At 43.7% G+C, this 127,296-nt stretch overlaps 1 protein-coding gene and 2 long non-coding RNA genes across 9 annotated transcripts; all 3 read right to left on the reverse strand.

Annotated features, from left to right (window-relative positions):
• Positions 1-13,265: 13,265 nt before the first annotated feature.
• LOC119212835 (protein shisa-6-like) lies at positions 13,266-72,875 on the reverse strand. 7 transcript variants are annotated; one of them, XM_037463646.2, is made up of 9 exons: positions 72,769-72,875; positions 71,750-72,442; positions 70,142-70,302; positions 63,178-63,279; positions 25,723-25,779; positions 24,916-24,936; positions 20,686-20,838; positions 18,229-18,329; positions 13,266-15,654 (listed from the first exon to the last, which is right to left on the reverse strand). In XM_037463646.2, the coding sequence occupies exons 2-9, from the start codon at positions 72,259-72,261 to the stop codon at positions 14,830-14,832; spliced, it is 1,932 nt and encodes a 643-aa protein (XP_037319543.2). In that variant the 5' UTR covers positions 72,262-72,442; positions 72,769-72,875; the 3' UTR covers positions 13,266-14,829. The 7 variants fall into 7 exon arrangements, with proteins under 7 accessions (XP_037319543.2, XP_037319544.2, XP_037319546.2 ...); XM_037463645.2 differs by having other exon boundaries at positions 13,269-15,654; positions 18,229-18,332; XM_037463647.2 differs by lacking the exon at positions 24,916-24,936 and having other exon boundaries at positions 13,268-15,654; positions 18,229-18,332.
• Positions 35,047-37,223, reverse strand: LOC119212838 (uncharacterized). Its single transcript, XR_005119846.2, has 3 exons — positions 36,985-37,223; positions 35,517-36,659; positions 35,047-35,445 (listed from the first exon to the last, which is right to left on the reverse strand). It is a non-coding gene; the product is annotated as an uncharacterized LOC119212838 (long non-coding RNA).
• On the reverse strand, positions 52,933-58,751 carry LOC119212837 (uncharacterized). Its single transcript, XR_005119845.2, has 3 exons — positions 55,720-58,751; positions 55,421-55,488; positions 52,933-55,180 (listed from the first exon to the last, which is right to left on the reverse strand). It is a non-coding gene; the product is annotated as an uncharacterized LOC119212837 (long non-coding RNA).
• Positions 72,876-127,296: the final 54,421 nt, after the last annotated feature.

Raw genomic sequence — 127,296 nt, forward strand, 5'->3', positions numbered from 1 at the left:
CTCTCAGACCATCAGCGCCGGTTCCCCCCAAAGCTGCGTTCTTTCCCCTCTGCTCTTTTCCCTGTACACGAACAGCTGCACCTCCAGTCACCAGTCCATCAAGCTCCTGAAGTTTGAGGATGACACCACCCTCATTGGGCTGATCTTTGGTAGGGATGAGTCCACCTACAGGTGGGAGTCTGATCATCTGGTGTCGTAGCAGCCAGAACAACCTGGTGCTCAACGCTCTGAAGACAGTGGAGATGGTTGTGGACTTCAGGAAGTACGCAGCCCCAACTTCCCCCCTCACCTTCTGTGACTCCCTGTTACATCCCCAGAGTTCTGGGTTTGTTTATAATCATTTTGTGTGTGTGTCAGTGATTGCAGCTGGTTGGGCTTTTTAAAAAGCCCAGTTTTCGACCAGTTCTCTCTCTCTGCTGTTAGGAATTTAAGAAGAAGTGCACCCCTAGCGGTGAGAAGTATGTTACATGTAGCAATGTTTAGTGTAGAATTATAGTTTGTGTGATGTTAGATAGTAGATATTACATTTGTATGTTAAATAAAGTGAATGCATTATAGTCAATAGCAATTTATAGTCATGTAAATCATAAATACTGTACACATTAACATCCTGTCATGATGTAATGTTAATACCTGGGGACGGAAGCTAATTTCCGTCCTTTTTGGATTTCTCCCAAGTTTCCCCAAAAGAGGGTTTTTTCTTATTAGTTAAGCAACTGGATGCAAGACAGCCGAATGAGGCAAAGTATTGTACTGTGATCTTATATGTTGTGTTGTATATTGAAGTGTCCTAGTTATAAGATGAAGACAAACTCACTCATTGAGGTATAAAGCCAAAATGTTCCTACATAGAATGCATTGGAGGTGAGGGAGAGGTAGGACATAGAGGGGTTTCAGATTCCCACGTGGCAGTTCACACCTGGATGTGAGAAGACCAGGAGGAGGTACATTGAAGAAGGAGCCAATGACATTCGACTACACCAAAAAGACAACTCACCCAGGAGTTTTTGAATTAACAAACCAGGAGGAGAACAGTTAACAACCTTTTGCTTGGTCGGAGAATTCTCTATTTCGCGAAATATATTACTATTCACATTGTATTTCACTTTGTAATTGTAGGCCTTACTCTTTGTTTAGTTGGTACAAACGGATGCATTCGATACCGGGTTGGGCGATTCCTGGAGCTCGCTATTACCTCCTCGGCCACCACTTCACCCTGATCACGGACCACGCCCCTCTACAGTGGATGGCCCGTGTCAAGGATACCAACGCCAGGGTGACGCAGTGGTTCCTCACACTCCAGGATTTCCGCTTCACGGTACAACACCGAGCGGGGAGGGAAAACGCCAACGCCGATGGCCTATCGAGAATATGGTCAGCTTTCGCGGACCGGTCAGTTTCCACTCCCCACCCTTCCCCAATCTCCCCACTTCTCCAGAGGATAGGACAACGCTTAGGGGGGGGAATGTGACACAATGTCCTGAGCTCTCGTCAGCGTCGCTGTTATTTTCCCCATAGAGCAGTGGGTGACCGCCAACCCTCCTTCCCCACGGACTTCACGGACCCATGCAGCACCGCGCATTGAGAGGAAGACAGAGAGAGAGAAACGAGCACCGAGCCCCGGAAAAACCCCTCACGTGGGAGCTATTCCTCCTTACCTGCCACCTAATAAAATCCGCCCTTCGGGGCACTTAGCGTCACCCTCGCGTTGTGTGCTTCTTCATCCCGTCACAATATTTATTACCGTGCCTCGATAAAAGTGTTTATATGGTATTTGTGTCGCGCAACTCCATACCTCTTTTGCTGGCATCGGTGGGCCCGAGCAGTGGGTTATCATGTTCCCCTCCCTTTTGGGAGCTGGAACGTAACACTCCCCCATCAACACTGTGGATTTATTCCGTTTCCTGGGCTCCATTATCACCCAGGACCTCAAAGTGGGAGCTGAACATCAGCTCCATCACCAAAAAGGCTCAGCAGAGGTTCTTTCTGAGGCAGCTAAAGAAATTCAACCTGCCAAAGTCAATGATGGTGCACTTCTACGCGGCCATCATCGAGTCCATCCTCTGCTCCTCCATCACCGTGTGATACGCTGCAGCCACAGCAAAGGACAAGAGCAAAGGACCTCTTGCCACGTGGAAACTCTGCAGGGCCCACAGACTCATATGCCTTCAGTGTGTAACTAATTGGAGCTCAATCAGCTCCATTTGGAGGTTTGATGGTGCGTTTTCCAAGTCAGCTGCAAATGGATTACTGAGCAGTTCAAACCTGCTTTTTTGGGCTTCAAAATTGGCAAATCTCTATGTGAAGTCAGCACCAAGTACGCCAAGTTTTTCAGCAACCTGTGAAGTTGGGAAGGCAGCGACCTGCTCTTTCATTGTTTGGCAGTGTGGGAAATGGCTCAAGTTTTCCTGCAGCATCGCGTCTCCCACAGGCGCAGCTTGGTTTTAAAAGCCCTCAATGTAGCGTACATGTCAGTGATGACGCGGCTGAAGCTGAAGCTGCAGGTTGAGCGCATTCAGGTGGCTTGTGATGTCACACAGGAACGCCACTTCACACAGAAACATTTCATATTTCGGAGCTCTGCTGTTCCTTTCCCTTCGCTTTCCATGAACTCACAGATCGCAACTGGAAAAATCTTTCCAGCACCTTTCCCTGGCTTAGCCATTGCACCTCTGTGTGATAGGGCAAGTCACCATATTCTGTACCTAACTCCTCCAGAAAAGACTTGAACTGGTGGTGATTTGAACCTTTGGCTCTGATAAAGTTAACCGCTAATATTATGATGCTCATCACATGTTCCATTTTCAAGGCTTTGCCAAACAACAACTCCTCGTGTATGATGCAGTGATAAGCTGTCAACTCACTTGTGACGTTTTCCTCCATCTTTTCTCGGATCCTCCCCACCAATCCACTCATATGACTGCACTTCGCAGGCGCTCCATCTGTTGTCAGTCCCACAAGTTTATCCCACGGCAGCCCCATTTTATCTACACATCTGGACACCTGTTCAAAGAGATCTTTACCTGTAGTTCTGCCATGCATTGGGTGTAATCCCAAAAACTCTTCTGTTACGCACAGGCTTGGGTCCACTCCACGGATGAAAATTGACAGTTGGGCAGTATCTGAAATGTCAGTGCTCTCATCCGCAGCAAGGGAGTATGCGATGAAATCTTTTCCCTTTCCCACAAGCTGTTGTTGGAGATTGGTAGCAAGGTGACGCATGCGGTCAGCAATGGTGTTTCGGCTTACGCTCACATTAAAAAATGCTTGCCTTTTTTCTGGACACACGGCGTTGCAAACAAGTTGGTTGATGGGAAGGCTCCATAGTGACCAGCTGTTTCCCGGTCTGTGCTGATTCCGGTCTGGTTGTTCTGGTGAGGGCATCATAAGAAGACCCTCCGCAACTATATCTGTTCTGCGGTTTCTCGTAACCTTAACTGTCCTTGTCTGCGGTCTAGCATGACCACAACCTATCTTGTTTACGGCTTAAAATAACGACAACCTATCCTTGTTAGTGGTCTACCTCGACCCACACCTATCCCGTCCTGCGTCTTGAGACACTTTCTGTCACTTTGGGGTCTGTTGAAATCCCACCATGCCTGTGTTTCAACTAGACCCTCGCTATATCCTGCGGTCTCCCTGGCCCCTGTATCCTTATCTGTGGTCCGTTGAGACCTTCCTCTATCCTTTTCTTGTTAAACTCATCCAACCACCACCACCACTGGTGTCTGGACTCCCAAAGGGGGGATATGCCTCATATGATCTCGGCATCCCGGCCCCTGGTCTATCTGATGGGTGGATGGAGTCCAAACCCCAACGAAGTTTTCATGTTTAATACATTGGTGTTTAATACTAGTGTTAATAAATCATTGTTAAAACTTCAGAAGTCTCTCCTGATTGAAGTTTTCATCCACGTCCTGGTTGTGTCTGTACAGCAGTCCTGTGTGCGTCGCAGCTGGGTAGCTATGCTAACTTTAACACAGCGACGTCATGCATGCGATGCATGAATATATATGCCGTTGGCATGTAGCTAAATAGCTAGCAAAACATCTCCGGTGTAGAAGTCTCTACAGAATCGTCATGTGTGCGGCTTCCCTTTCATAGCGCTCCGCTTTCTGATTGTGAGGTCAGGCTGATTTGGGTCCAGCTGTTTTACCTCTAGTTTCTCCGACAAAGTCCTTCTCTCATACCGAGTTTGGGTCGGGAAGGACACTGACGGTGGTTTTTCTTGTTATGTTGTTAACCGACGCGTCAGAGACTCGCCCTGATGAGAGCGCGGGGCAAGCCCAAATCTCAATGTGTTTTAGGACGCTGAAATTATGTCACTCATTAACCTTATCAGTGATTGGCTAACTGCTTCTTAGACCTGCCACTTTGGGACCATGCCCAAGCCCAGCTGAGACATGCAGAGAGGACCTGCAGGAAAAGCATATATTTTGCGCAGCAGTCATAATTTACAAATATTACTGGGTATTTGCGTGTTTAAATGCTCAAAATGTACGTAGAGTGGGTGGAGAAAGGCGCTGATTACCTGAGGAACGACAGGTTTTATAAATACTACATGAGCTGAAGTATCCCAGCCTCCGCTTTTTGCGGTTTAGCCATAGCGCTGATAATGCTACTGTAGCCGTCTCTGGCTATCGGTTGCCGGGTTCTATGGAATGAGGGCACGGACACTTGTCGTGTTGCGTAACTCGTCTTTAATTGTCTTTATTTGTACAGCGTTGTCTGCATGCCGCTTGCTGTCGGCGCTCCAGGCCGCTCTGCTCTCGGGTCCTCGCTCTCCCGACTCCGCGTCCTGCTCACTGTTTTTAATGGGAACACACACAATTATCCTGATGCCGCCCAGCTGCGCTAATTAGCTCCCGGCAGTGTTCCCCGAACCACTCCCCCGTTCTCAACCCCTGCAGCGCTAACCACACCCCGCCACCACATACCCCCACCGCCCGACTTAGGCCGGGGAGCCATCCGCACCTGCCCACCGCCCAAGTGGTACCCCAGATACCGTACCTCCCTCCGCCCAACTGCACACTTCCCCGGGTTGGCGGTAAGCCTGGCCTGCCTCAGGGACTCCAGCACCGCGCCCACCCGCCGCACGTGCTCCGCCCACGTGGTGCTACGTTTCCAAATGTACGTACATGATGGCAAAGCTCAACAATAATTAATAGCCATGGAGACAGATCCTGGAAATCCCACCTTTTGTCATGTCTGACTTCATGTGCGATCCACCATATCAATTTTCACAATTCATTTTAATAAACAATGATTATCTACCTAAAGGGAGACTATTTTTATTCTTCCACACTGCTATAACCAATTCATGTGACATTTTTCTACCTCCCAGCTGAATCTTAAATTGAAAGCGGTCACTTCAGTGCGGTTTTTGCATTCCACTTGCTAGAAATCACTTTAAAACTTTCTAAGCCTCCAAAAATTCACATGGCAACCCCTGTGAGCACTGACAAACATACTGTCATTACAACCAGATGTGCTTCCCAGACACCTGGCAGTCATTGTCAAAACAGGTGCAAAAATCAAATAGATAGCCCAATGTTGTTTCGGCCTGTATTTCTGTCCAACCCTCTCACTGCCCTGACTCAAAGTCATCAATCAATTGTGGGACACTATGAATGATTGTGCTCTGTGCAGCCTGCGCCTCATGTCCTGCTGCAGCCATCACAGTTGGCTGCTGTGCAGTCCAAATGTGAGAGAAATGCAATTTCCTTGTTCGGGACTGGGGTAATTAGCTTTGACAGAGCTGATGAGTTGCTAATTAAATGTTTATCTGGATACGGCATCTGTCGTAAAATAAATGCCTGTTAGCTGCCTACAGTCTGTGGATTATCCCAAATAAGTGGAGTTGGGTCCTGCATGCAGGGAGATAAACAGGTTGGAGATTGGACAGTTGTCAGAAACTTGTCACTGCAACAGCACCCTCTGTGTACATGGCAGGGGCTTAGTATGACTCATAATGCCAATGATTATCTGCATCCACAATTAAGCTCACACCATAGCAACCTATGCTGACTCCAGTAGAAGTAATGCCAAGAATGTGCAGGATGCTTGTGATGGTTTCCTCCTTCTGACAGGTGAGAGACTCTCAACATATACTTTATTTTACAGGCATCGTTACTCTGGATGGTATTCCCATGGCCCAGAGGAAGGAATTTCTGAGTTATCTTTGCATAAGATATGTCCTTCAACGCTGACATAAAATAGACTTTAACCAACTTAGCATTGCAAAAACTGGTCATCTTATTTTAATAAGATGAAAGAAAACAAGTATTTCTTACCTTTTGCGCAAATTCTTATAATTCTTATACTTTATTATAAGGCTGTTGGAATGAGTCTCTTACGCCTCTCCAGTTGACTCAGAATGCTACAGCACATATATTAACAAGAACTAAAGGTGTGTTCACACCAAACGCGACGCATGTTATTCGCACCACAGAATTAACTAAAGGATATGATATGATATAATAAGTCAAGTAAATGGCTTGACGCCATAGTGCGCAAGCCTATTAGCATTGAGAAGCTATCCCTGTCGTCACTGCCGAAAAAAAAATGGAGGGTAAGATACTAAAGTTGTAGGAAACATCCTCATACCTATATTGCAACAGCCCAGCGGACTCCAGACTATTAACAAACAGGATGCAACCATGTGTGGCTTCTTTACAACATCACATCAGTGAACTTAATAAAGTACATTGTAGTGTAGGACAATTGTTTTGTTTAACAAGACACTGCCATTTAATATTAAATGGGTGAAATCACCGAGCTGTTTGCGCCCACAGATGCTATTATGTACCTAGACACGACAGCATTTGGTGGTCTGCCATGAGTAGGACTTCCACAACCGGTACATAGTCGTTATGTCTTCCATGGTTGATGCGGAGGAAAAACAATGGAAGTTGAGCTGTTTTCAGGATGATATGTGTTATGGATTTAAGTAGAAGTGCACACCTAGTGGTCGAAATTATAATACATGTAGACATGTTTAGTATAGAATTAGTTTGTGTGATGTTAGATAGTATTATTACATTTGTATGTTAGATCAGTGTTTCTCAACTGGTGGGTCGCGACCCACTACAAACGGGTCCGCGGCCTTTGCATGGGAAAATAAAAAAATAAAAACTAAATTTCATCCCGTGATTTTACATTACATTACATGTCATTTAGCTGACGCTTTTATCCAAAGCGACCTACAATAAGTGCATTTCCACAGATACAAACTCAGAAAACAAGTAACAAGAAAGTACATATTTTCATCAAATAAGCAGTTACTTTTACAGTGGCTTTTATTTTGAAGGGACTTTTTTGTAATGCAGCGGAGTTTCGTCTTTTTTTCCGACTCGTCCGTCCATGTTTTCTGTCAGCGCGCCAATTAGAACGCGGAAGCACCCCCCCCCCCGTACTTGGAAGCAACCCCCCCGTCGACACCGCTAGCACACCCCCCGTTGACCGATCAATGTCATGGTTTTGGGCTCCTCCTGTCCCTTTCCCCCCCCTACTGGTCTTTAGTTATTCATACATCGTGTCCACAACTCACCAGCTGAGTCCCATTTTCCATCCCCCTCCTCTCACACCAATTGTTACACACCTGTTCCCCATGACGTTAATTATTCCTGCTATTTCTAGCTCCCCTTTCCCTTTGTTCCCTGTCAGATTATTTTGCCACCCACACAGGAGACACACTCCTCAGTCTTTACGCCGAGTTTTGTCCTACCGTGTCTTGTGTTCATTGTCTAGATCCAGCGTCCGGTCCCGCCGAACAGGAGGAGTCCCAGCTGAACTACGGCCAGCCGGCTTTGTCGGGAACGACAGGCAGAGCGCTCCTCTCCCCAGCCCTCGACCTCTAATGCCCCGTTTCACCGGGAGATCTTCTGTTCCCCTTTTTCTCTGAAGACCTCAGTTGCTGTTTTTGTGCCTGCCTTCGCGGCGTCCTCTAAGTTTGCACCTTCCTATTAAAAGCATTATTTTTCCTGCATCCCGCTTTTGGGTCCTCTCTCTCTCCACACCACAGAATAATCTGACCAACAATGGACCCAGCGGATGAACACCCGATTCGTGCAGCTGTCGAAGCGCAAGGAGCCATGCTCGGGAGACACGACTCGGAGCTAGCCGCTGCTCGCCATGCGGTGGATTCCCTGGCCGCCCAACTTTCGGACTTGTCCGCCCAGGTCCACCACCTCAGGAGAGCCTCTCCTGCTGCTTCCAGGGACTTGGAACCCCCAGAGCCCAGGGTCAATAATCCCCCCTGTTACTCCGGTGAGCCCACACAGTGTCGAGCCTTCCTCACTCAGTGTGAACTGGTGTTCTCACTTCAGCCTGTCACCTACGCTAGAGAGCGAGCGCGAGTCGCCTACGTCATCTCGCTCCTAACCGGACGCGCTCGTGAGTGGGGCACCGCTGCATGGGAGGCTGGGGTTGACTACATCACCCAATTTGACTTGTTTAAGGAGGAGATGATACGGGTGTTCGATCGATCGGCTCATGGCGAAGAGGCTTCTCGCATCCTGTCCACCCTCCGTCAAGAAGGACGCTCAGTTGCGGATTATTCTATCGAGTTCCGCACCCTATCCACCACCTGCGGCTGGAACGAGCCGGCGCTCGTTGCGCGCTTCCTGGAGGGCCTCCGGGCCAGCATCAAGGACGAGGTGATCGCCCGTGAGCTGCCTACTCGCCTCGACCCTCTTATTGAACTGGCAATAAGAATCGAGAAGAGATTTGACCTTCGTCATCGCTCCAGGGTGGTGGACATTCCTCAACCGGCCGCCTCCCCCACCCACTCCCACCCTAACCCCCGGGCTGAACCGGAGCCCATGCAGCTGGGTGGACTGCGCCTTACCGCTAAGGAGAAGGAGCGTCGCATCACAAACCGTCTCTGCATGTACTGTGGCGCGGCCACCCACTTCGTGTCAACCTGTCCAGTAAAAGCCAGCGCTCGACAGTAGAGGAGGGATTACTGGCGAGCGCTACTTCCATCTCTCCGTCAAAATCGTGCACCCTGATTCCAGTAGCCCTGCGGTGGGCGGGGTCATCGGTCTCATCTAACGCCTTAATAGACTCTGGGGCAGAAGGGAATTTTCTCGATGAGACATGGGCCCGAAAGCAAGGTATCCCGTTGAAGGAACGCGGGGGGGTCACCCCCCTTTTTGCCCTAGATGGTAGCTCCCTACCTAGGGTCCACCTCCAGTCCACTCCCTTATCGCTCACTGTTTCCGGCAATCACCATGAGACTCTTTCCCTTTTAGTGTTTCGCTCCCCCTTTGCCCCGTTAGTGCTGGGGTACCCCTGGTTAGCCAAACATAACCCTCATATTAACTGGTCCACTGGTTCCATCCTCTCTTGGAACCTGTCTTGTCATGTCGAATGTTTGTTGTCTGCTAACCCCCCCGTCTCTCCTGTCGCTGTGTTACAGGAGGAGCCGGGTGACTTGGCCGGGGTACCGGAGGAGTATCATGACCTGAGAGCGGTCTTCAGCCGTTCACGGGCTACTTCTCTCCCTCCCCATCGTCCATATGATGGCGCTATCGACCTGCGTCCCGGGACCACGCCCCCGCGCGGTAGATTGTTCGCCCTGTCCGCCCCAGAACGCGAAGCACTAGAGAAGTATCTGTCAGAATCCCTTAGCGCCGGAACTATCGTGCCTTCCGCCTCACCTGCTGGTGCCGGTTTTTTCTTCGTTAAGAAGAAGGACGGCACTCTGCGTCCGTGTATCGACTACCGGGGGCTTAACGACATAACCATTAAGAATCGCTATCCCTTGCCGCTCATGTCGTCTGCATTTGACTTGTTACAGGGAGCCAAGGTTTTTACCAAGCTGGACCTTCGTAACGCGTACCATCTCATCCGCATTAAGGAGGGAGATGAATGGAAGACCGCGTTTAATACACCGTTAGGGCACTTTGAGTATCGGGTACTCCCGTTCGGCCTCGTCAACGCTCCGGCCGTCTTCCAGGCCTTAATTAACGACGTTCTAAGAGACATGCTGAATATCTTCGTCTTTGTTTATCTGGACGATATATTAATCTTCTCCCCGTCCCTCCAGGTCCACGTACAACAGGTGCGCCGTGTTCTGCAACGCCTCCTCGAGAACCGCCTATTCGTTAAGGCAGAGAAATGCACCTTTCACGCGTCTTCCGTCTCCTTCCTCGGTTCCGTTATCTCAGCCGAGGGGGTGAGTATGGACGTCTCTAAGGTAAAGGCGGTTACGGAGTGGCCCACCCCTGACTCCCGTGTCGCGCTCCAGCGTTTCCTGGGCTTTGCTAATTTTTATCGACGTTTTATACGCAACTTCAGTCAAGTCGCAGCGCCCCTTACCGCTTTAACATCAGTAAGGTCAGGTTTCAAGTGGACAGAATCCGCGCAGAGAGCGTTTGATCGTCTCAAATCCCTTTTCACCACGGCGCCTATTCTCGTCACCCCTGACAGCTCCAAGCAGTTTATTGTCGAGGTCGACGCGTCGGAGGTGGGTGTTGGGGCCGTCCTTTCCCAACGCTCCTCTTCTGATAATAAGGTGCATCCGTGCGCTTTTTTTTCTCACCGCCTTTCGCCCGCAGAGCGCAACTACGACGTTGGTAACCGCGAGTTGTTGGCCATTCGCATGGCTCTGGAGGAGTGGCGTCAGTGGCTGGAGGGCTCTACCGTGCCGTTTGTCGTTTGGACGGATCACCGCAACCTAGAGTACATCCGATCTGCGAAGAGACTTAATGCTCGACAGGCTCGTTGGTCCTTATTCTTTACCCGTTTCGACTTCTCCATTTCGTTTCGTCCGGGCTCTAAGAACGTGAAGCCCGACGCACTCTCACGCCTCTTCGATTCCCCAGACACCTCCTCCGCGCCTAAGGAGGTCATCCCCCCCTCACGAGTTATCGGGTCTGTTGTCTGGGGAATAGAAAGAATTGTTAAACGCGCCTTGTCTCACTCTGTCGCTCCGCGTAAGGTACCTAGGAACCTCCTTTTCGTTCCCGTAGTGGTTCGGTCAGCTGTTCTCCGGTGGGCTCATACCTCTAAACTGACTGCCCATCCTGGCGTCAGGGGAACACTGTTCACAATTCGCCAGCGCTTCTGGTGGCCCACTCTCGACCGTGATGTACGACGTTTCGTTGCCGCCTGCACCATTTGCGCGCAGACTAAGTCTAGCAGCGCCCCGCCAGCGGGATTTCTAAGACCGTTACCCACACCGTCCCGTCCGTGGTCTCACATTGCCCTTGATTTTATTACTGGTCTACCCCCGTCAGCTGGCAACACAGTTATTCTCACGGTCGTGGATCGATTTTCTAAGGCTGCGCATTTCATCCCCCTCGCTAAACTCCCCTCAGCCAAGGAGATGGCCCAAGTCCTTGCTACGCATGTCTTCAAGCTACACGGTCTCCCCACTGACGTCGTCTCGGACCGGGGCCCTCAATTCGTGTCCCTATTCTGGAAGGAATTCTGCCGTCTTATGGGTGCAGCCGTCAGCCTGTCCTCTGGGTTCCACCCCCAGACCAATGGTCAGGCCGAACGCACTAATCAGATCGTGGGTCGTCTTCTGCGTAGTCTGGCATTTAGTAACCCTTCCTCTTGGGCAGATCAGCTGCCATGGGCAGAATATGCCCATAATTCGTTGCCGACGTCTGCCACCGGCCTGTCCCCGTTCTACGGCTGCCTGGGTTACCAGCCTCCCTTGTTTGCCTCACAGGAGGCTGACTCTAATGTCCCGTCGGTAAACGCTTTCATTCGCCGTTGTAAGCGCACCTGGAGGAGAGTTAGGTCCGCGCTCTGCCGTGCCAAGACCCGCACTCGCAAGTATGCCGACAGACGTCGGGTTAAGAGCCCTAGGTATCTTTGCGGTCAGAAAGTGTGGCTTTCCACTCGTAACTTACCCCTCCAAACCACGTCTCGCAAATTGGCCCGCCGCTTTATCGGACCTTATCGGATTTCCAAGGTCATTAATCCTGTCGTGGTCAAGCTCAAACTTCCCCCCGGTCTTCGTCGCGTCCACCCTGTCTTCCATGTCTCGTGCATCAAACCGGTCGTACGCACTCCCCCCCGCGCCCCCCGCGCGCCCCCGCCCCCTCCGGTGCGCGCTGAGGATGAGTCTATTTACACCGTGCGTAAACTCCTGGATATGCGCCGGCGGGGTCGTGGTCACCAGTTTTTAGTTGACTGGGAGGGCTTTGGTCCTGAGGCGAGGAGTTGGGTCCCCTCACGGGACATCCTGGACCGCTCTCTGGTTGATGATTTCCTCCGCACCCGCCAGGTTCCCCCCTTGGGAGCGCCAAGCGGCGCTCCTTGAGATGGGGGCACTGTCATGGTTTTGGGCTCCTCCTGTCCCTTTCCCCCCCCTACTGGTCTTTAGTTATTCATACATCGTGTCCACAACTCACCAGCTGAGTCCCATTTTCCATCCCCCTCCTCTCACACCAATTGTTACACACCTGTTCCCCATGACGTTAATTATTCCTGCTATTTCTAGCTCCCCTTTCCCTTTGTTCCCTGTCAGATTATTTTGCCACCCACACAGGAGACACACTCCTCAGTCTTTACGCCGAGTTTTGTCCTACCGTGTCTTGTGTTCATTGTCTAGATCCAGCGTCCGGTCCCGCCGAACAGGAGGAGTCCCAGCTGAACTACGGCCAGCCGGCTTTGTCGGGAACGACAGGCAGAGCGCTCCTCTCCCCAGCCCTCGACCTCTAATGCCCCGTTTCACCGGGAGATCTTCTGTTCCCCTTTTTCTCTGAAGACCTCAGTTGCTGTTTTTGTGCCTGCCTTCGCGGCGTCCTCTAAGTTTGCACCTTCCTATTAAAAGCATTATTTTTCCTGCATCCCGCTTTTGGGTCCTCTCTCTCTCCACACCACAATCAAATTGGGTCGTGGCTTGTCATTAAGGGGTAAAGGTGTGAAGACAAGTTGAGAACCCCTGTGTTAGATGAAGTGAATGCATTATAATCACTAACAATTTATAGTCATATAAATCATATAAATACTGTACACATTACATCCTGTAACAATATAATATTAAAACCTGGGGACGGATGCTAATTATCGTCTGGATTTCTCCCAATTTTATCCCCAAAGGGTTTTTTTGAGAGTTTTTTCTCCTCTCAGGTAGTGAAAGAGCAAAGGATGTAAAACAGTCCTGTGAGGCAAACATTCTGATTTTGGACAAATGTGATGAAATGAGGGTAACAGTAGTGATCCTTGATCAGAAGCTTCAGAACCCAACATAAATAATGCCCCATTCAGTTGCATCTAGTGCGAAGAACTCAATTCATGCAAATTGACCAGAAATGGTACCCCGCCAGTATGCAGTGCGTTTAGGCTGTTTGAGGCGTTGCAGTACATTCACATTGTGTTTTGTGTAGACACACGATGAGAAAAGATTAGAAATCATGGTACTTTATTGCACTACTAGAGAGCTGCGCTCCATAAATGCTGGGTCACTTGTGGTTATAGCAATGTACCCATCCCTTAGTTACATTGCTATATCAGTGCACTGCCATTGTACTTTCCATGGTGCCCTGATCTCCTATATCCTCCTCTTCATAGTAACGATCGAGATTCCTCTCTACCGTCATTGTCTGCTTATATTTCTGCAGGTGTCATGGGTAAATTTCCTAAATCAGTTGTTTTTAACGTTATCTTACATCCAACCAACAGGTTGGTTACTCGAAAAAATGACAAAAAATGTTTCAATATTCAATATACATTTTTTGTTGGCCATAGTTGCTTGTGTGTCTTTATTGCACCAATGGGACAGTGGTAAGTGGGTTTATCCCGCAATTTAAACCTAAATATCACAGCAGTATAGTATATCAGTCTTTTGAAGGAAAAACACAGACATCTTTCAAGGAAAAATTTGTAATATTTACAAAAATATGGTTGGTTTATTTGACCCTACTATAACAGGCATTATAATTTGTTAAATGATTTCCATGTTAAACTTCTTCATAGTCAATGGACTACAGTGTACACCCAAATAGGAACAGTGCTATCAAGAACACATTAATTCGCTTCTGTTCCTACAAAGTTTTGACACATAGTAAAGTATTCATTCATCCTTTCAAATGGTTAAGTGAGTTTCTATTCTGAACTCAAAGTCATTTATAATTGTTTTATAAGAATCTATGGATACAGAGACTCTAATACAAAGTCCATCCAGCATATACTTGTCCATAATACTGCTTCTAGGATAGCTTATTTACAATCTACTGGAAGCAAAACATCCTGCCATTGAACAAAACAAGCTAGTGGTCTCTATTCAAAAGGGAACCATAAACAGAACAGAACATTTCTATTGATTGTGCTTTGTAACCCCCAAAAACATCTCTCTGAGGCACCAAATAGAAGTGCTAATAACATCCATTTCAACAGCTATATGTAGGAACGGGTGTACAAATGGTTGTTTTTTATTCATGTATTTATATATTTATAAAGTCTTTACAGGGTCAACCGGCTTCATCTCGGTGGTAACGTTGTGTTGCACAACAAAAGTCACGGAGGAGTCACGTTTCTTTGACCATGCAAGAGCCCCTTAAGATTTGCCAGAAAAGATCACAGGAGAGATATCTTGGACAAAGCATCTAAAATGCCACAGGATTAGGCCTGTATGAATAGGGTTATCAAGACAGCGTTGAAATAGACTATCTGGATAACATCAGAACTTCAGGTTACAGTGTCGTGCGTTTTTGTGGTCTCTCATTGTAAGCTAGTGAATGTTCTTGGTCCTGGAATCTCTGACTCTACCGGAGCAGTTAACGTCACTGATTTTGCCACTATCCTAATCTAAAAGCAGGCCAGTGTGCCTACTTACCTCTACCAACCGCATCCCCCTATTTGCTGCCTCTACACAGTGACCTCTGTCTTGCTACCTGTGCGGTAGTGCTGAGGGTGCTGTTGCTGCTGGTGTTGTGGTGCGACGTAGTGGAGCTGTTCCATTGTGTGAGTCCGTCTCGAGGCAAATGCTTGCCTCTTTGTTGCTGTCTGGTTCATGACTAAAGTGTTGGAGTGCCCAGTGCTTCCTGCTTCCAGGGGCCCGCAACTGCCGCCATTGTTGGAGGCACTGGGGTGGGAGTGCATTTTGGTAATCTTGTAGCGATCCATGAGAGGTGTGGTGGGTACGAACACGTCTGTGTGTGAGATGGCGCGTGATATTGACTTATCGCTGCCACGAAACCCACCAGAGATGCTGCTCACCATGCCACGCTTCAGCGGCATCATGAGCTTGTCTGGTGAGAGCAGAGGATCCTGGGATAGGAGACAATCTTGTGAATAGAGGCGGTCTTGAGAGCAATGACGGTCTTTTGCGTGTAGATGATCCTGTAATATGAGCCTGTCCTTTGAGTATATGCGGTCCTTGGAGTACAGTCGATCTTGGGAGTTGTGGCGGTCCTGTGGGAGAAGACGCTCCTGTGATCGTTGACGTTCAGCAGACAGAAGCTGTTCGTCTGAGAGGATCCTCCCTCCGTATTGTGACATACCATTAGAAGACATGCTGTAGTCCTGCTGTGGGGCTCGTTGTGGGGACAGGACGCGGTCCTGAGACATGGCCCGCTGGACGCGACGGGGCCTCTGCCTTTGCTGAGACTGTTGCTGTGAGGATTGTGACAGGGGAGCGACTTGGGAGATGGAGGACTGTGCGGGCTGACTCTGGAGCTTCTGTTCCCAGAGCTGTTGAACAAAAGAGCAATAAGGCATTATTCAGAAGCTCAGGAGTAAACTACTCTGCCGACAAACACTGCAGAAGAAATAGAATGACTATCTGTAGCTTGGAACAAATACAAATCTAGACTTTCTGAGATTATGTTTTAGATGCATGAAAAGCTAACTGTCCCTTCCTGCCAACATTACAGCAACAACCCGGGTCTGTAGGTACATGCTGCACAAAATCTGGAGAATACGTCTCCTCACTCAATGATAAGATTCTGCCTATCAAAGAGAAAATAGATGGTCTCCTGCCTTCAACCAGTGCCAACACGTCCTCTGATTTAGGAACCTTGGATGCATTAGTGGGCCCCAATACCTACTTGAATTGCCTCTCTTCCATCAACCTTGATCAACTGACTTCTACAATTTCAAAATCGAACTCTACCTGCCTCTTGGATCCGATTCCGACTAAACTGCTTAAGGAAGGCTTTCCTTTAATTAACATGTCTGCACTACTGGATATTATGAATCTGTCTTTGTTGACAGGACATGTAGCCATGGTAGCCATAATTAAACCTCTTCTTAAGAAACCTATTCTAGCTCCAGAGGTGTTGGCTAACCACAGATCTCTAATTGTCCCTTCCTTGCTAAGATCTTTGAGAAATCTGTCGCAAATCAATTATGTCACTTTATACAAAACAATGCTTTGTTCGAGGGTTTCCAGTCAGGATTTCGAGTGCATCATAGCACCGAAACAGCACTGGTGAAAATTACGAATGATCTTCTTGCATCGGACTAAGGACTCGTCTCTTTTCTTGTCTTGTCGGACCTCAGTGCTGCATTTGACACATCGATCACTGCATCCTGCTGCAGAGACTAGAACATTTGATTGGCATCAAAGGAACTGCACTCAGCTTGTTTAAATCCTATTTCTTGGATCGATCCCAGTTTGTTCTCTGAACGGTGAAGCCTCGAGGGCCACCAATGTTGATCACGGAGTTCCACAAGGTTCTGTGCTTGGACCGATTTTATTTACCTTGTATATGCTTCCTTTGGGCGACGTTATCAGAAAACACAGAATAAACTTCCATTGTTATGCAGACAATAATCAACTGTATCTGCTAAACTGAAAAAACTGAAGTTATCATGTTAGGCCCAGAGCGCCTTCGAAGTCAGCTGTCACGTGATACAGTTTCTCTGGATGGAATTGCTCTAGTATAGAGTCGCCCGTCAACAATCTTCTCTCTTCAACCAGGATATGTCCTTCAACTCTCATATAAAGAAGACTTCAAGGACCGCCTTTTTTCATCTACGTAATATATCGAAAATCAGCACGTGTATTAACAAGAACTAAGAAAAGGGATCATATTACTCCTATATTAACTTCTCACCTACAAGGCACTTGCTGGTGAGGCACCGTCTTATCTTACAGAGCTTGTAACACCGTATTGCCCTACAAGGCAGCTGCGCTGGTCTTGTAGATTGTAGTTCCGTCTGGACCCTGGTCCTGACTCCTGGCATAGTCCTGCTGACACCTGCTGATGCCATCATCATCATTGTGTTTGATTCATATTACTGTCATCATAAACCAACATCTTTGTGCTTTCCCTCCCCACAGAAGCTTCTGTGGATGGTGGTTCTATCGATCTGATGCTGGTTGCCCCTGCGGTGGTCCTGCCGTACACCTGACCTGCTACTTGGAATTATTTGTATTGTACATCTTTTACATTGTTCATTCTGTACACATGACATCCTTTTCCGTCTGTCCATCCCGGGAGAGGGATCCCTCCTCTGACGTTCTCCCTAAGGTTTCTTCCTTTTTTTCCCCTCATGGAAGGGTTTTTCATCTTTTGGGGAGTTTTTCCTGTGCCAATGTGAGGGTTTCAGGACAGAGGATGTTGCATGTGTATAGACTTTAAAGCCCTTTGAGGCAAATTTGTAATTTTGGGCAATATAATTTAAATGAATTGAAGAGGACGCAGGTTATGGTAACCTCACGCCTTGACAATTGTAACTCCCTCCTTGTAGGTCTACTGCCATCAGACCTCTGCAGCTCATCCAGAATGTAGCAGCTAAATTCACCCACACTAGGGGGCTATTAGTGGCTGCCCACGACAGTTTCAAAACATTGGTACTTGCCTTCCGTGCGGAAAAACATCAGATCTACATCCACAACATGGTAAATTGTCAAGTCCCTGCTGCTCACTCCGCTTTGCATCTGCCAATCTGCTTGTTGCTCCCTCACAGAGAGCTAAACACAAAATCCAATATGTTTGCGGTCCTGGCTCCTAAATGGTGGAATGAGCTCCCCAATGACATCTGGAAAGCAAAAAGCTTGGACAGCTTCCGCGGCGAACCGAAACCACACTTCTACGGACTATACCTAGACTAGGTTAGCACCTGCGATGGCATTTACTCATAGCGCTGTTTAAGTTCGGCTTCAACAGCGCAGTTTGTTGTTTTGGTTCTGCTCCCTCTTGATTGAATGCACTTATTGCAAGTCGCTTTGGAGAAAAGCGCTAGATAAATTATAAATGTAAAAGCAAAAAACATTAACTTTTAGGTTTATACACTTAACTCAAGCATTTATTTACCCACCTGGTCTTGACCAATTTTGAGAACATGCAACGGAAGAGTTCCTCTTGCTGCTAGATCGGGTAGGTGTCGCTTTCGAGTGTAATAGTCGTCTACATCCTTATCTGCTGCATAGGGATAGGAATACAAAACAGAAGCGGTGAAGAGATGAGTGCTCGTGAGAGAAAACGTTAGTAGTTTTTTAACACAACCCCTTGTCTGAAGTTGGATTTGAGAATATTGCGCAAGATGCAGATAATAATGTTGCCAGACCCATCTTACACCTGTCCAGTGTAAGTAGAAAACAGAGCGACAGGAACAATCCGATCGTATTACATGCTAGACATCCACACATCCAGGCTTCATAGGGATTCTCCAGGCTGCTCCTGCTGTGGAGGAAAACTTTTAAAAGGTTACGTAAAGTCTATAAACATCATATCGTAGGGATAAGGAGGGAAGCACACAGACACTTCATATCTACATGCTGGAAAGCATTATTGAATCATTCTCACGTCACACGTCACAAGAACTGTCTTAACATTCTTTAGATGTTATGTATGTATATGTTTTATTGTTGTTACATTCTTTTGTACCAACAGATTCAACATGAATTTTGAGGCATATCCCAAAGACAACAGTAAAGTAATTAGTCAAAAGTGTGTAAGAGTGAAAGTAACATTAAGTGCATGCAACAACACATGCACAAACAGACGTACTTACATACAATGACGCAACAAGGGACACAAGACAAACAGGGCTTAAGAGAGGTGCAAACCATCATGGACACTGCAGAAAATCTCAGTGGATGACAGGACAAGGCAGGAAGTGAAGTTAACTCAGGGACACAAGAGGCATGAAACTACAAAATAAAAAAGAAAGTAAACCCAAATCGTGACTTGTCTTTCCTTTCATTATCCCGACCTGCTCTATCTTCCCTCAGCAGTATTCAACATGATCTGTCAATGTGCAGATATTAGTTTAGCAACAAAATGATACTGCATTGCTTTTTTCTCTGGTGGGGATGAGTCCTCCTACAGGTGGGAGTCTGACCATCTGGTGACCTGGTGTAGCCAACCTGTAGCTCAATCCCTTGAAGACAGTGGAGATGGTTGTGGACGTCAGGAAGTACGCTGCCCCACCTTCCCCCCCCACCATGTGTGACTCCCCCGTCACCACTGTGGGTTCCTTCCGTTTCCTGGGCTCCATCATCATCCAGGACCTCAAGTGGGCGCTGAACATCAGCTCCATCACCAAAAAGGCTCAGCAGAGGATGTTCTTCCTGAGGCAGCTGAAGAAATTCAACCTGCCAAAGACTATGATGGTGCACTTCTACACGACCATCATCAAGTCCATCCTCTGCTCCTTCATCACCGTGTGGTACGCTGCAGCCACAGCCAAAGAACAAGGGCAGGCTGCAGTATGTCATCCGCTCTGCAGAGAGAGTGATTGGCTGCATTCTGCCGTCTCTTCAAGACTTGTTTGCTTCCAGGACACTGAAGCAAGCTAGAAAGATTGTAGCCGACCCTTCTCACCCCGGACAAAAACTGTTTGTGCCCTGCCACACTAATAGTTTCTTCCCTTCGGCAGTCGGGCTCATCAACAGAGCCCGGGTCCCCCCGACTGACTCTTCACAATCCACATATATATATACTTTGTCTCTTTCACTTGTCACTTTCTGTTGACTGGTGCACTTTACTTTTATTTTTAACTTAACTAACCCATAGCATTATATTCTATTATATTTGTTATCTTATTCATGCACTATGTTGTCTGTTGTCTTACTGTCTGCTTTCATGCACAACTGCCAAGTCAAATTCCATGTTTGTCACATATTATGGCAATAAATGTTTCCTGATTCTTGATTAATCATTTGCTGTAAGCATAGAGGAAGTTGGGAAGACTAAATCTATTTCAACTCTTGTCTATTTCATTAAATTGATTTGTTTTACAGCCTAAACTTTCAAATGAATTAGGCACAAAAAATGATGGTAATGTTTTAATGTATTTTTGACCAATGCGGCTGAGGACTAATAAACAACTCTGCATCGTACAAACCGGTTTTGATAGTTCAAAACGTTGCCTGGCAGCTATGAGTGAAAGCCCCAGAGCGAGCCCTTGTCTTCCTTCATTTTGACTGCATGTCAGTGTTTTTCTTTGAAGCGGAGCAGTCATGACGAAATTTCAAACCTGAAGGAATTTTTGCATTTCACTCAGAATATCATGAGTTGAGACCTCGTTATGCAGCCAGGGGCAAGAGGCGGATGAATGTACTTATACATTCCAACAGGACCTATAGTTGCTGCCTTTAAGTGGAGAGAAGTGGAGTATGGCATATCAATGACTCATAGTTCCTGGGGATGAAGGATCAGAGTAAGTCCCAGTCAGGAGTCAGGAAAGCAGACTTAATGCAAGGGTTTTTGTCATGCAGGGCATCGGCGCAGGGAGCCTAATATTGCATTAGTGCAGTTAACTTGGACCTACTGAGTTTCTTCAGAGATGAGAACCGGTTGAGGTCGGCTTTGACGGCTGCCTCATAGGAGGGAGGTAAGTGTGACAGGCTCTGGAAGGAGCGTGAGAAAGACAGGTCGTAGGGCTCCGTCTGCGAAGTCAGGATGCCGCTTATCCGATCGTTTTCTAGAGAAACATACATATAGAGACACAGAAGAGGGAAGAGAGAAAATGGGAAGGCTGCCTTCCCTTAATCCTACACCCCCCCCTCTCCATTATGGAAGACCACCTGTTGAGGTAGAGAGGGTAAGAATTTTAGCTGGACCTTTAGTGCTACAAATAATTCCTGAAGGCAGAGATGATCTATACAAATGTCAGGTAAAAAAAACTGGTGTAAGAAGGTAATGAGAAATTTCAGGGATAGGAATTAAGGACTTCAGGTTTAAATTATTTAAAATACAGAGACCAAAATGTAATGAGAACTAAGATTTAAATAAATCATTGTGGTTTTTGGGGCTGTAGCTCATCATCGAGGACATAGGACATGTCCTTGGTCATATTTCTAGAGTTGTAACAACCTGAGGAGAAATTTAGTTCATAACAAACATAACACGTTAACTTTGTTATAACCAAACAAACATTTCATCAGTCATGTTTGTTATGAAGCGCTTGTTCTGTAGCGCTTGTTATTTGCGCTAAACACTAGGCAACCTATTTCAGAACTATTAAGTAGATTGCTTAAATCCTATGACGAATCATTAAGATAATTTCATTACAACTAAAAAATACCAGTCAGATATAAAAAATGAATGCTTTATCTTCTAAAAGGACATTAGGCTTACCCATTACCAACATGTTTAATCCTTACAGTATTAATGTTTAGCCCTGCCACTTTTTATTCAAATGAAATAAAATATTCACCACTCTTCAAAGTCGTGCTCACTCTGAACATCACCAAAATGTCTCTCTGGTCCCTTGAGTAAACTAGCGTCTTGCTTTTCTCTTCACTAACAATAGAAAATCATGACATGTAACTGATACAGTATGGGGTTTAGCAGATTACATGGAAACATTTTGGATCGAGATACTGTTCGGTTGTTAAAGTTATTGTAAAAATATAATAAAAAAGTTATTGTGTCAATCAAGTGAGGCTGCAGAGGAACCCCAAAATGAACATTTTACAACAGGTGGCTCGGTTCTAGTTTGAATGAATTACACGTCAAAATGAATGAGATTATTTCGCAACTAAATATCCCCTCATTAATTATAATACAGTTTATTTACATTATTAATTAAAAATGTCAGAGTAAAAACATGCTAACAACAAAGTAAAAACAAGAATCCTGCCAACTGAAGGTTTTTTACTCTGTTTTGCTAATATAAAAGATCAAGCATAAACAAACATCATTTTTAGCCTAAAACTAAATTCAAAATGAAACTTTGTTGTTGGACAGACCTAACAGGTGACGTTGTGTTTTGACGGATTAAAACAGTGGTTCAAAAAAAAAAAGGAAAAAAATATAAGACACAGCAAACAGGTGTGTTCTGCAGAGTGACCCGCTTGTGTAAGGCAGGCAGGGTGCAATTGCCTGTCGTTGATTTGAAGTGATATGATGCCAGTTAAATCCACAGGGATGACTGGACCAAAGCCCTTTTTTATTTTTCCTCTATGCTTTATCTCCCTTTCTCACACAGGCACACTTACATCCACCGACACTGGTCATTCACTGCTGCCTTCCCTGCTACATCAATCTTATCTTTCATACCAGGCTGCCACCCATTCCATTGCTCCTCAATTCTGTTGTCCGGCCAATATTCCCCTCTCTCATTTTTTCCTCACTTCGGCTCTATCATGCTTTCCCCAGTGGGCTATGAGTCTGACAAGCATTGTACATGGGTGTGGCAACACACCAGCCTCCTATAGGCCGATACAAATTTAGTAACTGCTGCAGGGCCGAGAGAAGTAAAAGAGAAAATGTGGAAATAAGATTATCTAAAAAGAAAAAGACTCAACTACAAGTAATATTAGGAATGAAACAAGGGGTGAAACGTTAACAGTATTACAGAAGGGTAGCAGGAGGAGGTCCTGGGAGCTGCAGGCAGGGAGTTAAGGATGTGAAAGATCAGTGATTGGACTGTCTGCCACGCTGCATCAGTAAGGGGGATTATACTGTGGCATGCGGTTAGCTATCGCAACGAAACACACTTTTCACTGCTTCATTACAATGGACATTACAACCACACAGACCTGACTCAAGAAGTCTTTATTTCTCAATAATTTTCTTGTTGCCAACTAATTCAACGACAACAGCTATTGATCTCAGTAATAAATATTGCTCGTAGCACGTGGCAGGGGGTGCGTGCATTCTTATCGTTCCTACAACAAGACTCATACAAACCTATTCTGATAATCAGACTTAATCATAATTCTGCTTTTCTTCAGTCATTCTGCCTGACACCCAATGGAATGAGGGGTTCCCTTATCTTCTCATGGCAGTCTCCGATCAATTAATGTTTGTCATGACCAGAGGTGGAAAGAGTAACAAAATGTTGTACTCAAGCAAAAGTACTGTTACTTAAGTAACATTTTACTGAAGTACAAGTAAAGTTACCAGTCCAAAAATGTACTCAAGTAAAAGTAAAAAGTAGCTCATTAAAAATGTACTCAGAATAAAAGTTACTGAGTTACTTTTTTAACAGCTGGGTGGGGTGCGGGATTATAGTGTAGTTAAAAAAAGACAAGGGAAAATAAATCTCAATCTAGTTGTTTTTAATTGAAGGAAGACCTTTAAAAATTGAAGTGTAATAGCAAAAATAATAAAATTAAAATAAAAGAGATAGACGATTTTAGTGCAGATCATTTTAAACATTACTACTGGCGGTCCGACCGACGGTTCACTGACGTCGGGACGTATGCACTCCAGTGGCGGACCGTTTACTCTGCGATCTCCTTAAACTGTCTCTGCTCTGCTCACTGAAGCAAAACAATACGTGGACAATAAATATTAGAGCCAAGAGCAGCGAGTGTAGTCAACTACTGCTGCTAACACATCCCGTCAGACCAGGATTATTTATTTATATCCGTTAATGAACTTTTCTCCTCTTATTACCCTGGTAACCGCTGTAATTACAGGCGGTTGCGTCGATTCTTACTGTGAAAATCGACGTACTTCCGGTGTAGCAGCTACGCTTCGTATTTTCATTCGATTTCAGCTGGGTTTGCATCTGTTTTGTCCGTCTCCATCATTCTTGTTTAGCGCGTTCGTTCTCCCGCTCATCACTCAATCAGTGCAGTAACGCGATTTTTTTTTTCCTTGGCTTTTTTTTTTCTTTGCATTTTTTTTTACTCAGTAACAGATATGATTTAAAATGCAGCGAAGTACAATACTTCAAACAAAAAATACTTAAGTAAAAGTAAAATTACAGATTTAAAGAAATACTTTAAAAAGTAGAAGTACACTACGAGTCAATTACAGTAACGCGAGTAAATGTAATTTGTTACTTTCCACCACTGGTCATGACAACTAACAAAAGAAGTCAATTTAAAGTGCTTTTCATTCTATAGGCCAACTAAAATGATCTATGAAAGTAACATTTGTTAAAGAAATGTCCTTTTAAAAGATGTTGTTGCAGAGAAATATTTCTGTTGTGATGGACAACTCTGTAATCTTCTTCCAACACCACGACATCTTTTGTTGTTTTTATTAGAAATAGCAATGTAAATGTCTTTTGCCTAATTTACGATGCCAAGATTTTCAATGATCCAGAACATCTTCCTGAGTCAAACTATAGAAAGCGCACTCCTGAAGCAAGTAGTATGTCAAACCAATTGCTTTAGAAGGGGCTTTTCCTACGTCCCTACTAAAAATTAGTTTTCTCACTATTTGTCATTTGTTTAGTCAGCTGTACTGGATCACCTAAAGCCAATTGGTTACAAATCACGAGACTTTGTGGGATTTGCTTGTAATCACAAACTGTATTAGAATACAAATTTGACTTTTATACACATTTCACTTAAACTTCTAGACGTACTTTCATGGGTGACAGATTGTAATTTATTCCCCCATACGACAAACTAAAAATATTGTATTTTTCCAAACAAAGAATCATGAGGAAAAGCTACTTAAATCAGGTCTGAAAACACACCAATTCTAATATAAGACAGGATGCCACAAACAAATGGGTTGTTTTGGTGTGCTTGTGTACACAATGTGTGCTGGAATAAGATGAATGATTTTTGATTAGGTTTTATGTACGACTTACCACGTCTCATTGATCGGTGAGCTACCAACCCAAGTAAAAAAATAAAGATTTTAGAAACATAATGATAACAACAGAACCTACAAAGACCATCTTGCAATTTGCTTATTGCTGTGTGTGTGTGTTTTGGACCACATGATCATTTCTGTACAGAAACAGGGGACATTCTTTCAGTAGCATTCAAGCTTAGCCTCCTGAATGTCTGAGGCCAAGCAAGTCCTTTTTTAAATTTGGGGATGAAACAAACAATATAAATCAAATGCCAAGATCAGAGTGATTTCATAAATACAGAAAGCAGTGAATATTCAGCTTATGGCCGCTTTTCTTTCATCTATGTCTTTCCTCTCTCCAGCCATCACCTTGCATCCTTATTCAACCTCTACTCTTCACATCTGCTATTCCAAGACCTCAGGCGAGCCCCGGCTTGCTCATGAGAACTCTAACAGCTGCATGACATCAGTAACAAGAAACGATTCACGGTGGTGCTCCACACAAGATGACTGAATGACCTCGACAGCAAGTTAACTTGGCACATCAATTGTATTTCCTTCACACAGGGAAAGCCTGCAACTTAAGTCTGATCCCACTTACAGAAAAATATTCATAACTAATTGATACTGCTACGATTTAATTGTCAACAAAAAGTCTTATTTTCCATTAAGATAATGGAATGTGATATGACAAATTCAAAAGAGGACCGTGTCAAGAGCCCTTTCACTCATCCATGTCAAAGACTAAATTCAAGCTAATGTTCCAGTCCAGGTTTCATCTCCAACACTGAACACAGCAATTAATTGAAGTTTATCTTACCATTTCTAAGGCTTGGGCTACCAAAAGCCACATGGTCATAGTTGTGCTGATGAGTACCTGCAATGACAAAAAGCAACTAGAAAATGCATTTCCTGCTGAAAATGCATTGGAATGCAGAAAGCTGAAATTAATTTTAAAAAGTTGCTTAAAGTACAGAAATGAAACAAGCTGAAATTATTCTAAACATTGCTGAAAGAATTAAAAAAGCTGAAATACATTGAAAAATTGCTGAAAATACAGAAATGAGAAAAGCTGAAATGAACTTGAAAGATTTGCCAAAAGACAGAAATGGGAGAAGCTTCTATGAATTTGAAAATACCGAAATAATAAAAGCTGAAATTAATTTAAACATTGCTGAAAGAATAGAAATAGGAAAATCTGAGAATTAAAAAATATATAATATAAGGTTATTAGTACTAGTTATAGTTGTAATTGTGGTACTAGCATTAGAAGAAGTAAGTACTAGTTTCACTAGTATTTCAAAGCAATTGTGGTGTACCTATGGTTGAGGCTTTTATTTTGAAATAATGGAATTGGGTGGGAGACAGAATGTTTGTTATTCAAACTAAATGGACTTTGTAAAATAGATATGTATAGCGCTCTTCTCGTCTGACCACTCAAAGCGCTTTAACACTACATAACATTCACCCATTCATACACTAATGACAGGACCTACCATACACAGTGGCACTGGCCCATCAGTAACATTCACACACTGTAGTCACAGCTAGAGGAGCAATGCTGGGGTTAAGTGTCTTGCCCAAGGACACATTGACATGCAGGTTAGCCGGGCCTGGGATCAGACCGCCAACCCTCTGATTGGAGGACGGCCAAAAAAAAAGGAGGTCATGTCAGGCTGCACTAATCGGCTAATATGGATCACCTGTGAGTCACAGACAGAGCCCCAGCTAGTTGCCGTGACAACGGAGCAGGTGCAGTCAGGTTACTGAGAATCCACACCTCAAACAAATGCTTTCTGGAGCAAAACTATTTGGGAAAGCCAAAAAATAATGTGATTATGAGAGACACAAGACTCTACCGAACGCATGAGTGTAGGTTTCATGTTTCTATGTGTTTTAAAACTGCTCAATCAACAGTTTACAAAACATGTACCTTCTGGGGTTTTTTTGAAAAATGTCGGCAGATTTATATTGAAGCTTATGGGGCGCGGGACAGACTTTGTCTCACTATCGGCCTCCTCACACAAAAAGTAAATAACTGTGGGTTTCCATACTCTATGAGTCCGACCAGCACAAGCACGGCATTGTTTTTTTCTAGAAATGAAGCCTGAAAAGTTAATATATTGTGGCAGTAAAAGCTAAAGTTTTTTACTGAACCCTGACACCCCTCCACTCTGCCTCACTCTAAGAAAACCCATTACACACTCATGTAAAACTCAGAAACGGACACAAAAACTAGGTCCACTGGGAGTGAGAGTGCTCCCTTCACCAGGATGGCCGCTATAGATAGCCGATACTCACCAGTTAGCTGGAGCGAGGGCACACTGCTGACATGGGGATAGGACAGGAATATGGTCCGCAATAATGAGAGGGGAGCAAGAGCACTTCAATCACTAGGACCTTCCATTAATCTGGGTGAAATCTCCCTACTAGTGTGGCGGCAGTCCGGGCAAATGGTCCATGGTAGCGAGAGCACTAACTGACAGCCGCTTTGTTTACAATTTCAAAGAAGAAAAAACTGCACTTTTCTATCAGCCATCCGAGCGGACATGCTCACGTTAGCACCCTACTTGAGTAGCCGGAGCTAGCAAGCGGAGAATTCATGGTGATTACAGACTATTTCTTGAATATATGTTATGAACAGCATTTTTGTACATGTAAATGTCAGTTTAGATATATTTGTTTGTAAAAAGAGATGCAAAAGCTTTTAGTTGCTGATCTTGCATTCAACAGAGATGGTGTGTTTACAATAGAGACAAACATTTCCAACAAATGTTGAAAAAGTAGCTACTACTACTACTACTACTACTAACCGCAAATTCAATTTCGGTGTGAATGTCATGTTTTATTTAGCAACTTTGCATCTCTGTTCTTTTCTAAAAATGTAAATCCTTGCTTGAATAAACCCTTCCCAAATATACAGTGAGGACCTTGCATAGGTATTCACCTCCCTTGGACTCTACTTTTCGTCATAGTGTAATCACAAAGCTCAAATTTATTTAATTGGGACCATCATCAGGAAGGTGGGGTTGAGTTTACACTTTGCTCTGTCCAGACAAGACAAGGAACCAGGGACCAAAAACCGGGAGGACACTTTTGTTGCATTTAACCTTTAACCTGTCTTTTCCCAAAAGGACTTATTCATTCTAAGAATCTTTTCTTCATGCCTCACAGGTGACCACACTTTCTATGTTAAAAAGGGCGAGCAGAGGCAAAAGAAGGCTGTTTTGGAAATATCAGTAAAAGAGGAGAGAAACAGCTACATGGGCCAGTGATCACAAGATAACCCTTACCACGAGATTCCACACAGCACACCACAGATCTATTAGAGAGCCATTCGCAGTTCTCTGTCCATCAGTCCAGAAAATGTGCACACTACTTGCATTTGTAACATTTCTCTTGCATTTCATGTGAACAAAGAAAATGGCACACTGAAAACCAAGCCGAGACGACACTGAAGACGGTGATATAAGTACATATTTTCAGGACTAATTTGCATAACATATTTTAGAACTGGTAATCACAGCTCATGGATTCGTCTATAGTTCTTCTAGAGTGTAACAGCTCATCTCTGCTAATGAGCGAGTACCAATGAACATACGTTTTGAATTGGTTGAAAATAGTATTTTCAATGAACTACTCATGATATGATTATCCATTAATAGATAAGTCCAATAATCACTAGAGCGGCAAATTTAAAGCTTTCATTGTTTATATGAGTGCATAAAATTTAGGTCAAAACTGTTTCTATCTATATTGCCAGTAAGTATTGCTCTTTACCTCATAACTCAACAATCAGTCCCAAGCCACCAAAGGCCAAAGTAGTTCCTTGACATGATACTGCTTCTGTAGCTTAACAAATGTGCCACAATAGTCTCAGCAAAATGCTGGAGGTTGAGATGGACTTCATTTGCCGTTCATTTTGAAGCGTGATGGACAGTGAACCCTCTGTGGTCAAGGCTGACCCTGTTTGTTAAAAGACAATAACAGATCCATTTTATATTTATGATGTTCCAACAGAGCTCATCTGGTATCACTCTTTTCTCTCACTATAAAGCAAAGGGGAATCTGGCTTTAAAGGTAATACTGTTCTTAAAATCAACCAGTGGAAGAGTAGGGCATTTCAACGGGATGTAACATCATAGAAATGAAAAGGCCATTTCACCAAACAGTTGAATGGCATACCAACCGAGTCAATTTGTGGGCTGTTGAAAAGCAGACTTCCTTTGAGAGGAAGAGGTAGAGGAGGAAGAGGAGGGTCCGTATATCTTAAGCAAGGATAAGCACAGATTTATCTGATGTCTTCTTAAAATAGAAAAAGTAACATCATCAAAACTGCCTTTATCCATGCCTTTATAGACCAGCCCTCCTCTCCATTGAGACGGATACAGTCGAAGACTTCGCACCATAGAAGTTAGGACATTCATTTTAATGAAGCGCGTAACACAGAAAAAGCTTCAGGGAAACATTTCAGAACATTTCAAAGGGCAGGGATTGAACAGAGGAGTGAAATGGGACAAGTTTGGTTTTAAGGCACAATGAATGATCAATGTGGGCCTGCTAAAACAAACAAGAGGTACAGAATATCTTGTTTACATTCAGTGTGTCCTAGTTTGGTTAGTTTTTCATTAATTAGGCTACCCATTCTACTCATAAAATGAGGTTTTTGGTTGAACACAAAACTCTAGTACATTTCTTTACAGTGTTTCCTTAAAGCCAATCCTTCATCTACACATCATTGATTAGACCAGAACCAAATACCAGCGCTGTACCATTGTTAATGTATTCTCAGAATTGTGCCATGCAGGCTGAGAACTATAAATTCTGAAGGGCAAGAGTCTGGCTGGGTTGTTTTCAGCTAGACATGTATGTATGTAGAGCACATAACAGAAAATATTTTCTTCAAGGCTAAGTTTCTTACAAAGCTACAGCAACACCGGAAAAAAATAAATGCATTGGAACCAAACTGTGTGTGTGGAACTGAATGAGTGACATTCTAGCCTTAACTATTTACTTTGGCAGTAAACCATTACCGCGCTATCTGCATTCGCCAATCCGTTGAGACTGCTCTGGAAAAGCTTAAAGGTTCAACCATCCAGGAAATATACCCTATATGGGCCTCTAAAGAAAGTGCATGAAAAGAATGTGTGTGCAGGAACAGAGATATAGTGTCATTAATTCTTCAATAACAGCTTATCAATCTTATTACGACAACAGCTACCTGCTGTCATTTGTTGTTGTTTTTGCTCTTTGTAAAACAAAGCTGTTGTTTGTACATTTGTGTGAATTAAAAATGAAGATGTCTATATCACGGTTATCAGAGTGCAATAGAGATGTATTTTTATGCTTGATGGAGCTGGGTGGAGCCAATTGCAGTAAGTGTAATTTACAACAAATCTGCAACTCTTTTTTACTTAGACTTTTGTGTACCACTACACCCCCAAAACCAAACTGCAGACCTGTTATCACACAGGTAAGAGGGCTAAATGTCAGAGAGAAAATACACAGATTAGGTATGTAGAAAGATAGAGATTAATTAAAGGCATTTCACTACAATTAGGCCAGGTGTAAGCACTCTTTAAACCCTGAACATTACTTTAAACTATCACTATTAACCAGGGTTCGAAATGACTTAGGACTCTTGGGGGGTCCCCTAAAATGTAACTATAAAAATACTGAAGACTACCTTGCTACACTACTGTATATACTGCAGGCAAAATTATATTGTCATATTTTGAAAGTGGGATAATGGTCTTGGGATGTTTTTCATGGTTTAAATTCATGAACTAAATCCGCACAGTTACAATTGTGACTCTCCATAGCTCACTGCGTAGAGCAGAGGGCTCGTTGGCTTAAGGATGTTTTGACCCACAGGGTTCGAATCCTGATCGTTCCGATCTTTTTTTAAATATATTTTCTTGAATACATGTTTTCATACGTGGTTGTGATGTAGTGCTCACTTATGCAATCGTGAACGCTGCAATGGATTTGTGATGCGTTTTGTAGATTTTCAGCAATATGTTTATGAATGTGCTGCTGTTAGCTGGCAGGTTGTTTGGCTTCATACACCGCAAGAAACGTTGACAAACGCACTCTTCTAATCATTACGTTACACTGGGTATCTAAGTTAGTTAATGCAACTTTGATATAGGAACACCAACTCCAAATATTTTACTCTAATAAGCAATTATTATGGAGATATAAACATAATCGAAGCACTTACAGGATTTTCATGAGGGATTCCACTTTTTGTGAGGCTTCGTTTTTGCCGCGTTCAACAATAACCTACGTGTCTGCGCCATAGACCAAAACAACAATCTGTGATGCTACTAGCTGCCATGATTGCTGCCAAATCGCGCTAGGAAATAAATTAATTATTGTTATAAATATAAAACGTCACTAAAGACCTATCATTTTCACAATCATTTTTAATGTTAAAAATATTTGTCGGGGACCCCCCAAAATCTAAAAATAAATTCTTATAGGGGGTCCCTAATGACTTATAGGGGGACTGGGACCCCCCCAGACCCCCCTCATTTCGAACCCTGCTTTTAACCATCAACAGGCTTATGTAATAAAAATATATAGAGGCAACTTTGACTGTTTAGGAAAGAGTAGCAGTCCCTACCATGGTGACTTTGGGAGCCAACCGGCCAATGTTTTTCTCCTAGAAAACAGAACCAAGTTGTTATTTATTAGATGTTGTTTATTTGTAATAAAAGTAAATACAGTCAAAGAGAAACCTGTAGTTAATGTATTTGCACTGAACATCAGTGATAGGGTTATATTAAATTGTCTATTTAAATGGGTCGGCAATAGATTGCAACCGGTTGCTGGGAAAGAGAACAATTTACACACACACACACACACACACACACACACACACACACACACACACACACACACAATGCCTCCAAATGTTTGGTATAAGTGAGAGGTTTGAATTTCAAGATTAAAAAAGGGAGTTTTGGAGGGGAGGAGATAAGAAGAAGGGGAAAAAAGTCCCAGGTTTTTCCCGCACCCTGATACAGCAGGACCAGCCATTCAGCACTTTGATCCATCACGATTGATTTACTATAAGATGTTCATTGCTGCTGCCTCCCACACAGGTACACAAAGCTAGGGATGCGTTATCCAGCTAAAGCTCTGAACTATACGCACACCAGTTTTGAGTTTTTGACCCAGAGACCGTATACGCCTAAATAGTTTGGAGTACATTCATGATAAGCATAGGGAGTGCTATGGTAGATATACTGATGAGCATGAATTGCAGATGTTTACACATCAGTGCACTAACAGCAGCCGCAGCAGCAGAGTGAGGGCACACAGATGGACACTGCAATGTTTCATTCCATCCACTCTAGTTCACACTATTTTCAGATAAGAATTCTCACCTCAACAAGAATATATTTTGTACATTAAAATTACAGTCTATAACCTTAAAAAGAAGAAATAAAAAATGTGCTTTCATATGAACAAAAAGTTGAATTTATAAGCAAAAAAGCAGACATAGTTCACCAGCTCAGTTTAATACACCCATTGGTTTTGCTGCAACTTGAATTGGTCCGGAATGACCGGTAGCCAATGTGAGCAATTATCGGCAAAGAACACTTTAGAGTGATTACAAGACATAAAGAAAATGATTGCTCCCTAATATTCTATATTATAATACAGTGGGTTTTCTGCTTGTTCTTACGTCCATATTCCAGTTTGCTTTTTTATTTTTCTAGGTTTTTATCTGTATTTCTGAATTAAAAAAATAAATTAGCATTAGCATTATATACATCAAATATTTGCTGTGCGATGATTAAAGTAGGGTGAATGAGTAGTAGCGTTAAGCAGACAGAACAACAGCACTGCATGCCATCAGTCGATATAAATAAGTAACCCGCCTCTCATTTGTCAGAAGGAGGGAACCGTCACAACCATTCCATACATTTGTGGTCATAACCTTACTAGATTACTAGATGACCACTGATTAGTGTTGCTTTTGAATGAAATTAAATGTATCCGTTAGTAATCAAGGATTGGTAAGTAGCATTAGTTTCGGTCAGCTCCTGTGGTCGATCGCGCATGTGTGATGTGACGTCATTTTTTTTATCGATGGTCGGTTATCTACTAGCACTGCCTTTTGGGCCCCCCTGAATTATGGAGTGTTTCCTCCAGAGGACACTCCCTGTCATCTCCTGCATTCTCTGTATTGCCTCAACCGGATGTAGACTGTGGGTCAAGTCTTCTTTTGGCTGTCTATTTAAGCCACTATTTGCTATTTTGCCCTGTTAATACAGCATATGCCGTCTAATATGATTGGTATTAAGAACAAACAACCCAGAAAGTTGTCCAGATCTTGACACGGTGCTCCTGACTCCACATTATACTGTATATTTATGATGGGTGCAGTATTTCAAAACATGAAACATGTAAGGTCGAAGAGTTTGCCTGAAAAAAGCATTTTCTTCAGGGCTACAAAACAAAATAAAGAGTTGCCAAATAAAGCAGTTCTTTTTTTCTTTTGCACAATTTTCTTGTAATGTAAAAAGAGACGAGGAACATTTTTAAAAAGGTTTTAACAGGTTCTACAAGGTCTTTGCTGCATTCCCAGGCAGCCGTAGTCCTACTGGCCTTGATAAATCAGCGTGGTTATAACCTGAACACAATGATATTGACTCACCCCACTAAAATGTCAGCTGCAAAGTGTCATGTGTTCACAATACACACAGATCCAAAGCAAGATGATTTGTGAGAAAAAATTCGAGCAGAAATACTTTGCTCTCTTCTAGGAATAGAGCCCGGATCTAGAACTTGAAATACTATAAAATGTAGACATACAAGTGTGCTATGAGTTCAAAAGTGAAATAAACAATAAATATAAACGAACTAAAAATAAATAGTTAAAATCGGTTAAAAAAAAAAGTGGCAAATTCAACCATCCTGTTGTTTGGGAAAGGAGAAATCTGTATTGGTATGATATGGTCCTCCACTAACTAATTCAGTTCCCACTATGCCAGACAGGGTTGGCAAGTCAGCAGGATCAATCGGTTCTCCCCTGACGTACTCGTGGATATCAGAACTTGTTGTATTCTGTAGTGCAGAATCAGGGCGGGTTGTGTCTGTTGCTCCGTCACCTGAAGGCAAATACATACATTTGATGTACATCTAGTAATATAGATACATTATGGCAATATGCAATACAATGAATGATTTTTTCTCTTGTTCATATGTTGAGATTTATCACTGATCTTGTGAATACGACAAGCAGTAAATACATCTAAATCATTTTTTTCTTTTAACAAGATCAGTGGTGTTTAATTGTCACAATTAATTGTGTTTAATTGTGAGGTTGTCTCGTCTTGGGTTATTGGCTTGTCATTTCCTGTTTTATTTTGAAAGTCTAACTCCCCTTTGGTTTCAGATCACTTGCCCTTCCTCTTGTGTCACCCGCCGGTCTTCCCTGATTCTTGATTGTGTCCACCTGTTCCCAATTACCCTCATGTGTTTAATAGTTTGCGTCTCCCTTTGCGTCGTGCCAAAGTGTTTCAACTCTTGCCCGAACACCAAAGCCAATTTTCAAGTCGCGATCAAAGCTGTAGTGCGTCGTATGTTTTGCCTACCTTGAAAGAGTGATTTTCTGTTAACTTCCTTAGTCCAGTCCTTGGTGATGTCAAAGTGAAGCTTTCCAGCCAATTGTATCGGAAAAAGGTTCATTCATTCAATGCATCGCAAACTCTATGATGACCTTTGCTGTTGAAAACTTGTAGTGCATGCTTCAAATAGCCTACCAGTGTATTTTGGCCTAGTCTCTGTGGGTTAAACATGATTATGAAAAGTTGAACCAATAAATACATGGATTCCTATATGAATAAAACTATTGTTTTTCAGGTTTGAATTGTGTCCTTGTTTGTGTATTTCAATTCTCTGTACATTGGGAATAAGTGGAACACTTATCTATGTGTCTTTCTGCACCTTTGTGCATGTATGTTTGTGATCATACTAGCAGAAGAATTAATAGAAGATATATATATGTAGTATAGAGTTATATGTAAGCGATATAATTTAAAATACCAGCAAGTACTTTCTACTGCATGTGCACTTCATGGCAGTTGTAGGGACTTATGTGAATTGTTTGAATCTGGAAAGTGATTTACAGAGGAAAGGTCAGTGGGGCAGTGATTGTGCTTTTGGACAGGTTTGTTATGACAGGACATTGAGGACACATGAGATGGGGCATGAAATTATTATTGATTTTTATTGAGAAACACAATTTTCTCCACAGTATTGGGGTTGAGTCGGTTTCTTTTTGCAGAAACTATTTCCCCCGCCTTAGAAAAAACACGCTCGCACGGATGAGGCAAGGATGCTCAAAAGATTACGTGCCAATACAAATAGATGACAATGTTTGTGTTTGACCCAATATTTCAGCGGGTCTTCACTCCGTGGAATGTTTGGCTCAGCCAAATATCTGGTGGTCTCCACAGTGGCATTGGCTGACGCACTTCTCACCGTCTTCTTCTCAAGAACTTGGGTGTCTAAAAGATCCCCAGTCCTGAAATGGTATAGGAATGTATTAAGATGTATATTATACATATAAACAACATATTGACAGTAGGTCGTTACCTGAGGAATCAGACGCTGAAGGTGCATCTTCTGAAAGTTGATGGTGTTTCATCATGTGAGGGTGCAGGATCAGGTGATTGTTGCCTTATCACAGTGGCTGTTTCAGCAGTAAGTTTTCTTATGGCATTTTTCTGGTTTGTGGGGTTGCAAAACCCCATTGTTTTGAAACGAGGATCCAGGAGCGTGGCCAGAGCATGCTGTCCAGCCAGTTCATAGTTTCCGAGCTTCTCGTGCATTAGGCCTAGTAAATGCTTTCCCAGAACTTTGGACATTTCATCAGTCAGCTGCCTTTGCTTGGCTGCAATTGTGTGGCGCAACAACTTAACCAAGGGAATTATTTTAGATCCAGACACGTGTTTCTCAGTAGAAAGCTCGACTGTTGCTTCTTTAAACGGGGCCAAAAGTGCAATGCACTGACCAATACTGGCGTATTGGTTTGAGGTGAGTGGTGACACATCTGTTTGCAGAGAGGCTAAGGCTGCACCCACTGGCTCTCTCTGCTCATACAGCCTTTGCAGCGTGTCCAGGGTGCTGTTCCATCTTGTTTCCACCTCTTGAATGAGTTTTGTGCATTGAGCACCCATTTGCTTCGGAAGACCGAGAAGGCGCTATCTAGCTACAGTGCTGGTTCTAAAGTGTGTGGCAATATCCCTTGCCTTAGTGCGGACCTCCTCCAGACCAGTTGTTAATTTCATTGATTTCTTCACAACTAAATTCAATGCATGTGCAATGCAGTGGCTGTGCCTGATCTCCATCATGGTACTACACAAGGTCATGTTAGAGGCCCCATCTGTAGTTAGGCACATAACTTTGGATGTGGGGATTCCCCATTCCTCCATTATGGACCCTTTCACAGAGGCAATATTTGAAGCTGTGTGCCGCTTCCCAAAGCAAAACAGTAGCCAACCTGTCCTCTTCATCCACAAAATGGCAAGTGAAGGCCAGGTACGAGTCCATGTGGATGGATGTCCACATATCAGAGGTCAAAGCCACAGCAGTAGCCTTCTGGACCTTTTCTTTGGCCTTCTGCTTCTTCTCGTGATACTTGGCCTCCACCATAGATTTCAAGGTCTGCCTTGACGGAAGGACATAGATGGGGTCCAAAAGAGACACCAAGGCCCTAAAGCCTTGATCATCCACAACCTAAACAGAAAAAGAGATTTTACTTTGTGTTTTACTCAAATACCTCAATGTATGTGGCTTTACTGGCTGCTGTGCTAGATGTGATCCTAGATGTCCCTTCACCTGCAGCTGTATTTAAGCACCGAGAATAACCAGATCAGTGAAGTTCTTTGAAATGATGAAACAATGGAGAATGAGGTTGAAAGTCGTTTACAGTGAATGGAAGTGTGAGGTCATATTCTGAGTGTATTGAACTATTACAGATTATAGCTTTATTAATATGCATTCATAGACTCTACTTCTTAAACTATTACTTCCACCAAAACTATGATGAATAAAAACTTACAAGGTTCAGACCTGGGGGATCAGCTGAGCTTTCTTTAGGAGGTGAGGGTCTCTGCAAAAGTTTCAGGAGTGCATCTGGACATTTTAAAATATACATGTTAGCATTCCTTAACACCACATTACACATTTCTTCACATGTATCTACTATTTATATTACCATAAATGCAATCCAGACAACATATTGTGGAATGCATATATATACCAGATAGTGCATTAAGCTAGAATACCATTTTGTCAGCAAAATCCTTCAGTAATAATAATACTACTACATTTTTTTAATATAACATGGTACTCAAAGACACTTTAAAGTAAAACCAGCACAGATATAGCACAAACGGATAAGTAATAAAACCAACAGATAAACCAGACACAATAAATGCAATTAAAAACAATAAAAAAAACAGTTACCATCGGGTAAAAATGTAAGGATATGTGGAAAGCTAATCTGGGTCTAACTTGTCATTTGGACAAGTAACACCATCCGTCACTGGGCGCGCCGTTTTAGACCGAACAATAATAAAGGTTACACCTTGAAGTCAAGCGCGGCAATTAGAACGGAAAAAGATGAGACTGGCGCTGTAAAGAAAAAATAGATTGTGCAAGCCTGGCCGTCGACCGCTAGCATCCCCCGGTTCTTTTGGCAAGTATGTGTAGCACACTTGGACAAACGTGACATCCAGGCGTGCGTTGAGTTCGATGAATCTTTTATTTCTTAACGGACAGTGGTAGAAGTGCGCACCAGCGCCAGTTTACAGGTACACTTGTTTTTTTCTCTTCTTCCTTCTTCTCTTACTTGTTTCTCCAAAAACCCGCGAAAAACACCTCCCGCTACCCTTCCTGTACAAGGACCCGTTAGGTGACCTCAGTGCCTGTGTGGGCACCCCTCGTTCTCATCTAATCATATATATATATATACATAGATGTATAATATATAATCAATCCGAGCACAAAAACATATGCAGGTTCCATAAACATAACTAGAAAAATCAAATCAACAGATAATGCAATAGGGGGGGGTGTCCACTTCCTGTAGCAACTCAATCTGGACCCCACACTCTCCCCTCCAAAAATGAATGTCAACCCGACATTACAGATTCACCAAGAGTACTTGTGTCCACAACTCTTGCACTATGACAGTAGGCGGTATGGGAGTCATCCTATCAAGATACTCTCTGCACAACAACAGTCATTCACATAACATTCATCTCCCTCTTATGTCACGTGTTAGCAGCAGACACCACTGGCCAGGTGATATCTGAAGTGCTAGTCCGCTATTCATGCGGCTATGTATCCTGGAATGAAAGATTTTGACCTTATTTCTACTGCATAACCCAACACACCCACCCACATGCAATACTCTATGTTTCACACATGTTCCAGTATTAATCTACATGTAAGGGGTCTGTATTCTAGTACTACTTGATCAACGCACCTGGACTCACATTATCTTGCATCAATTTTACCATTTTCAAACAACAGCTAACACTCATGAACATGTGTCTACCATAGTCAATAACAACCCTAGTCTCTTCCTTTTATTCACTTGTGTCTATACATAACTGACGGTTGACCTAATCTATTGTATGTGAGTTTTTTGGGTGGATTTCTTAGTCGAAAAGGATATGTTCTGGGTGAAGCTGAAGGCAACTCAAGATCCCTCTCATCTGCTTCATCAGATGACGCCCCCTGTCCGGAGTTGACCTTCTCTGCTTCAGTGGAGGACTCCTCTTGCTCAGCTCCCTCTGTTCCTTTGTGCTCCACTTCTGCCTCCCTTCCGTCTTCCTCAACCTCACCTGGAGACTCTTCTTCCTGACCACTTTGCTCCTGTTCTCCGATAGTCACTTGTGGCTGGAATTCCTCTGCCTCAGCTCTCAGCTGGCTCCTACGGTGTTTCAGTGGTTTTGCCGGTCGTGTGATAATTCTCCAGTCACTTTCATCCTCTGAACTACTGTCACGATCTCGGTCCTTCTGTCTTTGCTGCTTCTTCTTGTTAGTAGCGATTTTCACCTTCCTCCTTTCCATCTGCTCTCGTTCAACCTCTTCCACTGGCAGAAAGTCACAGGGCAGTAACAGGTTTCTGTGCAGTACTCTAGTCCTTCCTGGGCCTCTCTCAGGCTCTACAACATAGACAGGACTGTCCTTATGTTTCCTCTCTGTTATCACATGGATTTTGTCCTCCCAATATGATCTGAGCTTTCCGGGTCCCCCTCTGTCCTTGAAGTTCCGTACCAGAACTCTGCACCCTGGCTGTAGCTCAACTCCATAAGCCTTTCGATCATACTGTTTCTTAGTTCTATTTTTCTCCCTTTGAATTGTCTGTGATGCCAGCTCGTATGCCTCCTGCATTCGCTTTCTCCACTTACTTGCATATTCACTGTGAGAAGCGCTCTGGTCAGCTGGTTTCAGACCAAACATCACGTCCACAGGAAGTCTGGGGTTTCTACCATAGAGAAGGTAGTAGGGGGCATATCCTGTTGCTTCACTACGCGTACAGTTGTACGCATGCACCACTTTCGCCAAGGAGGTCTTCCAGTCTGACTTAGCTTCTTCTGTGAGGTTTCTGAGCATGGAAAGGAGTGTTCGATTAAACCTCTCCACCTGACCATTGCCAGCCGGGTGGTAAGGTGTTGTATGTGACCCTTGAATGCCACAGTATTCTTCCAGCTTGGAAAATAACTTATTCTCGAATTCCCGGCCCTGGTCGTGGTGCAACTTGGCAGGAAATCCAAACTTGAGCACAAAGTCACCGAATATTCTTTCAGCTGCAGTTTTTGCTGACTTGTTCGTGCACGCATACGCCTGCGCGAAGCGTGTGAAGTGATCCATCACCACTAGGATGTACTCATATCCTCCTTTGCAGCTCTCCAAGTGCAGGTAGTCTATTGAGACCATCTCGAAAGGATATGTCGTCACAATGTTAACCAATGGTGCTCTGGTTGGCTTGTTTGGACGCTTCCGTTTTAGGCAGCTGCATACATTGGTCACATAGTGCTCCACATCTCTTTGCATATGAGGCCAATAGAACCGATCTCGGATCAGACCGAGCGTCCGCTCCACTCCGAGATGCCCCATTTCCTCGTGTAGCTCCTTATAGATCAACTGGTGGAATGCCGCAGGTAACACGAATTGAGCTCGAATCGCTAACTTCCGATACAGGATACCATCTTCGTCGATATGCAGCTTGTTTCTCTCTCTCTCTAGAGCAGAGACGTCATTACGCCTGTCTCTTCCACCACGATGAGGCCACTGCCCGGTAATGACGTACTCTCTCACCTTGCCAATGACTGGATCGTCTTCTTGTGCTCTTTTTAGCTTTTCTATGGAAAATTCTGCTACTGGAGAAGCTACTCTGTCATTTTCTACGTCATTACATGCAGCAGTGATGGTGACGGGACACATCCAGGGCTCATGCTCGTCGCATTCCAATTGTAGTGCTTGGGTGATGGTTGTGATTACCTTTGGCTCCATTTCCTGTGTACATCGTTGTATGTACTGCTCCATGTCCAGCGGCATCCGTGACAAGCCATCAGCATCTCCATTGACTTTTCCTGGCCGATATTTAATTGAGAAGTTAAAGTCGGCTAATTCTGCAATCCACCTGTGTGTTGTGGCATTCAACTTTGCTGTTGTCAATACATAAGTTAAAGGGTTATTGTCCGTGTAGACAATGAAGGAAGGTGCATAGTACAAGTACTCCCTAAATCTCTCACAGATTGCCCACTTCATGGCCAAGAACTCTAATTTTCCCGAATGAAGGTGGTAATTCGCTTCTGGAGCAGTTAGTGTTCTCGACCCATAACCGATGACAACCAGCTTGCCTTTCTGCCTCTGGTATAGTACAGCACCAAGCCCCTGCTGAGAGGCATCGCAGTGCAGCACAAACGGCTTCTCAAAATCGGGGTAACCTAGGAGTGGTGGACGCAACAGATGCTCTAGGAGCTGGCAGAGTACTTGCTGATGTAGTTCTGTCCAGATTATAGGCTGGCTTGAGGGTCGCTGGTCTGACTTCTTAGATTTCCCTTTGCCGCGGTTTGCGTTTGTGCCTTGAACTTTATTACCTGCCGATGTTTCTGTCGCCAGCAGACTGTACAGCGGCTTCGCTATGCGGGAGAAATTAGGAATATATGGGCGGTAGTAGGACATAAATCCTAACATTCTCCTCAAATCTCCTACAGTCTCAGGCTTGCGGTCTTTTAATGCCTGTACTGGTGCTATTTCTGCCGGATCCATGCAATAGCCATCTTTTGACACTATTTTCCCTAAGAATCTGACTTTGTCTTTAAATACTTCGCATTTTTTTGCGGTCAGTTTTACTCCATGTGTCTGATAACGGCGCAGCACCTCTCTCAAATCTTGAAGATGATCTTCGAAGGTTTTGCTGTGGACAAGATTGTCATCCAAGTATGGCTGCGACGTTTCATCTCTGAGACCTGTCAGGCATTCCTCCATACTGCGCTGGAATTCCGCTGGAGCAGAGGACAAGCCGAAGGGGATCCTTACCCACTCATACAAACCCCATGGTGTAATAAAAGCTGTGAGTGGTTGACTGCTTTCCTCCAGGAAACCCTGATGATAAGCCTTGCCCTGGTCCAGCACAGAGAACCATGCACTCCCACTGAGGCTATTTAGCATGTCTTGTACTCGTGGGATAGGGTGACGATCAGGAATGGATTTTTGATTCAGCTCTCTGTAATCCACGCACAGACGCAAAGTGCCATCCTTCTTGCGCACACAGACAATGGGTGAAGAGTATGGGGACCGGGATTTCTTAATCCATCCTCTATTCAGCAGGTCTTCCAGATACTCTTTCACCTCCTTGTGAAGCGGCTTGGGTACAGAGATGTACGTCCGTCTTACCGGAGTTGTGTCACTCAGTCTGATTTTCAACTGCAAAGATGGGATGCACCCAACATCATTATCGTCCTTTGAAAATGCAGCACATTCTTCCCTTAGTATTTGTTTCACTTTTTCCTGCTGTCCTGCCGTCAGGTGATCTACTGACACTAGAGGGTCCCACAAATCTTGCTTGACTGTGTTCCTATTACCAGCTGGACTGACTTTGGGATCACTAGAACCAACTTTGGTTTCACTACCGCTTGTATGGACTGTGGGATCCTTCACATTAACTGGTCGTATATCCGCTGGATATATTGCTTTTACTTGTTGCAACTGTCCTAGCACCATACGTGGGTTGAGAATAATGGCATGGCCGCTTTCATTAGAGACGGGGATAGCTACTCTAGATAAATTTCCTTTCTGCAGGCGAATGACAGTTTCTGTAATGTTCAAGCCCTCGGGCCACTTTGGGATGTCTTCCGGTTCAAAAAGAACTTCCTGTTTTGTGGATAGGGGACCGGTCCTAACACTACACTTCACCTCTCTGGTCTGCCCTGCTGGAATCACTGTCTTTAGCCTCCCGACTTTCACCAATCCTTCCCGATCATTCTGGTCACGGCCCTGCATCAAATGAATCAACACATCTGCTTTTTTACAGTCTATGGAGAGTGCTTCTCTTACCACTGCAGGTGTTGTTTCTGGATGCTGCTCCATTCCACTCATTACCAGCTGCTCGATTACATTGTAGCCAATAATCGGTGGGTCTGCTACTCCTGGCTCATTGGAGACAAGAACTGGCACGAGTAACTCTTGCTGTGGACCCCTGCTCGACTGCAACTGGAAAGACAACTCGACCCAGCCACCAAAAGGGATGGGTGTTTGATTCGCCGCTTTGCCGACAATAGTCTCATCCTCGCCCAGCAGTTCGCTCATGCTCCGTAGCCGGATCTGTGGGAGACAGGACCTTCTCCACTCTTCGTTAATAATTGTGACCTGTGAACCCGTGTCCCAAAGTGCTTGTGTTGCAACCCCTTCAAAGAAACAGTCCACAATACATTTTTTCCCAATAAGAGCATTCAGCTTGGCCTGGCGACGTAAGGTGAGATGGCTGGCATAGACTGCCCCAAATGTCTGTTCAGGCTTCCCGTTTTCCCCTGAATTTGTCTCGAGCTGTCTGATGCGGTCACACAGAAGCTCTTGCATATTTTCATCTGGATTATTTCGACCTGGATCTAATGATTTTGGGGGTGTGACTGTTTGAATTGCCACAGCCCTGCCGTCAGGTCTCCTTTGCGCAATACAGCCCCTCGAAAGGTGCCCTGTCTGGCCACATTTAAAGCAGTGTTCACATTGATCACCTATTCCCTGCTCCTGACACTGTCTACACCCTCTCTTGGTGCTTACTCTTACTTGGTGTCTGGGCCCTGGTGGGTTTGTTAGGGTTCTCTTTAACTCTGCCATCTCTTCTCTCAGCAACCTGACTGTTTCATGAAGCTCAGCGTCTCTTGAACTGGTTGCAGCCGGTGTTCTCTGACTTTTGTGCTTCATGACTTCCGCTGACTGCTCCTGAACTGCGACTTTGGCTTTGGATGCTCCTTGATGCTGAGAGGAATTCTGCATTTCTGTCTGTAGTTCGTTCACTTTTGGTATTTTGTTACCAATGTTCCTCCTCTGTTTCGCTTGTCTCTCTGATTCAACACTTGCTGCTTCATTCATTCTGTCGATGAGTATTTCATCTGTCACGCTCTGTTCATCAAGATAAGACTTAAGCTGAAACTTAACGTGGTCGCTTAGCAACCCAGTGCTAACTGACCTCAGGAATTTCTTCTGGATGAGCTCAGGACTGTATTGTTCATCAGACTCTCCCTCTCTTGAAGCAAGTAACAGTCTTTCTTTCAGCTCAATGGCTCTGAAGAGGAAGTTCTGAGGGGACTCGCGGCTCTCTTGTGTTATATTCACTAGCCTGTGGTATAAGTCAGTAGGGCTATCTTCTTTAAAGTGCCCCTTTAAAATGGATTTCAACTGTGGCAGGGTGAGGTCACTTTTAATCTCAAGCATATCCCGAATACTCAAACCTGGATTGATGGACTTGATCACCGCTTCCATAACTTCATTTTCACTGTGTCCTTTATTTAGGCCTCTCTCAATCTGGTGCGTCAGATTTGTGTATGAAAGTCTGTCCTTCTGTCCCTTTTCCCCAATCTGGCCACAGATCTTAAATTCTCTCCGGATTGTCATTTCCTGGGGTTTGTCCACAGGTGTGTAGAACAGATTCGGAGAAACTGGGGCTGGGTTTAGAGATGCCATGCTCACTCTTTCACTGAGCCTCGTTACTTGTTCCTGCAGCACTTGACTAGTTAGCTGGAGCTGTGAATATTTTTCCGCCAAACTCACTTCTTCAGCTGCTTGGCTGACTTCTGTTGTCTTTTCTACATTTAGCTCATTAGCAACGTTCCCAGTATCTCCCGTCATTAGCTTAACTTTTCCCAACATTGTCCGGAGAAAGTGCGTTGAAACTTCCTCATCTTCGTCATTAATGACGTCATCCATATGTTCAGTTATTCGTCTGATTAACGCGCGTTTTGTTATGACATCTCCGATCGGAATTTTCGCTCCACAACACACCTCTTTGAGCTGACTCAGCTGCAGCAGCCATAGTCCCTCAGACGCGTCCTCGGCGAGCTGCTCCAGCTCCATCGTCTCCGGTGAGGCCGCGCCTCCGTGGCTGCGTGCGGACGTCGTCATTAAAATCCTCTCCTTGTCAAAACGAGCCCGACGTTAATCATCCCAGCGGTGCCTCCAATATTTGTAGCACACTTGGACAAACGTGACATCCAGGCGTGCGTTGAGTTCGATGAATCTTTTATTTCTTAACGGACAGTGGTAGAAGTGCGCACCAGCGCCAGTTTACAGGTACACTTGTTTTTTTCTCTTCTTCCTTCTTCTCTTACTTGTTTCTCCAAAAACCCGCGAAAAACACCTCCCGCTACCCTTCCTGTACAAGGACCCGTTAGGTGACCTCAGTGCCTGTGTGGGCACCCCTCGTTCTCATCTAATCATATATATATATATACATAGATGTATAATATATAATCAATCCGAGCACAGAAACATATGCCGGTTCCATAAACATAACTAGAAAAATCAAATCAACAGATAATGCAATAGGGGGGGGTGTCCACTTCCTGTAGCAACTCAATCTGGACCCCACATATGCAAATCGGTAAAATAAAATCTGTATTATAGACGTAATGAATGTCCCAGACGAGTCTCAATGTCGAGCCCTGAAGAGGTGGATTTTGATTAGTCATTAGAATGTGTCAGCATCAGTATGCTAGCTGAAACGTTCCTTAAGTCTTAAAGTAGTTTGGCTAATAAGGCCAACACTATCTGTATAAACGATTAGAGTGTCAATCTAAAGCATCCAATGGGTAACATGTAATGACTGGTCTAAGATGGAAATACATACCTCTTTACAGGGTTTGCTTCTCCTCCCTCTGTTCTTTCCTTTGCCCCAGAGAGTTTGGACCTTTTTATTTTACGTTAGCTTGATCCGAGTGTGCCCATTGTTTTGCAACAGACGCAACCATAAGCCAGCAGGGCCGAGATCCTCCTTGTGGAACTGGCAAGCAATGGCAACTAAGTGGCACCTCGTGGCACGTCAGTGGCAAAAAAAGGCAAGTGAGTGGCAATTGCCATTAATTCAGTGGCAAGTCCGGCCCGAGCGTCACAATGGCAGGCTGAGTGGGCCGCGCCAAGTTTTCCTAGAAAACGGCCGTTCTGTGTACGACAGGTCGCTGCCATTAATATGTTTAAATAAAAAATCGTTTTGGTTGCGGGGGGGTTCCGCCGGTGGGAACGGTACGGCGGGTTTCCGGGTGGGTGGATTGTTGTTTTTAGCGTGAGACATTGGATGTGTGGCGTGAGTGCGTGTAGTCCAGCAGAAATATATACATGCAAAATAATCTACAATTTCACTGATGTGGGCCTCTATGATCGTGAGGTCAGAATGCACACAACATTGTACCAAATAATACACACTCGATGCAATTTTCATTGTCGTTTTTCAATAGAGAGAAATTGCCCTTTAATTATGTGTCCATCTTTAATGTACCCAACCCACATAGCTGTAGTTTTTTTCCACCTCAAACACATATGTCTATAATGATGTAATTCATACTGGATGCTGCGTGTTAATGTGGGGGTGTGGCCTCTGTGGCAACTCTGTGGCCTTTGTGGCACATCAGTTGCCTCTGTGGCAACACACACACGGAACACGCCTGTAGTATCTTGGATACTTCCGGTTAAGGTAACAGTCATGTGTTGATGATGTCACCAAGGTGCGCGGTTGTGCACAGAAGTAAAAAATAATAAAGATGGACGCATACAGCGCTGACGACTAATATTGACCTTATCTGGCAGCTTAGACCACATTCAAACAAACTGCTCTTTAATTCATAGCCACACATAAATTGATGTTATTTGCTCATTTCTGAGCTTTAAATGCAGCATTCAAATCTTCTATTGGCAAACTGAATGTGTGTTTCACCCCCCAAACACTTCACCCGGCACACACAAACATACACTACCTTGCCCCTGCTGGGTGTGTTGGATTGCTATTATTCCCTGAGAAAGCTGCTTACATAAACGCGCTGCCAGCACCAGCCCACGATAGCATCCATATTAGATCACAGCATCCTCCATGAATCTTTGACAATGTTGCATCTCACTTACAGTTTCTAAAGACATGGGCACTTAAGAGGGTGTATGAAAGCTAGTGCTGTGCGACTGCTGGTTTGCCTGTAAATTAGTAAAACAAGATGGTGTGTTATGCAAAGGAATAAAATGGGAGGATTTTTGCTGCTTGGCCAAGAGTAGTTCAGATTAATTGGTTCTGGAGCTCTATTTTTCAGTGGCTTTAAGATAGGCATTAAATATTTATCAGAAGTTGGGATAGTAAAGCATGAAAGCCAATCGAGATGTCATTAACAAAAGCAGCATACAAAGTTGCCAGAGTTTACCAGACTTCTAGCTGGAAAGAAATGTCTCATTAACTGCATCTCATGAAGCAATCCCCCAGCTCAGATAGAGGATGGAGAGCGAGCAAAAGAAAGATTAAGGGAGTGAATATGAGAGCAAAGATTCAATAAATACAGGGAATGTCTTATTTCAGTGCTTCACACAGTATTTGTGATCAAAGTAGAAAATACTGTTACATTCAATAATAATATGATTCTTGAAATAAATTAAATGACTGAATGAAATAAAATAATCATTTCAAATATCATATCTCATCCCCTGTCCACAGTTCATTATGGAGGATAATACTGCAGGAGAGAGAGAGAAAAAGAAGGAGGGATAGAGGAGGCACAAATTGGATAACCTCAAATACAGCCTGTCTAGTTGCATTCAACTTAATATCGTTTTGTTTTGTTTTTCTGGACAGCTAACCTTTGTCTGTGTTTTGGATGGGCAACAGTGACATTTGCCTTAACCCTGATGAACTTCCCAGTGGTGCCGACCCAAGCAAAGGCCAAACCTTAAATAAAACATTTGAAACGGACATTGTAAGAGGCGTGTCATCAGAGACAGCCTCCCAATACTGTCATGACCCGACTCGAAGGGGATGACAAACACGGGAGAGACACAATGCAAAGATGATATCAAAATATATTTATTTAAGTAAAGTAACGAATCCGAAAGTAAAACAACTATGAGGTGTGTACGTCAGTAGTTTCAGTCATGTCAGTGTGGGTGCTTGATCATGTCGGAGGAGTGTTGTGAACATAAATTAAACGCCAAAAGACACAAAATAAAGGTGCGGACGCTGGCCAGGGAAACCAGCGACCGCGGCAGGCAGGAACCATGCGCTCTTGTACTCCCAGAACGCCCCAGCTGCTCCCAATCCAGTTGATGGCATTACCTCTGGGAAACAGACAATGACGTCACGACATGAGCCAATAGGCAGGCCCGTCACAATACCCATTGCTTTCAGCATCTCCAGTCAGATATCATCAATTTGCCATTGCAGAGTTGTTTGACTATACCTCAGTGATAGCATAGTAGTTGGATTCAGGAGTTCCTTCGAAAAGTTCCTACGACTTGATTTTCATTGGGCTAGTTGTAACACTATCTTGTAGGGCCATGGGAATTACTATTCTGGTGCCCTGCAGTACAATGCAAGATGCATGTGGTTTTGTTAGTTCACTACTAACTTTTCTGAACTGTTTTATTATCTGAGCTCTAAGCTATTGAAGGATTGGGTCTGAGAGTGTCTCTGCCTTGATATCTGTGAGTATCATGGCTTTAGGTGTAGCTTGACTTGCAATGAAGTTAAAGTACTCCTCTCCTACCTTTGCTGCACGAGTACTGTCACCTGACAATTTGGGATTACGATATATACAGTCAGCTGGGTTGTCGGTTACCTTTCCTTTGAAATCTACAATCTCGGTTTTGCCAGTGCTTCACACACATCTATCAATAAATGACTTCTTCAGCTCCCAATTCAACAGCACAATCTGGCTCAGCATGGGATCCAGTCTCTAGTCATTACAGCCAGTTGATTCTAAAATTGTTAACAGTGGAGCCATAAGAATAATGCACACAAAAGCAGACTGTGTGGGTGGACTGCCTTCACGTAGGAGATAATTATAGAAAAATGCTGGGTTTTTCATAATCAACAGCCAGGCATTTAGGAAAATAAAGGGTTCTTAAAGGGGGACAAAGGGCCCACCGTTGCAATTTAATTATCATCTTGCTGGAATTTTACAAAGGGAACATAAAAGATAATTTCATGACTATAGAGGATTGGTTTCATTAGTAGAAATGTTTATACATAACAGTGTTTCCCACACATAGACTATTCTGTGGCGCACCGCCACAGATTCAACACCGGCCGAGATTAGCGATTAGCCTTGCGATCAAGAAAGTTCACGTTATGTGTCCATCTTTAATGTACCCAACCCACATAGCTTTAGATTTTTTTCCACCTCAAACACATCTGTAAAATGATGTAATTCATACTTATGGACATAACTATGTAGTCATATAGTCAGATACGGACAAAAGGGTAATATTGCCGTGTATAATCAATGCTATGATTTTGCCATGTCGTTTTCATCAATATTGTGCTGTGGGTTAATACAAATATGAATGCCGTTTGTTAAGTGTTCAAAAATCTGGGCAGGAACAAGCTGGTAAAAAGGGAACCTTACAGATGTTTTATTTATTACTATAATAGATAAATGTTCCAGTATCTTATTTGTGGTATTGTATCGAGTATCGAAATATTGTGCCAGGTATAGTATCAAAATCAGAATTTTGGTATCGGGACAACCCTATGCTGTACAAATTAATATTGAACAATTGATTCCAGTCCAGTGGTCAGTCGTCGCCGTCGCCCTCCCCCCCCCCGGTCAGCCCCCCACCCAGGTCAGCCCCCGCACATTGACGTTGGATCTGTGGGAAACACTGAATAAGACAGAGGAGAGAGTTGAATTGAAACCCTGACATATTTGAAAGTTATGTTTTTGGTTTCTCATCTTCCTTACTGGTTAATTTTGACCTTTAGGGATTTGGGATTGATTCCCGGCACAGTTCTTTTTTTTTTCTCTTCTCTTTTTGACCCGCGTGTCCGGCTGACATCTGCCCCCCCGACATGCAAGGGGAGGCGAAGGCCCGTTCATCGCTGCTCACACCTTTAATTATTATTATTTTAAATATCCAAACCAACATTACCCTTTCCTAAATTCTTTGTGCTTTCCCTCCCCACTGGCTTCTGTGGATGGTGGTTCTATCTGATGGTGGTTGTCCCTGCAGTGGTCCTGCCGTACACTCAGCTTACTACTCACAATTATTTGAATCATTTCTGTTATAGGAACTTAATGTATTATACATCTTTTATATTGTTCATTCTGTACACATGACATCCCTTGCTGTCTGTCCATCCCAAGATAGGCATCCCTCCTCTGATGTTCTCCCTAAGGTTTCTTCCCCATGGAGGGGTTTTCATTTTTTGGGGAGTTCCTGTGCCGGGTTTCGGGCAGAGGATGTCGCGTGTTTGCAGACTGTAAAGCCTTCTGAGGCGAATTAGTAATTTGAGATTTCGGGCTATACAAAATAAAATGAATTGAATTGAATTTGTTGGGATTTAGTGAGCAGCAACAGACTTCTTTCAGATAATAGGGCAAAATTCAATATAGCTATTTAAAACATTTCAGAAAATTGCTTGTAGTCATGATCACAGCAATTGTAATTAATTTTATATCCTGACAAATTGTACTGGAGGGGGCTAGTACTATTCGAACATTAGGGGGCGCTATAGTGATTCTCTGTATTTTTTGCATTTACAAACGAACAAACTCCTCAGAGAGTTCAAAACCAGGCAAGTTGATCCTGACAACCGTGGGGTCAAAAGTTATTAAAATCAAGAGTTCATCTAACCTCCTGTCATTGCAACCCTTCTCTGCAAGGAGGGCTAACAATGCATGGTGCTATTTATTAAGGAACTGGGTAAAGAGCTTGTCATGCCACATATGAAAAGGCTCATGGAGAGCAATCTTGCCTTGACTGAATGGGGGTGATCAAACTTATTTTAGTGACGTTTTGATCATTGATTTACAACAAGTCCTCTGTCGTAGAGGTTTGACTTGATGCTTAGGAATCTGTAGACCTGGGTTTGATTCCTGGTTAAGGCACTTACGTTTTTTTTCCTCTTTTTGACCCGCGTGTCCGGCTGACCGCTGCAAGGAGAGCAGCGGTCAGCCGGAGAGGCAAGGAGAGGCGAAGGCCCTGCTCGCATCTTTCATTTTTATTAGAATGGGACTAACTAGCTAACACTAGTTAATGTAACTATGACCTATGGAAAGCTAGATTAATAGCTACTTGAGCAGAGAAAAAAGTCTCTGTGTGTTGATATTACAGCTGTGGTGTTCTTTCTTGACATAGCTTTTGCTTATTTTGCATGTGAGCATGCCCCACTGATTAGCTGCCCGCCATTCAGAACTGTTATAATACACCAGCTAAACCTGTCCAGGGCAACAGCGTCATCTTGGAAGTGTAGCACCAACCTTGTGGTTCCCTCTCAGGTAATCACTGTTAGCTGTGACAGTCCCCTGACAGTAGTTTGTACTGTTCGTGCCGCTAACCCAGTTAGCAAGAAGCCATTGGCTTGTCGATATGTTGAGCTATAACCTGTTTTTTTAATATTATATTTTATATTATATTCATCATATTTATCAGTAATGTGTCGAGGATAAACGGTTTTGCCAGTCTTAATATTGCAGCTAAAACCGGACAGAACAACTCACACTGACGTGCAGAAGCGCGCATTCAGCTAGTAGCAGATGACAAGTAAACTAGTGAGTAACTAGGACAAATTTGATTTCATGGTAAATGAGTTCTGCATCACACATTTTATTTTCCATCTTTGTTGGTACAGTGGTGACCGTATGAATCAGTTACTCACCAGAGCGTCTTTTTTCCCTGCGTACCTACAATAGCAAAGGTTTTCACTGGCAGATGCCTCATCAGCCTAGAGTGATAATTATACGGGCTGGGAATGATGATATTGCTTGTGGGCTGAATCATTACAGCATCCGATTCGGTAAGAGAAATAAGAGTGTTTCACATTCAAAGAGAAGCACTAAGACTCAGAAAGGCTCTTTTTATACCATGTCACCAGGTTCTTCACTAAAGGTAAACAGAAAGGAGAAATTAGAGGCAAACAGCGGTCAGCAGGCAATAGCAGTACCAAATGGTCGACGCTTTATCCAAAGCGACTTACATTATCAGGGCCGGCGCTAGCCATTTGGGTGCCCTAAGCACAAATGCTTGGTGGTGCCCCCCCCAACCAACGAACCAACCAACCACCACCACCAAAGGAATAACAACCATTCAGAATGTCTTAGTTAGGTTCTCTTTATTCCCCAAATAACTTCTAAACATAAATAATTTACATAAACAAACATGAAAAGAAATACATTTATATAAAAGATAAAATTATAAATTATAAATACCAAATACCACCACAATTACCAAAAACACAGATTTGGAACTGAACATTGTAAACGCAGAAAGTATTCAAGTATATAACCGTGTAAGTAATAATGTGCACATTTCTTCAGTAAGTACAAATAATAATAATAAAGTGCAAACTGCACAGTAGAATTTACTTTACCATCTCTATAAAAGAGACCATTCTGCTATCCGATAGAACAATATTACAAACATTTTCACTACCATCAGTTGTCAAAGGCCCTACAGAGGCACACACCTGCATTTCCTAGCTGCAAAATCAGCTCTCAGGTCATATGACAGTTTCTGAGCCACGTCCCATTGATGCTGATGACAGCCAGACCACTTAAACGTTCCTGCCCCATTGATGAGCGCAGGTACGTTTTGATTAGTTTGAGCTTTGAAAAGCTTCGCTCAGCAACTGTGACAGGGAGAGTCAGTGCAATACGAAGCAATCCACAGATTGGGATATGCCTCTTGAAGCCGATTGTTATGCGAAAACGTAAACGATACCATGAAAAACAAATGATAACAGAAACGGTAACAGAAACTTCGGGCGGCCCGCGGACGAGTACCGACTACGACCCACCGGCGGTCCGTGCGGACATTATGAGCGCGAGTACATGTGGGCAGCCGGCCGCCCGGTGACCGCTAGTAACGGTCCTCACGAGACAAAGTTCGGGGACCCCTGGTTTAAAACATTGTCTTAGCTGAGAGCGACGCGCGAGCATCATCCCGCTGTCTCTTTTTCCGCCCCCGACTCTTGATGCCTTTTCGAAGCCGTTTCAAAGCTGTCTGCCACATTTGAGATTTGAGGCATAATGGAACAAACCACTGGGAGGTGGGGGGAGGGGGGGCGCACAGGAGGTTCCCCTTTTTCTCCACTAATTTGGTCTAGGCCTATTACTTTTTGACTTTGTATTGATTTTGCATATTAACATGCTTTAGACATATTTTATTTGTTATTTATACTAGTAGCCTACTGTGATGATTTTTCACGTCCCAGATTTTTTGGTGCCCCCCCAGGCACTTGGTGCCCTACGCGCAGCGCGTGATGTGCGTGTGCGGAGCGCCGGCACTGTACATTATAAGCCATGCGTTACATTTTTCCTGGGGAGCAATTAAGGTTGGGTGTCTTGCTCAGGGACACATCGATATGGCACATGGAGCAGCTAGGATTCGAACCACCAATCTTGCGGCTCCCAGCGCATCACACTATTCATAAAATCAATAATTGCGTGCCATGAAAACCAATTTCCCTTCTTGCAACAAGCAGATTTAAAAGTTGGGCTTAGAGAGGTATTGAAGTACACCACACGCCAAGTCAGGAAAGGAGGTTTTGTATGAAGTAATCAGTTCTCCGATGCTAGCTTGGCTGCATTTCAACAAGACTGACATATGGAAAAATAATCAAAATAGAAGCATTCAACCAATAATGGCTGGAAAGCTGCATTTTGAATACACTGTTGAATTTGCATGCTAGCTGTCAATCCACATTCCTCTATGGGGTAGAACTTTGAGAATCCCTGCCGTTGATGTAGCTGAGCTCTTAAACAGAAATATGTGACAGTTATTATGCTTTTTAAGTTCTTTCGGTCATGACCCATCCTTCATAAACATGATTTCTTACTCCATCTTACTCCATCAAAATGTTCACTGTCTTCTACACATGTTTTGTTTGAAATAATCATTTTTGTTTTTACTTGTAGCTCATATACATTGTCTTCATATCCATCTCACCGCATTGAAGCCAGTGATTACAGAACAATCAGAATATTGTCAGTGCTGTCAAAGGTTGCAGAGAAATTTATCTTTCTTAATTCTAGCACTTTTTAACTATATTGTATGCAGTTTGCCTTTAGAACTTGAGTAATATCAGTTGCAGGGTCACTACTAGTAGTAGTATTTTAGTACTACTACTAGTAGGGGTCATTTTAGTATTAATAGCAGTTGCATACTTGTATTATTAGCTTCAGTGTTGGTAGTAGATATTAGTAGTAGTTTTTTATTATTTGGGTTTTATGATGTTGGTCTGTTGACAGAAAGCATAGCTGCGTCATGTGACTTCAGTTATCTAGTTATCAGTTTAGCTATTATGGTTCAGCTGTGTGATACAAGCAGACAGACTGCAGCGCGTGTGTGAGTATCAACAGTAACGGGCAAGAGCGCAAACTTTTTGACTCATGGGACACAATGGGTTCAAAAATTTGACAGACGCGCCGGGCAAGGAACAAATAGATGAAGTGTTTGTGCAAGCTAATATATATGTGAAAAATCCTTACATTAAAGGATTTGCAATTTAACAAATTTACAAGGGTGTAAAGCTCCGCCGACTTCATGCGAACGTTTGTTGTCTTTGTCTGTATACTCGCAATGCTTTTGAAATGGCCAACGTAAAGTTCATGGTCCTTCATTGTTTACACTGAGAAATTTCTTGTCCAAACAAAAGAGACCCCCCCTCGGTGGCCCGAGCCATTCCATATTATCATTCTGATTGTCACGGTTTGGGTTCTTGCCTTGTTTTATTTTGTAGTTTCATGTCTCTTGTGTTCCTGGTTAACTTCACTTCCTGCCTTGTCCTGTCTTCCCTTGTGATTGTCTGCCGTGCCTGATCGTTTCCAGCTGTGTCCAATCACCTGCACCTCCCTTGTGTATTTAAGCCCTGTGAGTCTCTTGTCTCTTGTCGCGTCATTGTCTACTGTCGTCTACAGGTCCTGTCGTAGTTATGCCACGTAAGTCATAGTTCATGTTGTTTTCTTTGCTAAGATCTTTTTCCCTCCTTCCCCTTTTTCTTGGGTGGAGTGGTTTCGAGTTTGATTTTTGATTCCTTGACAATTAAAGTCCTTTTATTTTTGTAAAACTCCACGCCTGAGTCCTCCCTCCTTGCCTGTGACCTGCCAGTACTGACCCTGATATAACATTATAGGTACACTATGTTCTATGTATTACACTGTACATTTATATTTGATAAATGTACTACGAGCAATATAATGGTCTCAGAACATTTTATTTTTTAGTCAAACTAAAATTTGAAATACTATAAAATGTAGGCCTATGTGCTATGAGTGCAAAAGTGAAATGAACAATAAATATAAACAAACTAAAAATAAATAGGTAAAAATAGAAATTTCATCCATCCTGTTGTTTGGGAAAGGTGAAATCTGGATTGGTATGATTTGGTCCTCTACTGACTAATTCAGTTCCCACTATCCCAGACAGGGTTGGCCAGTCAGCAGGATCAATTGGTTCTCCCCTGACTGACTCTTGGATATCAGAACTTGTTGGGTAGACAGTGTGTGCAGGCTGTAGTGTAGAATTAGGGCAGGTTGTGTCTGTTGCTCCTTCACCTGAAGGCAAATACATACAATTGATGTACATCTATTAAAACAGATACATTATGGCAATAGGCAATACAATGACTGATTTTCAACAGGCAGTAAATCTAAATATTTTTTTCTTCTGTTAACAAGATCAGTGGTGTTTAATAGGGTAAACAATTATTCAAACATTTGAAATAGGTGTAAATAAATCATTGTTTTGTAAGCTTTTACGTGTAAAGTCAAATAAAGATTATTAAATAGACTTACCTGCTGCATGCTCTGTGTTTCACTGGCTGCTGTGCTACGTGTGATCCTACATGTCTCGTCACCTGCAGCTGTATTTAAGCACAGAGAATAACCAGATCAATGAAGTTTTTTAAAATGATGAAACAATCAAGAATGGGGTTGAAAGTCGTTTACAATCAATGGAAGTGTGAGGTCATATTTTGAGTGAATGGAACTATTACAGATTATAGCTTTATTAATATGCATTTATAGACTGCTACTTCTTCTACTAAAACTATTACTACCACCAATATACTGTAAACTATAATAAATAAACTTACAAGGTTCAGAGAGAGGTGAACCTGGGGATCAGCTTTTCTTTAGGAGGTGAGGGTCTCTGCAAAAGTTTCTGGAGTGCATCTGGCAATTTTAAAATATAAAATAATATTAGCATTCAACACCACATTACACATTTATTCACATGTATCTACTATTTGTATTACTATAAATACAATCCAGACAACATATTGTGTGGAATGCATTTTTATACCAGATTGTACATTAAAATAGAATACCTTTTGTTGACAAAATTGTTCAGTAATAATACTACATTTTATTTATAGACTGCTTTACATGGTACTCAAAGACACTTTAAAGTAAAACCAGCACAGATATAGCACAAACGGATAAGTAATAAAACCAACAGATAAACCAGACATATTAAATGCAATTAAAGAAAATAAAAAAGTTACTATCGGGTGAAAAATGTAAGATGTGGAAAGCTAATCTGATGAGATTGGCTCGACATTAACGATTTAAGGCACTTGTCATTTGGAGAAGTAACGTTAAGTTAACGTTACATCAGCGTTTCACTTGTCTGTGAACAAAAGTCTGGGTACAGCTTAATCACATTTATTTAGGCACGTTTCCCTTTGACAATGAAGATGAGTTGTAATATTGTTCAAATAAAATAGGTAATTAAGGTGTTTGAACATGTTTAAAACATTTAACGTTACACAATTTGTGATATTTAACGTTAACTACCTAATGTTAAATTTAAACCGTTATAAATTATGGCAATAATGGCTTGCTTGCTAGGTACGAAGCTGCTGACACTGGCTAATGTCACTTATGAACAATGTATTCGTTTCAAATCGGTAAAATAAAATCAGTATTTTGGAGGTAATGAGTGTCCCATACAAGTCTCAATGTGGAGCCCTGAAGAGGTGTATTTTGATTAGTGATTATAATGTGTCAGCATCAGTATGCTAGCTGGAAGGCTCCTTAAGTCTTAAAGCAGTTTGGCTAACAAGGCTAACACTAAATGTGTAAACGACCACAGTATTAATCCTAAAGCATCCAATGTGAGATGGAAATACATAACGTTACCTCTTTACAGGGCTTTCTTCTCCTCCTGCTGCTTTTCTTCGTTCCTTTGCACCGGAGAGTTTGGACTGATTTTACGCCCATTGCCTTGCAATGCACGCAACCATAAGCTCTGCTGCACGTGATCGCCACGCCCCCCCCCAAACACATATAACATTTAACATTTATGTTCATTTGTTTTAATCATGGTTTTATTTCACCTGGGTTTTATTTCGTTAATCATAGTTGTTGGGAGAAAGATATGTTATGCTAGAGGGCGCCCCACACGAATTTGGCGCGGAGGGGGCCTAGGTTGCCAAAAAGTAGGGCCGACACTGGCTGTGACTATATTGTGTGAATGTTACTGATGGGCAGTTGGCACTGTGTATGGTAGGTCCTGTCGTTAGTGTATGAATGTAGTGTTAAAGAGCTTTGTGTACAAGTCCGTTTACTATTTTCCCAAGCTGGCTACCGTCGTCAGAAAACTGAGCAGCCAGGTCTGCATGAACATCTCCGCTGGCTGACTAGCCCCGAGCAGTCGAGTCTTCATCTCCACGCTCATCGGTCTCTGAAGTTCCGCGGCTTTAGCCTGCTAGCAGGCAAACTGAGACAGCTGGGCTAAACCAACAAACCGCACAAGAATAACCGCTTCCCCCACAGCGACCGAACGGTCTGGGTTTGTGGATGATGTAATCATGACACTTTAACAACCGCTGTACGGGGTCCATACGTTTCCCATGTCTGTTTGGTGCATGCAAGGGGAAAAAAAGTATTGTGACTTGGTCATCACGAACATTTTCGTCTCGTCTCGTTAACGAAAGTTAGAATATATTTAGTCATAGTTTTTATTTTTTTAAAGATACATTTATGTCTCGTCTCTTATCTCAGTCATGTAAAAAGGTTGTTAATGAACATTTTTTGTCATAGTTTTTGTTGTGTACAAGCTGCCTCAAGCTACATAGGCTACCCTAGGGATCGGGCGCCGGACTTCACTACCTTGTGGAGTGGGGACAAAGACTTGAGGCTTGAGGCTTCCTACCTCTCAAACGACAAGCCGAAAACACCCCACTCCATGAATGACCTTCGCCTGGCAGGCAAGCTGAACAAGTTCTACTGCAGATTTGATAGTCAATGTCCTGACTCCATCTATCACAGCTCCACCAACCACCCCCCTCCCCCAGCCCATTAGGGGCTCACACCTCTCTATCAACCTCCCCTTTCCCACCTCACCAGCAACGAACCTCTCTATTCTGGGGACAATCCCTGCACCCTGAAGCATTATGCTGTCTTGGGTGTTCAGTCATCCTTTATTTTTTGAACTAACTCATAGCTGTAGATTACTAACCCTTAGCATTATATTTTATTTTATTCCTTGCACAACTGTTATGCACTAAACACCAAGTCAAATTCCTTGGGCGACTTCGGGAAGTTGCGTAGAGTGCGCCAAAGTCGACGCAATTTCGGGAGAAACGCGCTGCTCAATTGCAGATTTGCATCTCTCCAGCGTCATCGCGTCTGTGGATAGATTTGTATGTAATCCTGTCGCGCAAAACGCTGGCGACGCCTTCGGTGTGAACGTAGCATCAGGCTTCTCAAGCCAAAAGTACACTGTGGGATTTCATAGCTATACGAGTATGACCAGCACAAGCACGCTATTATAATTTTTATGACGGAATGCTTTTCAGCATTTTGTTTTGACCCTGACTGAACACAAGTAAAGAACTTTGATTGGGTTTCTATTTCAGAGTTGTGCTTTTGGATTCTAGTACCTGTAATCCTTACATATTACTCATTACGAAAAATAAAAACAATGCTACATTTGTCATCAGCACTGTAGCCAGACTGACGGAGTCACAGCTTTTTGTGTATTCCCTTAGAACTCATCATTAATGACTTAATGATAAGATTCTAACTCTTATGTAATGTGAAATAATTTCCTTCAACCATCTTCAAATTGAACATTACAAGAATATGATATCCAACTGGAAAAAAACTGTATGGCACTGGACTCTAACAATAATACATTTGTTATTAAAGGTAAATGTATAACATTGCCAGTTTTTTTTGCCAGTTTTTTTCTCTTTAGTCTTCATATAAACTTGCTATCTGTTATACCGAACCAACAGTGACACTTCAGTTCTAGTGTTATGATATCTCCACTGGTAAAATTGGAAAGGAGTTTCCCATCACTGAGTGTACATTCATTTATTAGAGTCCTCTCGATGAAGGAAATTGGCTGGCATATAGCATTTTGAGAGGCTTTTATTTTGGGATGGTGCATCAGAATGTCTTGGTTATCACCAAGTCACATCATGGTGATGTGTACTCTCTGCCTGAAGTGGAATTGCTGTGTAACTTTTATTGGTAATTGGCTCATGTATGGTATTTTGAGAGGTTTGAATTTTGGAATGGTAAATCATATGTTGACAGAAAAGGCCTAAGACAATGATAATGTTAAAGAAGTTTGCAAACAGCATTCCTGCCATTGCTTCACACGGTTAACGACCACTGACTTGCGAACGCTTCGTTTGGCGGCCGCAGGCGTCCTTGGCTGCATTTGTAACCGTCCGGCCAGTGCCCCGACGTGCAAGGAGTAGCGAGAACTCGTCTAACGCTGCTCGCAGCTTTACTCATTCATTGACTTTCATTATACTTCTCTTAATTGGCCTCCATTGTGCTCACATAGAACACACACCAGCGTTTGTGGTCTAGCATAATCATCATTACTTGATGCTGGGGTTTTCTTGGCTTTGTCTAACTTTGTGTTGTTAAGCAACATCCTGCAGTTCTCATGATATTATGCTCTGTTTTGTCCTGTATGTGGAGTCCTGTATGCCACTACCATTATCAAGTGTCGTAGGGTCGAATTTGATGGGCAGTGCACTGAGTGAGTGAAATTGGGTAATATTCCTTGTAGGGTTGTCACGATACCGAAAATATGACTTTGATACAATACCTGCCAAAATATTTTGATTCTCATAACCTTTTGATACGATACCACAAATACTGGAATATTTATCTATGATAGTAATAAATAAAACATCTGTAAGGTTCCCTTTTTACCAGCTTGTTCCTACCCAGCATTTTGAACACTTAACAAACTTAACAAATGGCATAGTTGTAGCCCACAGCAAGATATTAGTGAAAACGACATGGTAAAATCATAGCATTGATTATACACTGCTATGTAGGCCCATTGTATCTAACGAAATGACTACAGTTATTTCCATAAGTATGAATTAAATAATTTTACAGATGTGTTTGAGGTGGAAAAAAACCGAAAGCTCTGTGGGTTGGGTACATTAAAAATGGACACATAACTAAAGGCCAATTTTCCCCCTTTATTGAAAAACGACAATAAAAATTGCATCAAGTGTGTATTATTTGGTACAATTCTGTGTGCATGGCGCACAGATGCGCCATTTAACATCAGCGAGGTTGTAGATGAACCAGCGCGGATTTTTTTTGGCGTGAGACATTGGATGTGTGCCGTGAGTGTGTATGAAAACCTGCAAAAGCGTGTGTGTCACACAGGGGAACCGTGAGAGATAGCCGTGGCTAAGCTTGACAACTTTAACACAGTCAAACATCAAGCAAGTGCAACACTAGACCAAGCAGACGTCCTCTTTTACCCGGACATTTCCTCTTTTTGAGCAACCATGTTCCTGCATTTGCCCCGTTTGATTTGTTTATTGGGTATTGTGTCGTGTGTGATTTGTAGATCATCCAGATAATTGAAACCTGAAGTAACTGCTCTACACGTGGAAACATTTAATATCAGTACCAGAAGCAACGAGTCTCGACCACAAACAAATAACTATAACTACTCATATCATAGAACAATTGCACTGTGAAAAGTTACCTACTTCCGGTTCAGCAGCTACGGTTTGTATTTACGTTTTACACGAAAAAACCCACTGCCCGTTTATGGTTTCTATTTTAAAACGAGAAAACGATGGCATTTCCGTATTCTCACTTTGTCGTTAAAAAGGTGATACTCTTTCATAGTGCTCAGTTAGGGAGTCACTGTCTTGTCCTGGTTGAGGTCAGAGGGCCAAGCAGGACGGGGTTTAGAGACACACCAGACATCACACAACACTCACACGCTTTGTTTGATTATGTTTACATTCGGTTAGGAGACCAAACATTGGATGTGACCGGATCCTGTGTTGAGGGGGGAGGAACAGCTCCTCCTTTGCGCCAGTTTAGGGGCCAATAGAAATCTTTCTAACAAGAATTATAAAACATGATGTTCTTCCAGCCTGTGTGCTGCCTGAACTGCTCCAGCCTTTGCAAACGCAGCGCTGTTACTTGACCTGTGATCTGACAAATAAATCTACCAGAACGAGAGAAGTCGTTTGGCTGAATTATTCCAGACGTCCCCAATTGGGCTTCCAATTTTTCAACACATTCGTTCGGTGCATTTGATCGTTCATTCTTGCAAAAGGAATTAGCAAAAGGTACACAGACCTATCAGTCTTGAAATGAGCATGACACTCTGTCTTCTTTAAAAGCGTAAACACTTGTAGTCTGGAGATAAACTGCTATTGGCCTACACTGCTGGGGGACATCCTAGGACACACTGAGCTTCCCTCTCTCTCTCTCTCTCCTTCTATAAGAATTCACATCTCTTTAATGCACATCAATAATTGTGCTACTCCCCCAGAGCTTGTGTGCTCTCTTGCCTCACAGGTTTCCATGGATCATGGTTATATCTGGACCCTGTTCTTGCCTCACATCACGGCCATGCTGACGCGATCATCATAAATATTAATCACATTACTTTTAATGGCAACATAAACCATCCTTACTAACTTTGCTGCTTTCCTGAAGTTTTTGTGCTTCCCTCCTCACAGGTTTGGAGAGTTATTTTGGCCGGCAGTCCTTTTCGGCGTCAAACAATAAATGTGTTTAATCGAAAAAAATAAAATAAATAACGCCAGAATTTGACAAAATACTGTGATCAGAATTTTGGCCATCCCAGCCCTCATGGCCTGTATAATAACTGGAGGAGCCAGCTTGAACCTTGTTACCGTGAATCGTATAATAGTGGCCGGGCTTCAGATAGTAGCCGGGGGCGCGGTCGAACGGACAAATAAAGGCCGGGCCCCAAATACAGGCCGGGGCCACCTGCTCGTGAACTGGGTAGTCGCTGCCTGGGAGAAGCTGGACAAGGACATGATCCAAAAGTGCGTCAAAGTTTGTGGACTGACGCTGAAAGATGACGGGAGTGAAGATGATCTCATTCATTGCTTCAAAGCGGGACAGGCATGCGCCGCTGGTAGGGATGCGCTGGCGCAGCTCCGGCAGCGGAGGGAGGAGAACCGCACGCAAGTAGCCCAGAATGAGGAGAACGAGGAGGACACTGCAAATAAAGCGCTATACGCGATAAACTTAAGACTGATACTATGGTTTATTACTGATTCATTTCTAAATGGTTAGTCTCCAGAAAGTTGATTAGCTATAGGTCTACCGGTTTCATTCTACCGGTAGCCTGTCGGTAAATGGTTGCAGGAAGTGCTGCACGCATATGCAATGAATGATATTAGCCTACTGTAATTATTTAAAAAAGTTTTACATGACTCCATTTCATCCCTAGATGTTCACATCAGCACAAAGGTTCACTTTGATGCATGTTAAATTACATCAATTTGATTAAATTTGTAACTCATTAATCTGGAAACATAAATTACGGTTGTAAAAAACAAAGAATTTACTGAAAGTAGAAGCAAGTTATATTCTCCAATCAATCGGGGAGAGAAGTGCAATAGAAAGTAGCTCAAGCAAGTGTGGTTTTGTGTATATGATGAGCGTTTGTGAATAGACCACGAGAGAGCGGGGAAATAATTTGTTACAGTTCATTTACCACTTGTGCAATTCTAAATTACAGCAATACCTAATATAAACATCAGATCCAACAATCAAAATGCTTGTAATAATATACTATGTGTAAAAGTTTACGTTGGAGGAAAACCAAACCCATCTGTCAAAAAACATCTACCTGTATCAACAGGTCATCAGCTGCTGTCATAAAAGTGATGAGCATGAAAGTGTGGAATTAAATGCACATTAAAACCAAAACAGTCAACAACAATTAAACATTCAAATGCAGCATCAGGTTATATTGTTCACCTATGCTGACACACCCACCTCTGATTTGTGGAGCCCAAATAATAAGAATACGTATTGTATATTGGAGTTCGGAGTTACCTCCTCCTGTCAGCAGGAGTTATTGTGTGTTTGCTTGTTTTTAAAATGCAGAGGAATTGAATTGTTTTAAGAGGGAAACAGGAAACATTTCACCTATGAAGGTGTCTTGTAGTTGATCAGCGGTGATGAAAACGGAACAGTGTGTTGGTCATCATTCAGCGGGTGTTGGTAGATAAGAGTTAATTCAATCTCCTGTGAGGTAAGGACAGAAAGAGGCACTTCACCTTTCTGGTGGCCTCGACCCAACGTCACAAAGCCAGAGGAGATGAAGTTTTGAAGGTCAGCGCCTCCACTGCTGCGGATGCTCTCTTTCCCATAGTGGACACCTGTACACACGCACATTTATAGGCATGTAAGGCAACCACACACATAGAGATATCGGTCCTGCAGAAATATACATTAGTAACATTAGCAGCAGTTGGATTTGTGATTCCCAAAGTAGCTTTTGGGACCACCCAAAAGAGTAACAAGATAAATCTGAAGTCTCACAAGCAACACAAACATCCATGCGGTTTTTCCATGAAACAGAGACATCTGTTGCATTGTTCTGATATTAATGATTATTTTACATCAATAATAATATTTAACCATGGTTTAAGAGTGTCCTGACTAGGGTAGGTATGTATCAGTAACAACAGGTAAAACTGTTACAAAATTAATTTCTGCCTCTAAAACATACCTTAAAATAACTTGAATGATGGTGAAACCATCACAGTAAATCTATGGAGCCAAATCCAGGTCAAAAGTTTTGTTGTTCAACATTGAAAAAAACAACACTGTATTCAAAATAAAAATAAGTAGACGAAAAATATAGTTTTGACTTGGACCGCAAGAAGGTCTGTCGGATAATAAGCACGTCGAAATACCAGGGGTATATTAGTCGTTGCGGGCGGACCGACAGACGGGCCGAGATGGGGGGGGTCCGCTGGTGGGCGAAAACAATTGTAAACGTGATGAGGGCGATTTGGATGGAGACAGATGGGACCAGCACCGTCCCACAGATGCTCTGTATGGCACTGCGCATTTTATATGACAAACCTGTAAATAGATGCACTATTTGCCGTACTGTCAGAAGTGTGTGTTTGGCAATGAAGTCCTTAGCACACATCTTTATTACTTTCCCTGGCCACAGAAGAATGTGTTACATCAAAGAGGATTTACACATATGCGTATAAATGGGTGATTGGGTTTATGTGATTATTATGTAATCAGAAAAGTGTAATGTAATAGCAAAAATATATGTAACTCTTCTAAAATGCTTCATTTGTATAACCAGTTTATTAATTGCAAGTGCTGAGATCAAAAGGCCATGGTATAAGAGCTGAAGTGTTCCGCACTGATAAATGTCCCCAGCGTCCTAGCTGTAGAGACTAAACAAAGTAGGTCATATGTGTATAACCAGATTTGTTTTCAAGTGTTGGGAGGGTGAGTCCATGGTCAAAGAACTGATGTGTCTTACATGGATTAGATGTCCCCAGTATCCTGGCTGTAGAGACTCAAAAAGGTGGTCACGGTTTCTGTTGACGCCACCGATAACTGAACTTAGGTATAAAAACTGCCTCGTTCCGTTAGGGGGCAAGGAGGTTCTTGACAGTCTGCAGAGCACGTAGCTCTTGTGACCTTTCTTCCCTTGCAAGGAAATAAACGGAGAAAGACATATTTGACTCAGAGCCTTTGTTTCTTACTTTACGATTGTCTGTGCAAAATCTTCCACCACATGTGCAGTACTGGAAAATGAAGAGGACAGTTTCTGCAGGTGGATCAGAGTCTGTAGGCCTTCTTTGGTTTAAAACAAGGGCAGATTCCTAAGGTGGGGTGAACCTGCATGGTGCTAGCTGTGACCACAGTGTGTGAATGTTAGTTTGCTGATGGGCAGGTGCCACTGTGGTAGGTCCTGTGATCAGTGTATGAATGGGTGAGTGATGTCATATAGTGTTAAAGCGCTTTGAGTGGTCAGAAGATTATTAAAGCGCTGTACAAGTTCATTTACCAAGTCCATTTAGTTTGAATGAAAAACATTCTCTCTCCCCCCTCTCCCCCTCACCCAATTCCATTATTTCAAAATAAAAGCCTCAATGATATCTGTACCTCAACCATTGGTACACCACAATTGCTTTCAAATACTATTAAAACTAGTACTTATTTATTCTACTGCTAGTACCACTAGTACCAAAATTGCAACTATAACTAGTACTAAACCTTATATTGCTACAAATAATTTAATTCAATTAATTTAATTCTCAGCTTTTCCTATTTCTATTCTTTCAGCAATGTTTAAATTATTTTAGGCTTCTATTATTTCTGTATTTTTTCAAATTCATAAAAGCTTCTCCCATTTCTGTTTTTTTTTGCAATTCTTTCAAGTTCATTTAACTTTTCAGGCTTGAGGAGCCAGAAAGTGATACAAAGTCTGTCCCAAGCCCCATTGGCTCCAATACAAATCTTCGGACATATTTCTAAAAAAAAAAACCAGTAGGTACATGTTTTGTAAACTGCTAGTTGCGCAGTTTTAAAACACATGGTAGAATCGTGTGTCTCTCACAATCACATTATTTTTTGGATCACCCGGCTAGTTTTGCTCCAGGGGGCATTTGTTTGAGATGTGGATTCTGAGTAAATCACTGTCTGTCTGCCCCTGTGAGCCCGTTTGTGACCGCAGCTTCTCCGTCGTCACGGCAACATGCTCGGGCTCTGTCTGTGACTCACAGCTGATCCATATTAGCTGATTAGTGAAGCCTGACATGACCTTCTACTCTCCACCCCCCCCGCCCCCAGCTGCTCAGTTGCCGTGGATACCTCCACAAGCGCACTGCACTGTGTCTCAGTAAAGTCATGATGCAGCTATGCTTTCTGTCAACAGACATCTCTCCTTTCCTTACCCTCTTCCTTCCTCCCTCTTTCCATTTTTCTCTTTCTCTCTCCCCAATCCAATCATTTAAAAACAACTCCCCATGTATGGAATTCTTACTGTAATGTTTGAGGCCTATCAATTAATAGCTTCTTAGTTTGAATAACAAATTCTGTCTCTCAACCCCTCCACCCCCTCACCCAATACCATCATTTCAAAATAAAAGCTGCGATGATTATCTCTAATTTAACCATGAAGCTTAGGATAAAGCTGTTTTGTTGAATACTTATTGCGCTTTCAGATAGTACTGCAAGTACTTCTAGTATTTCAACTGGTATTAATACTAAAATGACTTTTACTACCCCTAATACTGCTAGTACTTCTAGTAAGTACTACTAGTATTTCAGCCCCCCATGGTGGAAATTTCTTAGCTTATGGCTCAAGGAATTATTATTAGGGTCCTCGTAGCGAGGACATTCAGACTTTTAACCGTGAAGGGGCAGGGCATCATCTGGGGGGCGTGTTATCATGAGTGACAGTTTTATCAACCGTATTTCCTTCCGGAGACGTGGGCATGCGAGACTTAAGAATCAACCCTTTCTTTTCACTATTGTAACCCAGGTTGAAATATGGCAATATATTACATTGTTTTTGCCGTCCCCGGCCCTTTAAGATGCAATCTCATGCAACCCCAGTCACGTGACTGTGCTTGGCCAATCGCGCAATTGAGCACGAGTTTAAACTAGGCTGCAGCGTCTTCCTCATTCAGAGGTGTGGGGAAGCGGATCGGCAGCTGTGGACAGTGGCTGCAGGGAATCGTCACCATCATCAGGTTGCCATATGTTTGCATAGAGGAACTGGCCAGGTTTTCCTCTCTGTCTGGGGACGAATGATGGCGAGCTGGATTACCATTGCTGGGAGCCTACCATTGGTGTAGCATCCACTGAATAGCCACCCTACTGTTCTGGTAGGAAGGTTGTCCACAGCCTGCCCCCCACACACTCCTCCATTGACTAGTGCTTCAATCCCACATACACACCATTTCATTGATGAACAATAACCTCCGGACTATTCAATACAAACATTCCATAAAATCCTTGTGGGTTGTCGCGCTGGTCTTGTATACCATCCATTGCAGGGGCGGTTCTTTTTCTTTTCCGTTTTTTTGTGGTATTTGCTGTAATTTATATTGGTATAGCTTATTTGAACAACCACTACAAAGTGCACTTAAATATAACCGGTTCAACTGCAGTCTGTAAATATTTTGGGATCCTTTTCCTTTTTTTCATTATCTCTATTTTTTGTAAATATTTTTGTTTAATTATTTTGCAATACATGGTACCTGCACCAAATTTAAGCCTATGTTTCTGTGTTGTTACTGACCACCAGATCCTGTAGCCGAATTTGGACTTCTGAGATTTATACTAGCCTATACTGTTATTTCTATAGCCTTCTATTTTACTTATTATAGCTAATATTGAGGACATATTAATATCGGTTGACCATTTGAAAGACCCGTTACACTATATTTAAGATTGGAAGTAAAACGATTGACGCCACAGACAGAGTTGTCCGGCTGAGGCGGATCCTGAGCGGGAGGTGTGGCCCACTGACAGAGAAGGAGATGCTGGAGGAGTACGGCGGAGTCCAGGTCGACTAATTCATCACACTATATTTTATATTATATAACTGCTGTATTATCTGCTTTTTGCATGTTGACATTTTTAAAAGTAAAATCGAGGTTTTCTAAAAATCTCTCTCACACACACATACACATAATATCTGAAGGTCATCTCAAAGCTGAGAAGAAGCTGCAAATGTTATTCTATCATCTAAACCTCTAATTGTCCATAAGAGCTGACCTTTAAGCACAGAGGCCGCTCATCTCAGAGCAGACCCCTCCAGCACTGTGTGGAGCTCAGATACTGGCTCTGCATGAGCACACAACCTAACATCGTCATTCTTATTCTGCGTGTTCTTCTGGTACAGTAAGCACAGACCTATAACTAAGCTTTTTGTTTTTTAGCAGTAGTGTTATATGGGAGTAATCGTTTTTTTCTTTGCTGTGATGAAACAACCACTCTCTTCACCACCTGAAAACTATGTTTCCTGATTCTGCATATTCAGAAAATGTTTGACAAGAAACCAAGCAATACTTTTTGAAAAGCAAAAAAAAATGTATGCATGTTTTCCTTGTTGCTCCTTATTGTGGCCGTGGGGTGCTCTGTGTATACACCACAACCTAAAACCACATCTGAGCCCGCAACAATGCAGAGTGGTTGGGAACAAAAATAGCAGCACTTGCGCTGGTATCATATTATGCTGTCTGTACTGTTTGGCTTTAGGCTGTTTTTTGTTAAGGAATATGTTCTAAAAACAGAAGTTTTGCAATGCACCAAGGGTAGCGTGTCACCACGCAAGGCAATGGGAATGATCAAATCAGTGTTTGCTTCTGATTTATTTCCCCTAAACAGGTCTGAGCATGAAAGAAATTACTTTGGTAAAGAAGTGGTTACTTCTGACAGCAATTGGGCATCATTGCATGTTGAGGATCAAAGGAGGAATGGATGGTATTATCACTGTAGACATAAGTTGATAGGATCCTATTAGGCCCTGTAGCGTGTTGCTTCATGGGTTTTCCATTTAGACCCTGTCCTGAAGAGGCCAGCCTTCCGCTCTATGCCAAATGGCCATTTTGCCAAACATGAATATGCATTTTCTATCAGAAAGTGTGTGTTCCCTGTCCCCTGCACCTTAGAGCCTGTGAATATATTGAGCGGAGCTTCCAATTTATACAGACAGACGTTTTCCCTTGATGAAAGGGGCTTGGTTTTGGTATACTGAGCTAGGGCGGACTGAGTTAACAGAAGATAAACAGAAAGCAGGATGCCTGTTCTTTACTGAATGAAAAAACCTGCAAGATCGGTGTTAAGGCAGCCGACCATGTGCAGCAGCGTAGAAGCTGTGTGACCTGCATAGGAATCAACTGATGCAACAAATGAGGAAGCAATAGATGGTGATGTGGCAAAAAGAGGCTGTGAACTCAAATAGATAAGAAAATTCAGTTCTCATTCAGAAAACAAGACACAAAAGCATTTCTGCTACCCCATAGCTCCAATCAACCGTAACAACAACATGCACTCTATCAGACACAATGATATTTGGGTTGCAGTTCAGATGCAACCAGTAGAGACAATAAAAGTCCTATTTTACATGCTGTAATGCCTCTAAAGGTTATAAATTCAACTTGCTCCATTCAAAGTGAACTTCCTCATCTAAAGGTCTGGGACATCACAATAATATCCTTTGGTAGCATAATTATTGAAGTGTTACATATTTATGATTGTCTATGTGTGAACAACTGTCATTTCAATTAAATACAGTTTGATTGAATAATGTCTGAACAATATTCATTCTCAGTTTTCAAATTTAATGAATAAATGTTATCTCGTTTCAAGTAAAATCAGGGATGTGTTAAGAAAAATTAATTAACGGAAAGGTTAGTGGTTCAAACCCTGGCTGCTCCATGTCCCATGTTGAAGTGTCCCTCAGCTTCCTTTTATTCTTGACCAGTTTTCAGCCATTTTATTTATGATCCCTGCAAGTTTTCTGAATTACTGGGTTTGAAAACCGCTCTCTGGTTCACCCACTGCATGGCTGAGAGGCCATCACTTCCAGCCTGTCAGGCCCCGCTCTTCCCTCTCTCCTGGCAGGTCTCCCTGCTACCGCCATTCAACCTCTGCAGCTAATCCAGAATGCAGCAGCTCGACTGGTCTTTAACCTTCCTAAATTTTCCCACACTACTTCACTCCTCCGCTCTCTTCACTGGTTGCTGGTGGCTGCCCGCATCCACTTCAAAACAATGGTGCTCACGTACCATGTTGTGAATGGATTGGGTCCAGTCTACATCCAGGACATGGTCAAACTTGTCTCTGCATCTGCCAAACTGCTTGTTCCTCCCTCACTGAGAGCAAAACACTCAACAATATCACAACTCTTTGCTGTCCTGCTCCTAAATAGTGGAACAAGCTCTCTGATGACATCAGGACTGCAGAGAGCATTTACATCTTCCGCCGTAAACTAAAGACACATATCTTCAGACTATACCTTGACTTACATGTCAAGTAATGTAATGTACTGTCTTGCTCAATCGGATGATTACTGGATGTTACATTGGAGATTATATTGCTGAAAGCGTGTGCGCAGCGGGGGCTCGTCAGAGGGAAATGCACAATTTTGCTCATCGCAAATATGTTGAGTATGAGTTGGATGTGTGTAGGACCAGTCTTGACGTTTGATCTTGTGAACGCTTGTGGGTGGAGACAATGGAGGAATCTTACCATGGTTGGACTTGGAGGTGTGAACAGGGGTGTAGTGGTTCTTGGATGAGGTTCGGACTGGTGTGTTGTCCTTGGGTGAGCCATTCATCTCAGCAAAATTCTCACAGTCATATTGCGATATGGGAATGGGCCCCTGCTGCCTCAGGATGTCTGCAAGAGCTCTGTAAATCAAAAAAACAAGAGCGGCTGTGAATACTGCACCATGTTACTCTTCTTGTACAGCTGAAGTCAGTTAAAAATGTGGTAACACTTCTGTTCCGTAAATTGTTAAGACAGTGCTGTGCTATATAGGTAATTCAGGGCTGGTTTGTTTATTCTTTTATGGTCACGTCTGGGAACATGACGAATGTTCATTTGAAAGAGAACATTATTGGATGTATGAGTAGTTTGATCGGTTTAATTTGAATGTTTTTCAGACTGTACCAGGCGCATATGGAAAGATGGAGTCATTAAGGGGGAACGTGTGTGAATAGAAGGTGAAGCAATCATGATAAAAGAAAGTGGTTGTTTGCTTTTTCTGGCATTGCATTTTGAAAAAGGAAATCAAATTACCTTCGCTCGTCTGCAGCTTAAAGCTTTTGCTCGACAAATCGCCGACTGTAACCTTTGCTTTTAAATTAATATTTTAGCTTCACCCCCTCCTTCCTCTTCCTTATTGAATGTGCAGTGGTGCATGCTTGTCACACGACCTTGATACAGCCAACGTTAACACTATCCATTATTCACAGTCTTAAAATTGCTAGTGTTGAATAATGCATCCAATAAGAAAAAAAAATGTTCATTGTTGAAGACAATTTTTGCCTCTGCATTTGTTGGTCCAGTCCTCTTGTGTGATAATTTTCATATGGTGAAGCCACAGGAGGAAAAGAAGCCAGCCGAGGAGGTGAGATTCAATCATTTTCCATGTTATCCCATCTCTGTTAAAGATTCTTGTCAAATCTCGACTTGAACAAAGCAGAAAGCTGATGTGCAGAGTTGGAGTGGGGGAGGTGAGCTTTGGGTATGTTGCAGAGTAGGATGTTGGACCTCTGGTTGCCGTGACTTGGTTGCATCATGAGCTAAAATATCCTGGCTGGTTCTAACATGTATTTTGTTATATTGGTTTGCTATATTAACATCAGTTCATCTCACTCCGACACATAACAAATGTACACACACACACACACTCTCTCTATTTTTCTAAGCACCACATTACCAGAAGCACTGTAGTTCTCTTAACTCATTTTTATCCTTCCTTCCAATACACTTCTTTGGGAGTGAGTATCTGCTGGAAGTATAATAAAATTTAATCTGAAACATGCTTACCCTTTTGGTTTTGGACAACAATCTGTTAATCCATTCCAACACACTCTCAGCCTAGTTTCCGGGAAATAAACACTCAACATGAAAAGAGAATCATCCTTAACCTTTTAAGATACATTACGACTACAAATATGCTTTTTCTAAAATCAGGGTGGACCTTCACCTCTGTCATAGTTTCTAAATCCAGAACTGATTTGCTCTTAGGCAAAGGGACTTTGTTTCTTCTTCTAGGTTACATTTTAAAGAAGGGTTTGAGTGCATATTTGTGACACATGGATTAACAAGTACTTCTCACACAACACTCACCTGTGTATATTCATTTCCTGAGGCGGCTCTGTGGCTTTGTCATAAACAACTTTGATCGACACTGCCACCACTATAATGAAGGCTATGATCCCACACGTGATGTAGACCGCCGTGCTGGTCTGATCCATGCTCTGATCGTATGTTTCTCCAGTAGGGATGGGCGACGGGGCGGCCGTCTGCACCCACTCCGGCGTCTGGTAGTTTTTACAGGCTTTCTGGTCAAGCCGGTCTTTCTTGTACTCGCAGCAGAAGCGCAGGTAGCACGTCCCGCAGCAGTACCGGTGGTTTGTGTTGTTGCACTCAAATAGTTTGTCGTACTGCCCGCTCACGTCGTAGTAGCCCAGGCATGTGTCGTGGTTGCTGGCAGTCTTCTGCGGGACGAGCGTGGGCACCGCGGTGGCTTTGGGAGCCTTTCTGGATGCCTGTTTGGTCTTCTTAATGCCTGTAGCAGTGCTCAGCACAGATAGTGGGTCAAGGTATATGAGCAGCAACAACATGTGCCTTATCCCCATGGTGATGTGAACGACTCAAGACACTTGAATGCTGATGAAATATACAAAGCTTTAGTCCTGTGCAAGTTCCACTGAGGCTTCCGCTACTTGCGCAGTCTCCGGTCTCACCGTCATGCTGAGGACACTCTGTGTGGACTGTTGTTATTATACACTGGACACATTAAAGCCCATTGAGACCCACCTAGTAGAAACAATTAAGGCAAATAACTAATTAGATATTATCCTCACGTCATAGCCACGTCATCCATTAATTAGTAGGCTTCCAACGTACAAACACGTACAAGATTTCAGCCTTTTCAGTTTGCACGATGATTACCTTGGATCATGACAAACACAGCAGTAATACCGTCCAAATGAATGTGCATTTATGATACGCATTACATACTAACATCGTAGCAGTCAATCAAATTCACAGTAATGAATGTCGACAATTCCAACTCAAATGTATTGTACGACTAATTTCTCCGTGATTTAACTTAACAGTGGGAGTAAGACAACACAGCCTACCTCAGTAAGGATGTATGGATACCCGCTGGGGAACTGCTCTCCGTCTGGTTCTCCGAAAGTGTGGAGAATATCAGAGCTGCGAACATTGCTCTCTCTCTCTCTCTCTCTCTCTCTCTCTCTCTCTCTCTCTCTCTCTCTCTCTCTCTCTCTCTCTCTCTCTCTCTCTCTCTCTCTCTCTCTCTCTCTCTCTCTCTCTCTCTCTCTCTCTCTCTCTCTCTCTCTCTCTCTCTCTCTCTCTCTCTCTCTCTCTCTCTCTCTCCACTGTTGGTGTCAAACTCAGTCTAGTATGGTAAACCCCCCTCTCCTCTTTCCTTCTGCTGCTGCTTCAAGCAAGAAGTGGTTATTGGCATTAACACCTCTAAACGAAATGGCTGCATGGACCTCTTTTCTCCTGCGTCCACCTTCCCTCTGCGCGACTTCCCTAAAACCATAGTTTTGCTCTCTAGACATGTCTGTTCTTCTGTGGTCATTTTAAAAAATCATGTATATTTATGTGCATGGGATGAAAATGCTCTTTGGCATTTTGTTGGAGAGCACCAAGATAAATTGCACTGTATTTGCACTCAAACATAAGGGGGGTGGATGACGCAGGCTCGACTCGATGATATAATAGAATTCTATTCATTTCATTTTCTAATGCCCCAAATCACTGATTACAAATTTGCCTCAGACGGTTTTACAGTTTATTGTTCAGTTAACTTGTCAAAATTGTAGACTTAATGACCCGGTCCATTTGACACAGAATGTTTTTGATAATGGCCTTGACTAATGTTGCGTGTGCGGGAAGAATCAAATTATTAAAGAAAAAAATTAGCACTTCTTCATCAGACCTGTGACTGCGGAAGAGCAAATCCAGGCCCCGTCACCGTCTCAGGCTCAAAAGAAAAAATCCATGCACGATTGGGTGGTGGAAGACAAACTGCCAAAGTTGTTGTCAACTTGCACCGGCGAATACTTCTGCATCACCAGGCGACCGAGCAACATGCCATCGCCTACGGTGAGTAATAACTAAGTATTAATTATTTTATAGGATTAAGTTAGCTAACGTTGGCTAGCTCTGATAAGCTATTTAACTAGCTATGAAGACTTGCTAGCTAGCTAACGTTAGCTAATGTGCAGTCAGTGAGAGATGATTCCCCTCTTCATAAATTAGGGGTTCCGCGGAGATCAGCTGTGTGCTTACCAACTCCTGTGTCGAGTCTCGGGTGTCAGTTAAGCTGGGGGGGGTCCGCCTGCCAGTCCAGTGCAGCCCAGTATAAGGATATTTTAATTTAATGTAATTTGACACTTAACAGTGGGCTTTCTACAAATTCATTGTAACATTTTGGTCTGTCTTAATATATTATATGATCTCATGTTAGAATATATATTTTATATTATTTGGCATTTGTTCGTGGTTGCAAAAGAATGTTCGTTTATAACTTGCACAAAATAAAACAATATGTACCTTTCTTTGACTTATGGTTTTCACTTATGTAATGTGTGTGGGTTCAGGGGAGGGGTTCTTGGAAGGATGAGGAACAAGGCAAAGTTGCTTCTGAATGTTTTGATTAATTGTTCTCGGTGTCCGTCCGGCTCGCTCGCCTGGCGTCTTCTCTGTCTCTCACCGGATCACCGCTACTGCTTAAGTAGACAGGGAGACAAACAATTCATCACATTGAATGCAGCTGAGGCCAATTACACCTCCACCTGGCGCCATTCCCTGAGCCACTCCCCCTCTTTCTCCTCTCTCGCCAAAACCACGCCCGCCACCACAACTTAATATCTTTTCTGGACGTACAAGAAGTAAAGAAGTGTGTTTTTGTGACATGAAGAATACATTCAACCCGACCCTGGGGCATGTTGGGATTTTCAATCCCCCGGAGTTGGTTGATGAGAAGACTCCGACACAAGATAAAAAGTTAACATTTATTTAGAAGAGAAAAAGATACATTGAGCAATTCCCCGCAAGTGCACCTGGAGACTCTATACATGTATCGGCAAGCGATCCATCCAAGAGTCTGCCTGCTGTCAGACTCTGACCCTTTTTATAGTCTCCTCATGTCCTTGAAAACTAGTTTGAGCTGGTTTTCTCTCAGACGGCTATTGCTCAGGATGTTTAAGTGTACCATTCTGTGCTAGGAGCACTGTGTCAGATAGTGATTTATCTTCACGCTTCCTGTACTCCTTCATCCCTCAGTTCCTATATTTGCCTTATGTGGTCACAGTATAATTTCCTGCTTGGTCACAACATCTGGTCTATAGAAAAAAAATGTGAAACGCACACGAACCGGAACATGCATCTCACATGATAAACAATTCCACATCAGGGGAACAGTGTTGTTGGATCACTGTTACGTCGTTGCACCAGCTGATGTTGGAGCAGAAGCAGATTCCTCCAACCGCTCCATGTCGCGGTTCGCGCTGAGCAGCTTGAATTGACAGGGTTCATATTTTCTGATATGTATATTGGGGGTGGACAGATTGGTACTTTCTCAATATTGGGGTGGACACGGCCCCACTTTTCAGCTTTCTAGCTCTTATAATTGAATGTATATAAATCAATAACTAGAAAATGCGTTGGACTGCATGAAGCTGAAATTAATTTCAGAAAGTTGCTTAAAGTACAGAAATGAAAAAAGTAAGTACTAGTTGTTGTACTAGTATTTGAAATCAATTGTGGTGTACCTAATGGTTGAGGTACAGATAATCATTGAGGCTTTTATTTTTAAATAATGTTTTAGCATTTAAAAAAAGGCTCATTTGTCTGGCACTGGAGGGGGGTGGGTACCAGCACCATGCAGGCTTCACCCCAGCTTAGGAATCTGACCTTGTTTTAAACCAAAGAAGGCCTGGGAGGTAGTCAGGGTGGGACACCTACTGAATTTGATCCACCTGCAGAAACTGTCCTCTTCATTTTCCAGTACTGCACATCAAACCCAATCACCCATTTATACGCATATGTGGAAATCCTCTAACACATTCTTCTGTGGCCAGGGAAGGTAATAAAGATGTGTGCTAAGTACCTCAGTGCCAAAAACACTTCTGACAGTACGGCAAATAGTGCATTTATTTACAGGTTTGTCATATAAAACGTGCAGTGCCATACAGAGCATCTGTGGGACTGTGAAAGCTTCGTGCTGGTCCCAACACAGCTGATCCGTATTAGCTGATTAGTGCAGTCTGACAGGACCTCTAGGTATTCAGGTCTTACAGAGGACATTTCAGAACCCCCTTTCCTTGTCTCCACCCCCCTCCTCCATGAACTCTTTTCTCTTTTGTTTGAGGTGTCAATCCTGTGTAAATGGCTGTTATGCTCTCTGCCCTTTGATCAGCTCGTTAATGAACCCAGTTGCTCCGTTGCCGTGGAAACTTACACGCGTGCGCTGCACTGTCTCACACAGCTGAACCATAACAGCTGATTAGTGAAGTCACATGACGCTGCTATGCTTTCTGCCAACAGACCAACATCATGAACTATCTCGCTTGCCCCCTCCAATCCCGAATCGGTCTGAATGGGTGAATGATGGTAATGTAGTGTTAAAGTGGTCAGAAGACTAGAATAGCGCTGTACAAATCCATTTACCATTTTACCAAGTCCATTTCAATCAGGAGAGACTTATTTGATAGTAACAATGGTTTATTCCATATGCATCAACTATGACTTGTGCAGTTCTTTGGCGATTGGACTCCATCCTGAGGGACTATTCCCAAAGGTAGGGATACTGAGGTCCAATCGGCCCAATCCCCCTGGTGGTGGTGAATAGGAATAGCAGCAACTAGATGATGAACCTGGAACCACGCCGATGCCAACTGGAGGTGACTGGGGTGGAGGAGGGTCGCCTCAGCTATGCACTGAAAATGACAGCTGACAGCCAACGGAGAGGAGAATACCTTTAAACATTTGACAGCAACAACGTGATTGGCTCCAGCGAATAGTTGTAGAATCTGATTGGTTACCAAAATGTGCACGCCCCCAATCAGCTGATAGCGTACATACACGGGAGGCAAAAGAGCCCGACTGGTTGTCTTCCTGACTGAACTTGCGCTTAAGCTACATTTCAATCAGGAGAGACTTATTTGATAGTAACAATGGTTTATTCCATATGCATCAACTATGACTTGTGCAGTTCTTTGGCGATTGGACTCCATCCTGAGGGACTATTCCTGAAGGTAGGGATACTGAGGTCCAATCGGCCCAATCCCCAAAGAGACATTTATTTATATGAATGAATAAATATCTTACCCCTTGCCGTCGTGACATTCCTAAGCTAACCCGGAAAAGCAGTCATGACAGAAGTTAAACTTGCACGGGTTGATGTCACCCCAGTTAAGAGATCTGGTGAGTCAACGCACGGTGTAGAGGACATCTCGATGGACTGCCGATCGCAACCCAGGTTCCCGGACCGAGACCTGGAAATAAGGTTACCTGGATGGGTCTTACAAAATTGGCCCCAGACCTGGACACTGATAGCCCCTTGATGGGACTTACGCCCTCGGCCCTCCAACTTAGGCTGATGTCATCTTGCTGGGTCTTACGCCTTCGGCCCCTGACATGGCAAAGATGACATCTTGCAGGGACTTACTCCTACGGCCCTCACTCGACTGATGTCATCTCATGGGTCTTACGCGCACGGCCCCCGCCACAGTGAAGATGACATCTTGATGGGACTTACACATACGGCCCTCCAACTTCCCCTGATGACCTCTGGATGGGACTTAGGCCTTTGGCCCCCGCCTGGTCCCTTCCCCCTGTTATGATGCACACGAGCAATACCAAAATGCCCGGTGAATGCCACCACCACCACCAGTTATATGCAATCCTGCAGGATTTTATATATTTACATTTTTATTTTTATTTTAAGGCTTCAATGATCGTTGAGTTTCTAGTATCGTATTTAAGTCGGGGCGGATATAAGCTGTGAACGCAGAGGAAGACCACCGGCCCAATTTCTGAAGGGATGTAGCCGGGACGCCTTGGTTAGCAGCCGAAGTAGCCGCCCCTATTCGAAAGGAATGCCCAGTGTTGGCTGAGGTGATAAATTGAGTAGAGAAAGGATAACCTCAAAATGATCGTTAAACAAAGACCTGGATAATGGCACGTTGCCAGGGATCAGGAATAGTGGAGTAATGGAGCCCGTAATCGGTCTCAGCCTTAGGAACTTAACCATGGAATTAAACGGGCAAAACCTATTACCGATCCGGGCCACGATTACCGTGCAAGCACCTCCACATTTTGAGTGTTTAAGGCATACGTTATAATGACTAGCGTGAAAGGTCAAATCGCCGAAAGCGATGTCTGTTTCAGCGTTGAAAGATTTCGTCGAGGTAGTAAATTCCCCACACCTGAGACAAGCATAGAAAGCTAAGGAAAACACAGCTTCGAGCAGTGTGTCGACATAAGGGGAAAAAACGCCGGCTCTGAGAACATTTAGCATCCTGTGCAAAATAGGAAGGGTAATGGGCTGTCTGCGGTCTAGATTCTGAGGCATCGATTTAGTAAGGCCTTTTAGCACTAGTTTGACGGCTGTATTCGAAAACAAACTGGTAGAAGCAGGGTTGTAACATCTAACGTTAAATTGAATGCCGGCGAGTAAACTGCGGATATATGGAGGTTTGAAATGTCGCACTTCCCAACAACAACAAATAAAGGCACAGACTGTGTTGATGAGAACAGGTTTAAGAGAAACCCCAACAGAGACACAAAACAGCGCAAAAGTACACCAAGCAAAATCGTACATTTTTACAGTAGAAACTGCTAAACCCTTCCTCATGTATTTCTTGGCTGCCTCTAAATATTCCCCCATCTGGCTATTGTGACTATGCTCTAAACCACCATCAGGACGTGACACGCGGGAACAGTGACTGCCACTGGACTGGCCTCGGGACAGAGGTTCCGGAAAGCCTGAAATTTAAAACGGGAAAGTGAATCAGCCAGTGTATTCAAATGACCGGGCAGATGCCGGGCGGTGATAATAAAGTTATGTGTAACGGCTGACCAGGTAATGCTCCTCATGAACGGCATTATGTCTTTAGAGGAGGAGCGCCCTCTATTAATAATGTCCACCACTGCTTGGTTATCGCACAGGACGGAAATGCGTTTGCATTTCCAGTGCCGGCCCCAGACAAAGCAGGCCACGGCCACAGGGTAAATTTCATAGAGCGCTGATGAAACTTCAAATTCCGCAAAGGCAGGCGGCCAGTGGTCAGCAAACCACTGCCCTTGAAAATAACCCCCAAACCCCACAGATGGCGCGGCATCTGTGTAAAACCTCAAAGAGTCTGAAGAATGCACCAGGTCGTCATAGAAGAATGTAACCCCATTCCAGTTCTCGAGCAAACGAGACCAGAACCTTAAATCAGAACGACACCCTGCATCGAGGTACACAAATTCGTGCAAATGGCCCACGGAAGAAGCCCTGTCCAACAACCGAGATATGAACGAGCGCCCCTGTGGAATGACGCGCATAGCAAAATTAAGATGCCCCAACAAAGAGAGTAACTGTTGTTTTGTTATATTTCCAGCTGCACAATACGACTTGGATATCTCGCGAATGCGCTGCAATTTTGCGATTGGCAGGGACGCTTTCATAGCTACAGTATCAAGCATAATGCCCAAGAACTCAAGAGATGTGTCTGGCCCCACCGTTTTCTCCTCTGAGAGGGGAACGCCAAGTAAGTGGAAACAACGTTTCAATTTATCCAGCGATGCGCCTGACCCTTCGTGCGGGGCATCTACCAACAGAAAATCATCCAGCAAGTGAAGAACTGCTGGAACCCTTGCTCTGTTCAGCAGTATCCAGCAAAGCGCTTCGGCAACTTGGTTAAAAATATGGGGGCTGCTCTTGCACCCGAAAGTTAACCGTACCCCAAAATAGTACTTTGACTCCCAGCGGATTCCGAATAGATGCCACTGGGAAGGATGGATCGGAACTATTTTAAATGCGTCTGTGATGTCCGCTTTGGAGAGCCACGCGCCTAGACCCGCTAATTTGATCAGTTTAATGGCATTGTCCACCGAGGCATAGTGGAGAGAGAACAGCTCAGAAGGGATGAGGCTGTTAACACTCGGAATTGAGCAGGAACGGGGAGCTGACAGATCAAAAATTAACCTTTTCTTACCGGAGTATTTGCCCGTGGCTACCCCTATGGGACTAGTGCGAAATACAGTGAATGGAGAGGCTTTGAAAGGCCCGATCACATACTTATTCCTAACCTCTTTCTCGATTAACCGACGCACTGTATCGGGATCGTTAACCGCTGACTGCAGATTTTTTGCAACAAACGTTACAGAAGGCATAGCAATGACTCCGACACAGAACCCTTGTGATAACCCTGTGAGCAGATGGTCTACGAACACTGAATCCGGATGAGAAGACAGTTCAACAGATAGTGCTTGCAGATTTATTGGTGTGGACGGATGCTGCATCAAAATGTCTTTGAACCACGACGTTTCCCTCCCCGTGGAGAAAATCTGGACGTGCGCCGGGGGCAGACTGACCGGGGATGCGCATCCTTGCAGAAGCTGCATATGTGAAGAAAACGGCAGTTTACATACGTACACACACTTTCGTTAAAGCTCCTACAAACAGGTGGATTGTTCAGTTTAGGCACCTCACGGCCAGAGAATGTAGGCGGAAACACCGCCGCGGGACACAACTGATCCGGGTGGCCCGGGTTCCCGCAGGAACTGCACGATACGGTTTGTGTGCCCCCTGCGACCATGAGCAATAATTCCGTATCCAGCACGGACCAGTTCACGCGGGAGTTATATTGTGTTATGTACAGGGCGGCTTTGCTGGAAAACGCCTTATGGTACTGGTAGAAGATGTTCCTCCCGTATTTCAGGTGTAGATCGCCGATCAGCGCCATGTATGCGTCCAGCTCCTGTCTTCTGTCTGGAAAGACCGCGCATAATACGTCCCGAAACACGCCAAATGCCACCATAAACTGTCCAATCGATAGATCTTTGAGCAGTCGTGGATCTGCCGATTTAAACACCGCAGCGATGTTACCACCGGAGGCTACGCTAGTCTCACACTCCGGGGATGGCAGCATGATGCTAACGAGATTTATGTCTCTCCCCTGTAAAATTTTCGATCTCAGTCGGGGCGTGATGTTTGCTACCTGTGGGATGTATGGCCTACCCATTACAGGAGCGGGGAATGCAGAAGCCAGCGAATGTTGGGCGCCTTCTATGGGTGACGATGTTGACGGCTGATTCCGGAAAACGGCTGCCTGTCGCATGGAGCCTTGGGTGGCGGTGATGGTGGCTGACAATGTTGCCCGATTTGCCGCGTTCTCCAAGGACTGCAGGCGAGAATCGATGGTGTGCATGGTGCTGACCAGGGACTGCAGGGTTGTGACAACTAGGTTGTCGGCGGTGGATGTGCCAGGAGTAGATGGTGGAGCAAGCGTACGCGCCGACATCGCTCTCTTCCTCGCCCGTGGTGCTTGAACCGGGCCGGCTTTCCACGCTCTTTTCCGCCCCGCAGCAGCCGCCGGTTGAGGCTCGCCTACATCACTGCTGGCTGTCACCCCGATTAGCTCGTGTAACTGGGATAACGGCAGGCCTGGAGACGGAGTAACACCCCGCTCCTCAAGCAGAGCCAGGAGTGTTGCTCGATCGTCCGGAGGGGAGCTGCTGCGCAGCGCCAGGCGAGAGCTTCTGCGCTGGGAACCCTGCGGGCTGGGATCCTGCTCCGGCTGGCCAACGAGACCGCGACAAGCCTCACCTGGCAACGGATCACCTTCCAAGTCTGACATGACCCTTAGCACCGCCACAAAGCAATAAAGAACAACAAATCTACCCATATGTCTTCGCCTCAGCTACGCACTGAAAATGACAGCTGACAGCCAACGGAGTGGAGAATACTTTTAAACATTTGACAGCAACAACGTGATTGGCTCCAGCGAATAGTTGTAGAATCTGATTGGTTACCAAAATGTGCACGCCCCCAATCAGCTGATAGCGTACATACACGGTAGGCAAAAGAGCCCGACTGGTTGTCTTCCTGACTGAACTTGCGCTTAAGCTACATTTAGTTTGAATAACAAACAGTTTCCTTGAAACCCAAGCTCATCCTTGACTTGACAGTCATAAAATATTTACACTTGACAGTTTTTTGGCTGAGATACATCCAGTAGTTTATGGATAAAAACATTTGAATAATGATGCTGCTGGCGATATCTTTTTAAATTTTTTATTTGGAACCTAATTTTATTGATTTGCTGAGCTATAGTTTTCAGAAACCATGGTGATGCATTGTCCTGATTGTTGAAACAGCAGCGTCGCGTCAGTCTGGGTCGAGGGCCATTTCTTCAAATCTGTCACCTCTGATTCACAGGAAATAAATGACCTTGGAAATATTACATTACATGTCAATTAGCTGATGCTTTTATCCAAATGGACTTACATTGAATTGTAACTCATGCGTCACATTCTGCCTGGGGAGCAATTAGGGGTTAGGTGTCTTGCTCAGGGACACTGAAATGGCACATGGGGCAGCTAGGATTCAAACCGCGCATCACACTACTCTGGGCACCCCCATCTCCCTAAACAGCTTCTTTACATGTCATTTAGCTGATGTTTTATCCAAAGCGACTTACATTGCATTTTAATCCATACATTTTGCCTGGGGAGTAATTATGGGTTACGTATCTTGCTCAGGGACACTTCGACAGGGGCAGCCAGGATTTGAACCGCCAACCTTGTGGCTCCCAGTGCACCACGCTACTCCATGTGCCACCATACATTATGGGTACACTATGTTTATATTGTACATTTATATTTGTAAAATGTCCTACAAGCAATATAAAGGTCTCAGAATATTTTAATTTTTAGTATCTTTAGAAACTCCAACAACAAGTGAATTAGCTATCTGGCTTTCTGTGCCCCTTGTTTATACATTCTGCGCTGTCCTTTCCAAATAAATACAAATACGATTTAAAAGATAAATTAGAATGCACAGACCTTTATCAAACTAGAATTTGAAATACTATAAAATGTAGACACAAGTGTGCTATGAGTGCAAAAGTGCAATAAACAAACTAAAAAAATGAATAAATAAAATAGTTAATGAGTAAAAATAGTTCTGATGGCAATTTTGACCATCCTGTCGTTTAGGAAAGGTGAAATCTGGATTGGTATGATACGGTCCTCTCCTGACTAATTCAGTTCCCACTATGCCAGACAGGGTTGGCTAGTAAGCAGGATCATTGTTTAAATCATTCTTCTGTAAGCTTTTAAGTGTAAAGTAAAATAAAAATTATTAAATAGACATACCTGCCACATAGGGCTGGGCGATATAGACCAAAAGTCATATCCCGGTATATTTTGGCTGGATATCGATATACGGTATATATCCCGATATTTTCTCCACAGTAAAGGGAAAAAAACCTGAACGCAAATGTCAAAGCAAAGTCAAAGCCAAATATGACATGTCATCAGTCGTTTAATTGAAACCAGCTATTTCAGTAAGGAGTTGCAAAATCAAATAAATAAAAATGAAATTAAACAATAAACAAATGCTCAGCCGTTCAAATAATAATATGTAAACATAAATAGTGTATAACAGGAGTATTTTTTGAAAACAAAGCTCCATAAGGTGCACATATAAATACAAAAATATCTCCCAGTCTTGAATCAAGTGTACTGTCACGCTCATGTAGGGCTCACACGTCCTGCTCGACCACATATCGTTGGTCAATGCAAAATGGGTCACATTAGCGAGCCGCTCTGCCTGACTTCAGTATACATTTTTGGCAGTGCTTCTCTTGCAAAGTAGTTGCGACTGGGAAGCTCATATCTCGGGTCAATCGTTTTCAGGAGCATTTTGAATCCGACTTGTTCAACAGTTGCAACAGGGACCATATCTTTAGCAATGTGATAGGACACCGCTTTCGTTATAGTACACCACTTGTCACTTTTCTTTTCATAAGGCACACTGCGGGAAAATGAGGTTTGCAGTGAGCTTTGTTTCGGGGCTGGAGCTTGTTCGGGTTGCTTCTGGCGTGCAGCTTCTGGAGCGCGCAGTTTCACACACTCTTTGTATAGCAGTTTGTGCCGTTGTTTTAGGGGGGGGGGCAGCGCCAGCTCCCGCCAGCCTCACTGCTCATTTTAACAGACACGTCACAACTTCACAACAACCAGGAGTTTTTCGCGCGTCATTACCTTAGCAGGCTGTGATTGGTAATCAGGACTGGAGCTGTCCCGGCCGGGACAAATCAACGAGGATGGGCGGGGCGAAGGCGAGAAGCAGTGCAGAGCGCTCCGGTTCGGCAGCTTGCTTTCAGAGCGCAAAGCCTCCGAAATATATCGATGTATGCGAAATTGTCTAATTCCATATCCCATTATAAAATATATCAATATATTCGTTTATACCGATATATCGCCCAGCCCTACTGCCGCATGCTCTGTGTTTCACTGGTTGCTGTGCTAGGTGTGATCCTAGATGTCCCTTCACCTGCAGCTGTATTTAAGCACAGAGAATAACGAGATCAGTGAAGTTCTTTAAAATGATAAAACGATCGAGAATGGAGTAGTTTACAATGAATGGAAGTGTGAGGTCATATTTTGAGTGTATAGAACTTTTACAGATGGGTCAAAAAAACACTAAAGCGACAAAATAAATCACTCTTGGGGCTGGCATTCAAACCAGAGTCTGTGGTTTCATAAACGGAATCCACCAAGACTAGGCTATTGCCAAGCTGCAAAAGACCTGCAAATAGTAAATGAAATGTAGGATCACCTTGGTTCAGTCAAGGCAAAGGACGACCACTAATCACACCACTTTTGATCCTTGAAGAAATATTAACCTTTTAACTAAACACACTGAATGACCACGTGTCTACTGATTCGAAAGCATCAAGCCAACCTCTACAACACAGGACTTGTTGGGAATCAATGATCAAAACGTCACTAAAATAATTTCAATCGCCTCCATTCAGTCAAGGCACGATGGCTCTCCATGAGCCTTTCCATATGTGGCGTGACAAGCTCTTTACCCAGTTCCTTAATAAATAGAACCATGCAATGTTAGCCCTCCTTGCAGAGAAGGGTTGCAATGAGCAAAAAAAATAAATTTAAATGTAATTTTATGACTGAAGTTAGTTGTTAAAGCAACTTTTCTGCGGCCGGTTTGTCAACATTCAGCCTTCGTAACAATTTGCTGCGTGGATGTGGGAGATGTGAGGTGTAGTTAACAGACCATCAGACCCTTCAGTACCTGGCAGTCAGCCCATCTCAGCCCACAGAGAGCAGCCTGTTCTCGGTGAGTCTTCTGTCAAATGCGACATTGGTGTTCACGTCTCCGTAGCGGTTATACATGAGATTTAACTGTACTATAACGAGTCTTTAATGTGGTCTAAGAGAGCGATGTTGTTCACCGGTTACGTCTGTTTGAGGACAGAGTTTAGATTAATTCATGTTTGAATGTAACTTTAACGTCTAACCTGTGACTATCCAACTCAGCCACGGGCTCTACTGTGGTTGCGCAATCAAAACGTGACCCAAAGAGGTTGATTCACTTACATTCCGTCAGGGCAGAGAATGCGATCTGTGGAGACTATTTTTTGCAGCATTATTCAATAAACACAATTTAAGTCACATCAGGAGTCTAATTAAATAAGTTGGGGCGATGTACAAATACTAACGTTGGAGCTGGCGAACTCTTGCGATAACAACATAAACTCACGCGAGACGACGAGCGCGGCTGTGGCCCGTATGTGGCAGAATACGTGTATTTAAACCCCTCGTCAGCTGTTCGCACCGATCGTATGTGCAGTACCTGAAATGAGTTTGACACCCCAGCGGTGAGTCTGTTGTGTCACTTCCTGTCGACAGCGTGTTTGATGTGATTGAACTTTTTCAGAGCTCTAGCGATACCAAGTTGATTCTGTCGTGATATTGTCAGTACAAGCGGCGAATTATCTACGACGGGGGGTTGTTAAACGTCCAGCACTTTGTCGTTTAAACGAATAGTTGCTTAGACGTTGTTTAGCGTTAACGCTACCTCTTTTAGCATTAGCTTAGCAGCTAACCTTCTGATGTCTTCCCTACCTTCCTCCCTTGCTCTTTCTTGCTCGGTGTGTCACATGTTTAGCTATTCCTCTGCCTCCCTTACGGATAATGGTACATGTAAGAAGTGTAGTATATTTGATCTGTTGGAGGCGAGGCTTAGTGAGTTAGAAGCACGGCTCAGTCAGTAGCCGCTGTTAACCAGTCATCTCCTATAGTCGGTGTGGACCACATAGACGTATCGTTTGCTCCTGCTAACCGTCCCCCGGCAACCCCCGAGCGGCCGGGAGGCTGGGTGACTGTTCGGAGTGAGCATAAGTCGAAGCACACGGTTAACCACCAACCACTTCACGTTTCAAACCGCTTCTCCCCACTCAGCGACACACCCGCTGAGAAGCACACTCTGGTGATAGGTAGCTCCATTCTGAGGAACGTGAAGTTAACGAAACCAGAGCGGGCGACATTGAGTCTTATCTTAAACTGCTGGCTAAGGATAAACGTAAATAAAGTAAGATTGTAATTCACGTCGGCGGTAATGACTCCCGGTTACGCCACTCGGATGTCACAAAAGTTAACATGGAATCGGTGTGTACATACGCTAAAACAATGTCGGACACCGTAGTTTTCTCTGGCCCCCTCCCAAACTTGATCAGTGATGACATGTATAGCTGCATGTCGTCATTGTCGAGGTGGTGCCCAGTAAATAATGTGGGCTTCGTTGATCGCTGGAAGACGTTTTGGGGAGTGCCTGGTCTGATTAGGAGGGACGGCATCCATCCAACTTTGGATGGAGCTCAACTCATTTCTAAGACCCTGACCCAGTTTCTTAATGGACTTAATCCATGACCCAGAGTTCAGACCAGGAAGCAGAGTCGCAGTCTTACACACTTCTCTGCGCTTCCTTCCGAGCAGTCACTTGGCGTATTTAACTCTATAGTTATTTAAGTTAAAGGTAAACAACCGAGGAGTTATTTAATAACTCAATCAAAGTTAAAAGTAATAATACAACAGTGCAACAAACTAGGAGAATTAAAGGGGGACTTTTGAATATTAGATCTCTGTGCTCTAAAGCTGTTTTAGTAAATGGACTAATATCTGACAACCATGTTGATATTTTCTGTCTTACTGAAACATGGCTATCAGATGGGGAGTACTTTAGCTTAAACGAAGCGACTCCTCCAAGTCATGTTAATACTCATATCCCCCGAGGCACAGGTCGAGGGGGTGGAGTGGCAGCTATTTATGACTCCTGCCTTTTAATAAACCTTAAACCTAAACTGGTTTAAGTCTGACTTTCAGTCTTTCACAACCAACCTGGAAAATAATCCAGCCGGTTCTCTTTGTAATAGTGTACAGAGCCCCAAGTCCTTATTCTGAATTTTTATGTGAATTTTCACAGTTCTTAACGAGTTTGGTCCTTAAAACGGACAAGGTAATTATAGTGGGTGATTTTAACATTCATGTGGATGTCGATAACGACAGCCTTGGTACTGCATTTCTCTCTTTGCTGGAATCAATTGGTTTCTGTCAGAGTGTAAACAAACCAACTCATTGTTTTAACCACACACTCGACTTGGTTCTTGGTTCCAACTTGGTTGGACAATCTTTCCACAGAATCCTCTCCTGTCGGACCATTGTCTGATAACCTTTGAATTTCTACTGCCAGAATCTCCTCCTTCTGCCAAGGGTTTCTACAGTCGATGTTCATCGGATACCGCTGTAGCCTCATTTAAAGAAGCCATTCCCTCTGCTCTAAGTTCAGTGTCCTGTTTCAAGATATCAGAAGACTCCTGTGAAAACTTCAGTCCGTCACAAATCGACCACCTTGTCGATACCGCTACAGGCTCTTTGAGAATGGCACTGGACGGTATTGCTCACCTCAAAAGAAGAATGGCAACAAGAAGGAAGTTCGCCCCTTGGTATAACTCTCAAACCCGGAACTTAAAGCAAACAGTGCGGAAACTTGAGCGGTTATGGCGTTCCACCAAATCAGAAGGATCTAGGCTAACTTGGCAAGACAGCGTTAAAACATATAAGAAGGCTCTCCGTAACGCAAGAGCATCCTATTACTCATCATTAATCAGGAAAAATAAAAACAACTCCAGGTTTCTCTTCAGCACTGTAGCCAGACTGACAGAGAGTCACAGCGAGTGTGCTGTGAGTGTGTGTGGATGGTGCCTACCTAACTGTCTCCCTACAGGTGAGCCTGGGTGGGGCATTGTCCTGATGGCTAATGGAGAGCACCTGGGCCCGGTGTCTCTCCAGAGGTCTATATATGCCATGCTCCTGCCAGTTGGAGGGGGGGACTCGAGAGGAGGCAGCCCCGGCCTTTGCTCCGGCAGTATTCTCCATGTGTTTTCAGTTGTGTTGATTTATTCTCTTCATGCATACACTAGTGATGGCAAAGTGAAGCTTTCTGAACCAGTGAAGCTTTCCAGCCAATTGTATTGGAAAAAGGTTCATTCATTCAATGCATCAAACTCTATGATGACCTCTTCTGTTGAATACTTGTAGTGCATGTTTCAAATAGCCTACCAGCCCAGTCTCTGTGGGTTGAACATGATTATGAAAAGTTGAACCAATAAATCATCTAATAAATACATGGATTCCTAATATGAATACAACTATTGTTTTTCAGGTTTGAATTGTGTCCTTGTTCGTGTATTTCAATTCTCTGTATATTGGGTAGAAGTGGAACAGACACTTATCTATGTGTCTTTCTGCATGTATGTTCTTGATCATAGTAGCAGAATGATTAATAGAATAATATAGTTATATGTAAGCAATATCATTTAAAATACCTACTTCCTACTGCATGTGCAGTTCATGGCAGTCATAGGGACTTATCTGGAATGTGGGAAGTGATTTACAGAGGAAAGGTCAGTGGGGCAGTGATTGTCCAGGTTTGTTATGACAGGATATTGAGGTGCTTGTGGACACATGGGATGGGGCATGAAATTATTGATTTTTATTGAGATATAATAAACATCGATAATTAATTAATAATTACACAATACAAGTGACAGACTTGGCTTGTCTATTGCCAATCTTGTTAGAGGAAATCAAACTGAAGTGCTCCCACATCTCGGAGCGACCTCTTTGCCACAGGTTCCATTGTAAATTTGCTATTTGCTACTCGCAACAACACTGACTTTGAGTCAGACAGACAAGCCCGAACCCTGTTTCGCACCCATTTGAATCAAATCGAAGCGGTCACGTGACTGTGCGCTAGAACGAAGCTTCGGACGTCACTGATCACGTGATCAGCAGCGAACGAACCAAGCACCGATACATTTGCTTCACCTTGCACTGGTTCATATTTCGACACAAGCTTCGAAGCAGGAGAGTCGGAGGGAACAACACTAGCAAACACGCACCACACCATTTGTCACACATCCACACTTACAACACTGACTTACTGACTACCCACCTCATAGGATCCTTATGGCTTTGGATATGTGATTTCAGTTTTTCATATAAGCTCTTTCTGTTAGGGTTATAATTTAATAAACATGTATTCTTTTCATCTCATGCTGTCTCCTGCTCCTGACTCTTCCACTTGTCTCCTGGATCCGATTCCAACTAAGCTTCTTAAGGAAGTTTTTCCGTTAATTAGCACATCCCTACTGGATATTATGAATCTGTCTTTGTTGACAAGACATGTACCACAGTCCTTCAAGGTAGCTGTAATTAAACCTCTTCTGAAGAAACCTACTCTAGCTCCAGAGCTGTTGGCTAACTACAGACCCATCTCTAATCTTCCCTTCCTCGCTAAGATCCTGGAGAAATCTGTCACGAATCAATTATGTGACTTTCTACAAAACAATGCTTTGATCGAGGATTTCCAGTCAGGATTTCGAGTGCATCATAGCACAGAAACGGCACTGGTGTCACGGTTTGGGTCTGCTCTGTCTTATTTTGTAGTTTTCATGTCTCTTGTGTTCCTGGGTGACTACACTTCCTGCCTTGTCCTGTGATTGCCTGATTGATTCCACCTGTGTCCAATCACCTGCACCTCCCTTGTGTATTTAAGCCCTGTGTGCCAGTTGTCCTTTGTCGCGTCATTGTCTTACGTCACTCGTCGTTGGAGCACGTCATGTCTTTGTTTAGGAATAAAGAGCCCTTTGTTTGGAAAAACTCTGCGTTTGAGTCCTCCCTGCAACCTGCTCCAGCCCGACCCTCTGACAACTGGTGAAAATTACAAATGATCTTCTACTTGCATCGGACCGAGGACTTGTATCTTTTCTTGTATTGCTGGACCTCAGTGCTGCATTTGACACCATCGATCACCGTATCCTGCTGCAGAGACTGGAACACTTGATTGGCATCAAAGGAACTGCACTCAGCTGGTTTAAATCTTACAATCTTACCAGCACTTGCTGGTGAGGCACCGTCCTATCTTAAAGAGCTTGTTACACCGTATTGCCCTACAAGGCATCTACGCTCCGTAGATGCTGGGCTACTTGTGATTCCTAGAGTTTTAAAAAGTAGGATGGGGGCCAGAGCCTTCAGTTATCAAACTCCTCTTTTGTGGAACCAGCTTCCACTTTCAGTCCGGGGGGCAGACTCGGTAAGTTCATTTAAGATAAAGCTTAAAACGTTCCTCTTTGATATTGCTTATAGTTAGGGCTGGCTCAGGTTAGCCTGGACCAGCCCTTAGTTAAGCTGCTTTAGGCTTAGACTGCCGGGGGACTTCTTAGGACACACCGAGCCCCTCTTTCACTCTCACACTCTCACTCTCTCCTCCCACAATCATCCATGTTTTATTAATGTACATCACTAATTAAGCTTTTTTCCGGGAGTTTTTTGTGCTTTCTCGCCTAGCAGGTCCCCGTGGATCATAGTTTCGTGCAGACCCCGGTTCTGACTCCTGGCATGGCTCTGCTGACACCTGCTGCTGCCATCATCATTACTTTAAATATGATTCATATTACTGTCATCAAAAACCAACATCTTTCTGCTCTCCCTCCCCACAGAAGCCTCTGTGGATGGTGGTTCTATCTGATGGTGGTTGTCCCTGCAGTGGTCCTGCCGTACACCTGTTCTGCTACTTGCAATTACTTGTATCATTTCTGTTAGAGAAATTGAATGTATTGTACATCTTTTACATTGTTGATTCTGTACACATGACATCCATTGCAGTCTGTCCATCCCGGGAGAGGGATCCCTCCTCTGACGTCCTCCCTAAGGTTTCTTCCCTTTTTTCCACATTGAAGGGTTTTTTCATATTTTGGGGAGTTTTTCCTGTGCCGATGTGAGGGTTTCGGGACAGAGGATGTTGCATGTGTACAGACTGTAAAGCCCTCTGAGGCAAATTTGTAATTTGCGATTTTGGGCTATACAAAATAAAATGAATTGAATTGTATCAAAAGTATCATAATATTTTGGTATCGTGACAACCTAACCCTCAGCTAAATGACGTGTAATGTAAATGTTTTATCTGCTTACTCTAGATGGTTAAAAATACTTTTTATGGAAAACGTGCCCAAAACAAAAAATCCAAAGAGGGAGGCTGACCTGTACTTCCAGAAGAGCAACTCTGAGTGGTGTGAGTTTCTGTCCTCCAACAAAGCATTAGAGGACGGCTCGGATCTGATGGCTCCATTCAATCACTGCTGACTCCGCGGAGTGGATGATGCTTTTATCTACCATTTCCCCCTATCAAGTTTTGACCAAGTTTACTTTTAATTAGGGCTGTCAAATGATTAAAAATTTTAATCAAATTAATCACAATTTTCAGTGGATTAATCAGGATTAATCACTATTTGCAATTACACCTAACCATTTTTCTTTCTGAAATGCATACTAAAGATAAATAACAGGACACAGGTACATAATTATCATTATTATCAGCATTATTATTTTTTACATAAATACATGTTATTGGTATTTGACTTGGTTTAATTCATTCCAGAAAATAATCCAATCAATGTTATTAGTTAGTTACTGCAGTTACTGCAGTTTATGCCACTCTGCTGCGGCAAAACGAGTTTGTGCTCCTCATGGTCCAGGGCTGCGATGACCAGACATGTCAACCCTCCCGAATTTCAAAGCCCCTCCCGAAAATCTCCCGGACCGACCTTTCTCCTCCGAATTTCTCCTGATTTCCACCAGAACAACAATATTGCTGCACCATCCGTCACTGGGCGCGCCGCTTCAGACCGAACAATAATAAAAGTTACACATTGAAGTCGAGCGCGGCAATTAGAACGGAAAACGATGAGACTGGCGCTGCAAAGAAAACCACTAGCACCCCCCCCCCCCCCCCCCCTGCCTGCAGGTGGCAGTAATGCGTTTTCTAGGATGAAGTGCATTCCCTAGAGGAAGAGGTTCTTTCCGGACCTGAATAATTTGTCACACTGCGCATGCGTGAAAGGTGTTAGAAAAATTGACGTAATTAACGACAAACAACTAATTAACGTCGTTAAAGCGCTATTTTTGACAGCCCTACTTTTAATGTGAGATAAAGTGATGTGTTTCCGTGAACCTTCATGTGCCTTGTGTTTGTTTGCTGGAGGAGTGAACGCAAATAATTGTTTGTTTGCTTTGGAGTTTGGGAAGTGTCCACATCACTTAAGTAAATATTATCTAAGAATACAAAAGTTAATAGAAAGTCAGTAAAAGTTGGCCATTAGTTCATAAAACTATAGTAAAACCACAATGTAAAAGTATTAGCAGCAGAATATACCATCACAGTCTGTAAATGGGTAACTTTTATATTCAAACTTTATTATAATGCTCATGGTCTAGCTCATAACCAACTGTAAAATATGGGAATAAATATGAATAGTGCGGTCTAAAATCCAGTGAAGCGGTATAAATTACAATTCCACCACTTTAGGCCTCTCACAAACTGTTTGCAAAGAACAATGTGATTCATACAATCAACAGAGGTGGGTCACGTTAGCTATAGGTAAGTGGAGACTAGTAAGTATAAGTAAGCCCTCCCCAGCCAGGCTAATTAGAGACGGAGTCCTCCATGCATCCATCAATAATTAACACACCGTTCCCTTCTGCTTACCTCCTCAACTAGAGCAGAAAACTGATCCAGTGGAGCGTGAGACAAGTCCCGATACAACAGGTCCTTTTTCATGGAGTCTTGCCATAGTGCTGTCCTGCTGTGTTTGACAAAGTACACCGCCTTGTTGCTGGAGCTGGCAGGGAAGACGGCGACTGGCTGCAGCAGCCCGGACGGCGTCACAGATTCCACCAGAGTGCTCTGCTCGGCTCTGTCCAAGAACTCCTGCAGCACCTGCTGTTTGTCCTCAATGGACACGCACTTCTGCCATTTGTCCTGTTTCAGTTTCAGAGTCCTCAGCGCACACTCTGCTATGAAGTCTGTTGGGGAAGAATTTGGTGAGCAACATGGGTGTGAGTCCCTCAGGACTGTGGGGTGACACTTCTTGGGTCACCTTGACCTGTTTATGATAGCCTCCGGGCTAGATAGAGAGGCCAACAGATGCCTTGACTGATCCATATCCTGTGTGTTATTTGTTTTCTGGGTTGATGATTGACTGGGTGCCATCAAGGGGGGTCAGGGGTGTTGACTTACGACCTATGGGAATTTACCTCTAACTCTGTCCTGAGGGTTAAGGGGGGGTGACAGGGGTCCTTTTCCAGAAAGGTATAAAAACTCTCTGTTCCCCTCTCCCCTTTGTCAGATCTTCCTGCTCCTCTGAGGGAGAAGGAACAATCTTTCCCTTTTCAGCTGAATTGTAGTCATTTGACTTCTGTCTGTACTTACGGCTTGTGTTGATGATTTCTGTATTCCTTATCATTTTTCTATATTCTAGTTAGTAATAAATACTTAATCATAAAGCGAGTTCAAGATACTTTGGATTTCTCACAAGGCTTCAATCCACAAATTCCCAGCACAAAGTCCAGTCTTGCGTCCTCGACAGGGGAATCCTCCATGTCTGCAGGTTGCTTTGCTGTCTCGGGTGAGTGTGCGAGCTGAACTGATTGTGTCTCTGCCCCCATAGTATCGCAGTGTTTGCATTAATCAGGCGGTTGCTTAGGGGACGTGAGCGACCAGTTGCTGACCCGGGACCAGATCATCCCCCAGTCACCCATTGTCCGCCTGCAGTCTTTTGTTTGACTTTCAGGGGATGTTGATTTTAGTTATAAGGAGAACCATTATGTTCCCATTACAGTGAAATGTAGAGCTGCATCTTTATACTGTTAATCTTGTCTTATCTTCTTTGAATAAATGACCCTCAGTCAATGACACAGGCACTACTGGCCAACGAAAGATAAGTGGAATAACAATAAAATCGCAGATTAAAAAACAAGGAAATTGATGTAATTTTGTTTGAAAACATTAAAACCGTGGCTTCTATTCAGCTCTACCACATGTGTATCACTACCACCTCGGGCCACAAAAGTAAGGACGGACTCTTGAAAAAAAAACAGCCACAAGCTCACTGACAGAGGAGAAGAGAGTAGCAAAGAGGATTAGAGTTCAGTGGGGAGGGATGGGGGAGAGCGGAGAGTTCGATTCCAGGCCCTGCTAACCTGCGTGTCGCTAACACCCAATGTTGCTCCTGTAGCTGTGACTACGGTGTGGAATGGTGTGAATGCTAGTTATGGGACGCTCTGTGTGGTGGCTCCTGTCATCAGTGTGTGAATGCCTGAATGTGGAGACGCCTACGGGACCGGCTAGGGGGCCATCACCTCAACTGGCTGAGGAGCTGGATACATTTAACTGCAGGTTGATAAACTTACACAAACACCCCCCCCCCTTCTCAGACTGCCCCCACCCTCCTCTTTTTTCATTTAGACTGATAATTCAGTGAACGACCAGCAAACATCCATCCATCCATTCCTCCACTTATCTAGGGTCAGGTCAGCAGTCTCAGCAGGCTGACCCAGACTTCCTTCTCACCCATAACACTCCCATGCTTATTCTGGGGTATCCTAAGCCAATCCCAGGCTAGCTGGGAGAAAGACTCCCTCCTGAATGTCCTGGATCTTCCCCTGGGTCTCTCACCAGGTGAGCTTGCCCAAAAATTAATCCTGTAATATAATTTCACTGTCAGCAGGTTGAAAAAGACATATTTTGAAGACACTACCAAAAATACCGAGCAATTATCAGCTAAAGAAATCAGCAACAGGTATGCCAGACTGCTGGCATACCTGTTGGCACACTCACCTGCTGAACAGGGAAAGCTCACCTCTAAAATGATTTTCTGTTCTATTATTAACATTATAACCTTTATAACATTGTTGGTGTTACTAATTGTAAAATATATTTTATCTGAAAGGCTTCGTGTATCCATTTGATAAATGTAGTTAGGTGTTATTTGTAAATGTTTAAATCCCATATACGGCCACAAGATGGCCCTATTCTACTGAAAACACGTAGCCTGCTCCATTGAGCAGCAGTTTGTTTCTTCTCTTCATTTAATAGGTTCTTTCTCAACAAAGACATCCAGTATTTGAGTTCTCACGTGGAAGGCCTCATCTGTGTCGCTGTGAGGTCTGATGAAATCCCACTTATGAACCCTGCATCAAAATCCACTGCATTAACAACTCGACTCAGTGCACTTAAAGGCTTTTATTCAGTCATTAAAATACTGTACGAACTTTATCTTGAGCTGATGGCTGGGATGTGGACTGGCATTTGTGTCCCGCCTCTGTAGTCCTCTGCCTATTCAAAGTCGCACTAAATGTCAACATTCATTCAGCTATTTGGGATCTAGTATCTTGCCGAAGGACACTTTGACATGCTGACTGGAGGAGCTGGGGATCGGTGCTCTATTATGTAATAACGTCTGCTGGTCATGTGTTTGATGTGATGCTGATATCTGACACTGTTTTATTGGGCTTACCCAACATGCTTTACCAAAAGCACATTCCACCAGTCTAAGGTAGTTAATAAACAACAGACCAAAGAGAATCATCTCAACTTTCCATTTCAGACCCAAACAAGCTGCCTGGTCGCTGATATGAAGGAGAGGCTGGACCCTGAAATACATGAACCAGGAGTTCTCTAAACCTTTTCAGCTTATTCTGTCCTTATGCCTCAGTGGGGGGTTTCTGATCTTTTGTACACCCAAATTAATTCAAGTGGACAAAATATTAGATATATCTTACTCTCACCAGCAGATGTCAGTGAAGTTCTTAAATGGCCCATGCTTCTGTAAGACTGTGTACACATAGTATCATGAAAGCACAGATTACGGGAAAGTCTTAATACATCGTTAAAAGTGAAACATTGCTTTTCCTTATTTGGGATTTTTATTTGAGCTCAATCTCAAAGCATGAAAATAGATAGAAACAGAATATAACATTAGTATATCATAATAGATAGAGAAATAATGGTCTCTGTCAGGAATCACAAAGCCACCCTTTTTGTGTTGGAGAAGAGAATTTCCTAATTCAGCTTTGCATGAAAACATAATTTGTTAAATTTTTTTATTCACATGTTAAATATGCCTGTCCTTCTCTCTTTCTCTCTTTCTCATTTTATTAGTTTCAGATGTGTAACAACACTAGTATGAGGTGATCTGTCAACACACGCTCATACCTCTAAAATAAAACTGAACTGAGTCCACAGGCTGGAACACGTTCTGGCATAAAAAGAGTCAACATGAAGAAAATGTGAGTCACTTATGTATTACCAAAAGTTCTCTAAACTCTCTTCTCATCTGCCTTCATAGTTCCAAGTATAAGCACAGTTCCTAGACGACCAATTAAGATTTTGGTCATTATGCTAACCACCTCATCAAACTTCTTAAAAGATAATTTAGTTGTTTTTCAACTGTTTCTGGCCATCACACCAAAGTGCCGTTGTTGCCATTGAAAGTGGTTTAAATAACTAAGACACACTGGTTATCACCCATTGATTTAATAATGCACAATATACACACATTCATGCCCTAGCTAAACTTCAAACAGGCACCTGAGAGATAAACAGTAAGTTTATGCCTGTGTGTCTGAAACCAGCTCTCTGAATGATGATACTTAAAAACACAGAGCTAAAAAAGTTGATATCAGAGAAAGACATTTCAACGACCAGCCACGGAACACCAAAATTACAGGAAGAACACAAGGACATAAAAAATGTAAATGTAATTCATTTTGCATCCGTTTTCCATTTGAACACTTTATATCTTTCATACATCATCCACATCAAGTTCAAAGTTTGGCAAGGTCGTTTGACCAAGAAATGTGACGCAAAGTCTGGTACTGAGGATCAGTCAACCATCTGTTTGAGTAAAAGTCTGCTCCCTGGTGCGGTGCCAGTTGCAGCTCCAAGCTGGGCATTCTTGACAATCCTAACCTGACACTGGCAGAACTGAGAGAAGCACCTGACACCTGACACTGTTGGTGCATAAATGTATTTGAGCAATCTGGCAAGTACCTCTGCCTTGCAGGAATGCCACTAATCCTGCCTGCATCTAAATTATGCCTTTCCTTAGAGCTTGATTCTTTTTTCCCTTCAGGTCAACAGCAGCAGCAATAATAATACCAAACTCCAGAACTACATAATTTTTCATAAATTTTGCTTTTTTTCTTGATCAGTTGTGAGGTGGTGTTGTAAGCCTCTCTAAACCTTTTCTTATGCAGCACTCAATGCACAAGTGGTACTCCTGTGCTTGTCTGAGGTTACACATTTTGAAACCAACACAGTGATAGAAAAGCATACTAGCGGCATAGAAGTCACATCCTAACAAAAGACAGGGAGAGCACACCCAGAGACAACATGTCAAGCTATTTCTGGGTCTGGCAATCAGATGGTTGTGACACGTTGAGCGGGGCAGAGCTCAAGCCAGGCAGCGTATGAGAACACTGATAACAAGTCGAGAGGAAGCCAGCACAGTTTATCTGGGCTCTCCGCAGAGCAATAATTGCCAGGCCTTGTGGTTGCTGAATTATGTGGCCTTACAAACGGTTTGAAATGATCAGGGGGGCGGGGGTTGTGGTTAGTAAAAGCAGGGGGCAGAGTGGTGTTCTGCCAGTCAAATCTGGTTTCTCAGCCGTGTAGCGGGTTGTCAAAAGGAACGCTGATGGCTTTAAAGAGCTTCAGGCTATGAATGGATGAGCCATTTTTATTCTTTTGGAACTTGGTGGGTGGCCAAAAGCAACATGCTGGATGCTCACTCTCTCTGAAACAAGATATTGGGTTAATGATGGCTGTGAGAGGACCAGCAGAATGACATAAATGTAACACATTTTTCACAAATATTTTGAGGGCTAACAGAGGTTTAGCATGCACCACATAGGACAGTTATTGTGGGATTGAACACATTGATCATATGACCAGAAATTGACTCAGAAATACAGCAAAATGAATGTGAATGAATGAGCATTTCCATCCACTATTTGACGTGACAATAATAAGGGTTTGTGCATTGAGATGAGAAGTATTTGTCACGGATCCTTTAGGTAGGCTTACAGAAGAACACACTTTTACCAAGCTTTATAGCATGCTTTATTGTCTTGGAAGGAAAAAATCTTGACTAATATTACCACCAAAAAAGCTAATGAGTCTAAAGACTAAAACCTGTTTTTTCATACAGTATATGAAAGACATTTATGAAGAAAATTCAAGACACACCTCTTTAGACTCTAACTTGAGTGAAACACTAACAAACCGTATCACTAACAAATCGTAGCACTTAAATAGTACTTATAATGGCACTTTTCTATAACATGTTTTGAAACTGCTTATTTGATGAAAATTGTACTTTCTTGTTACTTGTTCTTCTGAGTTTGTATCTCTATGTGGACATGAACTTATTGTAAGTCGTTTTGGATAAAAGCGTTAGCTAAATGACATGTAATGTAAAATGAAACGAGTCTACAGAGTTACAGACGACATGTGTTACAAAATGAGGTAGTTCTCTGTAACCACTCTGTAATCCTTCAAGATCATTATTTTTATTAAGTGATTATTATTCTTTGTCTGTATCTTAATTGCATACATTTGTGCTCATGAATAGCAGCAGCAACATAATAGCCCCATTTTCAGCTGTAACTGTGGGCCCACTGGGTTTTAGCCCTGCATTGACACCTTACCTGGGCTTCACAACATTATCTGGCTGCAGTGTGACCCCACCATGGGGCTCAGCCATGTTGGGTTCAGAAAACTCTTTCCAATAGCTGTATAATCAAGTCCAATCAAGAGCTAATGAGAGGCAAGTTTTCACCTATGAGGTTAGCTTCCACCTCGGTCCTCAATGTTTACCAGATTATAGTTTTTATAACTCATTTCTGGGCTCATTGTAGTGAAAAAGGTTTTCAAGTTTTGGGGGGGGGGGGTTCAACTTGCTGTTAAAAACATAGAGGTGGAAGATGGTTATATGTCCCGTACCGATAGCTTTGGGTTCTTGTTATGTCAAGTATTGGCGACAAATCAGATCCAAGGCCACCAAGGCATACAGTATTCCAATTTTCTATGAGGCTAACGGTAAGACTCCGCTGATGATGAAAGGACATGCCATGACATTAAAAGATACTGTCTCTGGCATGGCTGGTGAGTGTCCTTTACCTCACAGATTCCTGTGATACGGCTAAAGTAAATGTGGGCCTTGTTGTATATGCCTTAGAGAAGTATACTGTTTATTTAACATCCCCTGTGTGCTGAATTATGACTAGTAATGATTACTCAAATGCCCAGTGTTTGGGTTATTGTACCACAAGTGCCTCCAAACAGACCCACTGGTGTTTATTTAAATTTTCCTTTTCATATTGCCACATGTCATTAGGCTGTTTAGAGTTTACTCTGAGTGATGGATCATTTCCTTCAGCCCTTTCCACTCAATAAAATCTTGCTGGACTACGCATGCCCTTCCTAAAGGTGCATGTGTGTGTGGGGTATCCATGGCGAGCGATAATGGCACCCAGATCATGACAGATGTCTTATTTCATTACAACACAGACGACACCGATATGATCAGCGCCATCTGTGGCCCTGGAGGACGCTCATCATCTGTGCAACCTCACCTGCAATCTAATACAGCGGCCTTCACGTAGCACTCTTCACTTTATGTTTGTTGTGTCACTATTCTATTAAGCTCTCCTATTTTGAGGTCAATGTATGTAAGTTTATTATTAGACGTATAATGGCTGTTGTATCGTGTTGGCTGTTATTTCCCTTTTCTGAGTATAAGTTGGGAGGAACACACAACCACCAAAGAATGATGAAAAGTCCAAAGTATAAGTATTTTATTTTAACATGATTTATTTTAATTCAGATGAAAAGAAACTAAAGGTTCTCAAATAATACAGAGAGGAAGGAACAAATGTTTTCGAGCTAGAGAATTAGAAATCAATCCAAAGAAAGTAAGCCTTGCTTACTCCTACCTCTGAAAAAAAGAAAATCACTTGCTTCTTTAAACAAATAGAGAGGTGGCACTGTTACTAAGCCTAATATATCCAGACGAAGTGAACTGTGAGTGAACAATGTGTGTACACAAGTCCCCTACTCATATACTGACACATTAGCAAGCTAGCAAGCCATTTCTTCTCCTTAGAAGTCCCAGTATTTATAAATAATAATTATAATTAATAATCAAACATAGTGATCTGCATCAGATTGATTCATGCTAGTTAAAGTTTTTTTGGTGGTTGCCATCCGCTCTATCCAGGCATTATGGTCTCAAATATGACAATTCATATTTAATAATTGCCAAGAAGACCTCAGTATCAGCTAAACCACATCTACAGTACAGATGACACCATCTGTTTCCAGAATTGACATTATAGGGCATTAAAGGGGTAATGCAACAGCATTACACTTGTCAGTTGGAAATGGTTTGGGATGAGTAACGTAATTATTTTTATGAATCACGCTGCTAAAACCATGCATCATCAGATAAAGGGCTAAAATAGAAGTGCAATAAAATATATACATGTCATACTTATAAGTGCATATTGACCTTTTAATTCAACACCAAGAAAACGGTTAAAGAGCAGGGACTGTACTGATCTGCTGGCTGAGACTTCACGGCCTTTGCTAAATTTCTTTTCAGGCCTCGAGCGACCGAGTCAGCCCCGAAAGGCCTCATGAATTAGTTTCCCTGTAATCCCTACACCCTGGCTAGCTGTCTCAAGATTTCCACCTAGATTTAAAAGCAACAGTGTATTGTTGATGTTGGCTTAAAAAGAATATACATCAAACTTCATTTGATGTATTAAAGACACTGGTGGATTGTTTACACAAGCAGGGGAAGGCTCAGTGGATAAAAGCCTATTTTGATGTCAGGTTTGATGTCAGCTCTTTGAAGTCAAAAATCCATCTCAAATAAAGATAGTTTTTTACTTTTGGGGTCTGTGGAATCTCTCAAAATCGTATTTTCGATATTTCTATGGTCTAAGATGATCTAAAAAAAATGTAAATATTTTGTCCTTTGATTTCCCATGGGCCTTTGTCTCTAACCTACATTCATTCTCTAACAGAAGGTCAAATCTATGTTACAAAAAAGATTAACTTACTAAATAACTTGAAGCCAAAATAAGGTTTGATTTAGTCGTACATTTTTGATAATTTTCTTACTATCAGGGACATTCAGATGAGTAATCCTTTGGCTGCCACTGCTGCCATTAGATAACCCCACAGAAATCCTTTCACGGCTTTGCACTTGAGCTGTTCAAGCCTCCAAACCCCAGTTTCATGGGAAATGGGAGTGTTCTTATTTGGAAAGTCATGCCAGATATAAGTAGCACACTGTGCCTTCTCTGCTTCATGTGCGGCTGAAGTCAAGTAGTGTAATGAGATCTGTTTTAAAGGCTCATTATACAAGTCAAGTCATGAAATATTGATGTCATTTATAGAACGTGTGAGCGAGATGTTTGCTGTTCTAAATGTAAAAAATTTCACTCTCCAGACATGTAGCAGCCTCAACTGTGCATGAAGAAAAGTATTCTTACCTGAACATCAACAAAAACAAGTATATGTAATTCACATGTTATTCGGCAAAGGTTAGGGACAAGTAAAACCAAGGCCTAACAGAAAGAGCAGAGCATGTAACTTCAGAAAATGTTGTCTTCATCTTTAATGCATGCTCTCCTTGCTTCTGCATTTGAGCAGTTCTCAATGGAGTAGCGCTGGTATTCGGTCTTACTACCATGCAGTGGGGAGATGCTAGCATCTGTATTTGGTTAGTAGGGTTGGGTTGAGTTGAGTTTGATGGAGGCAGCAGGGTTCAGTCAGTGTAAGGAGGGTTATCAGGGCTCTAAGCCGCCATGCTTAAAGGAGAATTCATATTTACCATAACCTCGGCATCTTTTGAATTGTTATGGCCATTTTCTCTATCATAATATTGCTGTACTCACTAAAGTAACCTCTGTCGTCTGGAAAGTTGAACAGTAAATATATAGTTAACCCAGAAAAAGTATATAATAATTTATTTTCATTGCACAAGACAATATTCTACTTTGTAGTAGAACAGAAGTTACTATTCACTGCACAGCTCTTGAAATTTGAGCATGCTTTTATCCTATAACTCCAATAAAGGTGAATGTCACCATTGCTACTTTCTTCACTTACACCAACCTCAAGCCCATAATGTTGACTCAATTCACTCTTCATAACCATAACATTTTTCAAAATGCAAATGAAGATATACGAAAGAAAGAGGCTATGAGGAAACCCGGATCAACTAAATAATCTGGCCTTCTTTTGGTCCCTGCGTAAACAGGCACTAGCATGCGCATGTTTTCGGTTTGCAGCAGCAGGAATTATGTACATGGATGTGAACAACAGTGCTTGTTTGGCCATTTTACTCCAGGCTGAGGTCAGTTTAATATACCAATTTGCTTTTTCAACCGTATGACAGCAGCCTCTCTGCCCAGTCTTCAAGCACACCGCACTCACTCTGAGTTCTGCTGCTGAGGTAATGCCTGGGTCGCAGGCCAACAGGGATACACAATCACATCTAAATTTAGAGGATTGTTAAGTAGACGCTGTAACAATTCTATCAATCAAACTGTCTGACTTCTCCCTCTTGTGTTCTACAAAAGCAAATTTTCCACATTTTACAGCTATGCATCATGACTTACGTCACGGCTGAGACTCACAGGCAAATGGTTCTGTGGTGTCATCATTTAAATGCCTATTTTCAACTTCATAGTAAGGCTCCAGTTGCTTTCTTTGTGGTCTACACAACCAGCGACTGAACCCGTCCATAAGTATAGAAGACTTATCCGATAAAGAGAACTGAGGAGCTGCTTCAGTGCTCATAATCAGAATGTTTTGATACTTTGCTCATGATCTGAGGATACGAGCTTTTGGTAAATACCAAGCTGACTGTAAAATATTAGCCCTTCTCTTACAGGGTATCATATGAGCCTGCCTTGGGGCCGTCGTTCAAAGCTCTTAATGCCCTTCCCCATGTTGCAATGCCCCTCTTCCCAGGAGCTTGACTGTCGGTCAATCCTTTTTTTCATTTTTAGATAAATAATAGCAAATCTTGAGGCTTTTTTTCTGGTAGCAGAAAAACAAGACTAGCGGTGGAAATGTGTGATAATGATTAGTGTTAGAACTGTGGTTTGTGTGTTATTAGATATTAGTTATTACATTAGAATTTTAGATGAATATGAACAATTAATTAAACACAATTTATAATAATTTAAATAATTTAATTACTGTACACATGACATCCTGCCACAATGTAGCAAATAGACCTGGGGGAAGGATAGTTAGGCTGCGTCTCATTTCTCTGTCTTACCCCTTCCCCTTCCCCTACCCCTTCGTCTGTGTCTTCCCCTTGCCCCTCGATACCGAGAGAAAGGGGGTAGGGGTGAGAACGTTCCTCTAAGAAATGAGACACCACTCGATAACTGGTTGCGTCATCATCCCTTGCCGCTAGCTGGCTGCTTCGTCAACAGAGGCGACAAGTGTTGACATAAACGAAGATGCCGTCGTCTCAGGTCGTGATATCGATTGCCTGGGCTCTCTTTATCTTTGCACGCTTGGGTGCCATCAGTCAAAGACATAGAAGAAGACGATTGTTTCTCAGACGAATACGACTGCTTACGGATCAAGTCATGGTACGTATGTTTTCATTGTATTTAACGGAGGCGCTGGCGGCGACACCATAGCTCAGCAAAACATTAGCAACCGGCTAACATTAGCTAACGTATGTTGTTGTAGCTATGATCTGAGGAAAACGCATGCATTTTTATTTATCAACGATATGGTTTGATTAAAATAATTTATTTTTTGTCCGTGCGGAGGCGATTCCATTTTATTTATCTATGGCACATGCATTTTTTTTATATTCAGCCCAATGCTATCCAATGATTTGTTTGCATTATTTAGGTTTTCTATTCTTATGTTAGATCAATAACAAAATCAATAGATTTTTTGATAACACTTTACAATAAGGTCTCATTCTTCACAGTTCGACGTTCAGCCATAAAAAAAACTTGATGCCGGCACTTTTGAGAAATTCCTACGTTGTTAACTGTTACCCCTCTGTTTCAAGTGTGGTCCTCCGCAAACTTCGTTTCAAGGGCTATGTAGCCCTACGCCTTGGCCCTAGCCCTTAATCAAAATGAGAATTGAGACACCACTTCCCCTCACATGAACGCGCAAAACCGAGGGGGAGGGGTAAGGGGAATGGGTAAGACAGAGAAATGAGACGCAGCCTTAATACTTCCTTGATGGATTTCTTCAAATTTTCTCCCCAAGAGGGGTAGTTTTTTGTCCTGTCGGGTCGTTTATGAGCATGTAGGACAGCCCTGCGATTCAAACTGAGTTAAACATAATGGTTAAACTGTGATAATTTAAGATGTACTATGATTACTACTATGTTCTACCTATTAAATAATAACAACATCATGCATGCTATGGTATCCCACGTAGCCAAAATGACCTGGCCCATATCCGTTTGCCGACTTGCCTGAGACTCGGGATGAAGGACGTCCCAGAATTAGGCCAAATACACTGGCCCAAATCCGGCGTACAACACTGCAGTAACTGGGCCATAATTGAGAAAAAAACTGGTCCTGCATCGGCCTAAACCCGGCACTACAAAAGAAACACGTCGGCCCACGTCGGGTTGCCGACTCGTCTGAGACCCGGGATGAATGACGCGCAAGGATCGGTTTGAATATATTCTTCATGTCACAAAAAGACACTTCTTTTACTTACAAAATCAAGCCAGTCAAGATCACATTGTTTGGTGATGAATGTACGTCCAGAAAAGCTATCAAGTGAAAACCCTAAGCTAAACACATACGTACATATTGTTTTTATTTTGTGCAAGTTATAGACAGACATTCTTTTTCAACCATGAACAAACAAATGGCAAATAACATAATATATTATATGATCTCATATGTTAGAATATATGATATAATAATATTTGACATTATTTTAATAAGACAGACCAAAATGTTACAAAACAAGAATGGTAAATCTATCAATTGTATTACATACCATTCTCACTCCTTATTCCTACCACTGTTCGGACAGGCAACCGTGTTGGTACTCTTCAGACGGTGTGCATCGCAGGGTAGATGTTGACATAGAGGAGCTAGTGTTTCCCCAACCATTATAACAGCGGGGTGCACCCTCTGCTGAGATTATCTCCCGCCCCCCTGAAAAAGTGTGTAATAATCCACGCACGCTGATTCCGCTACAACACATGTGCGCATATGTCCGTATACGCAATCCGGCCCCCGGGGTGACAATGACCCGTCAGCCGTACCGTTTGCTGATCAAATCCTGGTCAAATCCTCAGCAGCGCAGCACAGCACCCCACGGTCAGCTGAATCTGCAATTCTCGTATGCCAGATCTGGCCCAGGTTTGGCAGCCATTAATGGGCCAGAACCAGTTTCAGTGCTGGTTGCCAATGAATCCAGCTGTCATGTCTCAACCAGAGTAGGCCCTATTCTATGATGCCAGATTCGGCACAAGTTCGGCAGCAGTCAATGAGTCAGAACCGGTTTCAGTGCTGGCTGCCAATAAATCCAGATGCCTTGTCTTAGCCTGAATAGGTCCGTTTCTATAAAGCCAGCACTGGGCCCAGATTCTGCAGCCATCAACGGGCTGGAGCGTGTTTTAGTGCTGGTTGCTGATATACCCGGTGGCCATGTCTGAGCCAGAATAGGGCCATGTCTGTAACAGCTACATCTGGCCCAGACATGGCATGAATGAAATAGGCCAAAGTTGGCTCACATCTGGCCGCATCAAGCCGGAAAACAGCTGAGCTAGGCGACACTCAGCCGCAATAAGGCCGAGTCCGCTGGCTACCTGGGATGTAGCCCAAAGGTGTGATCATTTAATGTATTATAATTAGTAAATAGGGATTGGTCAGGTCAGTGAGGGATTTCAGATTCAGCCATGAGATAACACGAGGAGAGTGATGGAATGCCTGGGAGGAGAACTGAATTCACGAGGACAACAAGGGCAGAGCTGGGTTTGAATGTCCAGCCAATCACATACGACCGCAACAATAAGGACACACAATTTTCAGGACAAAGATGACATAGATCAGGCTTTTCGGTTCCCTGAAGCAGGTTTGGCTAAATCACCAAAGCAACACATCCAAAAATTTGAACTTGCTCCAGCGCAGGTTAATTTGAGCCAGCTGGATTAGTTCACCACTACCCCGGAAAAAAAGGACAGCTCACTCCCTCATTGGTGAAGGAGCGATATCAGATTCAAATTTTATAGTTAGAGAGTTCTCAGAGATCACAAAGACCCGTTATGACATCACGATGATGTCCTGTACGAGCGCTATCAATGCTGAAAACAGGAAGATTTTCTCGAGCCGTAACGTCACGTGATGAACACTACACGCTGCAGCTCAGCATCCACTGTCCCACACATAATAAAACTCCTAGCTCTATATGGTCATCTACACGTACATATGATACATACACTTATACAGTACAGTAGACTCTTTGGGCTTGTTTTTATCTACTTATTCTAAAAGCGTTGAAATCATTATTGCCATTGGACGATGATGCATTCCATGAAACCTCCTGCCAGCAGGCACATTTAAAGAAATATAATCAGATTGATTAGTGTGTTGAGGCACTTAAGATATGCCTATACATTTTCCCAACACTTTGTCAGGCTAGCAGACGCACTTCTTTTAAGTTTATTTGCCGTTGAACTGTTAAAAAATTCTGGTGCCGGTGATCGACTCTTTCGCCGTCTAACATCACATGATTATCCAGAGGATTGACCTCTGCTTCAAATTAACAAGACTGTTTGAGTGCGGATCAGCCTTCGAGGAACCGACAGCCTGACTGATCAATCAACTTGTTAGTTTAAGCTGGATAAGGGGACATTTGATTGACTTAGTTTAATTAATTTAAATTAATTTCATTTTGTATAGCCCAAAATCGCAAATTACAATTTTGCCTCAGAGGGCTTTACTGTCTGCACACATGCAACATCCTCTGTCCCGAAACTCCCCAAAAACCCGTTGAACCACGTATGAGGAACAGGGCCCTGCTTTCAAATTGTAATGTATTTTGAATATACGCTCTACATCAGATGGTCATGTTAAGTAGACAACGTTGGGTGTTGGGTTGATGCTAAATAATGTCAACTAAAACTTCCCAATGATAATGTCTCTATGAACTCTGTGAAAAATGGTAGACAGGTTGATTCAGTCTAAGCAAACTCCACCTACCTGTTGAACATATTTGATTATTTAGCAACTAAATAGTCAGATGTTTTTAAAAGCAAAGCTAAAAGGTGAGTCAATGTTGAAGTAACATGCATCGGGTGCAGAAACACAATAATGATAATACTGATTTTTTTTTATGGATGTGTACAATATAATTTATGAAGCTACGGGACATTAGCTTGTTCATTTTCCCTTTACTGTTGCACCCCAGGGGCTGAAGATAACTTAATTTAGTAGATCAATCCTGTCAATCTGTGGTAAATCAGTACAGTCAAGTCAATTTGAGGATATCTACTCAAATTAAATATTTTAATTTTACGGATTACGGAAACAGCTTGAATGTTAAGATTTTTTTAAATGTTGATTCGAGAGTTTCATAGGGAAACTGAAATTTTACCCATTGATTCCAATATATTGGATCGGTGAAATCCAGTCTGATAAAATGAATAAGTGGTTAAGCCTGTTTGAATGATTACTGGGGCCATTAAGCTACTGGAACTCATCTATTGCCAGTTGCTGGACACTGGTTTGGTAGAAGTCACTCTCATCCAATGAACTAAGTACTCAAATAACTCAAACATAAGCAACCCAAGTAGGAAACAACCTAGCCTTACAGACTGCTTCAGACTGATGGTAGGAGAGAACGCACACACACACTCACACAGAGTTGTCCATGTGGTGTGACAGGGTCCAATGAGAACACAACTGTCTCTGGATCAAGATGACCTCACAAATTAATCAAGCTTTCTCCAATGGGTTTGTGTTAGTTATGTATTATTTATTTTACCAACTGCCATGCCAAGCGCAGACTCAGGGCAAAATTACAATACTGTACGTATATGGCTTTTGGTCAGTTTCATAGTGTAAAGTGAAGCAATCTGGAATAGCAAAAGTAAAACATATATAACATAGGAAATAATATTGTCCTATGTCATTCATAAAGCATTGCAAAGCTGGCCTGTCCTCTACTTGACTTGTCCAATTCAAGTTCTTGTAACAGTTCTCTTGCTTCACTCCTACTTGGGGATCAAAGTGAGAGAGAAAATATTTCACTTAAGTATGCATTGTGATACTGGCTTCAAAGGCATGCACTATTAAGATTCATAACTGCAGGCTTTGGAAGGGGATGATAATAGACTGAGCAGACTGGTAACACAAATTTAATTTCTCTAACACAGGGAGACAAGATGTGATTATCTTATCTGTAACCTCCGTTTTAGGTAATGTGCTTCTGGTAGCAATGTAATGTATTGTCTTTCGATGGAAAAAATGACATTCTTGGGCTATGTTGTTGAACTGGCACATAAACAAAAAGCAGCAAAAATATGTGAAACTAATGCTAACCCTCCACTGTAAAATTTGTCTCAAATCTATTAACCCAACTGTCAATTTAAGTATTATGGTAATGACAAATTACATTTTTATCTAATTTGTGTACAGAACAATTACTCTATTATTTAGAGAGTCTTTTTACAGCTTTCTCAAATCTCATCTCATCTCAGCTCATTTTCAACCGCTTATCCAGGGTCGGGTCGCGGGGGCAACAGCTCCAGCAGGGGACCCCAATCTTCCCTTTCCCGTGCCACATCTACCAGCTCTGACTGGGGGATCCCAAGGTGTTCCCAGGCCAGTGCAGAGATATAATCTCTCCACCTAGTCCTGGGTCTTCCCCGGGGCCTCTTCACAGCTGGACGTAACTGGAACACCTCCCAAGGGAGGCGTCCAGGGGGCATCCTTACCAGATGCCCAAACCACCTCAACTGGCTCCTTTCAACGCAAAGGAGCAGCGGCTCTACTCCTTGCGAATGGCTGAGCTTCTCACCCTATCTCTAAGGGAGAGGCCAGCCACTCTCCTGAGGAAACCCATTTGGGCCGCTTTTACCCGTGACCTAGTTCTTTCGATCATGACCCATCCTTCATGACCATAGGTGAGGGTAGAAATGAAAATTGACCCGTAGATCGAGAGCTTTGCCTTTCGGCTCAGCTCTTTTCATCACAACGGTGCGGTAAAGCGAGTGCAATACCGCCCCCGCTGCTCCAATTCTCCGGACAAACTCACACTCCATCTTCCACCTCACTCGTGAACAAGACTCCAGGTACTTGAACTCCTTCACTTGGGGTAAGGACACATTCCCTACCCGGAGCAGGCAATCCATCGGTTTCTTTCTGAGAACTATGGCCTCAGATTTGGAGGTGCTAATCCTCATCCCAACCGCTTCACACACACAGCTTTCTCAAATTCATGTAAAATCGCAATAATGATCTATTATTAAATATCTGTAATTATCCCTCATTAATCTCAAACGGTCATTATATGAAAACATTTCTGTCAATACTTACAAATGAACGATTTTCTTGCACTGTTCTTTCAGGCATGTTGCACTTGTGGCTACACCCGATCGTTGATGCCACGGTGAGTAAAAGCACATACATGCCAATGAATCTCAAAACACTCATCGAGAGTCAGGAAAACAATGAATTGCAATAGTCTAAGCAAAAAAAAGAAGCAAGACTGATAAGTTCTTCCCTTTCTCCCTCATGGAAGGGTTTTCTTTTTGGGGAGTTTTTTCTCTGCCGATGTGAGGGTTTTGGGACAGAGGATGTTCCATGTAAACACTGTAAAGCCCTCTGAGGCAAATTTGTAATTTGCGATTTTAATTTGCTATAAATACAATGAATTTAATTGAAAAATAAATAAGTCTGATGTCCTTGATAGAGGATGACTGGCGCAGTGAGTATAGAGGGTTGGTTTTACCATTTGGTTTTGACACTTTATTTGAATTAAGATATTTTACTCTAATTTTACCTTCTTGGTTGGAAGCCATTGCTTCCTGTCACGGAACGTCCGACAACGCCTCCTCCTGGTTTCACCAGATCCCTCTCTCCAGAGTACTAGGACTGCATCTCCCATCATCCATCTCTGCTCTCGTTATCCCCCCTAATCATTATTAGCGTCACATGTGTGTCATTTACTCCCCTTTATTTAGACTCCCCCGTCCACTGCTCATTTGTGAAGTCTTGTTACACCCAGGCCTAGTTTCTAGCGTACTTCCCGTTTGGAGTTTTGTTATGCATGTCCTGTGTTAATAAAGTACTACAAATGGATCCGACTCCCCCTGCCTCTTCGTCACAGCTTCCAATCACGTGAATGTTTTTTTTACAGTTTACTTAAGGCTAGCTACCCTTTGTGTTGTCATTAGCAGCTCAAGCCATGGTGATGGTGGCTCATGGAGTAGAGAGGATGTGCTGGGAACCGCAAGGTTGACGAACCCCGGGTGCTCCATGTCCCATGTAGAAGTGTCGCTGAGCAAGACACCCAACCCCTAACTGCTCCCCAGACAAAATGTAAAAAAAAAACATGGGTTAAAAATGCAATGTAAGTTGCTTTGGATAAAAGTGTCAGCTAAATGACATGTAATGTTTAAAGCCAAACCCTGGTCTGCTTGGCTGGCTGCTGTCAGAGGGAGGAGCCTGTGAAAGAAACTCTTTTCTTGAAGAAAACCTTCTGACCAGGTTAGGTTCACAGGCTCAGTTACCATAGCGACTCACCCTGAGGTTTAGTTACCTCACTTTCAAGGTTAAACTGAGTGTAAACTGAGTTTACACTAAACCCGCTTCTTGAAATAGACCCCAGGCTATCAAACCTGTTACGTCAAATCTGTTTCCAATTGGCCCTGAACCTTTTATGTGTTTTGAATGTTTGTTTTGAGAGAAATTATATTATGGATCTGGTTTACTGTAGCTGCACTGAAGGTGCCCTGTAACAGATTAATCTCTCACCCTGCTTGTGCTTAGAGTAAAGTCAGTTATTCTTAGTGATGAGATCATGAAGGGATCCCGCTTGAGAGAAAGAAGAGCCGCTATTGAGTTGTTCCAATTCAACCTTACAATGCTGACCTGGGGCAAGGCAACATTTCTACCACAATTTCACATCCATACTGTGAGACAGTCAGACATTAGTCTGCGTCTCAGAAAAATATTTATATATGTAAACATGTATTTGATATACATAAAATATTTCCATCCATTTGGAATACTTTTGGAATACTAACTTGCGTTAACATGAACAAACTAATAATCTTTATGTGAAACAAGTCATACGTTTATGGAAATTGGGTATGTATTTACAATAAATAAACCTAATTTGTTTTAAATTCATATGCAGGTGTTTATATTCAATATTAATAAAGCGTGTTTGATTGATATTCATAGTTGTATGCAATAACTTCAATTACATAAAAATAATATCTAATTATTATATCCCCGGTCGTCCTCCGGAAGGCTTCTGCCATGGTCTGGCATGTCCCTCTATGTGTCCCTTGTCTTGTTGTTAGTCTTCTTGGGTTGTCTTTGTTCCTGTTCCTTTGAGATCTCATTTCTTACGGCTCCGTTTCCTGTCTTCGGAATGCCCAATTCCAGCTCCCACATTTCCTGCTGCCAGAACGGCTCTCAAAGTCCTGTTGCTGGTGGCCCCGATTCCGACTCACCGGGCAGGGTTCGAAATGACTTAGGACTCTTGGGGGGTCCCCTAAAATGTAACTATAAAAAATACTGAAGACTACCTTGCTACACTATATACTGCAGGCAAAATTATATTGACATATTTTGAAGGTGGGATAATGGTCTTGGGATGTTTTTCTTGGTTTGGGCTAGTCCCAGTATTGTAGTTGTGTCTGGAGAAGTGGATTGGCTATAATCAAACAGGTAACCCTCTAATTCTGGAGCAACAAAGTTACAGCACCTTATATAAATCCCTGACATGACAAAGTGGATAACAGGTCATTCTTTCCTTGAGCAAGGAAGTTAACTAAGTTACCTAAATCCACCAGGTGTACTCATTATGGCAGCACCATGCACCTTCAAAGGGTTTGAGCAAATACAAATGCCATTTCTCATCCCTTATGTTAATAGTATTTGTAAAACAACTAGCCGCTGGATTGAATAATAATGATGTCTATATCAGGAATCAGGAATCAGGAAACGTTTATTGCCATAATATGTTGGACATACATGGAAATTGTCTTGGCGGTTGGTGCATGACAGAAGACAGTACAATAATGACGACATAGTGCAAATAAGAATAAAAATGAAAAAAATAAAAGTATAATAAAATATATGCTATGGGTTACTACGCTAAAAACTAAAGCTATGGGTTAGTAAGTTAGAGGAGATAAGATAAAATTAGGAATAAAAATAAAGATAAAGTGCACAAGCTAAACAAAGTGACGAGTGACAAGTGAAAGTGACAAAGTGAATGAATGAACATGGGTGTCAGAGTCAGTCAGAGGGGGCCTGGGCTCTGTTGATGAGCCTGACTGCCGAAGGGAAGAAACTGTTCGTGTGGCGAATGTAATGGCAAAATATAATGATGCCATAATGTTTTATTCGATTAATGTCTAAATCCAATCGTGACTTTAATTCTGAGGAAGTTTCCAACACACCAGCTGTGTGGGAACTATCTAAACAGAAGAATCTCAGAGCACCTCTCCTCTTTGATCCCATTTGTCTTTGCATAACACTGCTGCGTGGAGGAAGGAGAAGGTGTGAACTTCTTTGGCTATTGTCCTAGATCTAATCAAACATCTGTTGTAAGCATCTTGAGTTTCCCTTCAAGTCTGGGACCTCCTTGCCTGTCTCAAACTCTTTAGCATAACAAAACCAAGGTGTTAAACCTGCCCATGTATAAATATAGCCATGTTCCTCTCATTGAGAAGGAGCTTGCCACTGCCTGTCCATGTGCAGCTGTCGCAGGCCTCTTCTTCCTTGCAAGAAATAAACGGAAAATGCAACTTTGATTGACGAGACTTTTCAACTGATTCCCGATTGCATGAGAAAATCTTCCACAACAGGAGGTCTTAGTCCTGATGGACCTCAGCCTCCTGCCGGATGGAAGGGGCACAAACAGTTCATGTCCAGGGTGGGAGGGGTCGGCTACAATCTTTCTGGCCCGCTTCAAAGTCCTGGAAGCGAACAAGTCCTGGAGAGACGGAAGATTGCAGCCAATAACCCTCTCTGCAGAGCGGATGACACGCTGCAGCCTGCCCTTGTCCTTGGCTGTGGCTGCAGCGTACCACACAGTGATGGAGGAGCAGAGGATGGACTTGATGATGGCCGTGTAGAAGTGCACCATCATCGTCTTTGGCAGGTTGAATTCCTTCAGCTGCCTCAGGAAGAACATCCTCTGCTGAGCCTTTTTCATCATGGAGCTGATGTTCAGCTCCCACTTGAGGTCTTGGGTGATGATGGAGCCCAGGAGGCTTGGGGGAGGTTGGGGCTGCGTTCTTCCTGAAGTCCACGACCATCTCCACTGACTTCAGGGCGTTGAGCTCCAGGTTGTTCTCGCTGCACCACGTCACCAGGTGGTCAGACTCCCACCTGTAGGCGGACTCGTCCCCACCAGAGATCAGTCCAATGAGGGTGGTGTCATCAGCAAACTTCAGGAGCTTGACGGACTGGTGACTGTACCTGGCATCTAAATAAGGCACCGAAATCAGAGTTGCTATTCGGTCCGGTAGATAACGGCCGTTAAGACACCTGTACCGCACAGGAAAACCTGTGAATCTCCATAACTCACTGCGTAGAGCAGTGGGCCCGTTGGCTTTAGGATGTTTTGACCCACAGGGTTCGAAACCCGATCGTTCCGATGTTTTTATAAATATATTTCTTAGATACATGTTTTCATACGTGGTTGTGATGTAGTGCTCACTTATACAATCGTGAACGCTGCAATGGATTTGTGATGCGTTTTGTAGATTTTCAGCAAAATGTTTGAATGTGTGACGAATCAGGAAACAGACGCAGACACATCTGCTGCTGTCGAGTAAACACAAACACACATGCATAAGGAAACCAGTAGGTGGGACACCGGGTCTCGGACCCCCCCCCCAAAAAAACAAAAGTCTTCGGATCTACACGATTCACGTGGATGACATTTTCCCATTCAAAACACACAAATTAGAATTAAGTCCTTGCTATCTTTCGTAATCACTGACTGGACAATTAGGTTGGTATGCTAGCTTTGAATAACTAGTCTAGCTTACTGCTACATGTCTGCTGTTAGCTGGCAGATTGTTTGGCTTCATACACATACAGCTAGCAAGAAACGTTGACAAACGCACTCTTCTAATCATTACGTTACACTGGGTATCTAAGTTAATGCAACTTTTGATATAGCAACACCAACTCTAAATATTTTACTATAATAAGCAATTTATTATAGAGACATAAACATAATCGAAGCACTTACAGGATTTTCATTAGGGATTTCACTCTTTGTGAGGCTTTGTTTTTGCCGCGTTCAATAACCTACGTGTCTGCGCCATAGACTGTACTGTTTACGCCGGAGGACCACAATAACAATCTGTGATGCTATTAGCTGCCCTGATTGCTGCCCAATCTCGCTAGGAAATAAATAAATTATTGTTATGAATATAAAACGTCACTAAAGACCTATCATTTTCACAATCATTTTTTATTTAAAAAATATTTGTCGGGGACCCCCCAAAATCAAAAAAAAAATTATTATGGGGGTCCCTAATGACTTAAAGGGGGTCCAGGACCCCCCCCCCCCCCCCCCCCCCAGACCTCCCTCAATTCGAACCCTGTCACAGGGTCCTGTTGCTGTAACTGGCACAGGCAGACTCTCACTTTTGAACCAGGTGATGGAGTTTCACAATACATTTTCTCATTACATAGACTAAATAATCACTCATCAATGCTTGAATTCTTAACTGATGATGTTACAGCAAAAAATAATTTCAAATTTTTGCTGAGCTAACATTTTTATTATACTATTATGTCTGTAGAAATATTCTGATGGAGAGGGAATTTGAGAAATGGTTGTTTGAAAATTCATGAAGAGAGACTGCCTGTCTGAAGGATGAGATTGCATAAGATACATATACAGTACTTAACAGACCAGGCCTGTGCAGATTTTCAACCTAGACACTTGCTGGTTATTTGACTTATGAAAGAAAACAAATGATGTCTCAGCCAAAAATAAACTCTTCACTATTGACTACCGAACATATTTGACATTGTTGTAACCATAACCCTTGGAATGCACACCATATGCCTACCTTCCTACCAAACACGTTTATTTACAGTGATAGTAATTTCCTTTAGAAGAAATGTCTTGTTGCCTTGACTGTTGTGTTTTCTGTGGTGTTTTGTAATTCGTGTAAAAGTTTTGTTATTTCTTATTTACATGTGTGATCAAATGTTTACCTGCACTGTTAAATGTTTCCGTTAATTTACACCCAAATTTCAACATGATTTACCTGTTATTTGTAATAACTGCAGCTTACTGTAAATTTTTAGGGAATACATGTTAAATAACGCCTTATGTATGTTATTTAACACCTCATTGCTAAATAACATTCATTTTTGTTATTTAACAGCACAACCGAACATTCAAAGATGGCGGCCAGAGTTAGATGGTCTGGTATGGTCATGTTTTGGGGATAAGTGCCGATAAACGCAATTTTATGCTTAGATTATAAAAAATATATTATTTATCATTGGAGAAGTTAGCAATTTTTCGTTTTTGTAAGTTGCAAAACAATGACTAATTCAATATTGTCGATGTTGCATACTAAGAAATTAAATATTGTATGCATTCACTGAATGAAGGTTAGACAGAACACCACGTGATTTCTGTACTGCAAATGTTATAAAGAATCATCTTGCTTTTATTACCATAATCATACCTCCCGATTTTAAACGAGACACCTAACATTTAATTGACTAACTGCGCTCCAAATCTGTGTGTGTATATGTGTGTGTGAGTGTCTTTCTGATCACGTTCGCGCCACTTTCTGAAATAACAGGTTCATACAGTATTTTTTGCATTCTGGCAAAGAGCGAGTAAGAATGCATTTGAACCTGCAACGCAACGGACACACGGCCATTCCATGTCGGAGGATCGCTCTGGTTACATCGAGGAAAACCACAACAATCCGGTGAGATTAACTAGAATTTCTTTAAAGTCATGCATAGTTAACATTTATCAGTGATGTTGAGGTATACTAAACGCCACGGACTTGCACTATGAAGTTTAATTTAGCTAGCTGCTAATGAGCCGAGGTGATTCAAGCTAGCAAAGTTTCGATAGTTTGTCCATTAATCTTACAAAACAATGCGCTTATTTTAATGTCCGTTCATGTATACGATCTAAATCTATAAATAATGCTAGTGCTGGCGGTCTCAACGGGGGCGGGGGGGCTAGCGGGCGGTCTCAACGGGGGCGGGGGGGGGGGGGCTAGCGTCGGCGGCCGGGCTTGAACAACTTCACATGCTCCGCTCTGGTCACCCGGCACCCACGCGCACTGGTCTGATGCGTCACAACTTCACAACAACCGGGAGTTATTCGCGCGTCATTGACTTAGCAGGCTGTGATTGGAAAACGGGACTGGAGCTGTCCCGGTCGGGACAAATCTAAATTGCCCATAATTCGGGATGTTCCGGGTAATACGGGAGGGTTGGTGTGGGATGGTTCTGATTCCGCTGTGTTTTTTTTTAAACCGCCCGCTGGCGCTCCTGCGAGATTTGCGTTGGGTCTCGCGGGACCCGGCGGCACACAATCCCAATGTAGCCCTCTAGTCTGTACTTCAGATTAGCTATATGTGTCACAGACTAGAGCGCTGAAAACCACCCGACACTGTGGCTTGTATGCGAGGCAAAGTCACCCGCCATTGGCTTGTGGCAGGTGCTAATTTCCCACCCTGGGTGTGTCTATTTTACATTACATTTGTTTTTGTTTTTAATTACAGATGCAGATGAAGGGCACTATCCCTGATCACACTGCTGATCAAGAAGATCTCACTGCATGTATCCCTCTGAACCAGGTGGAAATTTGAATGGTGTCTTATAATCTATCAATAAGTCTTGTGTTGTTCAAGACTAAACCGACAAATGAAAGGATGAAGGAAGTTCTTCGTCAGCTTGACGAGCTGTCCTATCAAGTCATCCATCTTCTTCTGTCTCACTTTTCCAAAGATGTCTCAGGACTTGATATGCCAGTGCAGCTGACCTTGAGAGTTCACTAGCTTTACCTGCAACGCCTCGTCTGACACTTCTTGGTAAGTTGGTTTTAGTGTTGTATGTAGTGAATTAAATGGTATCAAACTAAACTCTGTATTCAAAATGTAAACTTAAACAGAAATTTGACAGTTAAAACATTTCTGTTTCAGGAGAAACAGGAAACCACTTCCAACGCTGGATGCTCAGCATTGAGGGCCAGATTGTGGGCGAAGGGATCCAGTCCACCTTTGTGACAGGGCTGGCGTCTTTTTTCTCCGGTTTTTATATCTTCAACCTACAGTACCAAGAGGAGGCAGCGTGCACACTTGAATTCATCCAGAGGTAAGACATTGTCTGTTAACACCTGCATTTGTTCTGGCCTAGCTGTGGCTCAAGCATGGTTTCAGCAGGTCTGGTGATGGGATTTAGCAATTAACTTTGCTTTAGAAAGTTTTAGTGCAACTTACAATATTCATAGATGCATAGGATAGTATGTTGAGGATAGTTCATGGACATTTGTTGTCTTGTTGTAGTGTTAGTCTGTGTGAATTACTAGATTTCCGACGCTTTGTGGGTATAAACCCAGAAAAGGGGACAAAGGCTGCAAAGGGGAAAAAAAGAACGGTAAATTCACACATCGCCAGTCTCTTGCGCAGACTGATGGACTTCCAGTGGGATTTCATTTCAAAAAGTTGAGATAGATACATACATTCATGCTCTTTGCCATTGTTTCAATAAATTTTACTTTTCAGACTTTCTATTATTTATGTCTCTCTGTCTCTCTCTCTCTTTCAGTGGAGGTGTGTTCAGGTGCGTTCTGGGCAATGTAGTGTATTTTTCTGTGATTGATCCGATCTATATGTGCCTACATTTGTAAGTATTTAACTTTCAGTGTTTCTATTACAATAAAAAAGTTTATTTGAACATGGAACTATTCGTTTTCTTTCACTTAAGTGTTATGTGATGTATTATGCCTATTCTTATAATAACTCAAGCTAGAAATATGTATATTACAATCAATGGTACACATTACTATGCTAAAATAATAATCAATACATTTTAAAAGCAATATTTAAAGGAAACTAAATAAATGGTGATTTAACATGAAAATAATGGTAACCCTGCTGCCAGTAAAGTCCTGTTAAAAAACATTACGGGTGTGCACTGTAAAAAAACATTAACAGGAATAAACCGTTAAAATAACATGAAAATAATGGTAACCCTGCTGCCAGTAAATTCCTGTTATTTAACGGGGAAATAATTTACAGTGTGCCAGAGCTATACATATAAAGGCCAGGAACACTTATAGGCCCAAAATCGCAAATTACAAATTTGCCTCAGAGGGCTTTACAGTCTGTACACATGCAACATTCTCTGTCCCGAAACCCTCACATCGGCACAGGAAATATGAAAAAATATGAAAAAACCCATCAATTGGGAAAAAAGGGAAGAAACCTTAGGGAGAACGTCAGAGGAGGGATCCCTCTCCCGGGATGGACAGACTGCAATGGATGTGTACAAAATCAACAATGTAAAAGATGTACAATACATTCAATTTCTCTAACAGAAATGATACAAGTAATGGCAAGTAGCAGAACAGGTGTACGGCAGGACCACTGCAGGGACAACCACCATCAGATAGAACCACCATCCACAGAGGCTTCTGTGGGGAGGGAGAGCAGAAAGATGTTGGTTTATGATGAAAGTAATATGAATAATATTTAAAGTAATGATGATGGCAGCAGCAGGTGTCAGCAGAGCCATGCCAGGAGTCAGAACCGGGGTCCGCACGAAATTATGATCCATGGAGACCTGCTAGGCGAGAAAGCACAAAAAACTCCCGGAAGGAAACAATTAGTGATGTACATTAAAGAAACATGGATGATTGTGGAAGGAGAGAGTGAGAAAGTGAGAGAAGGGCTCGGTGTGTTCTAAGAAGTCCCCCGGCAGTCTAAGCCTAGAGCAGCTTAACTAAGGGCTGGTCCAGGCTAACCTGAGCCAGCCCTAACTATAAGCAATATCAAAGAGGAACGTTTTAAGCTTATCTTAAATGAACTGACCGAGTCTGCCCCCCGCACTGAATGTGGAAGCTGGTTCCACAAAAGAGGAGCTTGATAACTGAAGGCTCTGGCCCCCATCCTACTTTTTAAAACTCTAGGATCCTGTAGGGGTGGGTCGGTAGGGCTCCGGACACAGACACACGATGACAGGATGGTCGGTTTAAATATATTTATTTTGTTTCCTTCCGCTCGCAGGAACGCCGCTCGCTCGGTCGGTCTTCCCCCCCCTCGCTCGCCCCCGCCTCACTGCTATAAAGGGGAGAGCACACACACACATGTCATTATCCCCAGGTGATTGTTATTATTTTCACCTGGCACTGTTCCCCGAGCCACTCCCCCTCTCTCCCACCTGCAGCCGGGCTGAAACCACGCCCGCCACCACATACCCCCACCGCCCGACTTAGGCCGGGGAGCCGTCCGGCCTAGCTTACTCCCCCCCCCCCCCTCCCTCCAGCGGGCGGGAGAGGAAGTCCGCCACGACCATCTGCGTCCCCGGCCTATGGACCACCTTGAAGTTAAAAGGCTGCATGGCCAGATACCACCGAGTGATCCGGGCGTTAGTATCCTTCATGCGGTGGAGCCATTGGAGCGGGGCGTGCTGTACCTGGCCTCCCTCTCCGACAGTTTCCGGCTGATGTAGACCACCGGGCGGTCGACCCCCTCGACCTCCTGGGACAAAACGGCCCCCAGCCCTCTGTCCGACGCGTCGGTCTGCAGAACAAACGGGAGAGAAAAGTTAGGTGTGTGGAGGAGCGGCTCCCCACAGAGAGTCTGTTTTACCTTCTCAAACGCCCGCTGGCACTGCTCCGACCACTGGACCGGATCTGACGCACCTTTCCGGGTCAGGTCGGTCAAGGGGCTGGTGAGGTCCGCAAACCCGGCGATGAACCGTCTGTAGTAACCTGCCAGCCCCAAAAACCGCCTCACCTCCTTTTTCGTCTTGGGGCGCGGGCAGGCTGCAATTGCCGCTGTCTTGTCCACCTGGGGACGCACCTGCCCCCCCCCCAAGTGGTACCCCAAATACCGTACCTCCCTCCGTCCAACTGCACACTTCCCCGGGTTGGCGGTGAGCCCGGCCCGCCTCAACGACTCCAGCACCGCGTCCACCCGCCGCACATGCTCCGCCCAGGTGGTGCTGTGGATAATGACATCATCCAGGTAGGCGGCTGCATATGCGGCGTGCGGACGCAGCACCTTGTCCATGAGGCGCTGGAACGTGGCCGGAGCACCGAACAATCCGAAGGGAAGCATGGTAAATTGGTACAAACCATACGGAGTGGAGAAAGCCGTTTTCTCTCTGGACTCTGGGGACAGGGGAATCTGCCAGTAGCCCTTAGTTAAATCCAGGGTCGTAAAAAAACGTGCAGTGCCCAGCCGGTCCAGGAGTTCGTCGACCCGGGGCATTGGGTAAGCATCGAATCGTGACACGTCGTTCACCTTGCGGTAGTCCACGCAGAACCGCACAGTCCCATCCTTCTTGGCCACCAGAACGATGGGGCTGCACCAGGCGCTGTTGGACTCTTCTATTACCCCCATCTCCAACATAGCCGCCAATTCCTCCCGAACCACTTTTCTTTTGTGTTCGGGTAGTCTGTAGGGTCGTGACCTCACCGTCACCCCCGGGGGTGTCTCGATTCGGTGCGCTATCAGGTCGGTGCGGCCTGGCCGGGGGGAGAACACATCAGCAAACCGCTCCTGCAACTGGGCAATGTCTGCTCTCTGGTCCTCAGAGAGATGACCCTCACACGGGAGCGGGGTGGGATTGGCCGCTTTTGGCACCTCCGGCCCCAGGTCCTCTCTTTCCGATACTGTGGAAATCAGAGAAACAGACTCCGCCTCCCTCCAGGGTTTCAGGAGGTTGAGGTGGTATATTTGTGTAGCCCCGCCCCTGTCAGACCGCACCACCTCATAATCAACATCCCCCACCCGGCGTGTGACCTCGAAGGGCCCTTGCCACTTAGCCAGGAGTTTTGAGTTGGAAGAAGGAAGTAATACAAGTACCTTTTCTCCCGGTGTGAATTCTCGCAGCTTGGCTCCTCTGTTGTACAGCCGCTGTTGTCGTTCCTGGGCCTGGAGCAAATTCTCTCGTGACATCCTACCCAGTGTGTGGAGCTTTGCTCGTAGGTCCAGGACGAACTGGATCTCGTTTTTCCCGGGGCTCGGACCTTCCTCCCAGCTTTCTTTAATAAGATCCAGCACCCCTCTTGGTGATCTGCCAAACAGAAGCTCAAAGGGGGAAAACCCGGTGGAGGCCTGGGGGACCTCCCGGACTGCAAACAACAGAGGGTCAAGCCATTTATCCCAATTACGTTCATCGTCGCTAATAAATTTACGAATCATGGACTTCAGCGTCCTATTCATCCGCTCCACCAACCCGTCAGTCTGGGGATGATAAACGCTGGTGCGGACGGACTTAATGCCCAGTAACCCGTAAAGTTCTCCCAGTGTGCGCGACATGAACGAGGTGCCCTGGTCTGTTAGAATCTCTTTCGGGATTCCAACCCGGGAGATGACCTGAAACAGTGCTTGCGCGACGCTCTTTGCAGAGATATTGCGCAATGGCACCGCCTCCGGATACCGGGTTGCATAATCCATGAGGACTAACACAAAGCGGTATCCGCGTGCGCTCCGGTGGAATGGCCCGATTAGATCCATGCCGATGCGCTCGAACGGGACCTCCACCAGCGGTAGAGGCCGCAGCGGGGCACGCGGGATGGCTGGTGAATTGACTAGCTGTCACTCCGGGCAGGACGCACACCAGCGGCGCGCGTCCGCCCGGATGCCTGGCCAATAAAATCGGGCCATTATCCGGTCTAGTGTTTTCCCGTATCCCATGTGACCCGCCATCGGATTATAGTGAGCCGCCTGGAAAATCATTTCCCGGCGGCTTTTCGGCACCAGCAACTGGGTGTTTTCCTGCCCCGTTCGAGTGTCACGACTCACTCTGTACAACCTGTCCCTAATCAATGAGAAGTGCGGGTACGACAGTGCTACGTCAGGGCGCACCAAATGACCATCAATTTTTATCACCTGGTCGTAGGCTGAGCGTAGAGTATCGTCACGAGACTGCTCGAGTGGAAAATCTTCCATGGAGCGGAACTCGGGAACCGCCGGAGTCTCCTCGGGAGGCTCCGCCGGTTCCCCCCCTCCCCCGGCGGCGTCGGACGACCTCGCGTCACCGCTGAGCACAGCACAAATACCGCATGTCCCTGTCGGTCGTGAACGCACCCCCGCAGCCTCTCCCATTAGCGTGTTAAATCCCTCCCAATCCGTCCCCAAAATTACGGAGTGCGTCAGGTGGGAGCTAACCGCGACCTTTATTCTATATTTTCTCCCCTTGAACCTAAGTTCGACGGACACTATGGGATACTCATGAATGTCCCCGTGCACACACCTAATTTTCACCCGCGACGCTTCTACCAATGCCCCTGGCCGAAACCAGGCTCTGATGTATCATGGACTGCGAGCAGCCCGAATCCACCATCGCCTGGCGTGTACCCCCCTGGATTCTTACCGGAACGCGGTACGTCGCTCCCGGGCCGGGGGAGGGTGATGGAGCGCCGGCGACCCGGATCACCTGCCCCACCTCCATCAGCGGGCACTCCCTCCGCAGGTGGCCGAGCCGCCCGCACTTCCAGCACTCCTGCCCTGGCGTTTGAGAACCTCCCGTTGGGTCAGGAAGGGTGCCGGGGTTTGCTGCGGTCGGGGGGTCCCGGTGTACAGCTGCCGGCGGCCGACGTGGGGCCGGTGTGGGCCGCTCCGTGGTCCGCTGCGGGCTCCCTCCGGCTGGCGCTGCTGCCGGTTGCGTCGCAGGCAGCGCTCCCTCCCGGGCCGCCCCGTCCGCTGCGGTGCACCGCCAGGTGGTCCTCGGCCAGGGTGGTGGCCGCCTCCAGCGTCGGTGGCCGGTGGTACCGGACCCACGCCGCCGTCCGGGCCGGGAGCCCCTCCACGAACTGCTCCAGTACCACCGCCTCCAGGACTTCTGCCGCTGTCTCCACCCCCGTCGGCCGGAGCGACCTGGCGGCGGCGTCCCGGAGCCGCCGCCCGTAGGCGAACGGCCGATCCTCTGGCCCCAGCCTGGCCCCCCGGAATCGCCGCCGGTGGTCCTCGGGCAGCAGCCCCAGCCGGTCGACCACGGCCTTCCGCACGGCCGCATAGTCTCTCCGAGCCGCCGGGGGGAGCCCCATGGTCGCCGTCTGCGCCTCCCCGGTCAGGAGGGGCACCAGCCTGACCGGCCACTCTTCCTCCGGCCAGCCGCATGCCTCCGCCGTCGCCTCGAAGGCCTCCAGGAAGGACTGGGCGTCGTCCTCTGCCGTCATCCAGTGGAGGGTCAGGCCCGCCATCGCCGTCGGGCCCGGTGGTGGTAGCGGGGGTCCCGACCGCGACACCAATAGCTCCAGCGCCTGGGCCTGCCTCCCCACCTGGGCCTGGAGCGCACCCAGGAACTGCCGGTTAGCCTCGGCCTGGTCCCTCTGGATCGCCGCCAGCTCCCCAATCATCTGGCCCAGTGCCAGCGCAGGTTGGGCCGGCATCGCCTGCTGTCCCTCATCCGCCATTCCCCGCGTTGGGTGCCACTGTAGGGGTGGGTCGGTAGGGCTCCGGACACAGACACACGATGACAGGATGGTCGGTTTAAATATATTTATTTTGTTTCCTTCCGCTCGCAGGAACGCCGCTCGCTCGGTCGGTCTTCCCCCCCCTCGCTCGCCCCCGCCTCACTGCTATAAAGGGGAGAGCACACACACACACATGTCATTATCCCCAGGTGATTGTTATTATTTTCACCTGGCACTGTTCCCCGAGCCACTCCCCCTCTCTCCCACCTGCAGCCGGGCTGAAACCACGCCCGCCACCACAGATCCACAAGTAGCCCAGCATCTACGGAGCGCAGATGCCTTGTAGGGCAATACGGTGTAACAAGCTCTTTAAAATAAGACGGTGCCTCACCAGCAAGTGCCTTGTAGGTGAGGAGAAGTACCTTAAATTCTATTCTTTAACAGGAAGCCAGTGCAGAGAAGTTAATACAGGAGTTATATGATCCCATTTCTTACTTCTTGTTAATACACGTGCTGCAGCATTCTGAATCAGCTGGAGAGGTTTAAGCGATTTACAAGAGCAGCCTGATAACAAAGAATTACAGTAATCCAGTCTAGAAGTAACAAATGCATGAACTAGTTTTTCTGCATCACTTTGAGACAGGAAGTTCCTGATTTTCGATCTATTACGTAGATGAAAAAAGGCAGTCCTTGAAGTCTTCTTTATATGAGAGTTGAAGGACATATCCTGGTCGAAGAGAACTCCAAGATTTCTGACTGTGCTGTTGGATACCAGAGCAATTCCATCCATAGAGACTGTATCACGTGACAGCTGACTTCGAAGGCGCTCTGGGCCTATCATGATAACTTCAGTTTTTTCCGAGTTTAACATCAGGAAGTTGCAGGTCATCCAAGTTTTTATGTCTCCAAGACAATCCTGATGTCTAACAAGTTGGTTGGTGTCTTCTGGCTTGATCGATAGATACAGTTGAGTATCGTCCGCATAACAATTGAAGTTTATGCGGTGTTTTCTGATAACATCGGTCCAAGCACAGAACCTTGTGGAACTCCGTGACCAACATTGGTGGTCCTTGATGATTTACCGTTCACAAACACAAACTGGGATCGATCCGATAAATAAGATTTAAACCAGCTGAGTGCAGTTCCTTTGATGCCAATCAAGTGCTCCAGTCTCTGCAGCAGGATGCGGTGATCGATGGTGTCAAATGCAGCTCTGAGGTCCAGCAATACAAGAAAAGAGACAAGTCCTGGGTCCAATGCAAGTAGAAGATCATTTGTCATTTTCACCAGTGCCGTTTCTGTGCTATGATGCACTCGAAATCCTGACTGGAAAACCTCGAACAAAGCATTGTTTTGTAGTAAATAAAATAAAGTAAGTTAAAAATCGTGCCAGATTAAAAATGTGTTTTTCAAGGAATTATTATTATTTTCATCAATGCATTCCAACTAACTAGGAATGCATCAATGCATTACAACAATTATATAATTCTTCACTTCACCTGACATAAGACACAGTTTAGCTGTGAACTTAAGCCTGCTGTTACAGGCCGAGGGGAGCCTTCCCAGAAAAATTGTGTCAATTTGCACATTGTTGACTGGGATGACATGCTGTAAAGTTAAGCTCGCTGGGACCTCCTCTTGAATCAAATAGCTAGCTTGCTTCTACTTTTATGTTTGCCACTGAAAGGGAAAGGGAGCTTAATGGTTTGTGGGTAGTTTGCACTGATTATTGAAAAGACTTTGGCCTTTTTAATGGGGAAAGAATGAAAATCAAAACAATACATTCCCTCCCTTCCTCCCACTCACATGCGTCCAACAGAAACACCAAACAGAAATAGAGCTGCTATTTTGGTCCGAACAGGCTATTATTTTTAGAAAAAGTGACATGCTGTACAATGAATTACCACATCATAAGATCATTGCATACCCCCTTGTTTAAGCCCTCAACCCTCCAGCCTATGACTCACCACAAAGTATGTAGTGACGTTACCCAATACTATCCACTTCCATGTTCTCATCAAAAATCTGATCTGCAGCTCACTGGCCTGATTCAATTAAAGGGGTTACTCTTAGTATCCACATAAATCTGTTTCTGGGTAAAACAGTTGGTTTTATATTATTGTTCTGCAGGTAAGGCAGAACAGTCCGATCAAAAGTCAACCGAGTTACGATATCTTTGTTTAACATTTCACCAATATGGAACTGCTCAATGACTTTCCCAGCTTTTGACAGTACATCTTTGACATTTGTTTGACATCCATGTGAAATACAGCTTGTACAAATAACAGGAAAATGTGGCGGTTGGTATGGCAGGCTGACACATAATGCAACGTGCTGAAAACACCCGCTTTCATTTTTTCTACTCACCTCAAGTTTTTCATCCAATGAGTAATGTAGTTTGAAATGAAAAGGTAGGTAACCTCCCAGCTATGGTCTGTGATCTACTTGAGGCCAAGCAACGCTAATAAACAACCTCATTACAATAATAATTCTAAAAGTAAATTTATATATGTAATGAATATAGTGTCCTGTAAATAGTCCTTGTCCTTCATAAGAAATTTGTAAAACTTTAAAAAAAAATGAAAGGGATAGGAAGGATATGAATAACTAATAAATACTTTTTTGTACATCACTAGTTCTAAATAACATAGAGACCAACCATGGGTCACAGACAGTGTAGGGGGTGGGACGTGATTATCGCTCAACCGATGAGGGCATTTAAAGGCAGCCATTGCATCAACAAGCAAAGTTGAGCAATGTGAGCTTCGTCGGATTCATTTAACGTTAGCTAACGTTGATGCTACATAGCTCCGGCTACAGCATTTGCTAACATTATGTTCATTCATTTTGTTAATTCAATTGTCCCACGCAACATATGATCCTTGATTCATATTGTGAAATCTATGTAGGCTAATGTGAAAGTGCCTAATGACATCACCCTGTAAGTGGTTGAGTGGCAGAGTCTGCAAGGGCTTGAAAATGCGTAATAATGAATGAGACAGCACTTTGCTTCAAAGAAAAATCTGTACAATTGAGGGTATTAATTGTATACTCATTCAAACGTCTTTAGGCTCTGACTTCACAAGATGAGTTTTTTTTAATCAATGTTTTTCATTAAAACTAGGGATGAGCGAGTACAGCATTATCTGTATCAGTATCTGTTGAACCATATGAATTATCTGTATCCGTATTTGTACTCGGATTGGGCGGGGCTTAACCCGGAAGTAGGACGTATTTTACCCGTAAGTTGTCGGGTTGTCTTGAAATGGGCGGGGCTTTAACCGTTATGCTCTTTTTT

This window comes from Pungitius pungitius, chromosome 21, assembly GCF_949316345.1.
Source record: "Pungitius pungitius chromosome 21, fPunPun2.1, whole genome shotgun sequence".
Taxonomy (NCBI): Eukaryota; Metazoa; Chordata; class Actinopteri; order Perciformes; family Gasterosteidae; genus Pungitius; species Pungitius pungitius.

Coding starts and splice junctions, on each gene's coding strand:
- LOC119212835 (XM_037463645.2), bottom strand. CDS start 72,261: ATGGGGATAAGGCACATGTTGTTGCTGCTCATATACCTTGACCCACTA. Junction 25,780..63,177: donor GGGTCGAGGCCACCAGAAAG/GTGAAGTGCCTC, acceptor TTGTCATTGCAG/GTACTCATCAGCACAACTAT. Junction 20,839..24,915: donor TCACCGATCAATGAGACGTG/GTAAGTCGTACA, acceptor ATGTTTCTCTAG/AAAACGATCGGATAAGCGGC.